We start from the raw sequence: 124910 nt of genomic DNA on the forward strand, positions 1-124910 counted from the left end.
TGCGAGTGTTGAACCATGCTTGCATCCCAGGTATGAATCCCACTTGGTCATGATGGATAATCCTTTTAATGTACTGTTGGATTCTATTAGCAAGGATCTTGTTGAGGATTTTGGCATCCATATTCATTAGAGAAATCGGTCTGTAATTCTCCTTTTTGAGGGGGTCTTTGCCTGGTTTGGGGATCAAGGTAATATTAGCCTCATAGAATGAGTTTGGTAGCTTTCCTTCTGTTTCTATTTTTTGAAATAGCTTTAGGAGAATAGGTATTATTTCTTCTTTGAATGTTTGGTAGAATTCCCCAGGAAAACCGTCTGGGCCTGGAGTTTTATTATTTGGAAGGTTGTTTATCACTGACTCAATTTCTTCATAGTTAATTGGCCTATTTAAGAAATCTATTTCTTCCTGTTTCAGTCTTGGTAGTTTATAGGTTTCCAGGAAGGCCTCCATCTCTTCCAGATTGTTTAGTTTTTTGGCATATAGCTGTTGATAAAAGTTTCTAATAATCCTTGCAATTTCAATGGTGCTGGTCGTGACCTCTCCCTTTTCAGTCATAATTTTAATAATCTCAGTCCTTTCTCTTTGTTTTTGGACAAGTTTTGCCAGTGGTCTATCAATTTTATGGATTCTCTCAAAGAACCAGCTTCTAGTCCTGTTGATCTGCTCTACTGTGCTTCTGGTTTCTAATTCATTGATTTCTGCTCTAATCTTGGTCAACTCCTTCCTTGTCAGTGGGTTAGGCCTGTCCCTCTGTTGCTGTTCCAGTTTCTTGAGGTGAGAATATAGAAACTGCATTTTAGATTTTTCTATTCTTTTGAGTGAGGCTTGGATGGCTATGTATTTCCCCCTTAGGACTGCCTTTGCAGTATCCCATAGGTTTTGGACCGTTGTGTATTCATTCTCGTTGGTCTCCATAAATTGTTTAATTTGTTTTTTGATTTCCTGGTTTATCGAGTCATTCTTGAGCAGGATGGTTCTTAGCCTCCAAGTGTTTGAGTTTCTTCCAGGTTTTTCCTTGTGGTTGAGTTCCAATTTCAGAGCGTTGTGGTCTGAGAATATGCAGGGGATAATTTCAATCTTTTGGTATTGGCTGAGACCTGTTTTGTGTCCCAGAGCATGATCTATTCTTGAGAATGTTCCATGGGCATTTGAATAGAATGAGTATTCTTTGGTTCTGGGGTGTAGTGTTCTATATATATCTATGAGGTCCAACTCGTCGAGTATGGCATTCAAAGCCTTTGATTCTTTGCTTAGTTTTTGCCAGGGTGTTCTGTCTATTTCTGATAGTGGGGTGTTGAGGTCCCCTACTATTACTGTGTTCTTATCTATATGTCTCTTTATTTTGGTTAAGAGTTGGCTTGTGTATCTTGCTGCTCCCCTGTTGGGGGCATATATATTAATAATTGTCATATCCACTTGTTGAATACTTCCTTTAAGAATAATATAGTGCCCTTCTGTATCTCTCTCTATGGCCTCTAGTTTAAAATCCAGTCTATCTGATATGAGAATTGCTACTCCAGCTTTCTTTTGAGGTCCATTTGCGTGGAAGATGGTACTCCATCCCCTTACTCTAAGTCTGAATGCATCTTTGGGTTCAAAATGAGTCTCTTGTAGACAGCAAATGGATGGGTCATGTCTTTTTATCCAATCTGCAACCCTGTGGCGTTTTATGGGAGAGTTTAAGCCATTTAGATTGATAGAGATTATTGACAGATATGATTTTAATGATGCCATTTCTCTTTAAAGTCTTTGTATCGGTTGTGACTTGCTGCTCTGTATCACTCTTGGGGCCTTTTTACCTTTATAGAGCCCCCCTTAATATCTCCTGTAGGGCTGGTTTCGTGGTTACGAAATTGGTTAATGATTGGCGATTTTGGAACGTCTTTATTTCTCCATCAATTCTGAATGACAGCTTTGCTGGATAAAGGATCCTTGGCTGCATGTTTTTCTCTGAAAGAGCTTTAAAAATGCCCCCCCAAGCCTTTCTCTCATTCCAGGTCTCTGTAGACAGGTCTGACGTAATCCTGATACCTTTGCCTTGGTACGTGAGAAATTTCTTTGCCCTGGCCGCTTTCAATACTGTATCCTTGGATCTAATATTTGCGAATTGCACTATGACATGCCGTGGCGTAGGTTTGTCCTGGTTGAGCTTGGATGGGGTCCTCTCTGCCTCTTGGACACGAATGCTTGTTTCCCTTGCTAGATTAGGGAAGTTTTCAGCTACAATTTGTTCAAATATCTCTTCTAGACCTCTGTTTTTCTCCACCCCTTCAGGGATGCCGATGATTCTGACATTGGATCGTTTCATAGAGTCAGTAATCTCCCGTAATCTACATTCGTGGGCGTGGATTTTTTTAAGACCAGCTTCTATTTTCGTTTTTTCTTCTACTAACCCATCCTCCAATTCGCTAACGCGTTCCTCTGCCTCGGTGACCCTGGCCGTCAGAGCCTCTAGTTTTGACTGCATTTGGCTCATAGAATTTTTAATTTCTGTCAGATTCGCTCTCATTTCTGCCCTTAGGGATTCTATATTCTCAGCAACGCTTTCTCTGATGCTTTTTTCAAGTTTACTCATCATCTTGACCATTGTTGCTCTGAATTCCATTTCTGATAATTGGGATACATCCATATGTATTAATTCTGTGGCCGAGGCCAATTCTGTGGCAGAGGCCACAGACTCATTATCTTTTCTTTGCTGGGGGGGACTTCTCCTTCTCGTCATTCTGATGAAGAGAGATTGCAGGGTTGTCCAGAGCCCAAGTGTTGACTGGGACCCAGGCCGTGCGCCCTTGTTTTATAGAGATCTTAGGGATGTGGGCTTCTTCCTTAAAGAGTTTATTTATTTATTTGAGAGAGAGAGAGACAGTCAGCAAGAAAGGGAACCCAAGCAGAGGAGTGGGAGAGGAAGAAGCAGGTTCCCGGTGGAGAAGCCCGATGAAGGACTCCTTACGGAGCGTTGTGATCACACCCTAATCCGAAGACAGGTGCTTGGTGACTGCGCCACTCAGGCGCTCCGGGTTGTGGGCTTCTTGATTTTTCAGCCTGCCTTCTGGGGGAGGGGCCTGCCTGCAGGTACTCAGAAAACCCTGTTTGGGTAGAGTCTCTGTGTCCCTTGCGAGGGGGGATGGGGATGGGCACCCTGTGAGCCGGTATTTCCGGGCTTTTGTTCTCTGGCGGCTTTCCCTGGCGGTTTGCTATGCCTCTTCTGAGAGAGCAGCAGCGGCTGAAATTCAGCCTCTGTCTCAGAACAGAGGGATCGCGGATCGTTCTCCACTGATGTTCTGGCCACTTTAACTCTGTTTCTGTTGGTGCTGCTCAACCCTGCAGCATCCCGGGCTGTGCGCCCCACACCCGGCGTCCCAGCCCTCACTTCCAGGGCCGGCACGTCTCTGTCCTTTGTGTTTCCAACCCCGCCCGCCGCCAGCCGCCCCGCGCGGGCTCCCGGAGCTCCCCGTCTCAGTCTGGTGTCTCACGGGTGCTGACCGCGAGTCCGCCTGCTCCCCCGTGCAGGTGGCCCTCCAGCCGCCAGCCGCCCCGCGGACGCTCCCGGAGCTCCCGGTCTCAGCCTCGATCCAGTGAGCACACCGGAGCTCCGGAGCTCCGTGAGATGCTTGGTGGTGCACGCTCCCGGCTCACGGACTCAGTCTGCCGTTTCCAGAGTGCGGGTCCGCGGTCCGCCCGCTCCCCGGTGCAGGTGGCCCGCCAGCCGCCCTGCGCGCGCTCCTGGAGTTCGCGTTCTAAGTCTGTTGTCTCGCGGGTGCCGTCCGCGAGTCTGCCTGCTCCCCCGTGCAGGTGGCCCGCCAACCGCCAGCCTTCTCGCGTACGCTCCCGGAGCTCCCTTCTCAGCCTGCTGTCTCAAGCGTGCGGGTCCGCGGTCTGTCCGCTCCCCCTTGCAGGTGGCTACCGCTTCCCGGCGCCCTGACACGGCGGCTCCCTCCCCCTTCTGTTTAGCTTCCGATATCTGTGCGCGGTTTCACGGCTCCCCGCTTCGTACCTCGATACTCAGCGCTGGAGATGTTCATTTGTAGAGATCCAGATGTATCTTCCTGCGTCTCAGGCTGATTCCGTGGATATTCCCTGCTGGTCTGGTACCTATCCAGCTCAACTCAGGGGACCGGCTGAAAAAGGGGTCCCCTACTCCTCCTCCATCTTAACCTCCTCCGACTCTAAAAAAATGAATTTTTAAAAGATTCTCTATTTGCCATAATCTTCTACACACACGCACGCGCATGCACACGTGTGTGCATGCACATACACGTACACTCATGTGCAAACTCAGCTTTTGCCCATTTGCTCTGTTGTTTTGTCATATTAAGTACAAACTCATAATGTGATGCGGCTACTTTTCAGGTTTATCACTAAAATTTGCGCGGTTCTTTTTTCTACCCTTCTCACTGATAGCTTTTCCATATTACCAAACGTGGTTTCCCATTTCTGTGATTTGGCTGGTTCTTTCCCACACATGGAACTCCTGCCTCGTCACATCACCTAGCATCCTCTTTACTCTGTACAAAAGTCAGAGCCGTGTTTCAAGGCCCATCACAAACATTACATCGTCTACAAAGTATTTTATGACACTTATACCCACAGTTTCTACTTGGATTTTTCTTTGAGCCTCCTTCCCAATTTATCTCTATGTTTTATTGAAATCTCATCATTTTGCCTTGCATTATTATTTGTACAATTGTTTTACCTCACTACCAAAAAATCTTATGTTATAATTGAAAGACCTCAATTTAGATCTCATTTCTGTCACTGAAAAGCTATATGAGCTTCAGCAAATTACCTAATTTTCAGAACTTCAGAACATCCAAAGAATGCCTACCTCATGGAATTTTTTGAAAGATTTAATTATGTGACAAAATATATGTGGATAACCTGTTATAGTGCCTGACACATAGCGAGAGCTGAATTATAATAGCCATGCTATGTATTAATATATTATCAGTTCCTTGCAAGTTTTTTGTGATTCATTTTTGTATTTCTGCAGGAACAAGCATTACACCTGGTTCATGGTCTATGTTACATACATACACTTTGAATTGGCCATAGTGGTTTCTGGCATTCGAATGTGACAGTAAAATTCATTCAAACATATCCCTGACCCAATTTTCCATTCTTCTTTTATAAATCTGTTTTTGTTAAATATCAAGGAGTCAGGATCTAAGCATTCTTTGTGTTTTCTACAGTTTAGGATTTAGAACACGCCACCTACTGGTAGATAGGCAGAATTTAAGTTAGAAAATGAAATAAAGACCTAGCTCTATGGCTACAGAGAAGGCTGTTCTCGCGCACACACCTCCTGGCTGCTCATTGGACAGACCCTCTCTGTAAAATGTACATTGGCCAATACCTTCATCCTGTATTAGAAGAGTGGATGACGCATCCCGTAGTAGAGGGGTTTCTAAGTCAGCCCTAATTTGGAGGTGAATATTTTTGGTCAAATTTCCCAGAGCAGAAAGCTTCCACAGAGGAGAAGTAAGTGCTCGGACAGGATGCAGCTTGTTTGACGTGTTTAGGACCAGATTCTGGCCAGATAGACCCAATCCCATCTTTCAATGTGCTGCTCACCATCAGAGCGTGGGCAAATCGTTGAACCCTTGAAAGCCACAATTCCTGATCTGAAAAATTGAGATTGTGTTTGGACCTGTCCTCAGAGGCCTGAGATCCTGTCCAGAGCGCTCAGTGGCTGGTGTCCAACATAGGCTCTAGAAAGGGCCTGCCGTTGTGATTGAGCTAAAGCAGGGCATGCTTGCTCTATTTAGCTGTCATCAGACTAGTTTGCCCCAAATCTCCTGGGCCCCTCATCTAGAACGTGGATTTCTATCATACTGTCAGATATTCTGATTTGCTTAAGACCCAGAATATGTATTATAAACAAGTACCTGGGTGATTCGGGTATACATTGTAATAAACAGCACAACACTTTCTGACCTCCAACACACTCCTAACCAAGGAAAAAAATAAAAGGCAGCAACTGTCTTGGAGAACAAAACTTCTTTCATTATTTGTATTACTTAAAACTGAAAGCCCTGAGATAAACTGCTGGGAATAGTAATAATAAAAAATAATTGTAATAATAATTATAACCAACACACTCTAGCACTTATTATTCACCAAGACTGGTCAAAGAGCTTTTAATAACAATAGCCCTTTACTCTTCAAAACAACCCTTTGAGATAGGTACTCTTCTTGTCATCATTTTACAGATGAGGAAACAGGAAGTGTCAGTAAATTGCCAAGGTCTCTCTATAAGGGAGAAAGCCAGGAGCCAGGTTCTGAACCAAAAAAGTCAGGCTCCAGAGCCTTTGCTCTTAAGCACAGATTCACCCTTTATTAAAAATATATCAATATTCCTTACCAAACTGAATCTCGTGGACTAAACAGCTCTTCTTCAAAAGAGGAACAACAGGTCACAAATACTGTAATCATAGACCACCTTTTAATGCATTCAACCATTATTATTTTTTTAAATTTCTCCTCATTCGGTGTGTCTCCACTTCTTTTACTTTACAATATCCCAACACTGAACTCTCATTGTTACCACTTTTTAGTCTGATGTTCTTGGATAGACATGCAACAATGTATTTATTTCTAATTTCAAAAATGAGCTGCCTGATAAAACCAACCCACCTTCACTGAAAGTCAAGATTCACAGAGGGGAAGGGATGGAGAAGTCTAGCAATCTCTACAGAAGGCTGGTTTGGGGGAAAGAGCTAATGTGCACCTGAAAGCCTAAAGGTTATACCTCGTTTTTACCATCTACAAGCAAGAAACATAGTTTAATGGGTAGCATTTCCCAAGCTATGTTTTCAGAGATTCTATAACTGAGAAGGAAATTCGTTGATAGGGCTGCCTTTTGCAACCAATTTTAAGGAGCTACTTGCCACTTCTTCCATCCAAAATCCCAAGGATGAAGAGGAAAACAAGTAAGGAAATGGAAGGAATCAGAACTCATCATCATCCTGAAGGGGACTTGGTGACAATTCAACAGTGGATTGTTCCCTTTCTCATTACTAAGCCCTCCTGCTCTGTGCACAGGCTTTCGGAAAATAATCACGTGTGTATAGATGGAACATTACAGGGTCACAGTCTTTCACAACCAGGCATTCATTTGATATGATTGAGGCAAATCATCTCAGACTGAGTCTAGTTAAGGGTTTTTCAAAGACGATACCTGGCAACCCGGGATCACAGACCTCTTGTCACTGAATTGACATGGGCTGAGCGAACCTGAGGGAGCAAGGACCTGCAGTTTGGCCTCACCCACAGAGAACTAACACAGTGCCTGCCACCAAGCAGGCCCTTCACAAATGTTTGTTGAATGAATTAACGAAGTATCTTATCCAAATTCCTTCCTTTAGAAATGAAAAACTCAAACCTCATAGAAGTGGAAAATTTCATGAACCAGAAGTTAAGGCATGAAGAGAGGCAAAAGAGGCAAATAAAAGAGAACATGCTTCTGGCAATCGGCCTCCTTTTTTTCCAGTTCTCACTCATCTTTTCTCTGTATGTCTCTGAATCTTTCCTATCCTCCCTTGCTTCCTTGTTCATTAAAGTAACTGACATTAATCAGTTATTGCTGTTTAGGTATTAAATTAAGGAAAATTAAAATATTGAAACACACCTCTTAAAAAAATAAGCTGACCTTAGTCTTGAATGTCTCTGTACATCTTTATGTTAGCAAACTATTTTTGTTTGTCTCTCATTGGGTTAGTAGCCTTCAGGGATGAAGTGGTTCTCAATTTGTAGTCTAACTTACCAGCAGCTTAATTTGTGGGTTAACTTATGTAGTTCTCTGGCTTTCATTTTATTTCTGTCTCTTGGGTCTCTTGCCCAGATGCTTAGGGATGAAGAGAACTTTGAGTTGAATCTATGACATGTACTGTCCAATAGTTTAATGTCCTCTACAACATCTGTCCCAGCATTGAACTATTTTCTTTTTTAATCTCTAAATCATGGAAAATTCAGCACTTCATGGGGGCAGCCACGCTTTGAACCATTCTAAGTTCTGAAAACTTAGCCTTGTATGGAGCTGAACTTTCATGCCCTAAAGCTTTCACACAGTTACTGTTCTTGATTAAACCCTTTGTAGCCACAAAGAACAAACCCAGTCTGTCTTCCATGAGGATTCTTCAGATATTTGAAGACAGCCTTTATGCTCATCCCTGTCCCCCAAGTCTTTCCTTTTCTGGAATAATCATCTCTGGTTCCTCTGGCTATTCCTTATATAACATTATATTGAGTTTACACTGTTCAACAGTCTTCTCTGAACAAATTCTTTGCCCATGTATGGGGCTGATAGTGGGTAGATCTATACTGCTACAGACACAGTGTATTAAAATATTGAAATAGTTTCACTATGATCAATAAAAAGCCATGATTCTAAGTCTCTCCCTGAGTGCTCACCACTTACCTTCCCCATCATCTGGGACCCTCCTGACATCTCTATGACCAATAATCAAGGGTTGTTCATAGACCACCACCTTATCGATTGGTAAATGACAAAATTGTATTAGTTGCTAATATATGACCCTTTACTAAGTATCTTTTTAAAGGTAATGCCTTGAAATAAAAAACAATCAAAAAAACAATTTAAAAAATCCAGCATTTATTTACTCAGAAATTCTTCTGTGCTTAGCACAATGGCGAGTGTTTTCAAACATTATTCTCATTTACTTGTTATAGCATGAATACCAAGTAGTCAGCATTATTCTTATTCTATAAATGTGAAAACTAAGAGCCTCAGAGGTTACATATTTTACCCATTGTTTCACAACTATTAAATGCGAGAGTTAGAGTTAAAAAACAGATCAATGGTCAAATATATTTGGGAAACGCTACCAGTTCTTTATCCTTCTGCAAAATCATGATGAACTTGAGCTCATCAAAGATTCTAGGGCAGTCTTCAATAAAGAAAATGGTTTACTTAATGTATTTGAGGTTTGGCCCTTTTCTTGTTTAATACCCAGAAACACTTTAGTGAACCGACGCTTTAATTATTTTGGAAGTTGAACCTCACTGTTGAGTCATGGTAATCTAAATGATGACTCAGAGCCCCACATATTTTTCATGTCATTGTTAAGGATCAGCTCACCTGTCCCAACCTTGAAAAATGTGTTTTGAACCCAAGGACAGGAATTTAATTTTATCCCTCCTATATTACCTTTGGTTGAATTCATGCCATTATTTCAGCTTCTCAATATCTCAGCTCTGTCATCCTGTGTGGCCACTGTTCCTCTTGGTATAACTCATTCTCAGACTGGCTGACCATATTCTCTTCATCTTCAGACCAAGATTATAAATGTTAAACAAAAGAATTGAGGACTTCCACTTTCAGTTTCAAAGTGTAATGAAATTGGAAGTTATCCCTTCCATCCTTATGATTAAAATATCTGGATAAACTAAAACTCAATGACTTTTCTTATACCCATCAGAAAATTGAGGTTTCAGGACAAAACATTATTCTGTAATCTGGAGAGACGTAGTTGATATGTGTTTACTTGGAGCAGAAGATATTGGAATCATAAACCATTAGGAATATTTACAGAGTAATTTTGACAATTTGCTAGCAACTGATTGAGGATTAGTGTGAGAGAAAAAAATTCTGGGGGTCACAGTCTTAGGGGTGCCTATGAGCTTTACCTCCAGAAACCCAGCTAGGTTCTCCTGGTGAGGATCTGAGAAAGATTCCCTATTGGCTGGGGCAGAAAATGGGGGAAGAATCACCACTGTGAAACATCCTGGAGTCTTCTCCGTAACAAAGACCTACCGTTGGTGGGGGGAGACTTCCCTGAGCCTTATTCCAAATAAGGGAGGGTATTCCCCCAGTCCAACTCCCTCTAGCCTTTCTGTACAACCTAAGGGAGAAATTAAAAAGTTATGCCACTGCATAAACAATAGTGAAGGTGACAGCCCAGAGACACAGCACCACCCCCACAAAGAAAAGACTGAAATTTAATCATAAAATTATTAAACGCTTCTGCTCCCCCACACCTTCCCAACACAGCAATGGAGCTCTGGTATAATAACAATGGATTACAGATGAAGGAGTTGCAAGACAAAGTCTCTCTGAAAAAACGTGCATAAGGAAGCCCAAATCAGGAAGGGAGACATTTAAGAAAGAATTTGAAGCCTCTGGTAACTAAAGTTCTAGTGAACATTAAAGACAGCCCAACTGCTAGCAAGCTTAACATAAATCCTTACATGAGAGGCCTATTACCTACTTACCTGTCTGATTTTCAAAAAAATAATTATGAAGCATACCAAAAAGAAAACAAAAACACAGTCTGAAGAGACAAAGCAATCATCAGAACCAGACTCAAATATGCCATAGATATTGAAATGATATTGAAAATCAGAAAGGCATTTTATAACATAATTTCAATGGCTAATATGTTAGGGGCTTTAATGGAAAAATTATACAACATGAAAGAACAGATGAGCAGTGCAAGAAGAAAAATGGAAACTTGAAACAAGAATCAAAAGGAAATTCTCAAAATAAAGAAAAGAACCCTATAATAGAAATGAAGAATGCCTTTAATGGGCTCATCAGTAGACCCAACGCAGCTGAGGAAAAAATCAACAAATTTAAAGATGGGTCAATAGTGAATTCCTGAACTGAAATGCAAAGAGAAAAGTAATAAAGATAGCACAACATCTAAGAACTACGGAACAATTTCAAAAGTCATAACGCATGTGCAATTAAAATATCAGGAGAAAGAGAATGGAGCAGAAGAAATATTAGAAGTAAATATGGCCAAGAAGTTTCCAAACTAACGACAGACACCAAACCACAGATCCAGGGGGATCAGAGAATACCAATCAGGATAAATAAGATTAACAAAACAAATACCTGATCATATCATATTCAAACTGCAGAAAACCAAACACAAAAAGGGGAAGTCATGAGAAAAGCTGGTGGGGGGCCCACCTTATCTACAGAGGAACAAGAATAAGAATGACAGCAAACTTCTTCAAGCAAAAAAAGAGAGTGGAATGAAATAGATTACTGAAAAAAAGCCACCAACCTGGAATTCCATTCCTGTGACATTATCCTCTAAAAGGGAAGGAGAAATAAAGACTTTCTCTGGCAAACATAAACTGAGTGAACTTCTCACCAGCAGACTTGTCCTGCAAAGAATGTTAAACATGGGAGAATCCTGAGAAGCAACAGGAAGAACCTCGTCTTCGGATGACATCATTCTGTTAAGCATCCCTTGTTCGGGCATATGTGAACCATCTTGCAACAGGGTATTATTTACCATTGCTTTAAATACATACTTCTCCATCGTTTCCCCAGACACTTGATGAAAAAATTGCCACGTGCCTCTGAAATATCAGATATACACAGAAAGCAGGCAATGTTGTGTTGTGTTCTGGTCGTTGTTGTTTTTTACTAAAAATCAAATGATGAATTCTGTCATGAATTGATCATAGTGAACTTTTGCTAATCCTCTTTTAGGATTTTATGACTCCTCTCTTTAATCATTCATTCTGGAGCCTTGCCCAAAATTAATTTGAAGTTCACTAATCTGGAACGGCAGAATACACTCTTTTTTTGTTCCTCTTTTTAAAATTTCAATCTACATTTGCATTTTCCTATCTTCCATTTCCCCTTTGTCCTTATAATTTCTTCATAGATCACTGTCCTCATTTGCACCCCAGGATATTGTACTCTGGGGTTTGCTTTTCCCACAGCAGAAAATCTGAACTCATTTTTAGCAGCAGGATTATCTTATACCACTTTATCCCATCTTTATCTTTACTCTTCCATACCAGTGTTTATACAGTCGAGTGGAGAAGTCAGTCTCTTTCACAGAAAAGACAAAGCAAAATACCAAATAAAGAATACTACTCTGCTATGTCAACCATCGGCTTTATCCCAGAATTGTGACATATTGCCCTATTCCTGAGCCCGTGCTTAGGTTGATCTTACTCTTGTCCTAAATGCAGCTAAGATCTTTTTTCGTTTTTGCTTTTATCATAATTTGCAATCCCTTTTGGACCTGAGCCTTTCTAAACCTGATCTTCAGATCTTTGCTTTCCACTCTGTTGTTACCTTCTATTTTTTTTAACATTTAATCTCCCTTATTTCCATTGCTCTAAATCGGAGGTCATCAGAGAGTCTAGTATACTTTCAATAACCACCACCGGCATCGAATCTCTTCTTTCTCCGTACATCTATTTCACTCTATACACACACAGATGAATAAAATTTACTTCCAATCTAGATCCTCTTGAAATAAATCACTAGCAAAGGCTGAATACCTCTCTGGTTACTAAAATCCTATCATCAAGATATTGAAATAAGGAAACTCAGTTTCCTGTTTCTTGATTGAAAAAAAGTTTTACTGACTTCTATTGTTATTCACTTATTTAAGATATTTAATAATAAAAGAGCTCAGTGAAATAAGCCAGAGAAAGGCAAATGCTGTATTATACCCCTTATTCATGGAATCTTTAAAAGCTGGACTCACAGAAACAGAGAGCAAAGTGATGGTTACCAGAGGCTGTGGGGTGGGAGAAATGGGATATTTGTGAAAAAGTTCGAACTTCCAGTTAGAAGATGAATAAGTTCTGGGGAGCTAATGTATAGCATGGGGATTATGGTTAATAATACTGTAATATATACTTGAAAGTTGCTAAGAGAGTAAATATTAAATGTTCCCACCACACACACACACAAAAGTAATTATGTAACATGATGCAGGTGTTAGGTAATGCTAATGGTGGTAATCATTTTTCAATATATAAGTGTATCAAATCACCGGATTGTACACCTTAAACTTACTCAATGTCATAAGTCAGTTATATCTCAATAAAGCTGGGGGAGGATAAAAAAAGAGCTGGAAATAAGAGTTGTATTTATAACATAATTATATAATACAATGATCTTATAATGAAAAGGGCTTTGCTTATCAAAAATCTGGGTTGGTCTGTTGTCTAACACTGACTAAATGTAGAAGGGGTCTTTTAACCTCTTTGTGCTTTTGCTTCCACAACTCTAAAATTGGGTTAATAAATAAATATGCTGTCAGTGCAAATCTCATAAGGTTCTTGTATGGGTAAATAAAATAGTGTACATGAACTTGACCTTGGAGCCTCAAGACAGTGAATTCCAAAGTGTGAGACCTGATGTTTTAGATGGCTGTTGGACATGAATTCAACAGCATTACTGAATCACATAGTAAGAAAAGTATTTCAGTTCTCTTTAATCTTTCTAATTATATAAAGAAGAAAATCTCCTTTTGGTGCCAGTATGGTTTCACACCCTCCTAGCACTTGTTAATCTCCTTTTTAAACAGAGAGAGTCTAGGTCATAGGCCTCCCTTCAGCTGGCAACAGCATTTATCTACAATTTAATTACATTATTTTGGTTTAATTGTATTTATTTTTAACATTATCTTCTATTTATGGCAAGCAATATTTGTTTTCAATTTCCCATTTCTTTTTCAAATGAACTAATTTAAACATTTTCTAATTGATTTATTTTAAATAACAAGTAAAACAATATAGATGTGTTGAGCTTTGACAAAAGTCATGAACTTAATATATAAAAGACTGTGGAAATATTCTATAATTCAATGTACACATTTCTTAATGTATTATACTAGTATTATCAATGAAGTTATATTCTTATTATGAAGCTATTTCTTATTACTAAGGAAAAATAGCTCTTTAGTGTTTGGTACAGTTTCTTAGGTTGATTCTCAGAACTTCTTACACAGAATTTTAAAAGGATTCATCAATTAATAATAAAAATACAACTTGTATTTGATATCTGATTTTATTTCCTTTAAGTTAGGGGTAAAATCCTGCCTCTTTTGCACGTCCTACAGTAACCATCAGAGTCTGAGTGCACAATTGTTGCTAAGTAAATATTCAAATGTTTGAATTGACATGTAGGCATGTAGGGAAAGTTTATGTTTAAGATATCAGTACCTCTCGGCTCTCCTCAAAGTTCTCCAGATGTTAAACACCAGGACAATTTCCACACCTAACTTCCATTCTCAAATTTGAAGTTATAACTCAGATAAAGCAGAGATGAAAGAAGCCAGTTAGGATCACAGCATCTTCAGCTGTATGTTGATTCTCTAACGTGTGCCAGTACCTTGCAAGCAGTCTGTGTGATGTCTAAGACTAGATCAAGGAAGTGTACTCTTCTCCATAGTATGTATATGCTAAGCCTTTTTACCATGCTATACTGTCTTCTCTAATTCCTTCCCAATTCAGTCCCTGCCCCTCATCACCATGACAACACATATCTTATAAAGAGAGCCTTTATCAACAGTCATAAGGTGAGACCTTTGATGTTACTCTTCAGGGATCTCATCCACATCCATATTCTCTGCGGGCTGCTGACATTTTAATGTCTGAAATACCTGAATCCTATATAACCAATAGGAAAGGGAAAATAACCCCTCTCCATTCTAATCACAAAGAAAGTTGCTCAAAGTTCTAAGCCAAAAAGAAATGCAAAATGTTTCCAGAACCTCATCGTGGAAGATATTTAAATATTCATGAGAAACATTATTTGTCATTAGAATATCTAAAAGAAAATCCAAAAGCTGCAGAGGAAGGCCAAGCCAGAGGTAGATTTAAAATCCTCTGCCCCTGAAGCCAGGTTAGTAGGGTTCACACCAATTCCATTTGATTAGTTTCTTCTTTAAGCCTACATAATCCTCTCAACTAGTACTATGTTTTTCCTTTATTCCTGACTCTTGGTCTTGAGGCCCTTAATAAAAAAGTGACATGGATGACTGCCAAAATAACATAATTGGCTAGAATCCAAAATTCTGACATTTGTCTGGCATGCTAGGTTGTTCATTGGAGCCTAGATTTCTGAATCCTCTGAACATTGGGCTGGCTGACTGCTTGCTGATAACAAGCTTTCCACCAGTCTTCCATCTGCCCTCACGTAGGAGTCTGGTTTAACTACTTGTGAAAGACCAAGCTCCATTTTACCCTTAAACAATTTTTCCCATCATCCTCCCAAAAATCTAGTGAGGTAGTGTTGTTGGCTGCTTTATATGGAGTAAGAAACCTGAGCTTAGAAAGTTAAGTAAGTTACTCAAGGTTATGGGACTTGTGAAGGGCAGAGCAAGGTTAAAATCCAGGTCTGTCTGAATACAAAATCCATTCCCTTTCTATTACACCAGCCAGCTCCATAATAGTGTTATTCATAATGTCAATCTTAAGAATGTCTTAGAATATTAAAAGGAGTATTTCAATTGACTTGCATCCAATATTAGCTTATCATTTGCCTTAAGAAGCAACTATTCTTCTTCATCTGTCCAATCAGAAATTCAACTCTCAAAAGATATTTAGTATCCTCTCTGGCAACTTTTGATGCTGAAACAGCTCCTCTGTCAAGATGCTATTATTGTTAATTCATATATATGTGGTTAGAATCAAAGATGGATACTATGTTCTTGTCCCTTCTGCAGAAAACAGAAAATAAATGGACTTCCATATCTTACTAATGCTTATAACTGCTCCATCGTTCAGATTCCCAAGCTGCTTCTGTTCAAGTCCTATTTTTCCACTTACTTTCTGTGTGTGTGTGTGTGTGTGTGTGTGTGTGTGTGTGTTTACCATGAATAACGTTTGTTTGTTTTCTGTCAAGTTCAAGAAAGTCATACATCTGGAGCTCATTAACAGCATTTCTAACAGACCAACAGCACTTGGAAATGGAAAAAGAATGAGCAGTCTGCAAATAATACTCCTTCCATGAATGTACACCAAGCCTCAGGAAATATTTTATACTCCCTTCAGCTCTCTCAAAGAAGACGAGATTTCAGCTAGAGAAAAACAAAGCTTGGGACAATTGGCTGCCTTCTGAAAGCTTCCATATGTAAGTCTGTGACTCCCAAATTTTCTGACCAGGAATGCATGTTAGCACCTGTTCATTGCATGTAGAGGCAGCCTGGAGTATATGGATTTTTTTTTTTTAAGATTTTATTTACTTATTTGACAGAGACAGCCAGCGAGAGATGGAACACGAGCAGGGGGAGAGGGAGAGGAAGAAGCAGGCTCCTAGGGGAGGAGCCTGATGTGGGACTCGATCCCAGAACTCCGGGATCACACCCTGAGCCGAAGGCAGACGATTAACGACTGCGCCACCCAGGCGCCCCTGGAGTATATGGATTTTATATTTATATATATTTCTTCATGTTCCTAAATAGTGTTTTCTTCCTTCACAATATTCTTAGGTCAAAACTCTATTTACTCTCCAAAACACACCTTCCTTTTCATTTGTGCCACTCTTCCCTGAGTTCTTCTAATAAACCAATTGTTAGAAGAAACCCCAACAGGATGTCTTACACTAGAATGTTTTTATCAAGTTCTAGAAGTCCTTGGACCACAGTTTTATGAAAGCCCACTACTAGTATGATTTACTGGAATAGCTTATTACCACCATTCTTCAGCTCCCAATAAGAACAAACTTCTACATGTCTCTGAAGAGAAAGCACTGTGTCCTAAGTCATAGGGAGCCCACTGTGTCCCCCACAGTGGTTTCTATTGTCCTGGTTAAGCCTTGACTAATAGTGATGTAATTTAACAAGAAGTGACATTGAGAAATTAGGCTATATGACTCTGAGCCCCATGCTCTTTCTACCAAGAAATAAATGGCATACTTATGAAGTTCAGAAAATTTCCATCTCCTTGGTTACTAACTAAAGTTTAGCTTAGAACTGGATAGCACCTAAGAGTCATTCAAGTCCAATGCCATCATCTTACAGTTGTAAAAACAGCCCGGATTTATTAAGAGACTTGCCAGAATCAACCAGATAGAAAGTGGCACAGTGATAAAATGAACACAAGTCTCTTGAGTGACAGAAAAGGAAACATATTGATTAACCCGCTAACTTTCATATCACCACACAGGAAGAAAGAGTCCTATGACCAGATACAAGAGGGGGACAAGTTGGGGTCTTGCTAAGAAAAGGAGGACAAATCAGGATGAGCCTTCACTTTATAATGGAAATTAGGAGTAGAAAGGGGTATTTGAAGATTAGTGCTGTCGTCTCCAAATTTTGTCCACATATTTCACACACACACACACACACATACACACGGTATGTGTATTTATGGGAATGAAAGTATGGTTCTAACACAGCTTCGTCTGTAGGATTGAGGAAGAAAGGCTGCCCTGAAACACTAAAGGAAACTGTGAGGCATGAAAAGGTGGGGATACTGAGTTCCCATCTGTGCCTGAGAGGACCTTGCATCCACTACCTGGCAGGTGAGGGGCTGATGGGTAATGTGAACATATAAAATTCTCCAGAGCAGTGACACCCATCCTGGGGGCTACAGATTCCCAAAAAAGAGGAAAGGGTAGACTCAGAGTAATTTCAAGAGTTCTTCTCATACACGTAAGTTCCTAACATAACATTTTCTGTGGACTAATTATTACCAGAGGGAGGCAATGAGAAATTAAAATAAAATAGATTCTAATATTCCAAATGACTATAAGTTGTATTTTAAAGCAAATGTATTAGTTCAGCCACATCTTCTTCCTGCCCTGGCTTCCTTCCCTTCACCACCTCACTCTCTTCTGGTCTGCACACCACAGCTGAACGAGCAGCTGGGGCATTCTCTGCAACTGCCCCAGACACCTGGGTGGGGGGATACAAGGGAAGCACCGTTACTTCTATATAAAGGGAGGATCCACCAAAACAGAGAAGTTGCAAATACGCCCCTAATCCCTGTCTCATTTTCATGTATTTCTTTCAATTTCTATCACAGGAAAAACAGAATGAGGCAAAAATCAAAACAAAACAAAATCTGAAAAGGCTTTGCAAATATTGTCCAAGATCGCTTCGAGATTGGGTTCTCAATGGAAATAATCACTTTATTGCAACCAGCTATTCATCTCAAAAAGCAAGAGCTGTGTGTCTGATTTAGAGGTTGGGTTGAGACAGTCAAAGAAATCCTGAAAGTCCCTAGACTCAATGCGATTGCATTCTAGGAAGTGAGAAAAAGATGGAAAAGCACATGAGGACTCATGATGCGTGGCAAGGAAGGCCAGGCCGATGTCCTTGGCAAGCACTCTCAAGAAACAGCCGTTGAATTGAACTTAAGCAAACTAGCTATCAGAGTGAAATTTCAACTCCATATTTGAATTCAAGACTAAAATAGCTCTAGGTAAAAGTGAATACTGTGAAGAATACAGAAAGGATCATAGAGGAGTCTGGCAATTCCATTGGAAAACTGAAGAAAATTGTCAACATTTTTTTGGACTTAGTTGGCTAAATATAACAATATATGAAGAAAAATCATAAAGAGTGAGCTAAAAACCTTAACAAAAGAGAATAAAACAAGAGGAAACCTTGAGCTCTCTCTATGGGTCAAATATATCACTTTCTTTATGTTCATAATAAACCTAGGAGACGAATATTATTATTTCTACTTTACAGATTAGAAGGCCATGATTCTAGAAGATTCATAACATCCCTGAGGTCACAAAGATACTTGTGTTCCTGCAAATGTTAGTAAGTATTCTATAAAATGAGTTCCATGGTAAATAATTTTTTTGAAAAACAGCTCCCACCTTTTCTCTCTTCTGAAGATTAGGCTCTCAGTAGTCATACAAAGGATCAATTTTTTTAAAAGATTTTATTTATTTATTTGACAGAGAGAGAGACAGCCAGGGAGAGAGGGAACACAAGCAGGGGGAGTGGGAGAGGAAGAAGCAGGCTCCCAGGGAGGAGCCCAATGCGGGGTTCGATCCCAGAACTCCGGGATCACACCCTGAGCAGAAGGCAGACGCTTAACGACTGAGCCACCCAGGCACCCAGAGGATCAATCTTTTTAGCCTTTTTAATATCTTTTTAATGCAGAACTTCTCAAACTTATAACATGAAAGGAAATGTGTTTGTGTGTGTGTATGTGTGTGTGTGTGTGTGTGTGTCTGTATTCTTACTACTTTAGTGAGCACATGAAGGTTCCACTGGAAGCATTTTGGAAAAGGCTATAATAGAGCTAAACCAATAAGACTAAACTTAATACAGATAAATTGAAATCAGATATTAGATATTTTAAAAGTCCAATGACAAAAGGACAAAATTCAGGCCAACAGTGCATTTTAAAATGTCCAGAAGAAGGGCTACTATAAGTCTAAAAATGATGATGAAGCTAAAAGTCAATGAAATCTTAGGCCACATTAACAGGAGTATGCTGTCTATATCAAGGGAGATTAGGTATATGACTGGCCCTAAATGAAACCTTAAAGTAGAATGTTGACAATTTAAAAGAAAATCAGACATTGGCAGTAAAGTTGAAAGTTCTGGGAACTATATCACATGACTTTACTGGGGAATCTGGGAATATTTTAATTGATGTAAATGTTTGACTGGAGGTATGAGGTTGCTAAGATGTGGTAGTTAACATTCTTCCAATAGTTAAGACCGTAATAAGGATAATAGTATAGACTTACTTGGTATTTTCTTAGAGTCCTGAACTAGGAGTAACAATTTATAGCTATAAGGGATTAAGTTTAGGTGTCACCGAACAAAATGATTCAATAAGTTGTCTCAAAAGAAAATGGACTGCTGGAAGATTAGGCTTGTTAGATGGTCTCTTGGAAAGTCACCAAGGATCAGAGGTATTTTTCTAGTTGCCTCACTTAATAGGGGTACACTCTGAAAATTCAGTAGTAGTGGAAAAGGAAGTCTCAGAAATGCCATAGCCATGTTTAAAAACGAAATAAAAGTTTATTTATTGGTGGCCAGAATGGAACAGCTCCTTTGTTTATCAAAGAACTGTTTCTGTTGACCCCATGGCTACTGTAGTCATTGACTATGTTTGTGACAGTGCTTCTCCTCTTTGCTGCTCTAACTGTATTAACCTGCCCCACCACCCACTCATGTCTTTCTCTATCATGGCTTCCCACAATTCAAGGCCAGAGGACTTCATGGCTTCTCCTCACTAGTTTCTCTGTTATTTGGCTTCTGACATCTGTGCTTTCTGATGATTTTCTCTCTGACTTAACCTTAAAAACGCCTAGAAGATCATCTTATTGGATTGGCCTGTTAGCACCCAGTAGAGTGCAGCAGTTAGATTTCTTTTACTGCGATCTTACAGATGGCGCGCTCCACTCAGCATCTCTGAGACAGCCACACAGCCATGATCTACTCAGCGGGAGCAGGGTGATGTGATCGAAGGATAGCAAACACTGCAACCTATATAAGACATGTTCTTAGGAGGGGATGTAAACCCAGACGCTTTAAATGACCCATCTAATACCTCCATCTCATAGGAATGCTCTAGAAGGTACTTCTGCTTTGTATGAGGAATTAAGTAATATCTCTTGTATACTGCCTTCTAATACCAATATTCTATTATATTAGGGCATAACTCTAACCCATTATTTTTCTTCATATTTATAAACTTAAGTTTACATATTTATATATATATATATTTATAAATCTTAAGTCTTATAGAAATAATGGATTACTGGTACCATATTTAACACAAAATATAACTGAACATAATATTATTTCTTCCAATAAAAGCCTCTAATCCAGACCATTTACTAATGAGTGAGACAAAAGAGAAATGAGAATAAGATGTGAATATGCATGGACACAAGTATCTATTTTCCATGTTCCACCCTGGGTCTTACTTGATGAATTTAAGCAGATCTCAATATCTCCAAAATTTGGTTTCCTCATTTGAAAAACAGAGAGACTATGAACTGACTTTCAGAGCGTGAGAATCACATTTTATAACACGAGTATGATAATTCTGCATAAGTTGCACAAATTTCTGTAATGCCTTAACCAATAATCCAGAAATGATTCGCATCATGGGATTTTGTTTCCCTCAATATCCAGTTAGCAAAATAAATTCTTTCAGGCAACTAAAGAGTGACTGTTTGGTGCTCAGAAGAAAATTGGGCATTTGAAATTTTCAAAGGAACAAAAAAACTTCAGGCATCCTTCTAGGTGATGAACTTATTAAGCCAGCGGTTCTGCCTTGATTCTTACCTTTCTCTTTCTCATGGTCTACCATTTGCTTTCCCTCAATGATTCATAAATATAGAACCACCAATTATTTTATATTTCATATTAATCTCTGCAAACCAAATTGAGTTCCAATTTGGACAATAAATCCTAGAGGAAATACCCAAGAGACTGTCATAACGCATTTCTTGTTCTTTGGCATAAGCAGAGATAATAATTAAGAATCACATGACATATCACTAAAAATAGATTTCCTGTGCGGTTTTTGTCATACAGTCATCTAAGCCTTTTTTTAAATGTTTATTTTAATATGCTACACATTTAGCCTGTGGGAATCATTTCACCGAGTAGCTGGAAAGCTGCAGTTAATTTCTGGCTACTAAAAAGGCAAGTGGATGGATTATTTAAACATCTTAATGTCCATGACAATAGGTTCATTTGAGACCAATCTTCCTGCTGTGGCTAACTGATAAAGAATTCACAGCAGAGTAGGAGATGCCATGCTTTTTTTCTTTTCCCCTCAATACATGATCATCTTTAGATGTTCACTCATTCAACAAACATTTATTGGGCATCTACTCTGGGCTAAGGCATTTCTTCCGGAGCTGAGGATACTGCAGTCAACAAGACAGATGAGTGTTCTGCTCCCCTACACTCACAAATCTGTTTTAGGAAGGCAGATTGTAAACAAGGAAATAAATTAATAGATAATTCCAGATGGAATCAAGTGTTAGAAAGAAAAGAACAGGAGTTACAAAACAAGGAGAAGCAACAGAGATGGGGATGAGGAAGAACGTCTTTAGATAGGCTGACTATGGTGGACCCTAAAAGGTAAGTAGCCCAGTGATGAGAAGCCTGCCACTTGAACACCGGAGGACAGAATAGTCAAAGTACAGGGAACTACAGTGGCGTGGCACGTTTGGGGAAGACAGGCCAGCGTCGCTGAAGCGCAGAAATCAGAATGTGGTTGGAGATGTGGTTAGCGTGATAGACAACAGCCAGATTCTTCATGGGCCTGTGCACGGCAATGAAGAGTTTGTACTGAATCCAAATTCAATGGGAAGCAATTAGAGTCTTGGTAATGAAGCAATGAGATCTAATTTACATTTTTAAGAGTTTAGTTATTTGGGGGATAAGAATGGAATTGGGGAAATTGGAAACATTTAGTAGCACAGACCAAAAACAATCTAAACATTTAGTAGCACAGACCAAAAACAATCTAATGGTTTGGACTTCTGTTACAGGCAGGTGGGAGGAAATGGTGATGGTGAGAAGTGGTCAGATTAGAGCCAATGGATTTTTTAATTGTTGTGACATGTGAAGGAAAAATGAAGGATGGAGGCAGAAATTTCTGAAACTTGTCCCTCAGTTTATTTTATACTGGTCTCTGCATTGCATAGTCTGGTTCTGTGATCACTGTAGGAAGACCAGAGACTCTGAATTTTCTACTTCCTTTCTATGTAATAACAGATGAGTCTACTTTGTCTTTTCAGTTTACACAAGACTATACCTTTTGCACAATCTTTCATTAAGCCCACAGCCTTACTACCTAATTTCAATAAAAAGTTGGTCAGAATAGATGTGAACAATGAAAGGAGAAAACAAAATTAAAGTGAAAAAATATGTAAAGGCAAAGAGGATGAAAGAAATAGATGGGAGAAGCCTAAAACATGCCTGGAGAATGCAAAGAAAGTTCATTTCTGATCATCAGCTCCTGTGTACTTTCTTTTTTTTTTTTTTTTTAAAGATTTTATTTATCTATTTGACAGAGATAGAGACAGCCAGCAAGAGAGAGAACACAAGCAGGGGGAGTGGGAGAGGAAGAAGCACGCTCATAGCGGAGGAACCTGATGTGGGCCTCGATCCCATAACGCCGGGATCACATAACGCCGGGATCACGCCCTGAGCTGAAGGCAGACGCTTAACCGCTGTGCCACCCAGGCGCCCCACTGTGTACTTTTGAACTGAGGAAGTTTTGAACTGAGTGAGTTCAAAAGGTGGCCAAGACAGATAAAGTATCTTTGTTAATAAAAAAATTTAAAACTGAATCCACTCAAGAGAAGCAGATCGAGATGTCCTCTAATGAGTTTCTCAGCGAAAAAAAAAAAAAAATCTGAACCTAATCCTTTAAGTTCAATTTGTTAGTTTTCTTAGTGAAAGAGGAGTCTAGTGAACCAACTTTCATGAAAAGCTGAAAGGGAAATGCTGCAGAGAATTAAGGTGCAAACCATTGCATTTTAGGCCTTTCCCCTCTTTTTTTTTTTTTCATCCTCTTTGTTGGCTCATCCAGGAACCATGTATCAGGCTGCTAGGCAATGCGAAGGTCTGAACTCTTTGTGACAGGAATTGAAAATAATCACATTATGTCTGTCAAAGCTTTGTATTCCTGGAGGTAAACAGGAACGATCAAGAGAAAAAAGGCTGCAATCTGTATTGGTATTACAGGGATAATGACCAGGACCCGCTGTACTTAGTCAAAGAATAATGTGGGATCGCAAGCTAAGTCCTTGAAGTACAGATATGATTGCACAAGGCTTCCCATAGAAAGCTTCTTCTTTGAACTTCATGGCCCTTGGTATTTTGGTAAACCTAGTTTCATAGCCTTATAAATGATGCAAGGGAATTTCAATACAAATGTCAGGAAAGTAGACCTGGGTTGTAGAAAATTTTATAAAACTTTACTTCTGTAATTCTCGAGGTAATCGTAAACATCCAACTTTTATCAGTTCATTACATCTGGGAAATAAGTCAGCTGCGTTAGCCGTGGAATAAAGAGCAGAAGAAATTTAAAGATTCAGAGCTCTAAACTCCTTTATCTCATTTTTCTAAACACTTATGGAAGATATTTTGTCAACATGAATAAATAAAACAAAGTGGTACTTGAGTTAAAATTGGAGATATCGCTTCCGTAATAAGTATATAGAACTATTAACAGTAAAATGGCCAAGGTAAATTAGATAATGGGGCTGGAGGTAGAGACACGTTATTTTTGGTGATATAAAAGTAGAGAACAAGTTTTCCTTTTTTTCAGTACCAGTGTGCTCCTCTAGAAGAAATATTTTCCATTGATGGAGGAAAAAGAACTAGTATATAAGAATGGTAAAAGAAAAATTTGGGGAAAAAAAGACAAAAGCAAAATGCTTAAGCAAGATTATAGCTTAATGCATATATTTGGGCTACTTTATAAGAAGGCCATATGATATTGCAAAAAAAAGCACAGAGTATCTAGTAAGAAAGACATGTTTGCATTCATACTCCAGCATTTACCAGCCAGGTGATCTAGAGCCAGTTACATCACCTTTCTGAGCCTCAGTGTCCTTAACTGTAAAATTAAAATTCAAAAATTAATCTTATAGAGCTGTTGAAAGACATAAATGAGACATCATCTTAAAAGTACCTAACCCCTGGTAGATAATATCTAAAACATATTCACATCTAATTCACAGTGTCTTCCCTAGTATAGGTAACAAAACTATATCGATTTGTATGTAAAGGAAATCTGCATTATTCGAGAAACAAGAAAACTAAAAGAATTCCATATTTTCATTTTCCTTTAAAATATTGCATCCTCCTCTGTAATCATACTGAGGGATTTTATTAGTGGCAATGAATTAACCACCTCTTTACACAAGTACCCTTCTTTCTGTTACCTTAGAGTCTCAGGATAAAAGATAATGGGAAATTTGCCTTTTTTTTTTTTTTAAAGGCTTAGGGATCAAGGGAATAAGTTAAAGTAAGAGGCTAAGAAGATAGGCAATTTCTTCTCTCTCAGTGGTATTTTTAGAAAGGGGATCAGAGCTTCTAGAGAAGAGCACCAAATGTGGAATCATTTGAGATGAATTTTATTAGTTGGAAAGTAATGATCTGAGTTTTGGGAACTCAAGTAGGATTACCCATAAATAAAGAGAAATTCTAGACCGAATGAAAAAAATTATCAACTTTCACCTTTTTAAAAGAGTTGGCAAGATAGATACCAAAGTGTGGCAGTTTTTAAACAGAATTAACATTTGCTGTATCTTTGTTGTGGACCAGGCATTGTACTGAAAGCTTCTATTAAAATCTCATTTAATCACCCAACAATGTTGTGAGGTACATAATATTTTGCATCCATTTTAAAATTAACAAAATAAGCCAAGGTCATATAATTTTTAGACAGAGGATACCAGCATCTGATGCCAAAGTCCTAGCTCTCATCTACTCCACTGCCCCATTTAGCAACATTGGTAAATGTCATGAGCCTCTGCTTAAACATTTCCATTTACACGGGCTCCTGGTATTTAGCCATACTTTATGGGACTGAATTCTTCAAAAGGAGCTGTATGATATGGGATACAGGCTGACAATTTGTTGTCGTCATTTTTTTTAAGAGCCTGTATAAGTCTCCATATTGGGCTTCTTATTTTTAGTAAATTTATAAACACAATGATCCATTTTCTTTTCTTCTTGTAAGTATCACTAGGTAAGAATCTCAGTAAATTCGGATTGTCAGATTGATATGCAGGAATTCCCTCCTGTGATGTAACCTCTTGTTTTCAATGGAGATAGGAGTCATTTATTGTTTCTGTAGCTAGCATTTATTGAGAGCTTAGTATGTGCCAGTCATTGTGCTAATAAGCTCTCCGTATAACTTATCTCATTTGATTTTCACAGCTCTCTCCAGTTAGATGCTGCTCTTGTCTCCATGGTATGGCTGAGGAAACAGGCCCAGCAAAGATACGTTGTTATCTTGCCCAACATTACAAAGCTAGCAAAAAATAGCAGCAAGTTTTGATTCCAGAGCTATCTGACTACAAACCCAAACTCTTAGTAATTGTAAAATTCAATTAAAGTCACATTTTACGAGGTCTATGTACATACCTTGGGCAAGACATATAACCTCAATGAGCCATAATCCCCTCCTGTGAAAAATGGGAATAATAATATAACTGGCTCTCAGAGTAAGATAGCAGATATGACATAAGGTACAGGTAAGAGTTTGAAGAGTGCTAGAGCATATAGTAAGCATTAAATAAATGCCAAACAAAATTTTAAATCTACCCAACAATGTTCTTTGAATAGAAATGCTAAACTCCATACAAATATCTTTAGGCATTTTGTGAGGTCCTTGAAGCACCTAGTTGCAGTAATAAGAGTGAAACTTCCTAGAAAGACCTTGACCTGATCACATGCTGTTAAAATGCCACAGCTGATTGTTGGTGGTTAATCTTACTTGGATTTGTCCTTTGCCTCCAACCCCACTCTCCATGTGAACTAGTGTCCCAATTCCTATGGAGAGGGGAAGCTATAAGTGAAAGCTCCCATACAATTTCTGCCATCCAGAATATTTATAAGACTCTGGGGTAGAAACAGGAATGAAAGGTGCCACTTCTTTATGATCAAAGTGACATGGAGGAAAGAGACTCTCCTAAGAATGTTTTTCTGGGAGGAGGTTCATAGTGTATGCACTCTTTGGCTTTGCTGTTCAGGTTGGCCACCACAGATGGCATCGCATAGTGCACCACATCAAATGGCTAACTTGCAGACTGACATTGAGAAAGAAACAGGCCTTGCATTTAGCCCTATCCTTCTAAAATTGTTTGATTTGGAGTTTCAGGGAAATAATGCAGATGAAGACATATTTACTCTGTATTTTTCATTGGAATCTATTAAAAGTACCAAAAACTTTTTAAAATGGGAAGAACATTAAAAGTTCAGAAAAGAACTATAAAACAAACAAACAAACATAGAAAAAAAAATAATGGGAGCTTACACAAAAGCTACCAATTTCTGGAAAATGTGGGCCAAAATGAAGGAGAAAGCTATAAACTTAATAGATCTTAAAGTAAGCCAGAGGACTGCTAAAGACTTTCCCAATGTCATTTTATATAAAAGAAGAAAAAACAAGAGCATAGCAGTCCACAAAAGACTCAGGAAATTAGCCCTAAGAAAGTCAAAGTCAACACTATGCAAATAGCATAGGAGAAATTGACACTAATACTTGACCTCAAAAAACCATCTGGAGGTAACATGAGGAGGAGAAGAATAAAAAGAACAAAGATCAGATTTGTAGTTAAAGATGAATGCAACTGAGCAGAAATAAATCCAGAATGATCACTTCTAAAACCATAGTAAGCCAAGAGGCTCTGCTGAAACCCAAGATGACCTTGGACCAGTTCAACTGCTCACCCTGAAAAGAAACATGCTACAGGGTCAGTAAACAATGTTGAGTCGATGAGGATTAGCAAGGCAACACTCCCGATCCGAAGGTGTCTGTGGTCCTAGCTCAGGCCATTGTGCTTTTCCACACTGCTCTGAATCTAAGTGCCAGTACCATTAATTTCTTCATTCAAGAAGAGTAATAAACCTAGATCTCAACATGGAACGCTCAACCAGAAGCTACAATAAACTTTTAAAATAAACAAAAGAACAAAGACAAGCAAATAAAATTGTACACTAAGAAATAGAAGACAATTAAGTAAACGTGTTCTTTGCTCTTACAAAATCAAAGGGATTATGAATTCTGAAAAGGGAGCCAATGAGGAGCTACGGTGATAAAGAACACACCGCAAACACAAGTAACCCCCAGTAAGAGTCACAAGAAGCAACAGATTGTATCATTAAGGTCTTCAGATATCCGAGCTATCAGATACAGAATATAAAATAGCGGTGTATTACGTATTTTTACAAATAAAAGATTGACTTCTCTTTTAATGTGCGAGGAACAGAAGAGTAACAAAAATTTGAAAAAGAACCAGGGAGAACATTTAGAGAACAGAAGCATTGAACTTAACTATTTAGTGGACAGATTACATAGGAGATAAGCACAGCTATAAGGACCATCTGAAGAAATTATCAAGAATTAGGTAACTTTGAAGAAAGCAAGATGAAAACAAAGTGAAACTAGGAAATGGAATATGCTAAAGAGACATGCAAACACAGAAGCACAGAATGGGATTCTCTAGTACACATCTAGTTCCATATACGGAGGGGGGAATAGAGAGAATGCAGGAGAAGTGATATTCCAGAGACATGGCTGAAAAATCCCTGATCTGTTGAGAGATAAGAAGCCTTAGATAATGGCAAGCAAGATAAATGTCATTTAGGACAAACAAAAGAAATGAACACCTAGGCACATTTCAAAAAATGTGAAGTAAAGATTTTTTTATACAAAAAACGAGAGTTTGTCATTATGGGGTGCCGGGGTGGCTCAGTCGGTTAAGTGTCTGCTTTTGGCTCAGGTCATGATCCAGGGGTCCAGGGATCGAGCCCCACATTGGGCTCCCCGCTCCTTGGGAAGCCTCTTTCTGTCTCTGCCTCTGCCTCCCTCTCTCTCTCTCGTCTCTCATGAATAAATACATAAAATCCTTTTTAAAAAATGAGAGTTCATCATTAGACTTTCACTAAGAAGTCAATATTGGGAAGAAATAAAATGATGTTAGAAGGACTACCTGGGATATCAGAAGAAATGGTAAGTAATTAATAAAGATGAGAATAATAAATGTTTATAAAATAATCGTTGTTACTATTTAATTTGTATGGGTAGAAGATAGATTTGAAATGCTGAGAAATAATAGCTTGCAAGTCAGGAGGAAGGTGATCACAGCTAATGGGTAATATCTTTGCTTTCTTTAAAAGAGGAGGTTAACTGTGTGTGTTAACTTCAGACCTTCCTAGGTTATTAAGTGCACATGATACAAGCTCAAGCGTGTCCATTAAAAGAACAAATTAGAAATGTATACCCTCAAATCTAACCTAGCAGAGTAAAAAAAACAAAACTCATTCATTTAAAAAGGAGAATCTTGATTTTATTTATTTTTACGTATTTATTTTTTTTAAAGATTTTATTTATTTATTTGAGAGAGAGAGAGCATGAGCAAGGGGGAGGGACAGAGGAAGAAGCAGGGAGCCCCACGCAGGACCCTGGGATCTTGACCTAGGCCGAAGGCAGACGCTTAACTGATTGAGCCACCCAGGTGCCCCTATATTTATTTTTTTTAAAGGAGAATTTTTAAAAGCATAGAAAAAGCAAATTGATAGTACAATATAAGATAGTAGGACACATACTAATAAAATGAATAATCAAAACAAATAAAATAAAACTAAATATTCCAAATGAAAGATAGACTTTTAAGGAAGGACTTCTAAAAATCCAGCTGTGTTCTGTTTACAAGAGACACATTGGAAAAATAAAGATCCAAGTATGTTGAAAGCATGGAAAAGGATGTGTCAAATACATAACTGCTACAAAAAAATTCCATAATAGCTATTCTATATTAGAAATACGGACTTTATTCAAAAAAACATTAGAGACAAAGACATCTCTACATAGTGATAGATTTTTCCAGTAATCAGAAAAATATAATAATTCTAGACACTTATACATCTATAAAATAACTTCAAAATATGTAAAGCAATTTTTTAAACACAAGAAACTGACAAATCTAACCCAAAGTGAAAAACTTCTAAGTATTTGCCTCCATTTAATAGCCACACACAAAAAAATGAATTCTGCATCCAGAAATGAGAGATTACACATCTGCTCAAATGCACATGGAGCAACAACAAAAAAGTCAACAGGGGCGCCTGGGTGGCACAGCGGTTAGGCGTCTGCCTTCGGCTCAGGGCGTGATCCCGGCATTGTGGGATTGAGCCCCACATCAGGCTCTTCCGCTATGAGCCTGCTTCTTCCTCTCCCACTCCTCCTGCTTGTGTTCCCTCTCTCGCTGGCTGTCTCTATCTCTGTCGAATAAATAAATAAAATCTTTAAAAAAAAAAAGTCAACAATGTAACGAGCTAAAAACAAATCCCAAATATTCTTAAAGAGTAAGTATCCTGAAAACTGTATAATCTGCATTGTAATTTAATGAAAGGATTAAAACACAAAAATTAAAGTATCCCGTGCATTTGGAAATATAAAACACAATTCTGTAGAACTCGTTTGCAAAATAAGTAATCATAATGCAAATTTAGGATATTTAGAACTAAACAATAATAAAGATAATACATATCCAGTATTGGTCAAAACCCATGGGATGCATCCAAACTAGGAATTAGAAAGAGATCTGTAGCCTTAAGTGATTACTTTAAAAAACACAAATCCATCTTAACAAATTAGAAATATAACAGTAGACTAAATTAGAAGAAAGTAGCAGAAAGGAGAAAAATTTTAAAAAGCAAAAATCAAAGCGTGCCTGGGTGGCTCAGTCAGTTAAGCATCTGCCTCCAACTCAGGGTCCTGGGATTGAGCCTCACATGGGAGGGGGGGGTCCTTGCTCAGCAGGGAGTCTACTTCTCCCTCTCCCTCTGCCCCTCCCTCTCCCTCTGCCCCTCCCTCTGCTTTTGCTTGTGCTCTCTCTATCAAATAAATAAAAATAAAACCTTTAAAAAAAAGGAAGAATTCAATAAAAAAAAAAGACAAAATACAGTAAGTACAGCAAAGATAAAATGTATACTTTAAAGACAACTGAAATAGGTAAGCCTCATTCAATATTGAAAGGGAAAAATGAGGAGAGACAAACAAATATTAGGATTTTTTTTAAAGATAACATAACTAAATATTTAAAAGAGATTAAAAAGAAAATAAAGTGATACTATGAAAACTATTATACTAAAAGCTTTGGAAACATACACGACATGAGCAGAGTCCCAGAAGTATGTAAATTATTAAAAATCTCTCAAGAAGAAACAGAATTCTTTTTTTTTTAAGATTTTATTTTTTTCAAGTAATCTCCCCCTCCCCCCATTCGGGGCGTGAACCACAACCCTGAGATCAAGGGTCGCATGCTCTACTGAGTGAGCCAACCAGGCAGCCCAAGAAGAAACAGAATTCTTGAATAATCCTATAATTAAGGGAGAAATCCAAATAAAAATTTAAAGGTCTTTCGGAGAAGTAAATAGCAGACACAGATGACTTTATAGTTGAGTACTACCAAGCTTTCAAGGAACAGATCATGCCAGTCTTTCAGAAACTCTCCAGGAGAAGAGAAAAAGAGGGAACACTCCTTGAGTCAATCCTTAGACTAGAATTATTTTGATAGTCCCCAGGGCTACAATAAGGAAAGTGAAGATGATGCAGAGGAGAGTTCACGGCAGATGCAAGGAAATTTGGGATAATCTTAAACCTCAGATGGGATGGGGAGCATGGGGAGGGAGGGTGTGATTGAATATCTGCAGCATAGACAAGGAATAAGAAAATCAGGAATCATTAGCATGTGCAGGGCTGATCACAGTGAACAAAGGACTCTTACTAAGATCGAGTTAATATACTAATTAGAAGAGAACTTTTAGTAAAGTAATTAGTAATTTCAAGGTGATGTAATTCAATTTTAAAAGGTTCTAGATATTAAGAACTTGATTCTGAGTTTTACAAAAATAAGTCAATGTACCAAAAGGGAAAGTAGACCTTGCTTTATGAAGCAATACCATCATAAATAAAGCAAAAATGAAGAAAAATGATGGCAATCTGCAGGGAAAAAAGAGAAAAGACTTGGAGAACAGAATACTCAGATTTTTAAACTATAAAAGGTGGGAATTCAAGAAAAAGAGAAAATAAAGACAGACTACAGCCAATAGTCAAAGAACAAAAAGAGGAGTAAACTATCAGTGAGATGAAAAAAAAGATGAATTTCTCAGATCAAAAGATCAAGCTAAGCAAATTAATAGAAACACACACACTGCTCACACTCCCTAGTCTGATTTATAGGTAACATTTTTCCAAGAATGTTTTCCAAGAATAAGTATCCAAGAATTCCAAGAATAAGTATTGCAAAATATACTTTGTAAAAGAAAAAAAAATGGCTTTGGATTGTTTATATGGAAACAAGAAGACCATAGAGCAACAATATTTATTACCATCTTGAGAAAGGGCTGCCGTCCTGAAGCATTATCCCACTAGTAGAGCCTTCACCTGAGAAAACAAAGCAGAGATGTTTCCATAAATCAAAAGTTCAGAAAATATGCATCTGATGAAGTTTAAAAATAAAGTTGTGGAACAATTATATATGGTAAAATTCAGTTTATGTAAATACATTTAAATGTTTTGTGGTTTTTAGATACTAAAAACTACAATTTAATATATGAATTATAAATATTTTTAAGTACGATTTAACCTATAAATGCCCAATGGTCTGTAGGAAAACTCACTTAAACATTAACAACAATACCTCTGAGGATGTGAGTTGGAGCTAACTGGAAACATTTTTAATTTGATTTAATAAAAGCATAAAGATTATTTTATCACTGCCAAGCAACTATGCTCATGGACATTCTCATTTGAGGATAGTCTGGTAATCCATGCTTGACTCCTGGTAAATAATCCATGCTTGTTCCTTTTTCTGGCACCTCACAGGGGATTTTGCTTTTATAAACTTGACATTTTAAAATTCTTTTTTGTTTCCAAAATAAGCCCAAAGGGCACACATGTTTCTATTGCATTCTAAAATGACCCAAATTGTTGTGTGTCCCATGCTTAGTGATGTATACACAACATTTAAATTTTTTTTTGCTTATAAGGCAAAAATGTCAATAAATATCTTTGGATCATTTTGTATATTAAAATTTCCCCCTAAAATAGCAACAATCAAAACCCTCTAATTACACAAAGGTAAAGCACATAGATTTTTTTTATAATCCCTCAAAGTTTTATCCCCCAGCATAGATACTGCAAACATGATCGATCACACACTAAAATCCAAAGGTTTTGCTAAAAGCAATGAACTCAGCATTGGTCTGGCAACATACCATTTCTAATTTCAGTGTATCTTTTTACCAGGGGCTGGTTCATCTGTCATCACCAATGACAGAGAAAGGGGAGACACTCAGTTGTTATAACTGGCTTGCAAATTCTGAGACAGATTCTAAGTCTCTTGAGTATTCAAATAAAATCCATTTAAAACTCTCTGATTAACAATAGGTTTGAGCACCCATCTGAGGCCCAGACGAGCCTACCAGTCAGCATTATTTGATCCCAAGTAAGAAAGAGAAGAGTTTTGACACAAGACACCAAGCCAGTCTCAAAACTTCCCATGTGCATAGACAATGCTAGGTACTGTGGGAAACATGAAAATGAATTAGTAAACAAATCTACCTTTGAAGAAGGTGGCATTTTTGAGGGCATAAGAACATGTATGACATATATATTGTACACTGTTATATAAGTATAACAAAGAGAAATATAATTACTGCTATTAGGAAAATGATGCATAAAGACCAAGGAAGGCTAAAAAGGATGGAGAGCTCACATCAAGGAGGAGAAATCAAGAGGAAAATTGTGGATGTCTGTATGGGTGTGTGTGCATGTGTGTATTTGCACATCTGTGGAGCGATGGAGAGGGTGGCATCTGAGCCAATTCATAAACAATTTGAGAAAATTAGAAATGAAGAGAGGGGGACCTGTTGACTATGGGAACAGCATCAACAAGACAACAAGATCAGGAAAGCTTGGGGTGAAAGGAGGGTGCAAAATACCAGATTGAACCTAAGATAATTTGACGTCCATTTGATCAATCTACAAAGTTTGTTAAAGCGGGTGATCATAAAAACCTGAAGATTTCACCCAAAATATACAGGTGTAAAACCAAGTCCTCTCCTTTGAGTATGGACTTGCTAATTGGAAAGCTAACAGTATCATTCTCGTATAAAGCATTATCCAGAATATCCAGCCCCAGTTTCTTTAAAGTGAGAGGAGAATTAAAAGACTCTCATGAAGCAATCTAAGTCCAGAATTTTGGATTTATACTATTTTCTTCCTATGCTTTATATTGTCCTGCCCAATTTCAGCAACAATTTTTAAATGACAAGTACAGTTGGGAACACAGCCAAACCTTGGACAGCATATACCACCTCAACAAGAGAAAGCAGAAGTTGCATGCACACGCCAAGTGTGAATTAACGAGGGCATGGAGAGCTTGTGTTGGTCTGATGAGGCATTTATGCAGAGGTCTGTTTAAAAAGCATCTTCTTCACTCCAGAAGCATAAGATGCATGTAAGGAAGCAGGGGGGAATAAAATTGTGGCTACGTCGGAGGGGGGCATTTAGAGCTCTGCTAAGGTTTTGTGGTTAGTCTGACGGACAGTGGAATACTTGACTTGGGAAATGACATGCTCTGCGGCTCACTGTAGCCCAGGGAAGTTTAATCTAGGAACCGAGAAGGGTGAGCAGGAGTAGGCAGAGACCGAAGTAGGAGTGTGGGTTGTGTAAGGAGCTTCTTCAACAATCTAGATTTAGGTCAGAAATTGCAAACCGGTTTCCAGGAGGCTAAATATGGCTGACAAATATATTTTCTTTGGCTTGCACTGTGTTTTCTAAAATTCAAAATTTAGTTGTCAATGTTTAGAAACCGGGAGACCATGTACAGCTCAATTAAAAATAGAAAACCTGGAAAACAATTCAGCTGGCCTTCTAGCCAGAAGCTCTGCGGTCCCCATCTCTTTCTGTTGTCCTGACACTGAGGCTGATTTGTCTTTTTCTTGCCCACACCACTCACTCATGTATTGTATTCTCCCTAATCTTTGTAGTTATAGAAAAGTTTTGTCCATTTGATACAATTGAAAAGATATCTAGGGGAGACAGGAAGTAATGGGGTCAGATGGTTAGATTAGAAGCAAGGAATCTGTGACACCTGGGCGGCTCAGTCGGTTAAGTGTCACGATTCCAGGGTCCTGATATCGAGCCCCGCATCAGGCTCCCTGCTCAGTGGGGGGTCTGCTTGTTCCTCTCCCTTTGCTCCCTCCCACTCATGCTCTCTCTCTCTCTCTCTTACTCACTGTCTCTCTCAAATAAATAAATAAAAGCTTTTAAAAAATAGAAGCAAAGAATTCTGGCCTGGGAAAATGGCTGAGGAACACAAGCAATATTTCACATTATGACAGAAGATGAGAACCCCAGGGAAAAGAGCAGAGAGAGGGAAAAGCAGAGAGCAGAGGCTACAACTCAAGGAATGATTCCATTTAAGTTGCTGAAAGAAAAGTTAGAAAAAGAATAGTCAAGAAGGCAGGAGTAGAGTATTTCATAATGGTGAGAGTCTGGTTGCAGACAGCAAATGTTACAACGAGGTTGGGAAAAACCTAAAGTGGTAAAAAGTCTTAGCATTGTTCTTTTAAAAGGTGATCAATGACAAGAACGAACCATGACATTGAGCTGGACAGAAACTAGATCACAGAGAATGAACCAACAAGTAATTGGGTTAGAAGGCTGTGAAGACAGTGAATGGGTGCTACACTTTTCCGAGAAGATGGGTTATGTTAAGAAAAGGGAGAGGGGCGCCTGGGTGGCACGGTGGTTAAGCATCTGCCTTCAGCTCAGGGCGTGATCCTGGCATTATGGGATCGAGCCCCATATCAGGCTCCTCCGCTATGAGCCTGCTTCTTCCTCTCCCACTCCCCCTGCTTGTATTCCCTCTCGCTGGCTGTCTCTATCTCTGTCTCTGTCGCATAAATAAATAAAATCTTTAAAAAAAAAAAAAAAAGAAAAGGGAGAATACAGTAACAGATTCAAGGGGAAATCAGCCAAGAGGAGATTAATATATACAGATATATACAGATGAAAGTATTTGTGTGTATTCATATATACATACATATCTAGTTATGCACACATATTTAAAACATATAAAATTATGACAGAATTCCCTAAATCTAGGAGTGGAGGCACGTTATCTTGGAGTATGATTTTATTATTAAAGAAGCCACTACAGTGGCTCTTTAATTACTAAATGTAACCTCCTGTCCTAGATGTAAAGCAATAACAGGACCTTTTATCAGCTAACAACAGCTGTCCCTGGTAGGCAAATTTGGGCGCTGTTGCAGGAGGGTTAAGAAACCAGGAAAGAAACACTGATCCCTCTCTTTAGACTCTAAAATTAGTGATTTAAGACCTCTGATGCATTGAGATTGTCCTTAATGAGATCCACTCACAGGAAAAGTATGCAAAGGAGATTTCACACAAGGGAAATGGTAGTCTCAACAGATGGTCTTTGCTCAATACCAGAACCCTGCTAGGCATGCAAAGAGGGTTGCTCCAGTGTGAAAATTAGACCATAACTCCTTCCAATTCAGCCATCCCATCATGAAAGGGGTCTTGAAGACAAAAGACTAAGCATGCAAATTAAAGCTTAAAAGAACTGTCATCTTGGGAGCTCACATTCTCCTCGCTGAATTAAACACCAGAAGACCTAGACTGGCCTCTTTCCAAAAAATCCCAAGATATTGAAGCCTTGGGACCAGAACAATATCAAGGCCTTGAACTCGAAGGCAGGATGTCAGTAATGACATTTTGTGACACCAACAGAAGTAACTGAACCTGGGCTGCCTACTAACTTTTCACATTCTCCATTTCTCTTTTCAGGAAGTTTGGAAGCACAACCAACTAAGGCCCCAGCATTCTCAGGGAATTTGGGAAGGAAGATGGAATAAAATCCATGAATGATAGTTTCTTCATGCTAAGCTGAGCAAATCAGAGGCTCAAGAAATTAATTTCAATGTTGAAGACATATGACCTTCTTTTTATTCTATGCTGATAAAGCGGGCCTAACTGGTTAAATTCAAAGAAAAATGGAAAACATTTACAGGCCTGATGGAAGGAATCTGTGCGTAAATAAAAAAGATGTGAGATGTGGAGAAAACGTGGATTCACATCAGTCAGTACCTTCTTTCAGAGACAGGGGCAGAGGGAAAGAGAGACAGAAATCATTGGGGGTAAAAGAATTGAGGGCATTCCTTTCAGATGCCTTCCATTTCGGTGAAGTAGGAGTCAGAATCACTCCTCGTTGAAAACCGAGGGAGAAACTGAGGTTGGAAAGAGTAAAGATTTCATGCAACCATGATGGGAAATCTAACAGGAAACTACTAGGGCGTAGCTTTCTTCTAAGGTACTTAACTTTGGCATTTTTCATAATTTTTCTTATACTTTTTTCCCTTTTTTACTGAGTCCAACCCTTTACCACTAACAGAGCTGGCAGAGAATAATGAGCTTCCTCAAAGCCTGGTTCCCTGGCTATCTGTGTAAGAATCTCTTGGGGAGCTTTTTAAAAAAGATTCCTGGACCCCACCCAGACCTATTTGATGGAATTTCTGCGATCTGATGCCTGGGAATCTGCATCTTACAAGTTTCCCAGGTGGTTCTTATGCAACAAGCCAACACGTCTGAAGGCTGTTGTTTTAGAACCGCTGTCTTAGCTCATGTCTAGTCCAGCAAGTCTTATGCATGACTACTCACCCACATCCTGTTTTTAATCAGTGGCTCTGTCTATAGTTTTAAAACTAAAATAAAAGAGTCACACACTGTGGTGAGGAAATGACAACTGTGTCTTCAAGCTAGTTAGGATCAGAATCCTACTCATTATCATCTTCTGTGTTTTACCTATTTATTTAACAAAAACACTTTAAAAATTTGCCTAGACATCATTTATTGATGGTCGAGAATGATAGTTACCATAATTAAGCATAATTATGTAATTCTATAGTATTAAACTCCGTTGTCTAGTCCATTAGTTTATCATTCTCCACTCTTCAGCTGAGGTAGTGACGAAGTTGAAAGATACATCAACTCAATTCTGGATATTTGAGGAAGAAGGAATTACAAAATTTCACCCTCCAAACAGTGTCAATACTGTTCCTCTCATTTCCTTGCTGGCACCAGGGGTTCACTAGCACTTGGAGATTTGGGTATAAACAATCGTGGCAAGAATGGCAAACACTGTCTTCAAACATCCACAGAGAAGGGAAGTGGGTACCGGGTGCTATCTTGTTGCTCATCATTTTGAGCATGGATTTTAGTAATGAATTTATAATCCAAGCAGAATGCGCTCAGGTTATAATCCCCAAATTGACACTGTTGTAAAGAAAAGGGAAAGCTTACTTCAAATCTAGGTTATTTGCTTGGATGAATAATTTTGTAATTTCCCTTATCATACATCTGATTTGATGTCATAGCTTAAGTGAAGTTCTTTGCACTCCTTCCCTGGAGGGTTTATGTACAAAGATGATCACATTTCTAACTTCAAACAGAGTTAGGTGGCCCTTGGATAGTCTTTTAAAACATATTATGTATCTTCTTTACTTTACAATTTATCACACTCTAATATGTGTCTTCTGACACAACTCTAAGTATTGAAGTAAGGGACTTTTATTTGTTTTCAGTTTCTAAAAGTTCCCACTAATTAAAATTGGTCAATTGTTCATTGACTTGTTGGATGATTGAAGAAATAAATGAAAATTGAACATAAGCACTCTCACGCTTCAAAATTCTTGTCCCTTTAATAAATAGTTTCTTCAGCTAGTGGCTACAGAATTATAAGAAGGAAAATTGCCTATGCCACCAAAGGTGAATTAAGTTGTGCACCTACAAAAGGCTAGCAGACAGTCTCACAAAAGACACCACAAAGTGTCATTCTTGATCACGGAGGGAGGATTTAGTTAGTGGTGGGTGTCCTCACCGCGGTAGGTTTAGAAACTTGATTCTGCCAGCATCATTATTGCTCCTTGTAATCTGTCTTTTTTGTTGGTTGCTTTTAAAATTTTCTCATGGACTTAAGTGCTCCATGGTTCCACTATAGTGTGTGAGTGTGGGTTTATTTAGTTTACCCTCCTCACCATAATGTAGTCTTTCTGAGTCTCGTAATTCATGGTGTGTTTTTTTTAATTGATTGTGTTAAATTCTCATTCATCAGTTTTTCAAATATAGCATTGCTATATTTATTTTCTGTCTCACTTGATGTATATTGGATGTTTTCATTCTCTCCTCCTTGTTTGTAACCTGTTTTCAATACTTTTGCTCTTTCTTTTCCTTCTCTCTACGTTAAGGTAATCTGCTAGATCTTTTAGCTCACAGATTCTTTGTATGTATGTTGGATGTGCTGTTCCTCCCATCTGGAAGACTTCATTTCAATGACAATGTTTTTAGGATAAAAATGTGTTTATATTTATTTAAATCTTCCAGGTTAATCTTGATATTTTAAAAATTCCACTGTGGTTTCTAGTCCCTTATTTTATCCTCTTTAATCAACTTCCATGTACTTTTTAAAGATTTATTTATTTATTTTAGCAAGAGAGAGCAGGTGCATGTGGGTGAGTAGGGGGAGAGACGGAGAGATCTCCAGCAGATTCCCCACTCAACATCGAGCCTGAGGCAGGGCTCATTCCCCCAACCCTGAGATCAAAACCTGAGCTGAAACCAAGAGTCAGAAGCTCAATCACCCGAGCCACCTAGGTGCCATCCCCCCTGCCCCGCCATGAACTTTTTAAAATTTTTTTATATTTATTTTTTTTTAAGATTTTATTTATTTATTTGACAGAGATAGAGACAGCCAGCGAGAGAGGGGACACAAGCAGGGGAGTGGGAGAGGAAGAAGCAGGCTCATAGCGGAGGAGCCTGATGTGGGGCTCGATCCCATAACGCCGGATCACTCCCTGAGAGGAAGGCAGATGCCCAACCGCTGTGCCACCCAGGCGCCCCGCCATGAACTTTTTTAAAATAAACTTTATTTTTTGAACAATTTTGGATCTGCAGAGAAGTTCTAGAGATACTTCAGAGTTCCCATATTCCCTGCATCCAGTTTCCCTTATTAGGGTCATATTATGTTATTATGGTACATTTGCTACAGTTAATGAATAAATACGGATACATTCTTACTAACTGAAGTCCATAATCTATTCAGAATTTCTTTTTACTTAGTGTCCTTTTCTTGTTCCAGGGTGCCATCCAAGATACTACATTACATTTAGTCATCATGCCCACTTTGGCTTCTCTTGGCTGTGACAGCTTCTCAGACTTGTTTTTAAGGACCTTGACCATGTTGAAAAGTACCAGTTGGTATTTTGTAAAATGTCTTTTAACTAAGATTTGTCTGATGTTTTTCTCATTATTAGACTCAGGCTATGGGTTTAAGGGGGAAGACCACAAAGAGCCCTTCTGGCTACGTCATATCAAGCATACATAAAATCAACATGACCTGTCACTATTGGTACTGATCTTGATCACCTGATTGAACAGTGTTTGTCGGGTATCGCTGCTGTAGAGTTACTTTTTTTCTCCCTTTTCTTTGCAGTACTCTTTGGAAGGAAGTAACCATGTTTAAGGAGTGAGGTGTTATGCTCCACCTCCTTGAGAGTGGAATATCTTACATAAGGTACTTGGACTTCTACACAGATTTGTCTCTTCACTCCATTTATTATTTATTTTATAATCCATATTATATAATAAATAAATATAGTAAATATTCATCTATTTATATCAGTATATGACCCATCCATGGATATTTATTTTATATCTTTGGCTATAGTCTATTATTTTACTTAATTTGTTGCTCCAACTTCCATATTTGGCCATTGATTAGAATCTCATTCAATCGACTTCTGTCTCCCTTTGATATATCCCCCTTATTGTGAGGTTTGTTTTATATTTTAAGTACTTCTTTAAATTCTGGCACTGCAAAATAATCCAGGTTCTTGTACATTTCCTGCCCCAGTCCTAGAATCAATCATTTACCCAAGGAATCTTGGTTTCTTTTACTGGAAATGGTATTAGAAACCAAGATGTGCTATATGCTAACTGAACATAATTAAAAAGGAAAGGAAAGGAAAGGAAAGGAAAGGAAAGGAAAGGAAAGGAAAGGAAAGGAAAGGAAAGGAAAGAAAAAAAAAGAAAAAAAGAAAAGAAAAAAGAAAAGAAGAGAAGAGAAAAGAAAAGAAAAAAGGAAAAGAAAAGAAAAGAAAAGAAAAGAAAAGAAAAGAAAAGAAAAACCAAGATCTTGGTACTAAGTTTGCTCATTCCTTCTATGGCTTTTCTGCTGACAGCAAATTAATATGTGCATTTATATTAACCTTTGTATATAACATATCTGTAAATAGTTTTCTATGTAACTATCTGTATCTATATTAAGCTAATACTGAGTGCATATTGATGTCTCTATCTCTAACCCATTTCCACATGGATCATCCTAGCCTTTTCCCTTACTTATCTATAAACTACCACTCCAAAAGAAAACACCCTGGCCTCCATCATCAGTCAGTCATTTATTAATAGTTCAATTCCAATATATATATATGTATAGCACTATCAGAATGGTTGACAGCTACCCCCATGGGAAACTGTACTACAATATTATGTATGGTTTCTTCTGCTTTTAAGTTACAAACTCTAATCATTTCCAAAGTCCTTCTATTATCTTAAGTAGGCTGTTTCATACATTAGTAATACATTGAGAGGGTCTTGTCCCATTCTTCATTCAATCCTGGCTTCAACAATAGTTTTCTAATAGTTCCAGATGCTAGTTCCAGATCCAGTCCAAGGTTAAGGTTCCACAGGGCTTGGTTTCTGGGGAGAGATCTCTTCCTGGCTTGCAGATGGCTGCTTTGTCCCCACATGGCCATTCCTACCCCTCTCCCCACCCCATGGCTCTGCTGCTGGGCAGTCAGCCTCCAGAACTGTGAGAAAATAAATTTCTGTTGTTTAAGCCACTCAGTCTGCAGTATTTTATCTCCGTAGACCAAGCAGACTTAGACAACTCTATAGCACTCATCAGGGCTCCATCTATTCAACTTTCTCCAAACACACATCATTCCATCCTACCCTCAGACCCCCAGAAACCACTGGCTTATTTACTATTGCTATAGTATTGCCTCTTCCAGAATGTCATGTCAATGGAATCCTATAATAATAACCCTTTCCAATACCTTCTTTAACTTAGCAACTTTTATTTAAGATTCATCATGTCTTTTCCTGTGTTGATAGCTCATTTGTTTAGACCTGAATCATATTCCGTTATTGGATATACCACAGTTTATCCATTAACCTATTGAAGGACATTTCAGTTGCTTCTAATTTTTGGTGATTATGAATAAAGCTGCTACAAACATCTGTGTGTGGGTTTTTGTGTGAACATAAGTTTTCAATCAGTTGGGTTAATACCTAGGAGCACAATTGCTGAACATATGGTAAAGCTATCTTTAGCTTTGTAAAAAAAAAAAAAAAAAGCCAAACTCTCTTCCAAAGTGGCTGTACTATTTTGCATTCCTACCAGCAATGCAAAAGCATGTCTGTTGCTCCAATCCTTGCTATGAATTGACATTGTCAGTTTTTTGGATTTCAGTCATCCTAACAGCCATATAGTGGTATCTCATTGTTGTTTTAATTTGCAAATCCCTGGGGCGCCTGGGTGGCACAGTCATTAAGCATCTGCCTTCGGCTCAGGGCGTGATCCCAGCGTTCTGGGATCGAGCCCCACATCAGGCTCTTCCACTGGGAGCCTGCTTCTTCCTTTCCCACTCCCCCTGCTTGTGTTCCCTCTCTCTCTGGCTGTCTCTCTCTCCATCAAATAAATAAATAAAATCTTTAAAAAAAATAATTTGCAAATCCCAAATGACAAATGATACTACATTCTTTCAATGCACTTATTTGCCATCTATGTATTATCTTTGGAGATGTGTCTGTTCAGATGTTTTGAACATGTTTTAATTCCATTGCTTGTGTTCTTATTTTTGAATTTTAAAAGTTCTTTTTATATTTTGCACACAAGTCCTTTTTCAAATATGTTTTTGCAAATATTTTCTCTCAGTCTATGCTTTTTCTTTTGATTTTCTTTACAGTATCTTCCCCAAGGCAGAAGTTTTTAATGTTATCCTTTTATTGTACCTAAAAGTCCATCACCAAACCCAGTATTCAATAACCAAACTGATTTTGATTTCTCCCATGTTATCTTCCAGAAGTTTTATACTTTCATGTTTTATATATAGGTCTATAATTTGTGAAATGTGTAAGGTCTTGCATATGGATGTCCAATTGTTCAAGAACCATTTTTGAAAACTCTGTCCTTTCTCCATTTAACTGCCTTTACTCCTTTATCAAAGGTCGGTGGCTATATTTGTATGGGTCGATTTCTGGGCACTCTATTCTGTTCTGTTCATCTATATGCTGTTCTTTTGCCAATACCATACTGTCTTAATTACTGTAGATTTATAGAAAGTCAAGAAATTGAGTATTGTGATTCCTCTCCTCCTCCTTTTCCTCCCTCTCCTCCTCATTCTCCTTCTTCTTCTTCGCTTTGGCTATTCTAGGTCTTTTGTCTTTCCATATAAACTCTAGAATCAGTTTGTCAAGGTCTACAAAATAGTTTACTGGAATCTTGACTGAGATTCGCTAAATTTATAGGTTAAGAAGTCACATCTTAACACTATTAAGGCTTCCAATCCATGAATACAGAACATCTCTCTATTTATTTAGATTTTCTTGGACAGAGTTTTAGAGTTTTTCACATATAGATACTGTACATATTTAATCAGGTTTATATTTAAGTATTTCATTTTGGGGGTACTATTATAAAGTTACTATTTGTTTAATTTCAAATCCCAGTTGTTCATTGCTTGTACATAAAAAAATCGCAGTTGTTCATTGCTTGCATAGTTCTTTGTATTCTATGACCTTGCTATACTCACTTATAACTTCCAGGATTTTTGCTGTTGTTGATTCTTCATGATTTTCCAGATAGACAATCGTGTCATCAGCAAACAAAAACAGTTTCATTTCTTCCTTCTCACTTTGTATACCTTTTGTTTCCTTTCCCTGTCTTAGTACTCTGGCTAAAACTTTCAGTACAATGGTAAATAAAAGTGGTGAGAGGATATCCTAGGTTTGTACTCGATCTTGGGGGGAAAGCAGCCGGTTTCTCACCATTATGATATTTGCATATGTTCTTTATTGAGTTGCACATGTTTTTTGCATATGTTCTTTATTTATCCCGTAGTCCTAAGAAATACATGTCTATATTCTTTCAAACTGCTTTATTTTCTCTAGGACTGATAATTCTGGTATTTGTGCTACCTCCTAATTTTTGCTCATGGTTGACCATTTCCTTTTGTGCTTTGTAGCTTTATGAGAATTTTTTTTTGTTGTTTTTCTGTAGAATTTCTGTCCTGTGCTCATAAAAATCTACCCACATAAAAGTGAAAAATATCATCATGCCAATCACTAATTCACTTAAATCCACTCAAATTCCCTGAGAAGAATTTTAAGGCAAGCAAGTTGCTCACACTTTTTCTTTTGAAATTTCCTATCATTTCATGCACTTAAGGGACAAAGTCAGGAGATAGAAACAGCCCTGGGTTCAGTTTCCTACTCAGCATTTTGGCTAGTTATACAATGTTTGGCCAGGTTCTTTAAGTTCAGAGATTTTACTACGTCTCTATTAGAAAATATAACATTCACCATTTATATTTACTCAAAGGAGTTTAGAAAAGACTCAATATATTATCAAGTTTGTGAACTCCTTGAAGGATGCTGTGAACAGAACCTAAGGTAATTCCTTGCTCCCTACCTCCTCATGTTCGTGCCTTGCATAATCCCTGCTCCTTGAGTGTGGATGGATCCTATGACTTGTGTCTAACAAATGTCATATGGCATAGTTGGTAGGATGTTACCTGTGTAATTATTTTCTCCTATATGGCAAAGATGAGAAGTTGCCACTCTTGTGGTTACGTTGCATTATTTAAGACTGTCTTGCTTACAGGCTCTCTCTTTCCATTGCTGGCTTTTACTAAGGAAGCTGCCATGAATTCTATGGCACAAGGAAATGATTCTGACAACCTGAAGGAGCTTAGTAGTGTATCTTTCCCCAGGCAAGCCTGCAGGGGAGAACTCAGTGCTGGGTGATGCCTTGATTGCAGCCTCGTGAGTCCCTGAGCAGACCTAGCTAAGATATGCCCAGACATCTAACCCACAGAAACTTTGAGGTAATAAATGTATTTTAAACCTCTAAGTATGTAGTAATTTGTTAAACATCAGAAAGCTAATACAAGTGTAAAGCCTCAATTAAGTAGGCCATGCCTTTTAAAAACCTCAAAGAGGTAGGTATCAAGACATCGCCCCAGATTTTTAAACAATCTGCCTTGAAAACAATCATTTCATATCAAGTAGGTAGGTAAAGAGACAGAGACTGAGAGAGAGATGGGGAGGGGGAGAGAAAGGGAGAGAAGAGAGCTCTGACACTGAAAAATAGCATTCTTTATTTCAGAAAAGTATCGATTTTTTTATTGCCCATATTTCTGTAAGGAAATGGCTATAAAGTCCAATAATCTTGAGATCTGAAGGGTTCAATATAGTTCTTATGTAGTATTTACTATGCTTAGATTACATACATCCATAAATACTTAGACTATATGATCAGTACACACAAAACTACACCCAAGTTTGATTTCTTCAGTTCCAACTAGGATTTTTAATACTGTTTGTACATGCAACGAAGATATAAAAGTACAGCAAAGTAGAAAGTGATGAATAAAAGATCATTTCAAAAAATAGAGTACCAACCTGTTTGACATGGTAGGTGGTGTTCCTTTAGCCACAGGACAAAGTAATTCTCAATACGCTTGATTTGAATTTGGTTTATCAATGCCATACTACAAAAATGCATTTGCATAACCAATTGTCAAATTAATGAAATCCACCAATATCACATATTTGACAATCTGGGGGTAAGCAAAAAACAAAACACTTCACTTTTCAATTCTTTTCCCAGTAAGTTACATCAAAGTGAGTCATTGTGCCCCAGAAGATTAGAGAAATGAAATCTTCTAAAGCCCCATTGAGGTCAGATAGTCTGAAAAGCTGTGCTGTGAGAAATTTGCCCACATTTCCACTAAACAATAGTTTTCTTACAACTTGTGAACACACAAAACATCACATACCCTTCCTTCCTGTACTTTGGTTAAAAACTGCTTTTCTTTTTTTTCCAGAACATCTCAAACTCTTGCCTCTATTTCTTCTTACCTCAGACTACAGTGAAACTTGCTCTGTCCCTTTCCTGCACCATTTTGGGGGTGATATTTACTGTAAGGAGGAAGAATTACACTATATTTAAGGCTTCAAGCCATGAGAAAGGCAAATGACCTATAATCTGCTTTCCCAGATGACTTGTGGAAGTTCTCGAAACACTGATCATGTTGTAGAAGAATTTAAAGTCAACTTTCCTCAAATAAATGGGGGAATTTCTTTCCCCTGATTTGGCAAAATGGGAATAACAAGATATATTGCATTCATGGAAGCAGATCTTTGACATGATAATTCTAGTCTATGATGGGAAATAAGTAGTGTCGGTCCAATCACAACTTGGACTTGCGAGCCTTTGTTGTAATGTTAACCATGCAGTTATTAATGTGACTATATTTGAAAACTTGCTTGTGGAAGCCAAGAGAAAGACTCATTCTAAATGTCTGTTTGTTCTCTTATTAACCAAAGACAATTTTTATCCATGTGGTATCTACAGTTGTGTGTTTTAAGTATTCCATGAGGGGTGGGGGTTGGGGGGTAGGGGGAGGTCCTGTGGGGATGACCTCACAACCGGCAAAAGAATAAACAATATCTAGAGCGATTGAGACTAGGCCAGAGCCAGAAAGAATTGGCTTCCAATTTCATCCTGCTATTGGCCATGGGAATTTCTCCGAATTCCTGCTCCTTATCTCTAAGGCCAACACCTCTCTAACGCAGTTCTTTCTGGATCACATGGAAAGCATCTTTAACCTGCTGGGTATTTGGTAAATGGTAGACAGCATTGTTATTGTTCTGAGAAACACTGCACACTGCTTTTCATATGAATGATTCCCAAGCAGAGCCCCCTGGATAATCTGGGATTCAAAAAATTAATAGAAAGCAGGTTCCAGTTAGAAATCTTTTTATATTTTATTTTAATATTCATTTCTTACCTTACAAGCTTCCTTACTCTCCCCTTTTTTTCTTAAAATGACTCATTTTTTACTCAATTTATTTAAGTGTGGTTACACTCAAAGTCACCTATCAAATGTCTCTATTTCTCCCAAACACACACACACGCAGCTTTAAATCAATAAGGACTATTTATTACATTGTCGCATTATCTACTCTAGAATATAGGCCATGAGCAGCTGTATCACCAGAACAGAGAAATCATGGACTTGAGTGGGTACTGAATAAAAATGTGATAGAAAGGCCAGAAGTAATGTGATACCAACATAACCAATAGGCAAATGAGTGCCGAGGCAATAATTGCTTGGAATACATAATTTAAAGTGAGGAGTAATGTGAAAAAAATCTACAGGAAGAAAATCCTTTTCCTGGCTCTAATTTTTCAAATTTCAGACATTTGCACCAAAAACAATTCCAAAGCCGTATGCAGGATCTTGAGAATTCTAGACTTGCCATCATTGTTTAGGCAGAACAAAAATGGAATCGAGTAAGAATGACATTCTCAGCCATTTTGCTTAGGCTGTCTGTGAAAAAGCCCTAATCATAATCTTGCTCAACACCCACCTTAGACAACATGTTCCCATGGATCCCAAACCCTCATATTGAATCTTATACTTCCGGCTGTATTGTTGCTGCGGATGTGAAACGAAGCTGATGATCCTGTTTGTTTACAATCCTTCCCAGATGTAAACAGAAACATTCAGAATGACTTATTACTAAGCCTCTCCGGAGGCTGCTGATCTTAAGCAAAGTTTTATGACCTATCAATGAACCTAGGGAAGGTATCCCGAACAATTATATTCCATCACTCTTTTCCTTACACTTGACTCTGAAAAGTTCTCAATTTTTCACATAATCTAGAAAATAAATATTACCCTTGCCTTCCCAGGTAGCATTAGAATGAGCAGGAATGTGCATTGGTTATATTATCCAACTTATTACTTAATTCCTCTACTTTCTGTTTATAACCTGAGCTTTTCTGGTTAAAAAAATGATTTAAGAAGCAAAACTTATGATACAAAAATTTAAATAAAGGTCACTACCGTCATGGGATGGGGTTTCAGTTTTGCAATCCGTCTGCAATTACCCACCAGGCTGGGTGGAGTTAATCTAAACAAGTCTAGAGATATTTATGAAATAAGCGAATACAAAAGGTCAGGACAACCCGTCAAAAGCGACTCTCTTCCTCTTCCACCGCACGGTGAAGGCCAGGGATGAATTTTAAGAGTTGTTTCCGAACACTTCCCCTTCTGCTTTTCCGGGGCAGGGTCCCAAACATGTTTGAGAAGTTGCCCTCCCACAAGGGGGACATGGACCCACTGCTGGCAGTACTAACACTTCGGTTCCTCCTCGAAGAAGAAGACCTCTTCAGGAAATCGTCCCCATCCTTGGGGACAAAGCACTCATCATCTGTGCTCGTCTGTCGGCTGAAGCCTCCCCTGCTTGAGTCCTCAGACACACACGTCTGGTAGCCGTCCTCGCTGTCCATCGTCATGGAGCTCAGACAGCTGCTCTCACTGGACAGTCGATTCCGGTCCAGGAGGGCTGCGCCCGGCCCGGGCAGGGTTCCAAACAAAACCGACTCGTCTACGTCCATGTTTTCCAAACTTGGGCAGTTATCTGTGTCACCTAGAATGCAGAAAACAAAGTCTACTGTGAACGGATATGAGCATCACACCCTACAAGCAAATACACCAAAATTTCTCTTCAAAGGGTACAAGAAAGAAAGAGTAAAGGTGAATAATGTTTTTCACTGAGCTTCGCCAGTATGAGTAAGTGAATATGAGGCCATTTGATAAACCTTGAAGTGGTGTTTCCCAAACTATTGTTCACGGACTAGCTTCCATGTAAGTGTTCCATGGTCACGGAAACAGTCACGCTAAATTAAATACATGTAAATCGATTCTTCACATAAGAAGAGTCGAGTCATCTGAGAGTAAGCTGGTGTGACCTGTCAATCTCCAAAAGTATCACTGTTTAAACTGCAGTGGCCTTGCAACCTTTTATTAAAGTTCTCACAGAAATGGCATTCTAAAGAATATACTTTGGGAAAAAAATAAAGAATAAACTTGAGAAAATGCCATCTTACAGGCTTCCTCCATTAAGTTCCTCTGATTTTCAATTACTGTATTTTTTATCAGTTACTGTACCTTTTATATAATTATAAAATTATTATAACATCACTCTAATTGTATGGGAAACAGTTATATAACCTGCACCTGTAGGCTGATTACAGAGAATTCAAAGGTGTTTAAAACAGAAAGGATATCTTCTAGCCTCAATATTTCACGTTTCTTCCTAGAATACTTTAATACTTAAATGTTCTGGAACAGTACCGTACCCGGAAAACATCCCTGTCCTCAAATAAGTAACGATTTATTTGTAGAAGTTGAATTTTATCTGCTTAGCTGAATTTTTTAATCAACATTTCATAACCTGTATCAGGGCTCTCCAAACTCAAATTTTAATCACACACCAACATCCTGTCCCTACCCCACTTGCTTGTGTATTATCTGAACTGGCTGGTATGCTACTAAAAGGAAAGGGATTATTTGTTATACCAGACTGAGAACAACATGGTTAGAAGGTGACTTCGCTTCAGAAGAAGTAATAGAACATTGCACACTCAGAAATGGTTTGATTTTGGGGCGCCTGGGTGGCACAGTCGTTAAGCGTCTGCCTTCGGCTCAGGGCATGATCCCAGCTTTCTGGGATTGAGCCCCACATCAGGCTCCTCCGCTAGGAGCCTGCTTCTTCCTCTCCCACTTCCCCTGCTTGTGTTCCCTCTCTCGCTGGCTATCTCTGTCAAATAAATAAATAAAATCTTTAATAAAAAAAAAAGAAATGGTTTGATTTTGTGCTGATTATTTCTCTACTGTTTCTCTCCTTTGTCCTTGATTAGCAATACAAAAAGAGACTTTGATTTCCCACTTAATCTGCAAGGTTGAATAGGGCCAGCTCTGCACTGACTAGTCAGAATGCTTTCCTTTTTACTAATAAAACCTACTTTACTTCATCTGGCAACGAGTTGATGAATTTCTTTTGATTAGAAAGCAACTGAGAATCTCATGCCCTGTATATTTATTCTAGGTCTAGAAAAAGTAAACTACAGAACTCCTTCAATCTCTCAAAAAAATGTGTACAACAATGGCTTTAATGTGGAGTCATTCCCCTTAATCCTGAACTAAAGACCTTGTCTATACAAGCTATTCTTATAGAACCCCAGGACTGCCTATACATATTAGGTTAAACCCCACCTCCACTCCAGAATGTTCCAGAAGTGGAGGCAAAGGTTTCCCAAACACCCTCAAGTCTACAGAAATCCAGGAGTGGCTGGATTTTATACCTCTGTCCTGCTAGGAAATTTCAGACCCCCCAAAAATCTAAGAATTTTTTTAGCATATTAATTTAAAAGCATACAAAAGAGAAGTAACTTATACAGAAGTTTCATTTTAAAAAACAGAATTTCAACACAAACCTCTAAGCCATATATTAGTGTTTAATTATGAATTAAATGTATCTTTTTCTCCTGTAAATAAATTATTACTTGAAACAAACATTCTAAGTTATAAATAGAGACTTTAGTTCAGTGTTCTCTTAAGCAGCTATAACCTACAATTCACACCCACATAGCTAGTGGTTTCAGAGAATTATTTGTATAAACAAGTTCATTCTCAGGTTACACCAGTCACATAGCAAATGTCAGATCAACAAATTTTTATTTTATTTTTTTAAGCAGGCTCCATACCCAGCATGGAGCCTGACGCAGGGCTCGAGCTCATGACCCTGAGATCAAGACCTGAACCTAAATCAAGAGCCAGACACTCAACAAACTGATCAACCCAGGCATCCCCAAATCAACAAATTTTAAAATCAACCGTTCCCTTCAGAATTCACACAATAGCAAGAGCCATGCCTTTACTGTTACAATGATCATTGGTATTTCTATCTTGGGTTTGCAGACTATGAAAAGGCATTTCTCTGCCACCACATAACTTGTGTGATATGAACAAACGATAGGAGCTCTACCCAAGAAGCATGCTACCGTTCCAGCCTCAATAATTCCAGAGAACTACACAATCCCTGAGCCACAAACATTCTCAGAAATTTAATTCATCTATTGCAGTAGTAGGAAAATCAGGCTATCATTCCCACTGCTCTTCTAAAATCTCCAGGTGCCTCTTGCAAGTGCGTGTACACATGCGAGTGCATGCGTGTTTTAGTGTGCATATGTGTTATACATATGGAGGAGGGGATGTGACTTGACCTACTCACACTCCGAAAACATAAGTCACTCCAAAGGTCATGCCAAAACACACAGACTAGTACTCTTGATCCATGCTAGACAATTTTTTCTTATAATGATGATAATCTTACAACAATTTAGAAGCAGAAACACCAAAAAGATGAATGTTAGTGTGGTTTCTGAACAGGAAATCACATTTACCATGAAGCAGACGCTGTTCCTGTAACTGCAGAGATCTGAACTCCACCCATTTTTTCTTTAAGGTTTGCTGATTAAAAAAAAAAAAAAGTGTTAATAATTGGGAATTCCCAGTGAAGACAGCAATTTACTTCTAGGTGATGAGCTTTGTCATTAATTTTTTTCCTTTATTTCTAGCACTGAACAACCTCTCCCAGTCATTGGAAAGATTATTTTCTACACAAAAGGGAGATCCTGGGAATACTACTTTCTCAAGAAATAACCTAGTAGCACCAGGAAGTTGAAACAATGACATTGCTTCAGTAGAAACAGCAGACAATGGAAACCATGACATTTACTTATTTGTGTATTTTTTAAAATATTAGAGAACCAGATTGTTTGGGTTTGTGTCCATTTGCTAGTTGTTGAGGCAAGGATTTACACTCTAGGCTGCCTCCCCTCCCCCGCCACGTGTAGGATGAAGGTAACAGTAGAATGGAAACCCTGGCATTGTCCTGAGAATTAGGAGTGAGTAGATGTAAAATGTTCAGAACAGTGACTAGAGCTTAGCAAAGATTCAGAAAATACCACCTTCTATAAGCCTGGGACACTAAAGCTGTGTTTATTGCTGCACACCTATGTATTTTTCACAGCAAAAAGGGGAAGCCAGCCTGTCTGAAAGGCTTCCTTGCAGGGCTAAACTTAGAACACTGCTAAGCAGTGACTTCTTAACTGCTTCCTTCCTCCGCTGCCCAGCACATGCGAAGAGTGGCCCAGGGTGGCAATGAAGGGGCTGCTGTCACAGTCAAGACTGCTCATGAGGCCTGGCCCAGCCCATCAAAGGGACTGAGGTGATGAGAAACAAAGCAACTGGTCAGAGGCCATCTGTCAAGGACAGCTGGTGGCTCTTTCTTCCTCCCACCTTTTGGCCCTTACCCTGTCCCTTTCCCTGCCTACTCAGATCCCCACAGCAAGCCCAGCAAGCTCAGTTTTGCCTATGGACACTTAATCCCACAGAAAGGCAGTTTATTAGAAACATGCGCTGCTTTGTAAGAAGCAGTCTGGGAAAGGCAGATGCAGGCTAAAAAGGAAAAGGGGAAAAAATACATTTGGAAGAGAAAAGCCTAAAAAAAAGAAAATCATAAAATTGTAAGAATATCATCAAATGCTTAAGGGAAGAAAGGCTGCTTCCTCAGTTTGGAGGCTGAACAATCACTGGGAGGGATTTTCCAAGCCTTGATCACAGTAACATTTAGCATCAATCTGTATGGTTACCTATATAAGATGCAAGCACTAAATCAAAGCCATAACACGCGTGGCTCAGTTAATTTCTTGTTCTTTCTGCCCTATAGGGTACTCAGCATGGCTACGAGACTGCTGGGCTATCTGAGTCACAGCTCCCTTTATCTGTGCCAACTGTGGTCTTATGAAGGTCAGAGTTAAGGACCTACAGAGAACAGAACGAGCAAGGACCCCTTCCTTCTCTCTTAAAGGGATCTATCTCCTGCAAGAGAATAGAGTCCAGGAGAGGAGCCTAAGGATAGGTTGACAGTCAAAACTAAATACAGAGAGAAGAGGAAATCGTGTTTCTGCACACACTATTCAGAAATACAAAGTCAGGCTTTGCCAGATAGCTAATTTTTGTGAAAATAAAGGTTTTAAAATATCTAATCTGTTGACTTGGCCCAGTCATCTAAGTACGTCATCACTTAAACCAAGAAAACACCAGGGTAAAGAGCAGATGTGCCAAAGTGACTAAGAGTTTTTAGTCTCTATCTCAGCTTCCCCATTTTCCTCACAATCTGTTTCTGCTTGTTATTAACACTACAGTTGTATATTTGGACAAATAAGACCTCTCAGTATTAGAAGAAAATTAGAGCATTTGGGAGATCTAACCATACCGTGTCCTATCACCTCATTGTACCTAGCTCAGATCCTGGTATACAGCAGCTGTTCAGTCAATATTGGTTGAATGAATATATCAAAGAATGGCTTCCTAAAATAAAACTCAACTATCACAGATGGATATTTTGAGTTGGATATATTTCCAATGTTTTCAATATACATGAGACATATAGCTACACATTTCCATCTTTACTACTTTTACAGTGCTTTCATGGATAACATGCTGTTTAATTTTCCTAACAGTCCTACAAAGTTCCAGATTAGAAGATAAAGGTGCAATGTAGCAAAATATTTCCCAAGGGCTACAAACCCAGTAAAAAGCAGAACTAGATTGAAAAGTAGCTTCTACAGCTAGCACAGTGGATGTGCTGTTTTCATGTTAAACATCTGAATTATAAGTCATAAGAAAGGGAATCCCTGAAAACATGGCTCAGACGGGACCACTGTTTCTAAAGAAGAGCTTGTGGTTTAATGGAGTCCTTGAAAGATGAATATATACTTACATAGGACACACAAACCAAATGTCATTGTGTGAAGGGGAAGCCAACTTGACCCTGGCTATAGGTCAGATCCAGACATTTCTGGCTCAAGAGGTGAACTGGAAATCACATAATTTCAAGATGAGAAAAGGAAAATAAATGCAAAAAGATAAGTATGAATGAACCCAAAGATCTGCCAGACCTGGAGAAGCAGAAACAGGTAGCTAGGAATTTGGATCCTGTGGCAATATATAGTTTAAATGAGCTTATATATCTAAGGCAGAGGACAGAGACACGTCTCCAGCGTGAACCTTGGCTAAGCTCTACTACCATGAAAAGTAGGGTGAGAAAAGCTGCTGATGGTGGCTATGGCTTATGTAGAGCTCATGCCTAGAGAGGCAGGAGTACATAAATGCAGGCAATGACCTGAGTCAAACAGCACACAAATTCCCTAGGAAGTCAGGCTAGCTGCCAGACCTAGCTCTGGATTGGGAGCCTTGAAAATTTAGGGTGGAGGCAACCCAAGTACAATACTGAGTGGGAAGGGAAAGACCACTCATGGAAAGTGAGCAATATAAAATCCAAAAGGTATGAAAGACAACAAAATTGACAGTCAGTACATAGATTCTCTCCAAAAAAAAAAAAAAGAGAGAGAGAGAGAAAAGAAACAGAACAGTGTCCAAAGAAGTCTTCGAAACAAAAATATTTATAATCCTTGGAGGAAGAAATGAAATCAATGTCAATCAGAACGAGAAATCTGAAACAAAGAAATAAAACAACAGATAGACATGAAAAAGAATGATCTGAAAATAAAAAATTAACTCTTAAAACTCAATGGAAACAACTCATTCTATACAGAATAAAGACATTACTAAAGAACTCAACAAGAAAATAACAAAAAAGCTAAAGTGATACAAAATATGAAAGAGAGATAAAGTGATACAAAATATGAAAAAGGAGGCAAAGAAAATAAGTCAAAAGACTCTAAAAATATGTCTAACAGGAATTCCAGATGATAATTCAAGGAATGGTGGAGAAGGTATATTCAAGGGAGATGAAGCTGATAGTTTCCCAAAACTGAAGAAATTCACAAGTCTTTAGATTGAAAAGGTACTGCAATTTCTAAGCAGTATAAATTTAGAAGTGAATCTAGACCTGATCACATTTCAGTGTATCTTTAGATCAGTAAGACAAAAGAACATCTTAAAAGTAACCAGAAACAGACAAAAGATTGCTACAAATTGAAGTACTGGTTTTTGAGAAGACTTAAAAATAGAAAATCCTCTAGATAGAATTACCAAGAAAAAAAGAGAGAGAAGGCATAAAAAGTGGTACAAATAAAAATGGGGACATAATCTTTCTTGCAAAGAAAAGAAAAATATGAGAACAGAATTTTTATTATTATGCATACAATAAATTTAAATTTTTTAAATTTATTAACAAAAACATTAATTCAGTCAAACTGGCTCAAACAGAACAAAACAAACAGAACAGAAAGCCTGAGAAATTATAATTAATAAAGAAACTGAAACAGAGTTTAGAAGTATTCCCACCAAAAAAGACCCCTAAGCTCAGATGATTCAGGTAGTTACAAGAATGCTACCAGAGAAGGAAAAGGGGAAGAGTCTCCCCAGCTCATGCTGAGTCCGATAAACATGAAACCAAAACAAAAGAAAGATAGTTCGAGAAAAGAAAATCATAGGCCATTTTACTTATAAAATGAAGTTACCTTCAAAAATCCTAAAGAAAATTTCAGGTCCAAATCTATAATTATATAAAAATGATTATAAATTATGACCAGGTTGGATTATTCCAGAAATGCAAGGGTAGTTTTACATTAGAAAATCTTTAAATGTCATTCACCATATTGACAAATATTTTTAAAATAAATAAACGAGAATAACACATGCAGAAAAAGTGTTTGATAAAATTTAATACACAAGCACTATCAAAACTATCAGAAAATTTAGCATGGAAGGGAGTGTCCCAAATATGAAAAGTATATTCATAGAGAGAGCTCATTCCTGATGGGGAAAAGTGGAAATTCCCTTTAAAATCAAGAACAAAACAAGGATGCCTATTATTATAGTTTCTATTCATCACTGTATTGCAAGCCCTACCCAGTGTAGTGAAGAAAGAGAACTTTATGTCATCCTTAACAGTTATTATCTTCACAGAAAACCCAAAATCATCTACAGATAATTTGTTAGAAATTATATAGCCTAGAAATAGTTTGAATTATATAGTTGAAATAACAGCATAGAACTGGTTTTACAAATTTATACATCAACCTCAATCAAAACATTTATTGTTTTTATAAAGTAACTATAATATGAACAAAAATCATAAGTAGAAAGGAATACATCAAGTGAAAAACGTATAGGACCTATTTGCATAAAAGTCTAACATTTTATTGAAAGACATAAAAAACAATTAAAAATGGTTAAGATTATGAAAACTTTTCCTCCAAGATCAGGAAGAAGACAAGGATGTCCACTTTCACTACTTTTATTCAACATATTACTGGAAGTGCTAGCCACAGCTATCAGCCAAGAAAAAGAAATAAAAGGAATCCAAATTGGTTAAGGAAAAAGTAAAAATGTCAATGTTTGTAGATGACGTGTTACTATATATAGAAAACCCTAAAGATTTCACCAAAAAACTATTAGAATTAATAAATAGACTTAATAAATTTGCAGGATACAAAATTAAAATACAGAAATCTACTGCCTTTCTATACACCAATAACGAAGTAGCAGAAAGAGAAATTAAGAAAAAAATCACATTTATAATTGCATCAAAAATATATCTAGGAATAACTTTAACCAAGGGGGTGAAATACCTATACTCTGAGAAATAGAAGACACTGATGAAAGACACTGAAGACAGTGCAAACAAATGGAAAGATATACCATGTCTATGGTTTGGAAGGATTAAAGCACTAAAATGTCCATACTACCCAAAGCAATCTACAGGGTCAATGTAATCTCTATCAAAATCCAAATAGTATTTTTACAGAACGAGAACAAGTAATCCTAAAATTTCTATGAAACCGCGAAAGACCCCAAATGGCCAAAACAATCTTAAGAAAGAACTGAAGGTACCACATTCTCAGATTTCAAGATATACTACAAAGCCAAAGTAATCAAAACAGTATGGTACTGGCAAAAAAACAGATATATCGATCAATGAATAGGATAGAGATCCCAGAAACAAACCCATACTTATATGGATAATCAATCTATGACAAAGGAGTTAATGATACACAATGAGGGAAAAACAGCCTTTTCATTAATTGGGAATACTGGACAGCTACATGCAAAATTATGAAACTGGACCACTTTCTTACACCATACATGAAAATAAATTAAAAATGGTTTAAAGACCTAAATGTGAGACATGAAACCATAAAACTCCTAAAAGAAAACATAGGCAGCAATCTCTTGGACATTGGTCTTAAAAACATATTTTTGGATATTTCTACTCAGGCAAGGGAAACAAAAGCAAAAATAAAGTATGGGACTATAACAAAATTAAAAGCTTTTGCACATCACTGAAGCAAAAAGGAATCTATTGAATGGGAGAAGATATGTGCAAATAATATATCCAATAAAGTGTTAATATCCAAAATATATAAAGAACTTATACCACTCACCATCAAAAAACTCCACATAATCTCATTAAAAATGGGCAGAGGACCTAAATAGGCATTTTTCCAAAAAAGACATACAGATGGCTAACAGACACATGAAAAGACATTCAACATCGCTAATTATCAGGGAAATGTAAATCACAACCACAATGGGATATCACCTTATACCTGTCAGAATGGCTAATATCAAAAACACAAGAAATAGCAAGTGTCGGCAGGAAAGTGGAGAAAAAGAACCCTCATGCACTGTTGGTGGGAATGCAAACTGATGCAGCCACTCTGGAAAACAGTATGGAGTTTCCTCAAAAATTAAAACTAGAAATACCATATGATGTAGTAATTCCACTACTATTTATCCAAAGAAAACAGAAAACCTAATTAAAAAAAATACATGAACTCCTAAGTTTATTGTAGCATTTTAAAAAATAGCCAAGATATATAAGTAACCTACATGTCCATCAACAGAGGAAGGGATAAAGATGTGGTATACAAACACAATAGAATATTACTGAACCATAAAAAAGAAATAAAATCTTGCCATTTGTGACAACAGGAATGGGCCTAGAAGGTATTATGCTAAAGGAAATAAGTCAGAAAGAAAGACAAATACCATATGATTTCACTTATATGTGGAATTCAAAAAACAAAAAAACCCACAATCAAACAAACAAAAAAGCAGAAACAGATTCATAAATAGAGAGAACTGAAGGTTGCCGGAGGGGAAACGAGTAGGGGGAAGGGCAAAAAAAAAGATGGTGAGATCGTCTATCACTAAGAAAACCCAATACTATGGAGATGTTAAGTCTTTTCTTTTTTTCTCCCTCTTTTTTTTTTTTTTTTAAGATTTTATTTACTTATTTGACAGAGAGAGAGACAGCCAGCAAGAGAGGGAACACAAGCAGGGGGAGCGGGAGAGGAAGAAGCAGGCTCCCAGCAGAGGAGCTTGATGTGGGTCTCGATCCCAGGATCCTGGGATCACGCCCTGAGCCAAAGGCAGACGCTTAATGACTGAGCCACCTAGGCGCCCCGATGTTAAGTCTTTTCAAATTGAGCCATCTATATAAAATGTGATATCAATCAACATTCCAAAATTTATTCACAGAACTTGATAATCTGATTCTAAAATTTATATAGATGATCAGAAGAACCAAGAATAAACCAGGAAGGTTTGTTCAACCAGATACCAATATTTATTACAAAGGTATAATAACTGTGCTTGAGAGAAACAAGGGATCAGAATATGGGGCCTATAACAAAGTCCATACACATATGAAACTTGCTTAAAAACAGAGGCTTCACTGCAGGTCATTTGGGGGGGGGAAAGAAAGACTAAAAGAAATGGTACTGGGAGAACTGAGTATTCATACGGAAATTAAAGAAAATTAGAATCCTTCCTCATCTGACATATACAAATTAATTCTGGATGACTTCTGGACTTAAGTGTAAAAAGGAAAAACTTTAAAACTTTTGGAAGAAAATACAGAAAATGCAGATTACCTACAAAGGATAAACAGTAAGAGCTCTTTCATAAGCCAAAATATCCAAGGCCCAATACATTCAAAATGCTAAGGAGGCAAAACATCGACTGAATATAATTCAAACACCTAGTAAAACTCTCTTTCAACATTAACAGTGAAAGATTTGTTTGGACAAAGAAAGCCCTACTTACCCTCGATAAAGGAAGTACTACAGCAAAAAAGAAAGTAAACCCAGAGGGAAGGAACAGAAAACAGCACGCACGTCAATTCAACACATTAGCAAATGTGTTCACTACCAGCTACTCAGAACAACAACCCGTAGAGTTTCATTATTAAAATTGACAAAATTCTTCAAAGTAAAGGAATAATAAGAAAGATGGGGTCTCAAGATGAACATTTAAATATGTTAAGGTCCTCATGATGTTCTGGGAGTGGATGGGTATATGGAAAAATGTATACTTCATTTAAAAAAATTGGTAGGTATGAATATCAAAACTTCAAGAAAAAACACTGAAGGAGTAGAAATTGCTTAGAAACATGAATGTGCTTTTTGCAGGAGAAGGCATCATTCCATGAAATATAGATCTATTTGTTCAGTTATGTTTTAAATAATACCACCAGTTTATTTTGTACATTCCTTTCCTTTTTCTATGAAAAGGTGAAAAAGCCAGGTTTACTTAAAAAAAAAAAGATCCTCACTAATACTCTCTCTTTTATAAAAACAAATTAAGTTTTGACATTTTTAAAACCTAACTATAATATGAAGTACTGCTTATTCCATACGAAAATTTAATGATAAAATGTTAGAGACATTCCCTTTACAGTCAAGAGAATATTATCACTATTTACAAGAGTCCTAGCCAAAGTTGTAAGAGAAGAAAAATAAATTATACCATATCAGTGACCCATGAACAATAGAGGGAGTTGGGGCGCTGACCCTTGCAGAGTAAAAAAATCCACATATAACTTTGCCTCCCTAAAAACTTAACTACTAATATAGCCTACTGTTGACTGGAAGCCTTACCAATAACATCAACAGTTGGTTAACACAGATTTTGTATGTTATATTATATACTGTATTCCTACAATAAAGTAAGCTAGAGAAGAGAAAATGTTTTTAAGCAAATCATAAGGAAGAGAAAATACATTTGCAATATTGTACCTTATTTATAAAAAAAACAAACTTCATATAAGTGGATCCATACAGTTCAAACCTGTGTTGTTCAAGGATCAACTATAGTTGAACAACGAGGGGTAAAGGGGAAAAACTTTCAGTATCTGCAGATGTTATTATGCCTATATAAAAAAATCTAAGGGAATCTACAAACACTGGAATAAAGAGAGTTCAGCAGGACAACTGGATTTAAAAATTTTACACAAAAATCAATAGCAACAAATTAAAAGATCTTTTAAAATTAAAAAATCATGTTTATTATAGCAAGAAAACATAGAAGCCACCTAAGAATAAATACAATAAAAGCTTTATAAAAGTGTATAAAGAAATGATAAAAATGTTTTTGAAGTATACAAAAGATTGGAATTAAAAGGTCAAGATCCTATGTCTGAAGTAGGAAAGGTGAAATCCATAAAGAGGTCAGTTGATATTTATTCTATAAATGTCAATTCCTATCATAATCTGAACAGAGGACTTTTTCAAGGAATTTTACAAATTAATTCAAAAATATCACAACAAGTAAAATGACAAGAGTATAAAACCAGTGTAGACACAGGGAACAGGGCTCATTGATGAATTAGCTATGGAGTGGGGGGAGAGAATACAAGATAAAAGAAAAACACAGTAACTCTACCCTCATGGGCTCAATAAATAAGAAGTACATACTTTCTAAAGAAAATTCACAAACGCCAGCTATTGTTAAACACGGTCCAAGTGAGCACCCTGCCTGTAAGCCGCATGGTCTCTTCTCAGACCGACCACCTCACTGCCACGCAGGGGAGATCTCCTGGAAAAGAGGTCAGTGGGGTCTGCAGGAAAAGGGCTCAAATGCACACGGATGAGGGTCTGCACTTCATGGCCTGGCCAGTCTAGCTTCACCAGTCTAGCAAACTGAGATCTTCAAGACCCTCAAAAAGCCATCCCAGGGAATTTTCTCTGAACTCTCAGCATTGTGTACTATCTCCTGAAAACTTTCCATTTTTTTCCACTTCCAAGCTGCTTGTGTGTTTGCCAATGAAAGTAGATTCAAGGACAGCCACAGGAGCAGAGGGAGGTGATTTTTGTAGGAAGAATGAAGCAGAACAGAAGGACACAGAAGAGGACAATGGAAAAGCAAAGCTTCCGGGCCCTCCCGCACACAGGCGGTACTTCGAAAAATGAGGAAAAGACCAGCAACTCCTCCTTTGTTTTTTTTCCCCCCAAACAAAATGTAAATCAAGAGAGATCACAGGTGCCTTAGTGAAAAGTTCTTCAAGTGATGTGCCTTCCTGTTGCCTTCCTGAGCCTCATAGAAACACAGAAGGAGGAAGGAAGAAAGTGATTTGCACTGGTTTGTGAATTTAATACTCCCGTAAAGGTAATTGTGTGGCTCTTGATAATTCATCAGTTTAGACTCATCACGACATTTCATCTTCAAGGGCTATTTCAATCTCTCAAATAGATTTTTATTCTACCACTCACACATTCAAGGATGAAAAATGTGCCTCACTGTATTAAATTAAATTACCTTTAAAACTTGCAGCTTTGCTTCAAGCTCTGCTCTTTTGAGAATCATTGTTCCGTTAAGAGTCTCTATCCTGTTTTAAGAAAAAAAGGGAGGAGAAGGGGAACAACATGAGTGATTCTTTCAAACAAGTACCATCCTTACGAAGTACTACACTTGGAGTACAGACTATACTTAAAAGAGCAACATAAATGTTATGGTTCCCATGGCACTTCAAGTATCTGGACCTAGGCCACATCTTCTGACAATATTCAGCGAAAGGAAATAGAAAAAAACAAAAACAAAAACAAAAATCCCCTCAAGAGGGTGCTTGAAAGAAAAGATATTGGTTAACTTGTAAACTGTAGCTCATTTTATAGATGCCACTATATTGCAATGAGTATCCTTCTCTATTGGAATTTATTCTTATGGGTTCTGGCTGAATCACCTATTTCATTCAGTGAATGCTTATTGGCCATTTACTACGTGTCAGACTTTAGACACCATGCTAAGTATGAGGGGTCCCTCAATGAAAACAACATGTAATAGGGATCTTCAAACAGTAGAATCAACATGCCATTTCTTGGAAAAAGGAAAAGTCCCTTCTTCCCCAGGATTCTAGGAAACTGTATGTCTGTCAATTGCCTTAATTTTGCAGCTAGAATAGCCAGACCCAGACCCACTATGAGATAATAATCTTCATGTGACTCTCACATCTCCGAACCTTGATGTTTATAAACTTCAATCCTAGAATTATCAACTTAATGGCGTTCTTGTCTCCCTATACCAAATGCCTTTCTAAAAATCAAAGGACTTGTTCTATCCTGATTGATTTGATTTGTTTTGTGGGCTCACGTTGATGCCTTTATTTTTACTACTAAGTCAGCTGTCTGCATAAGATAACAAATTTCATGCGTGAGTCACACACCTAGGCATTTTAAAAATACCGGTTCAAATTCCTTCTGATAAGCAAGCTGTAACTGTTATATTAACATGCAGAAAATGTTCAAGTCATAGTAAAACAATAGTGTTCAATATGAAGACCTATTTTTCTCTATTTCTGATAGCATCATTCCCAAGATAATGAGATGATAATGCAAGCCAGGATGTTGTCTGCTTTCTCATTAGGGTGATCTTGTCTCTGGGCATTAGCAAGGTTCCTATGAATCTGTTTCAATAGAACTCTTAAGGTCCATCTGACCTGCCTGAACAATAGATGTCTATGCGCAAAGCCGTAGGCATACGTTGGTTGGTCTCTTCAGTATTTAGACAGATGTCTCCATTTTCCTGATCTCTGATCTCCATCTGTATCCACCCATTACTCCTTAATTACATCCCTGCATTCTGCCCTCTTCAACCATTTGGAACGTAGCTTTCTGATTTTAACTGCCACCTCTTCCCCTTGGATTCTACATGGCTCCAACCTCATAGATTCAAGTCTCTCTGGAGTAAAGAGCACCCCCATACTCTACCCTGAGCTCCCAAGATCCGCAGAATTGGACTAAGTCCTCTACCATCAGGAGTCACCGTTTAAAACTACTCCTGCACACACCCAGAACATCTTTGAAGTTCTCAACTAGAATCACGGACGAGCATCCCACGGATTTTCTATTGGCAGCTTGCAGTGAGCAGCTGTGGGGTAGCCGAAGAGAATGGATCCTGGCATCCAGAGCAGGTGGTCAAATCCTCACCCAGTCACTTACTAGATCATTGATCTTCACTTCACCCAATTTAAGCTTCAGTCACTTCATCTATAAATAGAAATAAAACTAATCTCACAGGAGGCTGTGAAGAATGAAGGAGGTAATGTAAGACCCACCTTAGTCAGAATAAATCCTGAACTACTTTGCCTGACGAGGCCTGTGCTCTGCCCCCTGGCAAACTCCCTGCCTTCACTTCTTACTCTCCCTAGTCTACCACCCCCCCACCACACTGGTTGTTTCTCTAGCTCTTGGATATGCCAAGCCCATTTTGAGATCTCAGAGACCTGTCTCTTTGCTGAAAGGCTTTCACCAGGGGTTCATATGACCATCTCTTCTCTTTATTTAGGTGTCACCTCAGATTTCCCCTCCTCAGAGAAGATCCCTTTCAAAACCCAAGCTACAGTCACAGCCCTCTAACTCAATATTCCATTCCATTCCTTATTTTACTTTCTTAACAGCAGTTATCAATAATCGAAATATCAAAGTTACTTCTTTTGGAGGCTTTCCTTATCCATCTCCTTCCACAATCAATAAAGCACTACAAAAGTCTTTGCCTATGTCTCTCCTAAGCCTATCGCAAAGCTGGGAACATAGTATTTGCTCAATAAATATCATTTAAATGACTAAGCAAATTCCGTCTTTCAACTATTCACTGAAGTCTCGGGTTCTAAGAACGGTATGGTGGCAAGGTCAATCAAATCTCTAGCTGAGGAGGCCACTCTGCCATCAGGAGGTCTGGAATATTAGCAGGTGTGAAAGTGTGTGCTGCAGGACAAAGAGGGTTGAGCAGACTTTTTCTTCCTTCCAAACGGGACACTAGAAAAGGAAAACAATGGGCTTGCAGTATAAGAGTAAAAACTTCAGCCCTTCTGACCTTTCATTTGTTCTAGCTCCAAGATTATATCAACCATGGAAATTGGACCCGTTCCTCTCTGACCAAAGAGAGTGTGTGCCAGTTTCATTGAATTTGACATAAAAAAATAAATTTTCTAAATGCTATCCTTCCCACACAGACATTTGGGCTACTGATGTCCTCTGATTTCAGATGTTGACAGTACATTCAAATTCGAGGAAACCTTGAGAAACAAAAGGAAATGATAAAGCGTGTCTGTACCCAATCCCAAAGCTATGGTGCACTGCCTCCCTTCTTGTGATCCTGAACAAAAAGCCTATTCATTCACTCAACAGGCATTATGAGAGAGCGTAACATTTTTGGAGCCTCTACGGGAAGCAGATGGATAGTTACGTTAGCAGGTTTCCTGAAGATCTGATCAGGTCAACAACTTGTTTGTGGGTAAAGCCTTCTGTGTTCACGCCATTGATATTTGCAAGGACATCACCTGGGAGATGTCAAGAAAAGTGAGTTGTTACAGTAGTTGCTTAAATAACCCCTCCTGACATGCAACTAAAACAAAATAAGCAAGCCCCAAACCTTAGCAACATAAGGGAGCTAAGAAAATACACAGCAGCAATTGTATCCCAACCTTTGACACCATAAAGTTTTCTTTTCTTGCTATTTAAACAATTCCTAATAGGAGCAAAGTTACAAATTACCAGTTTGTAGGCCAGCATAGTGTGCTGGGCTGTCCTCCTGGATTTTGCAAATCAGAGTGCACATCTCTGAGGAGCACTGCAGCCTGTAAGTCTGTAAAAATTAAAGTGATACATAATTACTATTCAAAAACTCAAAATCTATGTGTCAAAAAATAAAAGCGTGTCGATTACCTCAAGCAGTATAGTAGGTAAGTACAAAGAACAATTTGGAAAGGCTTTCTTGAATATGAACTGAATCAAAGATACCAATCTGGAAATTCTCTGATGCAATATGTAGCCAGCCCCAACCATCAAAAAAAAAATGGGATTGGGGAGAGGTGCGCTTGCATGGCTCAGTCGGTTGAGCATCTGCCTTCGGCTCAGGTCCTGATCCCGGAGTCCTAGGATCCAGCCTCTTGGAATCCCTGCTCAGTGGGGAGTCTGCTTCTCTCTCTGCTTCCTGCTGCCCGCCCCCAGCCCCCCAGCCTCCCAGCCCCACCCGTGCTCTCTTTCTGTCTCAAATAAGTAAATAAAATCTTTTTTTTTTTTTTAATCCCAGCTTGAGACAGAAGGTAAGATAAGACTGGTTCAAGATTTTGTACGTTCAAGCCTAAGGAACCACCTGATGCTCTCATTATTACATATCTATCAAGAAAAATCAGGTTTCTTGTTTCCCACGGAGATAATACAATAGTAGCCAAAAGCAAAGAGAAAAATCTCTGTGCAGTTCTCCAAGCTAAAGCACTCATTACAGCGGCATATGGAACAGTACACATCCAGGAAGGGAGATATGCCAACAATAATTATTTTAAATCAGAGCTCTGCAAATAATGACAATCTGCCCTGCATTTTTTCAAAAGTACTGTAATTGACGCGATTACTTTCTTGTTTAAGTGCTCTCTGCTAAGCCTGCCCTGAATACTCACCGGTTCATTAGTCACCCAACCAAATCAGAAAAAGTTATGCTTCATCTCTTGCCTCAGTTTGGCAAAAGCAGCTTGGTTTTGTTTTTGTTTTTATTTTTGTGTCAAATTGTACCAAGAATACTGCGTAAATATTGCTAGATAGAGTAGCCCCATGACCTATAACAAACATATTTGTCTTTTTCACACATTTAAGTTATGAAGCCTGGTTCCATTTAGAATCAAAATCAGCACCTGAGTTAAGTAATCTGATTCGTAAAATTAAACCACATTACAGCACTGCTTCCTTGTGGAGAAATTAGTGTCTGATGTTCATTCCTTCTTATTTTACAGGAATACAGGCTCCAGAACCAGAAGTCAATCACATGCAAGCAACTCATAGAAACTTGATTTTGTTAACATCTAAGGAATTTCTATGCTTTCTGCAAGGCATTTTGAATCTCCATATCGTAAAGGTAGAAGGGACCTTTTAAAGATAATTTAATATACTTTCCATCTTTGGCAGAGACCTCCTGTACAGCTTTTCTGCCAGGAAGTCTTCTTGCTAGAGCCTGGACCCTTCCAGGAATGGGAAGGTGATCCAGTTCATGTGCTCCATGAACCAAAGCTCTAACAGTCACTCCTTTGGGAAACCACTGTTAACAATTCTTACTAGCAGGAAACATCTACCCTCCAGGTCCAGTGACCAAAGTGAGTTCAGGGAGGGGGGAAACATGTTGATTTGCACAGCCAGCCTCTATGTTCACAAGCAGTATAAAATGTGTGGGTTGGGGATAGAGAGGAAAAGGCAGAGGTCCCAAAATTATGGATAGAAATAGTCAAATATTTTCCTCTCTCTCCCCCAGTCTTCTGGGTCCCATTTTTAGAAGCCAGTGATAGAACAATCCCCTGCATTTCTTAGAGCTACGAAAGTCCCACTGCCCTCTTGCAGGCCCAGTGACCTTCACGCTGATGCCTGCTATTGGCTGATCTGCTGGTACCGGGCACGTTACTAAGTACTTTGTAAGATGTGTTATTTCTTTTCTTTTTTTTTTTTTTTTAAGATTTTATTTATTTATTCGACAGAGATAGAGACAGCCAGCTAGAGAGGGAACACAAGCAGGGGGATTGGGAGAGGAAGAAGCAGGCTCACAGCAGAGGAGCCTGATGTGGGGCTCGATCCCATAACGCCGGGATCACGCCCCGAGCCGAAGGCAGACACTCAACCGCTGTGCCACCCAGGTGCCCCAAGATGTGTTATTTCTTTTGAACGTCCTAAAACCCCCACAAGACAGCACTGGAAGAACATGAACTTGGTACGTATGAATCCAACGTTTGTCTTGCTACCGCCCCGCGTCATTCTCACTCACAGGATAAAACCAGCACCCATGGAAATCCACGGAGGAGATGAACTTGTTTCTCTCCCAACACGCCCTTCACTCGGGGGATGAGGACCCAAATACGCGTTAACAATGGGCACGCAATAGGGGTACCTGAGGCTACTGGTCTTCAAAAAGTTCCCAGGGCATTTCCCCTCTTTGGGGACCACTGCAAATCTTAGGAGAACTAAAGAATAGATTATGGGGCGGAGCTGGCAATGGAAAGCACACACTAAATGGGAACTGGCAAAGCCTCAGGTTCCGGCTTCACTGGTGCGTGCTGCAGTTCCGAAGGAAATCATGAGCTCGTGGGCATCTACAAAAGTTCAAGGGGCGGCAGCCTGCTGTCCACTACTGACAGTTTTGACTCTTCTTTTTTTTTTTTTTTGGATTTTTAAAAAAAATGTTTTATTATATTATGTTAGTCACCATACAGTACATCCCTGGTTTTTGATGTAAAGTTCCATGATTCCTTAGTTGCGTATAACACCCAGTGCACCATGCAATACGTGCCCTCCTTACTACCCATCGCCAGCCTATCCCATTCCCCCACCCCCCTCCCCTCTGAAGCCCTCAGTTTGTTTCTCAGAGTCCATAGTCTCTCATGCTTCATTCCCCCTTCTGATTACCCCCCTTTCTTTATCCCTTTCTTCTCCTACTGATCTTCCTAGTTCTTATGTTCCATAGATGAGAGAAACCATATGTTAATGACAGTTTTGACTCTTGCATTCATGGTATGGGGGAGAAACACAACAGCGAGTATATCACAGAAGAGTGAGAGAAAAGATCCTCATCGGTTGCATGAAATAGGGTAAGTGAGTCGTCAATATCCTGTTTCCAGTGGCAACGGCTACGCATCCTGTGGATAGCACTCATTTAAAAAGGAGCAGTCCCAAAAAGCTAGTGTCTCCACAACAGAAAGGGAATGTTTCGTGTGAATGGGAATAATGAGTGAGAGTACTGTGCTTCTAAAACCTGATAAAAAAAATTATAAATTTCATCAAATTTAAAAGTAGAATAGTTCAGAAAGTAAAAAGTATCTTTCTTCCTCCTATAGCCTTCTCCCTATTCAGTATACTAGAGTTCCATTCTGTTTCTTTATTCAGAAAGCATGTTTTACTTGGCAGCTTCCTATTCCTAATCTTCAAATATACACCGACTATCCAATCTGGGGGTTGATATTCAGTTACCAATGTTTTCCGAAAGCAGCACAAAAGCTAAGACCTAAAAGCTGATGTGCAGTGTTTAAGAGTATGATCATGCAAAAGACATCTAAAAGAAATGCAAAAAATGTGATGGAAGTAAAAAACCCAATAATACTTAAATTATTACTGTTGCACTTAATTGGACTGACTTCATTTGACCTTACTCACCATCTTTATAAACATGGCCACAAAAGAGCAGAGAGCAAATGAGAAATGAAATTCTTAGGCTATTAGAAATAGAAACCTATAAAGACTCTTAGAAACTCCTAGAGCATGAGACAATATCCAAGTAGACACAACTGTTCTAAAATGTTTCAAATAATAATTATAAGGTGTTGTCATTAAGAAAAAAGTCCAGGGGTGCCTGGGTGGCTCAGCCGGTTAAGCCTCTGACTCTTGGTTTCAGCTCAGGTCATGATCTCAGAGTCCTGAGATCAAGTCCCACATGGGGCTCCATGCTCAGTGTGCTCTCTGTCTCTGTCCCTCTCTCTCAAAATAAATAAATAAATCTAAAAAAAAAAAAAGAAAAAGAAAAAAGTCCAAAGTTCTTCATCATATCTGAGAGGAAACTTTAGTATTTCAAAATGTAACAGGAGTTATATATGAATACACACTGTCCCATACACACAAATCTACATGCTTTCAAGTATTTCTTGAATACCAAAGCATAGATTTGAAATCTGATATACAGTATAAAAACGATCATGAAAAACACATCTGAAATGCAAATATATAAAAATGCACATCTGTAAAGAGTATTTCACTTTCTTATTTGAGACCTGGCTGATACCAAGTATTTCTGATCAGTCTCAGACTTACAGGAAAACTAAAGCAATTAAGAACAAGGAGCTGAGCACATCTCAGGGCTTTTCTTTTAACTGCTTCAGTGTTTTCTTTCCTTGATGGTACCTAGCATACTGAAAAACTACCCCAAACAAACCACAGCACATTGAAGAAAACTCACAGTGTTCATTATTCTTTAATACTGACTTCATGCTTTCCTTGCAAATATCACACTACCAGCACCACTTTCTTCATTAAAAGTCTGAAAAATTGAAAATTGCCCACCTGAATTTCAAATCCAAACGTCCCATTATCTTGTTTTTCCACAGTAACGAGCTTTCTGTAATAAAAAAATAAAAACAGGCATGAAGATCAAAGTATCACATTTGGCACATTCTTATCATGAAATAACTGTCACAATTACAGATGGTTATCATTCAGGTAAACTATATGTAAGAATATGTGTGTCTGTGTTGGGGGGGGGGAAGTACACGCTGGTGGGAGACCAAAAAATACATGACTCTCTTTACCTTTGAGACCAGGAAAAGTCGCCTAAAGAACTTGATCTCGTCAAAGCAAGCTGAAAAATATAACAAGCACACAGTTATCAAAAGGTCCTAAGACACATTCATAAAATGTACTAAATCACAAAGGACTTTGTTCTTTATCACCTTCTTTGGCCCAGGTCTAGGAAATTGTTACGTAAAGGTAGTAATTTCCATTCTCTATTGGTAGCAAAGGAGAGCCGGGAAAGGGAACATTCAAGCATTAAAAGGCTAAAAGAGGCTCAGATAATACTACACCCTGGCAAAAGAGTTCGTGTAATGTGGCAAAACTCCAAAGCTTCCAAAAAGAATGTCATATCTAATCTGTATTTAAAATAGCCCCTGAAAGATTAACCAGAGCAATTTATGATCCCATGGAAATTCAAAGAAAACACCACCCGTAGAATGGCATATAAAACCCAAATACTTGGTAGTTTTTTGAGATACTGATGAAATGACTGTATTTATTGTAATAGTTCAATATGTTACTGTTTTTAGCAGGCTAAAATAATCTGTAAAGAACCAATTCATATACAGAAGCACAACAGGTGAAACCAGGGACTCAAAACCTCAATTCCGTTTTATGATTTCTTTTTGCAATAGTTTTGGGAAAGTGTGATGGGATTTACAGCCAAGAAAGGAAAGGAACATCAGAATGGTATAAACAGTAGGAATACTACCACCTTCACCCCCCTACATCTTTGGGAAAAAGATCATATAAGCATAAACCTCCAGGATATATTCTACCCTTATAAATAGGAAAAATAAGCAAAAGCAGCATCTTGCTTTTCAGGTGATTGCTGTGAGTTTGTGTGTGTTTTTATTTTATTCCTTTAGGAATTAACCCAAGTTAATTAGACCTTTCTCAAGTCTTGGTCCAGGGGCCCAAAATGTCAGCTTATGGTACTAGCTAACCCACGGTGTTTCACCGTCAATCTGATGTGCTTGTCGTCTATCAGTGAATACATTAAAACATGTCAGGAAACCAACATACAGTCTAAACAAATGCAAGTAAGACAAATAGAGGATGAAATCAGGAGAAAACACATTAAAGAAATTAATGCACAAACAAAATCCTTATTAAGGCATTTGTTAGGAGAGAAGCCTATATCACTGTTAATAAATTTGAATTACCAAGTACCAAATGCCAGCATTTTCACAAACTTTCTGGAATGGCTCAGTGTTCAGAATTCGCCTGTTGATCAGTAAAGCTACTGAAAGAAGAGCTGATCTCTCATTGATTTGATGTAAATTAATTACATGTTGTAATTCCTTGTCTTTTCAGTTCTGGACCTCAAGCCATTTATATCATCCTGAAAACTGCAATAGGAAGGCTCAGACCTAAAAAGATTCTCTAGATTTGCTAAAAAGCATTTATTTTCAATTTGTAAGGACTAACTGTAGAAGGCCTCCAACAATTTGCATGGTTTATTTCAGCCTGTTTTGTCCTACCTACTACAAACATGGGCGGGGACCACTCAGCTATGCAAGAGGGCTGCCTTCTTGCCTTCTTACAGAGGAGACTGATAAACTTGACATTCCCAAGCATTCTCATCTCTGTGGTTTAGGTACTCACATTATCTTAATCTGTTTTCATTATCTGTATCTGCCTGGCTTTTACCCTTATTTCCGATTTTAAGGTACTTAGGTAGGTCATATCTACTTCTGTTATCTGTTATTGTAACTAGGGTTTCTGTTTTAAAAATAACACTCTTACAATCAATATTCATCGTATTATTCATATAGCCATCTATGTGGAAACATATATTTGTGTTTATATAAAGTGTATGCTGGATCAAATACCTCACTTCTGTGCATAATTACTGGTATCCTTTGGGCCTCCTGGGGAATGCACTTGTTTTACTTTCTACACCACCACCACCACCACCCCCCCCCCCCCCCCCCCCCCCCCCCCCCCCAAACAACTTTTTTCCTGGCTTTTTTGATTCAATTAAAATACAGTAAGTATTNGAAGTAAACTACTAGACACCAATTTAAGTAACTAAGTAGCAGTGAAATATCAAATTCAGGAGGAATGTGTTAAAATACTTTTCAACTTTGTCCTTCAGCAAATTTTAAATATTCACAGGAAAATCTCAAGGGTCATCATTAAAAATATAAAATTAAATTTAAAAAATCCAAAACATGTGGCAACATTAAAAATGAAAATCAAAACAAAAAATAATAAGAACATTAAAAAAAATCTCAATCCAAAAACAAGAAGAACCATAGAGAAAGGACTAATAGAAAGCAAAGGAAGTTAGTAATGCCTTAATACATAACTGCCAAATGAATAAATGATAGCAAGAATTAATGAGTTATTAAAATTTCCAACCTATCCTCAGCAATTCTAAATGGCCTTTTGCCAGGCAAATAATCAGGGCATTGATGGGAACCTCAAGATTCCATCTGGTCCACCTACAACTTGCCTTCTAAATAAAAAAAACATTCTATTTAAATTCAAATCTAATATCTTTTAAGTCCACAAGACAAATCTAAGACCTCCACACAGAAGGAAACTGCCGCACCTTTCCTTTGCTAACCTTTCTATCTAGCTAATTGACTAGTTGAAAATATTTGCCTAGCACAACGTGAGACGCATGGCAGAGACTCAGTTCCTGTGGACTGACTGATTGGGGTTATCAGTGACACACACAAAAATCAGACTAAGTCAAATTATAGATTAGTTTCTACTCTGGGTGAGCGATGAACCTCTCTTAGGCACCTAATATTTAAATTAAAAAGAATTTAAATAAATTAGGCACCATCAAATTCTCTGACACGTGCCACATCTTGACACAAAGCCTACTTGTCTTTGATCTGGGCTGTCAGACTCAGGCAATGCAGAAAGGAACGTTCTCAGGGTTCAACCTTGCTCACACACCAAATTATCTGCCGAAGTGGGAAGAAGTATGCCTAAGGCCTTATGGAAGGTCTCACGCTTTGGCAAATGTTTTGCCCGCAGCCCTCCTTCTCGAGTGAGCGGTCCTGTTCTGGGATCTCACCAGTGGGGGCCGTGCTCCCGAATGCCCTCCCAGCCAGAGCCTTTCCTCAGGGTTGCAGTGATGGCACCGAGACGCACGAGTAAGGAACGGGTGTGTGATGAACAGCATATGCTGGCAACAGCTGTCTTTTATTACACATTATCTAATATGAGAACTCTAGGTTTGGCAATTTGGCAGGCCTGCAAACTACACATTCAATTACCATCGCTGATGAGACAAAGCTCCTTAACCCCTTGCTGCCACTGATAGAAAGATGCCTGGGGTTGAGCTCATGATTCCTCTTCTTTTGTTTGTAGTCAGATGACTTAAAAGATCAGGCATGAATATTCAAAACGTAATTTTTGCTGCTATGCAGTGATTCACAGTGTCCCTCTTTACTAGGACACCAAGACCAAATATTTCAGCTGTCAGTTTGCAAAAGATAGGGGTCGTCTGTAGCTCAGCCAGAGAGCCCGCAGGCTGGGAGGAGCTCCAAGTTCCATACGTAGCCACTTCTGCTGCTAAGTAACAGATTGTTACTTCCTGGTCCCCACTCTGTGGACTCATTTCCTGAAAGCATTGGGGGTGGGGAAAGGATACTTACTAACAGAGAAGGTGTTTCTTTTGTTTTTATTGTGTCAAAAGTCCACAAATTATGTGCCCTGCTCACTTTGGAGCCCCTGCCTCCCTTCTCCCTGATTCTCACATGAATTTAGCTTTTTTCCGTTTCCCTTTTAAGCCAGGAGCCTTGGGATAGCAGGGCTCTCCATTCTAAGATACTTGCTTAATGGAGTTGACTTCAGTTTCCTAACTTGTACGTGCCCTTAAGGAACCCAAGTCAATGTCACAGCTTCCTAAGAAAGTCTCATTGTGGACTCAAGAGCTTCTTTTCCAAGAAAAATTGTGGGCTACTGATTCCAAGCATGTCACAATATGGATTAGAGGATGCTTTTTGAATTCTTTTGTCGTGAAATTAATACAGTTTTCTACCCAAAGTATTTCCTAAATGATCAAAACATGTTGTTGCAGTTAGGAACACTTGGGAGCTTTGGTAACAGATGGGTGTGTGACCAGAAATCAGGTGAAACTCCTAAAGGGCGGATTCCAGCCCAGAAGTACACGCATTACAAAATTCTGTATCTGAACTTTTAAGTGAAATCACTGTTTCAGAAGCTGCCTATTAAGCAATTAATTCGATAACCCAAAGACTGTCAGGCAGAGGCAGTCTGTGGTACCACTGAGGCACGTTCCAGCTTCTCGCCTCGTCCTCAGGTCCCTGGCTCTCATTACAGTTTTTGGTGAATCCTGCCCTCCAAACGCAACCTACTACCCTCGGCTGAGTGGCCCATCAGGTACAATCCTCTGGCATCACCACATTTATAGAGCCTCTCTTACTTTCTCCTGTCTCCTTCCCACCGTGTTTTCCATTGCAGGGATCCCCCCCTCCAAAACTATGTTCAGAAGTAGAAGCCTTACTGCGTGTCTGTCACCTCCTACAAATACAGGTATGGAGATAATACGCACACACAGAAGTCTATTTTTAAGCAATTCCGAGTATAAACATCCAAATGCTTCTAAAGATTAATCTGAAACTACAGGCTCACCAGATCCAGCTTTGCAGAAGCCAAAGCCAACAATAACGAGAAGTATGAATTGTTGACGTCAGCCCCGAAAGTGTTGAAAATAACAGTGGGCAGAGAAACACCTGCTCATGGGATTGCCTCACAGCGATCTTGTTGCCTGCAATTCAGTCGGTGCCAAATGGGTGATTATTCTCTAAAAACCACTTAAAAGAAATGAACATCCATTTGGAAAATTCTGAAATGTTGGGATAAACTTGCATCAAGTCTCATTGATGATAATTGTACAGAATCCTAAGTATCATGTAAAAGAGGTTTTGTTTTGCTTTTTTCTTCTTCCTTACAGTAATTCTCACAACAGGAAGAAAAAGCTGTTTGAATAGGAGTTTACTCTGGGAAAGAACATGAGAAAAGGGAGAAGAGACGACCTAAAAAGATGAGAACAGCAGATAAATTCATCGGTGTGGGAATGTGTGCATGTGATGTTTACGTGTATATGTTATACACATATGCACGATGAGTGTGTTTCATCGGCCTCCATCCCTCTCATAATCCCCTTCAGTAGCCTCTTGCTGACTGCCTCCTCTTAGTCCAGCTGTCTTCACCCACGCTTAAAACCAAGGTGACTCCTCCATCTTCACTGCCTTTCACAGGAGTCTCTGGGGCTCCTCTCCATTCCATCCATTTCCTCCTTCTCCAACTACTGCAAAAGTTGCTCCCTCGTCACTTGTCCCTACCCACTTACCACCGACACACCACACATCTAGAGTGAGGTTTCTAAAACCCTCTCCTGCTCAAACACGCCCAGTGGCTCCCTGTGCTGGTCAAATGACTGCTTCCTTGGGGGAAGTGTTCAAGTGTTTCATAAAGCAGCGCAGCTCCGAGGTTTCCCCTCCCCCCCTCCCCTCCCACAGACACTTATTGGTTCCTCCGGACACAATAATGTGCTGTTACCTCAACATGCCCTAAAGGCCCCGAGATCTGTGCCTCGGCATTAATTATTGCCTTGCTCAGGAATACCCTTCAATAACTGGAATATCTCTCCTTCAAGGTTATATTAAAAGGCATGTCCTTGCATTAGAGCATTTATGTTGTATAACGCCTATTCGTTCTGCCTGCTGAATTTTTAACCCTACAAGGCCAGGAAATGTGTTCTCATCTCTGTACCTCCTACACTGCTCTCGGAAACCTGAATAAAGATCTTGGTGCTTCCCACAGCTGCTTTATTTCCAGGCAAGTAGTAAATTGATAGAAATGTTCATCATTTGATTAAACTTAATGTCATAAAAGCATTTGGGATTTAAAAAGATCAAAAATCCAAACCATGGCAAATTATGCCCTTATATTCATTGTGAAAAATAATGAGGAATCAGCCATATACATCACTGAGAAAAGATCACGACTCTCCCTCTATGCTCTAACTCTCTAATCCTGAAATCAGAAGGCTTAAGAGGAGCCCGTGATGTGCACTAGGACTTAAGGGCAAAACTTCACGCTTTAAAGCAATTCTAATTCTAAATTCAGAGACGTACTTGGAGCATGAGAGCAAGTGATATGACCAAAACCTGAAGAGGTTAAAAAATTGTTTTAAAAATTGGAAATTATAGAATGAAAGAAACTAACTCAGCTGGACATGGATTTTTCCAAATAAGGTTTCATCTCTAGGGAAATACCTTGCAGTAAAAATAAAAATGACAGCATAATTATTGAGCACATAGTACGTGTCAGTCACTGTGTTAAGCACTGCACACTTCCTCACTTAAGCCACAGAAGAGCTCCTTAGGGTGGTTCTGTTGTTATCTCCATTACAGAAAAAAGAAAACTAAATCTCAGAGGGGCAAGTGACTTGCCCAAGGTACGACAGCTAGGAAGTGGCTGAGCTGGTATTCAATCAGCCATTCACTTATCTAATAAAAGCCTTAATTCCCAATAGCATTAGGAATGTGCCTGTGCACCAGCACTGAAAATAATTTAGTCAACAAAATTTGTCCCGAAGAAAAAGCACTCTCCTTGGATTGGAAATGATTATCAAGGAGGGAAGCCAGGAGGGAAGGAATCAATGAGACACATGCAGGGGGGAAAAGATCAATAATTCTCAAACTGGCCATGTCTATATGCACTATCTAAGCTCGATGTGCTTAATGATTTTCATTTTACCTCAACACCTCTTCAAATGAGAAAAACAATCTTCTTTTAAGTTTTGCCTTGACAAAAATTTTTATTATGGTCTTAAATCTTTTGGACTAGTCCGTAAACTCTCTGGACTCCTTGTCTCCTTCCTCGCCCATACTCTTAGTGACTAATTCCAAAGCCTCTAAAATACAATTTCGGTGTGAAGTCAGACAAACATATCAATTCTGCTCTCAAGAGAACATGAACAGTCTGAAAGTACAAGACAGTAATCATACCTGCTTTCTTCCCCGAGGCAAAGTAGCCACGGTGTCTGCCAGCATTTGAATCCTTCTATTATCATCCATTCGGAAGCTGCCCATGAGTGGGGAGTAAGAGCTATACGCGGGACCAGCGCAGTAGTCCACCAAGTTGCCATTGCTGCTCTGTCGCATGAGCCTTTGTAAAGACATTGTGAGTAAAGATTACTCCAGCTTGCACATGGTCGAGTGGCCTTGCAGGATGGGGGAAGCTAAAAGTCTAACTCTCTGACAAGTAATCAAAAGTAGCAAAGCAGAAAGAGCCCATGTGACTTCTGTGGTTTTAGGTACTTGTTACACAAACCCTATCTTGCAGTGCACTCCCATTTCTCAATGCTTTTTTCTTTAAGCCCCTGGGAGAAACTAGCTTTACCATTAAAAAAAAATCAACTTATTTTTTTTCCTCTTTCAAACAGCCAGAACTCTCATGCTTTTATGTTCTACGGCAAGTTGTGTTCAAAACACCATCTGCCTTTTTTTTTTTTTTTTAAAGGAAGAAAGAAAAATTTCCCCAAGTTCTGCCATGTGTTACCCACCCATTCTCCTACTCACTACGGGCAGTGCAGTGTCAAAGTCAGGATATGCAGACACTCAGTTCTTGTGGCTATAAGCAAGAATTACAGGGTCTGGTCATAATGTCTGTCATGAAGTCCTTGTAATGTTCTTTCCCTGAAGTACACCCTAGCTCATTAATGTTCATCAAAAGGACATTATATCTGCCACTGGGGCTGTAACTGTTCAGCATTCTTCTGGATTCCCTTCTACTACTTTGTCCTAACTAAAATGATCCATCATCTTTACAAGGAACAATGGGAGGAGAAGACCAGCTCACTCAGAGCTCAAAGTTGACCCCACCTTAGACAGGACTTTGTTGCAGAGTCAGCATGTGGTCCTGAGGGAGGAATGGAAAGGACAGGAAGGTGTCCGGCCAACCAGGGTGACCCAAGAATGTTACCTGTTTGGTGCCTGCATGCTCAGATGGGCCAAGGGCACCATCGGGATATACACAAGATCACAGATACTTTTTTCAGGGGGGATCTGGGATTTGTAGTTTCGAGAGAACTGGTTTCAGAGGAGGAGCAGGGGATGTAAGAAGAGGAAAGAATCAAAACAAAAATCAAAAAGAGAAGTTTTAATTACTACAAAAAGTCAACTGCGATTTTCAAAATAATTTTGAAGGTCAAGAGTAGAATGTAAAGGAGTTAGAAAGTTTTGAACTAAAATGGAAGTCGAGGCGAATTCAGCTCGAGCAGAACCTGAGAAATATAAATGGTAAAATCTTCTGAGTTACTGATTCAAGAGATACAACTACTGCAGAAATTTTTAAAACCTGATCACAGCATAATTCGCTACAATTGGAATTGGATTATGACATGAACAAAATGATGTCTCTAAAAACAAAAATATCTAAATCAGGGATTATAAATGCATTTGTCTTCAGGGGCCAGTGGGTAAAATAATATAATGTCAATGTGTAAAACAAAAGAGAATGGTAGAGACTTTGGCAAATAAATAGTATGTCAGTTATGAAAACATTTATGTAGTGCATGTGTGGGCGAGTGAGAGAGAGAGAGATTTTAAAACATCTCTAGGCTGTGAGGTACATGATTTAAATCCACACTATTAATTGAGGATAGCAGTCCACCTGTCCCCTAGGAATTTTATGAAGTTAGGTAAATATTTTAATATTTCAAAATGTCAAGTGGAAATTATACTTTTGCCTGATATAAGGCCATATAGGCCAACTGACAACCAAGTGTGATGGATGGATGCTAAAATTGTATCCATTTAGTGTGTTATACTGATCTTAAGCTAATATAAATTCCAGAAGTCTATTATGAAATTAAGAAATTGGAAAATAATTTTTTTTTACTTAATTTATGAAATGTGTTTAAGAAGTAGAATCTTCCAAATCAGGAGATCCATGGCTATACAGCCACAGACAAAGGCAGATCTGACATTCAGTCAGGACGTACCGGTACGGCCACATTTGTTAGTTATATATTTAGGACCTGGTCTAGTTTGGCCATTTCCCTGTTCTGATTGTTAAAGTCTGTGTCATAACAGTTATTAAATATTTTAATAACATCCCTGATTATAAAATGTGGGGAAACACTAATCTTTTCATACAAATATGACTTCAAGCCTCAAACCCTTGATTCACAAAAGTGTTCTACTATTTACAACTTCTTTTTTCTATAGAATTTACCTCAGGACAATTACACTATTCTGAATTCTCTTCCTCTTCATCCTCCCCTTTATTTTATAAAGGTGATTTTAAAAGTGAATCAGACCAAGTTATCTACCCACTCAAAAGATTTCAGAAATGCCTCATTGTTCATAAAATAAAATAAAATAAAACTTTTAAAAATTGCACTTCTTGTTTAATTTCATTCCCTGAAATATCATATCATTTTTTTTTTTCAGAGCTTTCTTTTGAGACTTAACATATTATCCTTAAATTATACCTTGAAAGCAAGGGCCATTTTGTATCTTTGAATTTACATTCACGTCCTATGTGTAGAAAGTGTTCAAGAAATGTTTAGGGGTTTTTTGTCGTTGTTGTTGTTTTTAAGATTTATTTATTTGAGAGAGAAAGAGAGAGAGAGCATGTGAGCAGGGGCAAAGGAAGAGAGAAAAGCAGACTGCCTTGTTGAGCAGGGAGCACGACGCAGGGCTAGAAATGTTTGTTAAATAAAAAAAGGGCAGGGAAGTCGATATTTAATAAAATGAATTAAATAATATTCTTCTAAAGCATCAAAGAAGAAAAATTAAACTAGTAGAAAATGTTTGTATTACGCACCCATATTCCAAAGTTCCACAATCTGAGGCACTCTGTAAGGAGTAATCTGAGGGAAGTGGAAAGATTAATGTCTTTCTAAGAAGAGACATCACAGAGCTACCTTGCTCTCTGTCTCTTTGCTGTGTGAGGGCATAGAGAGGGGTCTGCAAGCCAGAAAAAGAGATCTCACAAAGAATCCAATGACTGGCACCTTGATCTTTGACTACCCAGCTATAATAAACTACAGTAATTACAATAAATTGCTGTTGTTTTAGCTACTCAGTCTGTGGTATTGGTCCGGGCTGACTAATATGCTCTCGAAACCTCAGTTTTTACGTATCTAAAATCAAAATTTGTAGAGAGAAACACATAAAATAGTCCAAGCATAGCACTTGGTACAAAGTAAAGTATTACTATTGAGTTTTAAGTAATAGGAATTCAAAGGGAAAAGTTCAAAGGAAATTACCTGAATTCTCTACAAACTGCTCTATCTACTACCAAACGCTCTTATATGCCTCAAGAACGCCCTCATCTATCCGAGAGCTGTCTAGAGACTAGAATCCATGTGAAAATCCTTACTGTCGTGTAAGGCAGGTTATGCTTGCAAAGCATTGTCAGAGCCAATGTCTGAAATTTCTGGATAACCATTAGCCCAACTCATCTCTTCATTAGCATAGATGTGGCAGAGGAGTAAGTGGTTGTTCAGAAAAATAAGAATTCCTCTGTGTTTTTCAGATTCTAAGATAGTTTTTGAGCTTTTTGCTTTGTTTTGGCCCTTTGCCTTTATTTACACAGGAGGCCTTTATTTGCTTCCTGGAATACAGTAGGGTTTTGTTTCATTTGGGCTTTTTGTTTTGCTTATTTGTTTTATTTCAGTATTTTCCTTTTATTTGTACAGGGAGCCCATATTTGGCTACATGGACTGACATAAGAGACAGGATAAAGTCATCCAGACAATATTTGATTCTTTTATGTTTGAATTTATATAAAGTAGATTTAGTTTGGTAAGGTTACTCTCATATCTGAGAGCCAACCAAGAGTGGCAACTGTTTTATCCTACTTCTCACCTTATTTGAGTGACTGAACTGGGTGGATGGGTGTCTCTATCTTCCCCCAAACACTCTGTGCGGGCCACTGGGATTCTGAGAGCATTCCCGAAAGAGGAGGAGCCTTTTTCAGAAAAGAGTAAATTACAGTCAGGCCTGGTTCTGAAAAATAGCAAACTCAGGAAAGGGAAATAACAGAAAAATAGATCATGAAGTCCCTATATTGGAAATCTTAATGTGGGTACAAACCAAATATTAGCTTAGAGTTGTGACGTATGTATTGAAAACCACACACACACATGCATACAATTTTAAATCTAATATAAATAATAGCTAACAATAGATCATACCCATTAGGTTTTACTACAAGTGCAAGGAAACAATTTTCTGACCTATTAAAGCTTAATCCAATCAAATCATGAAGCTAAGGGTAGATTATGGTATCAGCCAAGAGATTTAACCACTGAATTCATCTGGGGCCTTAAACAGATTAAATAGATCAGTGTTGGGGCGCCTGGGTGGCACAGCGGTTAAGCATCTGCCTTCGGCTCAGGGCGTGATCCCGGCGTTATGGGATCGAGCCCCACATCANTCATGAATCCACTCAGTAAGATAATTTCAAGCCTTCTTTTAAATGTAAAAGGGCATGATCTTGATACATTCATTTTGTGTATTTATCACATAGAAAAATCACTAACAGAATTTCTAAAAATTCTATTTATTTTTTTTTACCCTCTTCAGGTTTAGGGAGAGTCCTCTGAGCATGGTGAAACATGCCAAAGATGGATCTCCGGGGCGGAGGGGGTCCATGTTAAAGGTATAAAGTTATATGTGGGCCACTTGGAGGTGATAGGTATGTGTGTAGGGATTTATGGGATCTTTGTGGCAGTGTCAATGTTATCTATAAAAAATGCTCTGTCCGTACAGGGGAGTTAAGTCTTTAGGAGACAGCCTCTACAATAATTTTAAGACTGTACTCCTCCAAATGTAAGGAGATCATTTGCTTTACCTGGAATAGAGGAGAAAGTAGGTGTGACAGCTTCTGAGATTTCCAGCCCTGACTTCAACCACAGTAGTTCTGCTTTTAGTGCTTTATACTGTATTTCTCCCTACACCACAAGGTTTCTTTGGGTTAAAAGATTAAAACTGAATGAAAACAACAGGTAGGTTTACATTAGAGAGAAAAGAATTAACACATACTATGTGAAGAGCTTTTATGTCACTCTATAAGAAAGTGTCAGTCTGCAAATGAGTTTCCCCAAATCCACAGACTTAGCTCCCTTTTGGGGGGAAAAGCCCTAACAATGAGAGAGTTAGGGTCCATGAGAATGAGCCCCCAAATGAAAAACACTGGGCACCTGGGAGCTTTCTGTTGCCTGCTGTTGTTAAACTGTTTCTGTTAACAGAGCAGAACCACAAGGTGGCCAGGACGCAACCTCATATACAAGCCAGACTTAAAAACAGAGGACCCCTAGGGGCCCCTGGGTGGCTCAGTCGTTAAGCATCTGCCTTTGGCTCAGGGCATGATCCCAGAGTCCTGGGATCAAGCCCCACATCAGGCTCCTCCACTGGGAGCCTGCTTCTTCCTCTCCCACTCCCCCTGCTTGTGTTCCCTCTCTCGCTGGCTCTCTCTCTCTCTGCCAAATAAATAAATAAAATCTTCAAAAAAACAAAACAAACAAACAAACAAACAAAAAACAGAGGACTCCTAGCTCCAAAAGGCACCAATGAGCTTCCTGGGTCTCCTGCCAATATTGACTAATCAGGACAAGGCTCTTCCAACCAATCAGAACGCAGAGACCTCTCCAAACAATCAGGATGAGTCTCTTCCAACTGGTTAGGAAGAAAGCACTTTCTCCACATAAAAGGCACTCTTGGTGGGGGGGGGTCTGCCTTGGGTTTGGGGATCCATGCTTAGCTGCCATCTGTAGGTGCTGTTGTTCCTGTAACAATAGTAAAAATTCTCTTTAAGCATAAACACAAAATAACCAGCATAATCAGTAGTCAAAAGATTCCTAATTTTGGATTTGTTGAAAACAGTTTTTAAAAAACTTTTCTTCATGAATTTATTAAGACAAAGGTGGAGGTACATTTGCATCCCCAAAAAAAGTCATCCTATGAAATGAAGACGACTTTCTGAGAATATTAAATCTCTAAGAGAAATAGAGTGGCCTCCTATTACCAGAGTATTTTCTTTGCTTGAGGGCTATTATCTTACCCAAAACAAAAACAAGAAACAACAAGTAGCTATTTTTCTTTTAAAGTTACTTGATAACTCGGTAAAGTAGGAATATGTCCAACCAAGTTTAAACTTAAAGATTATATATATATATATATATATATATATATATATAAAGAAATATATATTATTGCTCTAATATATATGTATACATATGTGTGTACATATATATATAATTGCTCTAATAACCATGAAATAAGTGAATAATATCAGCCACATTTAGTAAAAATGATATCAATAAAGTGGAAAAATGGGTGGTTTCCATTTGAATATGGGGGTAATTCATTGAAATGAGTTTATTCAAATCCATTTCAGTCAAAGAGCAGGACCTTAAGCATTTGGGCAAGAAGATAAAATATTTATAAATAGATAATATATGTGTGTGTATAGATATACGTGTATATGTATGTATATATGTGTGCATGTGAGGAAGAGGGAGAGAGAGATGAAGTAGAAATCATAAATAGATCAAAAATCATAGAAGAAATTGAGAAAGTAGTCAGAGGGCTAGCCTTTAAAAAATCATGAGGTCCAGGTGATTGTCAGTGCTATGCCAAATTTTCAAGTTAGGGATAAGTCTTACATTAATTGGCACAGAGCATAAAACAACTAAACCTATCTTAAACTAGATATAGAGGGTGAAAAGTAAGGAAGGATGGAAGGAGGAAAGGACAGATGGGAGAAGGGAAGGAAGAGGGGGAGAAATGGAAGGGAAGTAGGAGAGGGAGGAAATAAGTCAATCTCACTTATTAATTATGAAACAAATGTCCTAATTGAAATATCAGATTGAGTCCACTAGTGAATTAAAAATAATGCCTCTCCACCAAGTAGGATATATCCCAGGAAAACAAGGATTGTTCAACTCCTTTAGGACAATCAATATTAACAGAAATCACTAAGTTTCTGGATGAAAGAAGATTTTAATGTCATAAATGCCAAAGTTTTCAAGATTCATCTTTGCTTTGAAAAATCCCAAGTAGGGATTTGAAAAACCCAAATAGGAATAGGAGGAAAACTTCTTTAACATAATGAAGAGTTATCTGCCAGAAACACCCACCAAATATCATGCTCGATGTTGACATGTGTTTCCACTGGAGTGAGAAGGAAGACAGTGAGGACAATAGCCTTCATGCCTGTCACGGTTGTACCCTGCTTCGCAGAAAGGAGGTAGAAAATGTGCAAAAAGACAAAACTGTAGCTTTATTGATGACATGGTTGCATAACTAGAATACCCAACATAATCCACTGAAGAACAGATTTAGTAAGTCAATTTTCTTAAGTGTAGGATTCAAAGGATAACGTATAAAGAGACATAAAATTATCATACTGCAGCAATGGATGAAAAAAACTGTTTTAATGGGGGGAAGAAATATTATCAAAATAACCAAAAGCCATAAAACAGGAATGAACCTAGCATGTTTAAGATTTGATGAACATTATAAAGTCCAAACTAAAGAAAAAAGTCCTGTGTTCCTGTATGAGAAGAGTCCTTCTTGTAAAGCTATTATCCCCAGATTTTCTAAGGTATCCAATGTACTGCAAATCAAAATCTCCACAAGTTTGGTTAGCTTCTTTATCACATTTGACACACATTCTTACACTCGTCTGAACAAGAAAGTGCCCAAGACTAGCCAAGAAGAATTTGAAAATAATAGTGGTGGGTGAGTATGGGCATTGAGAAAACTGCCCTACTTGGGTATCAAAAAATATTATAAGAATAAAACTGTCAAATAGAATAAAAAGAATATTAACGAATAGAATTTTGTCAAATGAATAGAGAATCCCAAACATATCCATGCATATTCAGAAATGTATCATATCATCAAGGTAATTTATTTCATTAGGAAAAGAATTGACCTTTCAATAAATGGGGTTGGTACCCACCTGAATAAAATCAAGTCATAGTCTTTCATTACAATACAATAAATTCCAGATGGCTTAAAAACTTAAACGTAGAAGTAATTTTACATAGATGAAATAATAGCAGAAAATATAGAATATTTTAGTAAGGTTAAGTTGGGAATGGTTTTCTAACAATGCAAAAGTCCAGTTAGTATTAGCAACATAAAGATTAAAAATTTGTTTTTAATGAAAGCTATAATGTACATAGGTTAAATCTAAGTGGCAGATAACAAGAAATTTCTTGTGATGTATGTACAATTGATTAAGGCCATAATATAGAAAGAGTGCTTAAAGTTACACTTTTAATGAGCAAAGGCTGTGAGCAGATAATTTGCAGAAGAAATACAAAGCATCAGCATGTTTATTAAAGCATATTTAAACATATTAGCAATCAGGAAAGTAAAACTTGAAATAACAGATACAAATTTTTGCCCATCAGATGAACAAAAAATAAAAATAGGTCGTATCTAGTATTGGTAAAGTTACAATTAAGTGGGCTCTTCACACTTCGTAGGAATATAAATCAATAAAGCTTTATTAGTAATTTGACAGTTTTGAAACTAAAACATACATGCCAGGAATTCTACTTCTAAGAATTTACCTTGCAGAAGTATTCTATACGTGCAGAAAATAGTGCAAGAACGATTCTTGTGGCATTGTTTGTAATTGTGAAAAACTGGAGTTTTAAATGTATATCAATTGAGAAGTGTCTAAATAACTGACGTTAATCCGATGGAATATTCTGCACCCATTAGAACAAATGAAAGAGATATCCGTAGACATAAAGGTCTTTAAGGCAAATAAGGCAAGAGAAAAGAACAATGTGCATAATAGAATCCCATGTTTTTTCTTTAAAGAAAGATCACGTATGTATACATACTCTAACATGATTGACCTAAAAATACTCTGCACGGATATACACCAACCTGTGAGTAGTGGTCATCTCTGGAGAAGGAGTAGTGGGGGCGGGTGGGGAGGGGTGTGAAGCAAGACTGACAAAATTTAGTCTCTGTATGGTTTGAACCTTTTATAATAAGTACGCACTCATACATTAGTCGGTCAGCTTTAAAAATATCAAATTCACAGAGAATTTTAAAAAGCCAATCATATTTTGTTGAAAATAATATCTTTGCATTTTCTAGGTCCTTGTACTTGTTTGTGCTTAACAAGGGAGTTACTGGATGTTTGCTGTTTGTTCATAGGCTAACATTTTGGTTTGCTTAATGGGATTTTTTTCCCACCCATTTAGGGAATTCTTTCATATTTCTTTATCATTTTCTTTCAACTAAGTAGACTTCACCCTCAGAAAGGACTGCCAAAGTCCCCACAACAGTGTCACAAAGGAGAGGAACACAATCACAGGCCACTAATTTTTATGATGGTAAAGGCATTGGTTTGTCCTTCTGAAATCCAAGCTGAAGTGGCAGTTCTCAGATGCCTCGCTCGGTTCTCATTAGTCATTTATTACCCCTCCCCTCCCCACCACACCCCCAGAGTTCTATTTCAAAATCCAAATCTTTCATCAAAATTCAAGGTAAACAAGTGACAATGTTCCTTCCTCTTTCCTGAACTAACACCCCCGCGTCGTCATCCGTCATCCTCGGAGCTCAGCTTTTTTCTTCACTTGCCCAGGGGCTGCGGGCAGTGACACACCCACTGAGGGTTTGGGGCTTTTAGAAAGTAGCTTCTTAGAAAACCAGAAACCTGTTTGGGACTGGAATTTTGCGCACTACTTGGAACGATAAAATACCAACCCGACAGGTAGGTAATTTCCTTCTGGCCTTTGAATAAAACCCAAACTCCTTAGCCTGTCCTTTGAGGTCATGTAAGCTCTAGCAGATCCTGTGACCTCGTATCACACCGCATCCTGGTTACAGGGGCCTTTCCGCTGACCCTCCAACAGGAAGCAGTTTCTCCTCAGGGCTTTTTGCACTCACTCTTGCCTCTGCCTGAAACAGTGCTCTCCCCACCAAACTTCGGGTGTCTTGTCCTTCTCTCTTTCTCTCTTTCTTTCTCCAAATGTAAGCTCAAATATTACCTACTGGAGAGGTCCCAACTATTCCAAACTGAATGAATAAAGGAGTTAAATAAGTCACATCCAAATGGAACAACTCCGGGGAGAGTGTTCACCTTGGAGTTCCCTAAGTAGACAGCTCTCCAATCTACTGAACACCCAGAGTGGCCTGGATTCACCCTGCCACCTGTAAAGGACTTGCCCTTGAACACAGTAAGAGAGTCAGAGAGGGGCTAGAAGGAAGCAACTGAATGGAATGTTCCTCACCTTCTCCATTTTCATCTTTAGAGTCTTGAGAGGTGGGGTGTACATGTGCGTACGTGAGCAGCAGAGGAACTACAGAAGAGCAATAAGGTAACCTCTTAGAATACCAGAATCCTCTATCTTACTTCTATCCCTGTCTACTTACAATAAGAGGAAAAGGTATGGAATCTTAATTTCTCTGAGATTCAAATGTAATACAGGGAAGAATAGTATATTAGTCATTTCTTTCTATGTGCCCATAACCTAGCACAGAGCCTGACTCATGATGGGCACCAATACATTTTTCCTAACTTTATTTAATTAAAATAATAAAGTCAGATAGATACGAGGTAGTGAGTGCAGGAGATAAATCAATAACAATGCATCCTTTTTTGGTAAATCCATAGTATTTGTTAAAATCTTCAATATAGAATCAACTAAATATAGAACTTAAAAAATACATATCCCCGAAGTCATAGAGCCATCTCATCTAACTCCCTTAGTTTTCAGGTAAAAATAAAAGCAAACAAACAAACAAAAACCCACTAAGGCCTAGGGCATGTAAGCCTCACTGAAGAGACAGAGTTATTTCATGGCAGAATGATGACTAGACTACTTGCTCTCCTTCAATTCTGCAAGCATTTACTGAGTATATAATCATAGTAACAGCTAAGTGATGTCCCAAAGTAGCCACTCTCATAAAATCATGAGACGAGTATTATATTTATCATCCTCTTTCAGATGAGGATACTGAAGCTAACATACTTGGGTGATGTTATACTGCTAATACCTAGGACAGCCAGGGTTAAAATCCACATCATACATTTCCAATGATAATGGTGTTAACCGCTGTGCAGTACTGCTTCCCCAAAATTGCTCTAACACTGTGGGGACATAAAGATGAGCCAGATAGGACCTTTGCCCTCATGGAGATCAGAATCCAGGTAAATAAGAGAAAAAAGTCTCAGTATGATAGCAATTAAAACAGTAATTCTAAAAAGACTATGGATTTGCCAAAGATTGGTAAATGGGTTATGGGTTGAATTGTGTCTCCCAAAAAGATATGTTGAAGTCCTAACCATTGGTACCAGTGACCTTATTTAAAAATAGGGTCTTTGCAGATATAATCAAGATAAAATAAAGATTTAGGGTGGCCCCTAATCCAGTGTTATGACTGGTGTCCTTACAAGAAGAAAACATCATGTTGAAGGGAGACACACAGGAATCAAACAATGGGACAAAGGCAGATTTGGGGCGGTAAGCTTTGTAGTTGCAAGTCAATGAATACCAGGGATGAATGGCCACCAGCAGAAGCTGGGAAGAGGCAAGGAAGGATTCTACCCAGAGTCTCAGAGGGTGCATGGCCCTGATGACACCTTGGTTTCAGACTTCTAGTTTCTAGAAATATGAGAGAAAAAAATTTTGAGCTAAGCCACTAAGTTTGTGGTAATTCATCATGGCAGCCCTAGACATCCATTCTTCCTTATATTTAGAGATCGTACAACAATATCAAAGGTGAAATATTCTGTCAATCACTAGAACAGATGATCATTCAGCACCTCTTCGGTCTGGACATTGACTCAGAACACAGTGAAAGGTCTTTGAAGTAACGAGTATTGAAATTTTATACACAAGTTTATGACAGAGAATTATGCTAACTCGGAAACAATGATACTTTCCCTTTAGCCAAGCCCTGAACATTCTTTTTTACTAATGGCCTGGGAGGGGCTGGCGGGAAGGTTGTAGAAATGAATGATTTAACCTAAGATGGGTGGACAGCTGGCCCAGTTCCCAAAACAAAAGCCTTGGGAAATTGCCATGAAGTCTGGACACTAAGTCTCCAGAGGCAGCCAGCGAGGGCTTTTCCCTCCTCGCCAGTGGAAAAATACAGAAGCTCCTGTTTCTCTGGACGAACCCCTGATCATGTGGTCGTGCCAGCGGCAGCCAGAGAGTGGCCCACTTCTCTTGTTGGTCTATTTGAAAGAGTCCTGACTTCCAGTGATAAGCAAGCCCGTCAGTTACTCTGTGTACGCCGGTTTACATCTCTGGTTTCAAAGAGGAATTGTTAAAATAAAAGTAAGCAAGGACCAAGTAAGGATAGTAGCAATGATCTAGGCTCCAGATCTCGTTTCTGTCCCCAGCTCTACCTCCTACCAGCTTTAGGGCTTCGACAAAGTCCCAATTTGGAGTATGTTTCTCCAAGGATCTAAGGTAGGGAGAAATGCCACGTCATTATGAGGATCGAAATAAATGACATAGGAAATGGAAAAGATATATGAGATTATAGTCTTATAAAAATTTAAGGGTCTTAAAGTTCCCTGGAGGGTGCCGGAATTTGACACACAACCTCCACTCTTCTGGTACCATATTTCTAAAAGCCATTTTGGTCCAATTCCATTACACACGTGTAATGTGAATACCATCACATCAGCTACAGAGTAAATGTCAGAGTCCTTCACATAGTTTGTAGCACCTTCCTTGGCCTGTGCCCAGCAGCCATTCACAGTTGTGTATCCCTGTGTGTGACCTTGCAGGTACACTGCTGCGAAAGCAGTAAGGCCAACCTGTTCGGCTTGAGCTCTTAGGCTCCTGGGCAAGTTACTGAACTGATCTGTGCTTTATTGTCCTCATCTATAAAACAGGACCAATTATACCACATATCACCAAGTAAAACATAAGAGTACCCAGCACATAGTATTGCTCAATAAATGCTTCTTGCAATCATTATTATTGGTACTCATATTTGCCCTCCAGCTACCCTGCACTGCTGTGTTCCTTTCATACAAATGTTTTTTTCTACCTTCTTACCTTTGTTCACAGCGCCTTGTTCACCTGAATTTACCTACTCTAGCTCTATATGGAGGATAGAATCCTACCCATTCTCCCAGGTCCGACTTAAATGCCATATCCTTCATGAAGCCTTGCCTGATATCCCCAAGCATATAGGAGCATCACCTCCCTAGGGCATCCAGAACACCACCTGAGGACCTCTCTTATGATGAATCACATTTTCTCTTCTCCGTTAATAAGCTGTGAGCTCTCATCCCCACCCCCAGCCCAAGACAGAGTTCTTTCCTCATTCATCTTTGTAAGCGTCTAGCACTTGAAGAGTGACTTTCTCATAAGAGCTTCTCAGTAAGCATTTGATGAATACATTCATAACCTGCCCAAAGCTCTGGCAGTTGATTTATTCTCCTGGCGATTCTTTACTTGGGCAATGTAGGTATTTGATGAATAACATTTACTGTGTTTTTAATATTCAAATGTAATTTAGGTTTTCTGGATTGTTTGGCTTAATTGTAATGAGTATGAAATAATTGGGTAGTTTGAAAGGGAAACTTAATACAGCAATAATATACATATATACTATATTTCTATGATGATAAGCTGCCATCAACGGCAATAGGTACCATTGATTTACTATACTTTTCAAGGAAAACTTCCACCTTAAATGTATCCATAGATGGTAAGAAGCATCCTAATATCAGAATTGTAAACTGTGAAAAAGGTACGCATTAGAACACAAGAAATGCAGCTAGGGCTCTTTTCTCCCATCATAGCGCCTTCAGTGCTCCACGCTGGACACGTTAAACTAGACTCACCTAGCCTAGGGGCTGCAGAACACAGCCTCTCATTTCATTTGTAGCAGACTTCTCTTTTTCTCTTTGATTAAATCTCATGTTCTTCTGCCTCTAAAATGTCTAACATCTGATCCCCTACCTGCCTCTGCCAAGCTCAGGCCCTGGGTTCAGCGCGCAACACAACAAAATGGCAGGCAACTGGTCTCCCTATATATGGTCTTCCCAACCTAACTATTCCTATTCAATTGTGTCAGAGCGTAGGCCTACTGAATTTAAGTTTAGACTTCTTAGTCTTGCATTAAAAATCACTCACAATCTAGTTCTTACCTGATTTTGCAGGCTTAACTTTTAATTTAAATACATGTAGAGGCCCCAAGACGTAAAGGCCTTCCTCCTGAGGGTACACCTACACGTAGCAGTGTCATACCTCTGCATCTTGGTTTAAACTGTCCTCTTTTCCTGAAACCCAATCCCCATTTCTTTTTTTCTTTTTTTTTTCTTTTTTTTTAGATTTTATTTATCTATTTGACAGAGATAGAGACAGCCAGCGAGAGAGGGAACACAAGCAGGGGGAGTGGGAGAGGAAGAAGCAGGCTCACAGCAGAGGAGCCCGACGTGGGGCTCGATCCCATAACGCTGGGATCACGCCCTGAGCCGAAGGCAGACGCTTAACCGCTGTGCCACCCAGGCGCCCCGAATCCCCATTTCTATTCACTGAAATTCCTCCCACTGTTAAGAGCTAAGCTCAAATGCCAACTCCTCTGTGAGGTATTCCCTGATGACAGCAGCCAGCATCTCTCACTGCTATGATTGAGTTCCTATAAAATTTAGTATCTGTCCCATTTGCACTGCCCTTGACACATCATCATATATCTGGTTATTTATTTAAATGGTCATCTTCCTATTTTATATACATTTGTCAACTTTGTAGGCTTAAACAACATGTTAGTTTAGTAAAAATTGAACAAATATATGTGAAATGAAATAAGATCTTTAGAACAGATAATTCAGTTGATTGGATGTCACATGGAGGTTTCTGAGGTGACATGGAGGGAGTCAGCACAGATAAAAATTACTCAAAATAAGAATTTTATTTCAAGCTATTTCATATGCTCATTTGGTGGGGTGCTCAGAAGTGTGGTAGAGGAACAGTTAGCATGTTAAAGGATGCACTAGATGGTAAAATAGCCATTGCTCCTGACCAATTTCTTTTGTTCAGACCAAGTAGAAAAAATGCAAAGCGGAGTGATAAAATATTAAAAATTCTTGGGATCATGGAGAGGAAACACTAACGTGAATGTAATCACCAAAATACCTACTGTAGGTTAGCCGTGTCAGAAAGATGTCACCATTTACAGAAAAGAGAAAAGGAAGGAAAAATATGCCATTTATGGAAAGAGCAAAGGAAGCATTTTATGTCTTCCCTGCTGGTGGTTCAACTTCAGCCGACAAGCTCTATCTCATGGAGAATTTCAGCACCACCCTCCTCTGTACCACTGGAGAAGAATAAAAATGAAGTCTGTATACGAGATGCATCTGGAGAGAGACAGTAATTACTGGCCAGGACTGATTAAAATTCTCGCTAGGACCTCAGAGAAGCACTGATCATGGCTTGGCAAAGAAAGGAAAGCATCGCTACTGCTTCCCAGAGCACGTGTGGAGCGAGGAACAAAGACAGCAAAATATATCACTGGCTTCTAGCCACAAGCTAAGAAAGTGAATGAAGGAAAAGCCAGATTGTATCGATCTGCCGCTCCTATCTATGATACGATGTTCAACTCCATGATCAGGCTGTAGGACGACACTTTCCCTCACTGTAAGCAGATTGTTAATATTCCCTAGGTCTTTCTCATGCTGCTGCATTTCATCTCCCTAAATAATAGCAATCATAGGGGCAAAGTTGGTTTGCATTACATATTTGTCTCACTCATACACCTGGCAAAAAAATCCTGTGCATATTACACACTGATACGTAGCCAAAAAGGGAATGTTTCCTTCCCTCTTCACTCCAGAAAAAACGCTCAAGGTTTTACTCCCAGAACCAGGGATGACAAGGTGGCTTTTTTTGCAGGCTCTTGACTCCCACCTTCCCCTGGCCTAGAAAGTTGGCTTACTAGTTGGCTTCTCTAGTAGATTTTTTTTTTAGAATAAATGCTTTTGAAATATTCTTTCCAAAATGCAGGGATCACATGAGCAATGTAATTCACTCCAATTAACTTTGATTTGTTTTCCAGTAATTGCTAACTGATGAGTTTATTAAACTTATGTCTCAGAGTTTTTCTAAGGGTAAAAATTCCCTTTAAGAGTCAATGGTTCACATAAGAAATAGGAAGATCGGTAGGAGAAGGAAGGAAAGAATGAAGGGGGGGTAAACCGAAGGGGGAATGAACCATGAGAGACTGTGGACTCTGGGAAACAAACTGAGGGCTTCAGAGTGAGGGGGGTGGGGGACTGGGATAGGCCGGTGATGGGTAGTAAGGAGGGCACGTATTGCATGGTGCACTGGGTGTTATACGCAAGTAATGAATCATGGAACACTGCATCAAAAACTGGGATATACTATACGGTGACTAATATAACAAAATAAAAATTATTTAAAAAAAAAGAGTTAATGGTTCACAAGCACACACCATTATAGATTTGTCACTCTCTGCTCCATCCCTCGCTTTCTGTTTGCTCTCCTTAGCTTAATGGTTTAACTTTTGGAACATGGTTCACTCTCCCAACGAATGAATGGAAAATCAAACCACCTACATCAGTGAACTCCCCAGGAAAACCAATGCGCTTGAAAATGCTGGAAGTGTTTAGGGACATACTAAGAGGTAATAATGGCTTTAGTCATTTTCAAGTGAACCACCTGGCTTAGCTTAAATTTCCCTTTTCCGTCACTTTTGAAATGTGATTTCTGTGTGGGCAAGAATCATGTCATGGAAACTATGGACTAGATGGGATTTTGAAGATCATCTAGTCCTTGCTTACCAAACTCTGAGGCCCTCTTTGTCATTCCCCAAATAAGCAGTAGTTAATTATTTACTTAATTGCATGGGCGCCTGACAGATTTAGGTACAGAGAGGAATGTAATTCTGTGTTATTTTGCTTTTAAGCACTGGTAGTCTGTTAGTTTTATTTAATTTTGTAACTGTCTGTCTTTTCCTTTTGCCTCCATTTTTTTGCAAAAACTCTAACAAGGTTTGCAAAGAAACACAAAATTGGCATGCAAACAAATTTTGAGAAAAAAGTAGGGCAGGCTGAAAGGAAACCAGTGGACTCCCCAGAAGAAATTGTACTTGGCATTAATTTTTCTATTTACATTCTTTTTTAATCTTCCCCCCCCCCCGCTGGTATTTGAAAACTGCTAAGAATAAGCAAGATACAATGGGCTTTGCAAAGGGAAGGAAAAGAAGATAAGCATGGCACCCAAATGTTGACATCATAGATGGAATAAAATTTTCCCAAATTTTATGACTATTTCATCCCTAGCTTTAAAAATGGTGTACATTTTTTGTTAAGGCTAACTTCATACACTCCGCGCATTTCTTCTATATTCCTGGTAGATGAAAGCCATTAGAAAGTTTGAGCTGGGGGTACCTTAAGAGTAATACAATACAATACAATGCCTTCATTTTACTGCTATGGGCAATTTGACCCAAAGAGGTGAAGCCACTTGCCTAGAAACACATGGACCCGTGGGTGTAGCTGCAGACTAAGGCACAAGGCTCCCATTCCCGAAACCACACCACCTTTTACTGGAAGATCATCACTACAACCTACTTTGCCTTTTTCTCATCTTTCTGCCTAAGTCCAGGCTTCTAAAGTTTCCACCATTTTTATGGTCTTTCCACTAAGCTCTAAGACTTTAACATGGCATAAGATAGCAGGTACCTTGTCAATAAACTATACAACAATCAGTTCATTTGCTCATAATGATATCTAATGTTCCAGCTCTTGAACCTTACTATTTTTCTGTTCCTCTTAACAAAAATAGTTCTTCGCTGCTATTTCTGACTTAAACTAAACTCTCATACGTATTTCTGTTTTTGCTCTTTTCCTACTCCTTCTCATGTGCTACAGATCAGACTGCTACGATTTCTGAAGCCTGACACAAGAGTCGTTCGGTACTCAATCCTGCTGCCTACTGCCTGTCAGCCGTCCATCAATTCAAAAATGAATATGTAGGAATGTATTTCACAGTCTTGGCAGGACAAATTTTTTAAAGACTCTGACTGATTTACAACATTTAACCAAATTGCTAGAAATATACTCTGACAAAAAATAACCCTCAATACTAAAACATAATTATAGGAAAGAAAAAAAAAATTCACTCTTCTGGTACCTGGAAAAGTCTGAGATAAAACAACACTAAATGAAATGCTGATTTTCTTTTTGCCTGTTCTTTTAAATTAAATAAGCTAAAATACTTTTTTGTACCTAATTATTCGACGTGGGGTAGGAGAGGTGATAGAATATAGATTCAATCATGGTAACTGGAATTTCATTAGAAAATAAGATTAACATATTAGAGCAATAAAAATCCATTGAACTAAATGTGCACACAGAATTAGCATGCCCTTTTTCATGAGAAGGAAAAAAGCTATGCGTATAGAAGGGGTCTTGCTCTCTAATAAATATTCTCTCTCTTAAGCCCTTGTTGTCTGAGGTGGGAAACTAGGGAAATGCAAACTCAATTTAATATGCTAGTAGTAAAATGTAAAAAGTACACATGGACACTGCCACAGTCGTTTTGTTTAATATGAGTCTATGCAAGAATAATAACTTGGGGTGGTCATTCCCAAATGTTCCAAGTGTGCTGCTTAGAAGATTATGCCTTTTTGCCTCTGGAAGAATAAAATGGAAAGAAAGAAAAAGAAAACAGAACATAATAGGACAGAGATAGAAAATAGGAAACAAAGAAGAATAAGAAAGAAAGCAGCAGGAGGAGGAAAAGTCATAGATTCTTCCTGAGTTATGGGAAGACTCTTGCAGAGGGAGGAAGATGGTTCTGTTTGACACCCAAATATTTTTTAATTTTATAGTTCGTGTCTTTCTACCCCGCTGCCCTTTCCAATCACCTTTCTATCCACACTAATGTTCACCTGGAATCACAAAATTAAAAAAATGTTATTAGAGCAAAGAAGTCCTCAGGACACTGCCTTCTTCAGCTACATTTTACAGACAAAGAAAACAAAGGTTTAAGATATGTACATATACCAAAACATTTGAGGCCTTCCCATGTCAGCATATCCGTATTAGGTTTGCCCAAGAACACAGAAAATTATTCTAAATAAATTAGAAGAAATATATTAATTTTAAAACAAAATTACTCGGGGTAGAAGGGTGGTGGTACTGGTCTTTTAGATCAGTTTAACAGTAATTTACAGCTGAATATTTAGAAAAGACATATGGCCTGCCCTCAAGTGTTTAATCCCATGCATATGGAAACACTCAAGTTGTAGAACTAAGGATGTCCTTTATTAAAACTTGTCACTGCAGTAATTCTTCTTGGGCCTTGAGTTCCTTAACCAGAAGAGCCAGAGTACAACTGGTTGGTGAAAAGCAAACTTTCCCACTTGGTTTATTTCATATAGAAGACACTGAAATATGTAGACTAACTTTAGAGTAAAGAAAGCCCCAAGTTTAGCCTATCGTAAGTTGTGGATATTTGGAAGAAGCAGAGAAGAAATCAGGAAGAAGCTAAGACTTGAATGACACGGTTTGGATAAAGCACAGGAGCTGACCTGATATTAGCCTTTCGATTGACTAAAAGAGGAAAAGACTTGACATCCTCAGATGTCCAGACAAGAGCTATCTGGTTATTATTACTCTTCAAGTGACTACTTGAGATGACATTTTCCAGAAAGAAAGACCACTCGACATTAGCATGGACCATCAAGGAATTTGTGAAGTCTCTTTTTCTGAAGCTTTACAAAATTAGGCAAGACATCTTGGGAAGGGGGTTGGGTGAAATCCAGTGATTACATATAAGAACTGAGTATCATCAAGTAGCCTTCTCACCCTAACAAGCCAAGCAAAGGATCAAAAATGCGAAATAAAGAAAATATATTCTATTCTCTTTTAAATTTTTTAAAGAGGTAAAAAAAGGAAATTGCCTTAGTCTGTCTCCTCGCATTTGCAGAAGAGAGCACGTTGTTTTCATCTATAAGGACTGAAGGATACTGTCAAAAATTATCAGTTTGTGGCATGACAGTTCCTACTAGAGTAACCTAATTGTCTTTGACTCACTTTTAATCTGGGTGGATGTGGTGAGAATGGCTGATGTTGCTTAACAGCATTTAGTGTTGGTGTTAAATATAGAAAATTCACGAAAAGATTCTTATCTACAGAGGAGTGGAAAACATTGTTACACACGAAGAAAGAGTCAGCGAGAGAGAGGAAGGTGGGAAATGTCTCCCTTCCTGCCACATATTTCATCTGTGAACAAAGTTCCCACTGGCTTCAAAAAAAAGTTCTATGCCCAAGAGAAATAGTTAAATGTGTGGTGGGGACTGAAAAAGCAAGTCCATTATGAATAACATTACCCCCAAGAAAGTATACATTACCTGAGGGTAGAGATGGAAAAATGATGCACGATTCAGAACTGAAAACAGGATAACTAAATATTATCACAAGGTGCAAAGAATGTGAAAGTGATCATTTTGAATGCAAGAGAAGAAAGATTTGGAACAACAAATCACTAAAACATCTTTTCTTTGAAAATAAAGTTTTGTGCAATTTTACTATAGTTGAAGATGGAAAGACACATTGGTGGTCTCACGTCTCATAAGCACACCACACAATAGAATCACCTCTACAAAGAGATGAGGAAAATAAAGGCATAAGATATGTATATATACCAAACTATTTAAGGATTTCCCATGGCAGCATATCCAGGGAGCAACTATTGGTGTTACTATGTATTAGGAGTTTGTATCTATAAGAGTTGATAAACACTACCATGTAAGCATAGTCACCGTACACCCAATGTTTGAAGAAACAGTCCTATTGTCCTTCAACAATTATATCCCTGAAGCATTCTTTATTCAATCATATTTAAAATGTCTGACTTAGAACATATGATCACAGTAATAAGAAAACAAACAAATCATACATTTTCACCACACTTGCTTTATACACTTTGTATAGAAAAAAACTTGAGTTGATAGTCTGGATTAAATTTAATTTTTACCCCCAGAGACAATCTGTGAAAATTCAACTCAAAACAACAACCTTTCACAAAGAGCTACTATATATATCTGTCTCTAAGCTAAGGAAAAACAATGCTGAAGTTTTTAAAGCATCATCTCTGCTCAGAATGAGCCTATAATCTAGTAAGAGATCAATATACCCAGTTCCACAGAATAAAAGACAGAGAATGGTACAAAGAATTTCAAGAAGACAAAACCAAGAGATTAATTTCTCCTGGGGATAGGGAAGGAGTTGTCCTTGAAGGAGGAAGACAAGTTTAGAGATATTAGTATAATTTCAACAGTTGGATATGGTGGTCATGGAAGAATCAACATTCTACTTATGAATGAGAGTACAAAGAGGGTCGTCAGGAGGGGAACACACAGAGAAGTGACCAGAGACTGGTAACAAGGCTTGTGTTTCAGGAGTGTGGGCCCCTGGATAAGAGATAGCTACCAAACACCTTACCAGGGCTCTATCAACTATGCTAAATACTTTGGACTTGATTCAATAATCAAAGGAGAATCAAAGGAGAATCACTACTTTTTTCAGAAGAGGCATAAGTCCACTAAATGGAAATTTTAGGAAAATTAACCTGATTATAAGATAATTGGAAGAGAGAAAGCTAAAGTCCAGTTTGACTAATGCATAATTTTAGAAATAGGTAATAAAGGCTTGAACTAGAGCAGTGTCTATGGAGAAAAAGGGGAAAGAGTAGAAGTTAGAAGCACAGGAGAAGGATGGGAATAGGACTTATATAATGACTCTAGACGTAAGGGGCAATGGGAGTGGGAGTTGAACTCTGAGACGTACTGGGGAATAGGAAGGATGATGATACCATGGACAGTGATGGCAAGGAGCTTAACGATTTTGCTCCACTGTCTGATTCCAATTTCACTGGCCCCTCTGCAGCCAAACTCCAGCAAACAGTGCTCAACCTCTGAGGTCCAAAAAGTAAATCACGTTGAGAAATCTAATTCTCTCTTTATCCCATACTACAGAAGCCATTTCTGGAGGTCAACAAGTACTAAGATTCTGTAGTTTTCTAAAAACAATAGTTCTGAAAGCCATGCTAAATGTGTAGCTTACACTCAACTAGATAATTTGAATCTGATCAACCCTTCAGACTAATGTCCAACCGGAGAATCTGACCTGAGTGTCCAAAGACTGTCATGAAATTTGTTTGAGTTGCTTCCTCTTCCTATATGAGACACTCCCAATAGTTACCAAGAAGTCATAGTCTACTAGTGAATCTTATCGGTAGAGGAAGAACGTGGACAGTGATTGGTAGGCAACTGAAGGCTGGCCTTTAATGAGCTATTCAAAAGTAATGTTTCAGTAAAGGAGTTTAAATGTTAAAAATAATAAACTAAAGGGGAAATGGAGTCAAACTATACAATGCGTACCCATATGGGTGGAAAAGTCAGCGTAGGCAATATGACAGAAAGCTCCTACAGGTAGCCAGAAACATTTAGCCAAACATGTTGCCCTTGTCTCACTGATAGATTTTTTTCTAAATGCACTTAAATATGAGCACAAACTCTTTTAAAGTTATATTTCTGGTTCTAAGCTCTTGTAAGCACATCATCACAGAACCTCAATGATTCTATGCTCTCACTCTACCAAGGCCAAACTAGGAAGAAGAGCAGAACCCTTGGAGCTTGAATGCCCCAGTGAAAACCCCAATGAGGGAGACGACAAGTATGTATATGCAGGTGCACGTGTGAATGTGGCAGCAGGTGGGAGAAAGATTATTCCCAGGGGTCAGGCTGGTCTGATTTGGGGTTTTCGGCTTGAGTGATGTGACACCAAGAGACGACAAGCGTGCCAATGTCTAGTGAGCAGAGGAGGTAAAGAGCTGAGTGAGGAAGCCGCCTGTGAGAGGATGAAGGCAGGACAGAGGAGAAGAGAGAGAAACAAGAAAGACAAAATAAGACATCATAGGAATGGGTTTTGAAACAAATTCTGTGAATAGGGACTTCCCTCTTGTGTTCACGTCTCCCTCTGTGTAGCCTACTCTGCTTTGCTTGGTCAAAAGATGTGTCTCTGATGCCAGACCTCAGTGGCCGTTATAGACCTAGTGTCGGTACCAGGAGGTCAGCAGATCTTCTCGTGACCAGGCTTTTCTCTCATAGGCACCTATAATAACTATTTCCACGAAGTCTAAGAGCCAATAGGACACAGCCTGGACCTTTGGGCCTCATTTTTCCTACCCAGGCTTTCACTTTCATCCTCATTTAACCACTGCCAAACCATTGCTCAGACTTTTGACCAATTCAGGTGAGCTTTGCTAGGAAGGGGCAGGGCTTTAGGCACTGCCTGTGGTCCCTAGAGGATGCAGGCTTAGTGCACCTGCTCACATGAAACTCAGCACAGCACTCGTCCCAGTTTCTCCTGCACAGTCAAATGCCACTTTTCACACACTTTTTGGACAAAGAAGACAGCTCAAAGGCATCTGCTGGTTACCACAGGGGAGTCATTTTATAAGCACCTTGTCAGCAACCCCTAGCTATTGTGTCTGGTAAGGTTTTAGTACGTGAATGCTCCTTTTGAGGTTATGGGGAGGTATCTTCCCAAGCACCAGCCACCACTTCTCCACCCTTGTTAGCCCAGCTCAGTGCAGGAAACTTCTTCATCTTCCTCCTCCTAACTGGGATTCAACAATCCAGTTTCGTGGACATTAATTGAGAATCTGCTACATGCAAAGCTATGAGATAAATCAGGATAATAGAGGGATGAGCGTAATATGAAAAGCTACTTGAGGCAAATTGTACTTTTTAAAGATGGACTCATCAATACAGTCTACCCCACACACTTCCCTTACAGTGTGATTTTTGAGAGGCAGGATATAGTTTCTATCCCCTTGAGTCTAAGTAAGGCTGTGGCTACTGCAGAAATGATGCTCTGTGACATCCAAAGGTACATTATAACAAATATACATATACAGTTTGTGCCCTGTTCTCTCGGGATGCACGCAACCCAGCCACCATATTCTGAGGAAGCCAAGCAGCTCCACGGAAAGACCATGTGTAAGTGTCCCAGCCTCCGTCTCACTTGAGGTCCCAGCTGGAAGCCAGCATCAAACACCCACATATGAGCAAGTGAGCCTTCAAATGATTCCAGCCCCAGCTTCTGAGCCATCCCCACGGATGCTGAGTGGAGCAAAGATGATGTTTCCCCTGAGTCTTGCTCAAATTGCAGATCCGTGATTAAAAAAAAAAAAAAATGGTTGTCTTTAGTTTTAACCTCTAAGTCTTGGGACCACTTGTTACTTAAAAACAGATAACCAGAACAGCATGCATAGCGTGACCTCACAGGGCTCACAGTCAATTTAGGGAAATAAGCATGTTCACAAACGACTATAATACGTCAAGGTATATACGACACAAGGACTTAAAGAGATCCACAAACGAAAATGAATGTGCCGCATATGTCTACATCCTGGTTTATGCAGAGGCAATATCTGAATACATTAAAATTAAAAGTAGTTACCTCTGTGGAGTAGCCCTTAGGTGTGAGGGAGGGAAGACTTCTTTTTGTCCATCTCCTCATATGTTTTAAGCCTTACCTTATTTATATACATACTTACTTCTGTAACTTCAAAAACAGTTTAAATGTCTAAAATAACGATAAAGTAATTTGAGGGAAAAAGATAATCTCTTGCTGCAAGCAGCTTATGGGCCCAGAATGCAATGGAGCAATGAAGCCATTGGGAAGAGCTGCGCCTTCTCGCCATGCCTCAGTGTCGGCCTCTGTAGGAGACAGTGCCAACCTTGCAGGGTTCTGTGAATAGCCCGGTGCTGCACAAGTACCTGACATGAGGAAGCACTCAACAAACACGAATACAATGATCTAAGCAATCCTGAACTGCTGAGCGTTGCCATGACCTGTGGACAGAGGGTCCCAAGTTGCAGACTCAAGCTGCTGCTTTAAGAAGAGACACATTCTCTCTCCTATGAAGGTGAAAGGGTGAAAAGGAACCAGCGGCCGTAGGTACATTACAAGAGAGAGCATATAACAGCAGTGATTTCAATGTGACAACTTCTGCCAATGCCACATTGACCTACTCCTTTTCCAAAATGTGAAGAGACCACTAACTTAAAACTTTCCACCCCACTTCCCCATTCTGCTTCCCCTTCATGGTTTTCATTGGGTGTAACAAGTTGTCTGCATCTTACAGATGACCGCCAGCCACAGGAGGCCAAGATTAGTATTTACAGTAATTTTGCATCTAACGTTCAGTTTTCCCTGTATTTTGAGAAGCTGGGCTTTGTCTCAGCTATGGCCTGGGAACATGATCGTTCCCCTTGTTCTCATGTGTAGTTTCCCCATTCGAGTTATATAGGATGCGGTGGGTCAGCCAAAAGATAGAGAGAGTGAAGTTAACTTCTTTTTCCTCAGAGTGCCCCATGTTCTGAAACGTTTGTGAAAACACAAGCTAGTTCTAGAGGTATGAGGGGCTGGAGTACTCTAAAAGAAATGGAGAAGGCGAAGTTGCCCATGAGATGACATGATGCGAAAGCATCACCATGGTATTTTCATAATTGACAATGAGTTATCTTAAGTGCTGTTTGTTTTAGGGCAATGGCATCATCACCGTGCTTGCAAAGTCAAATGAGTAACGAGCGGTTCTTCTCTGACTCAGAAACTTCTGTTGTTTCCTGTTTGATTTAGCTTCCCCAAGTATCTTAGAAACAGATGAACTATTATTTCAGGTCCTTAAAGGTGACTGGGCCTGATGTCTTTTCTAATGAATCAGGTGTTTCATCTCCTCCAAGTTTCTGGCATTTCAGGCACAGTTTTAAAGCTCCATTTTCCTTTCCTTACTTAGAGATGACACCAGCCTCTCCAATGCAAGAGAACTCTCTACACTCACAATGAATTAAACAACAACAAAAATAGTAAAAGAAAAGAGAAATCATGCTAAATGTGGTCAAGAGCCAACTTATTCAATTTTACTAAAATGTAGCCACTTTAAATCCCTTTCGGTATAAACAGGGATAAAATTAAATAAGCCAAGAGAATGACTATGTAACAAACAAATCTTGCTGATTCCATCACTGGGTGGTGAATATGAACAAATGTCCGTGTGAATTGTAATGAATGTACAAACTGTACAAACCGCATACTCGGAGTTCTCCCTGACACATAGGGTGGGATTGGATAGGGACACGAAGCATCCCTAATTAGCTCTATGTGAAGTTCCTGAAGGGGAAAAGCATTACCTTCAAAGATTTGGTGGCAACACTTAGCAGGGACTTCTGAAATTTGGTTCAAGCCACCAGCAAAAATAATAATAATCATCATGTACACAGGACTGTTGTGATACCCCGGTCATCCCCAGCCCTCCTCCAGACCATTTTCCCCTGCTTTTCATTGTCTCTGTCTATGGCAACATTCTGGAAAAGGACGTGAAAGGGAGATCCTGTTCAGATAGCCGCGAGTCAATGATTCTCTTTTGTATCTCATAAGTACCCTATTATCACAAGTCTTTAGCAAAAGGGATGTGTCAACAAGAAGGCTCTCAGTCTAGGAGTGCCTGGGTGGCACAGCGGTTAAGCATCTGCCTTTGGTTCAGGGCGTGATCCTGGCGTTGTGGGATCGAGCCCCACATTAGGCTCCTCTGCTGCGAGCCTGCTTCTTCCTCTCCCACTCCCCCTGCCTGTGTTCCCTCTCTTGCTGGCTGTCTCTATCTCTGTTGAATAAATAAATAAAATCTTAAAAAAAAAAAAAAAAGAAGGCTCTCAGTCTAAGATGAATAAGGTCTGAGGATCTCATGTATAACATGGGACTGTAGTAGCTAACACTACATTATATAATTGAAATTTGCCAGGAGAGTAGCTTAAATGTTCTCCCACACCAAAGAAAGGAATAAATAGGTGAGGTGATATTTGTGATAATTAACTCAAGGCAGGAAACCCTTTCACAGTGTATACATACGTCAAATCATCATGCTGTACGCTTTAAATATCTTACAATATTGTCAATTATACCTCAGTAAAGTTGGGGGGGGGAAGATGTCTACTGAGGTTGACGTTACTTCAAAACAACAAGAGATAGAGCTGCACTAACTCATGGTCTGAGGTTGAATGCACCTTCCATTCTTAGCCATGCAGGCCATACCTCTTTCTCCATCACTAAAAGTGCCTCTTGAATGATGGGAAGAGAACCAACTTGATGCCTGCTCTATCTTCAGCCCCTGTAAGTAAGGAATTTCTACCCTTTCTAATCCATTTGTTAAAGTGCACACATGCACCCAGCCCCACACCTCGCATAGGCAGAAACTTTTTAATTAGTTTATGTGTTCTTTATTTTATGTATTCTTACAATAAGTAAAATTTTTTCCATAAAAAAGTGGTTTTTCAAAAATAATAAAACTTTTAGACTATGTCAAAGAGTCCATATTTTTGCTGGGTTCCATAGGAATCGCTAATGTTAACAATGTTGATCTGATAATCCAGGCACCTCTTTCCCTGTCCCCAAGTGGGGTGGTTTCAACTACAGTATCTCAGATTATCTTTTTGGCCAAGAAATAACATCTCTAAGCCCATGACAACCAACACTCAGCAGACAGTACAAACAAAAACAAAAAGAAAGCAAAACAGAAAACGAACTCCTAGTGACACTCCAACCCCAGGATGGAGTATTCAGGGCTCCTCACCGACAGCTGACTCTGGAGTCTTCTGGACTGCGTTTCTCCTCTAGTGAGGCCCACTTGCACCCAAAGAAAACCCTTTGTTTGCCTTGTATTATGAACTGCATGTTTACAACCCCACCCCCGCCAAATTTATATATTGAAACCCTAGTACCTATTGAGGCAGTATTTGAGGATGAGGCCTTTGGGAGGTAATTACGTTATAAAGGTGGAGCCCTAATGATGGGATTAGTGCCTTTATAAGAAAAGACAAGTGAGCTTGCCTCTCTCTCTGATTGTATGACACACAGCATTTTCATTGTATGACACGCAGCAAGAAGGAAGTAGGCTCTCAGCAGAACCCAACCATGCTGGCCCTGTGACCTTGGACTTTCCTGAACTGGGTGAACTGGGAGAAATAAATGTTTGCTGGTGAAGTCCCCCAGTCTGTGGTATTTCTTATAGCAGCCCAGACTGAGATACCTTGAAAGCTGCGAGAACTGTCAAAACCACCACGCTGTTCCGGTCATGTTGCTGCCAGTAGGTCACAGACCAGGAGGTGCTGAGAGGACACATGGACCTTCTGAATCACAGGAATTCTAAACAGAGCTCAATAGCTCTTTGCTGTTACATAGTGTATATTAACTTGTAACGTGTTCTGTAAGCTTAGAATAATATTCCATGAACCAAAGTTTTTTAAACCCTGCGCCTCGGTAACCTCACCTGCAAAACGAAGATAATATATTTGTGTTGGCAGGATTGTTCTGCAGATATGAAAAGATGCTTTGGACAGAGCCTAGAACATAGTCACTCAACAACAGCAACAACACAAAGCTTTAGTAGTAGTGGTAAGAAGAGGAAGGGTAGAAGTGGTGGTAGCAGTAGCAACAGCAGTAAAAGCACAGGGGGCCCCTGGGTGGCTCAGTCGGTTGGGCGTCTGCCCTCATGGGCTCAGGTCATGAACCCAGGATCCTGGGATCAAGTTCCGCATCTGGCTCCCTGCTCAGTGGGGAGCCTGCTTCTCCCTCTACCCTTGCTCCTCCCCTGCTTGTGTTCGTTCTCTCTCTCTGCGTTTCAAATGAATAAATTTAAAAAAAATCTTTAAGAAGTAAAAGAGTAGTAGAAATAGTGGTGTTAGTAGTTGTAGTAGGAGAGGTAGACGTAGGAGAGGGAGCAGGAGTCTAAGCAGCAGTGGAAGCAGGGGCTGTTGGTGGAAGAGCCATAGTAGTAGTANTCTTTAAGAAGTAAAAGAGTAGTAGAAATAGTGGTGTTAGTAGTTGTAGTAGGAGAGGGAGCAGGAGTCTAAGCAGCAGTGGAAGCAGGGGCTGTTGGTGGAAGAGCCATAGTAGTAGTAGTAATAGTCAGCAGTGGGTGTTGGGGGGATGTTGAGGCGATCTGGGACGCTACAGGAAGAATGATGAGAAGGGAGGAGTTAAGTGGAGACCCTGGACATTACAGGCAGATCGAGTTCAAGAGCAATGTGGCCCGCATTAGGATACAAAGGTTCAAAGAAGCTGAGAACGAAGAAGAGTTGACAGGAGGCATCCCAGGGAACTGGCAGCATCGCTTCAGCCTTGCCCACACAGATCCTCTCGAATGGGGTTATTCACCAGGTGGGTCCATTCTCAGAGGTCCGTCTGAGCCTCATGCTAACTTCTTGCAAAGTTAGATCTGCAGTCGGACACCTGAAGAACCCTGGGATCCAGCAAGACACATTCAGGATTCAGGATTTTTGTTTACAAAAAAGAAATCACCGTTTACATATAGTTTTTGTTTAACGTGTATTTAGTAACGCTGAGAAAATGCCCCTAAATTTTAACAAACCAAAACACCACCCAAACCAGAGATTCATGGTGGTTGTTTTCCCAGAGCCTGGCGAGATTTGGTTTCCATGATTTACTGCCCTCTCACCCCGGTGCTTCTGGAATCCCTGTGCGTTCCTGGGTCACGCACATCATGCAGGTACCCCCCCCCACCCGTCGCGTGGAGGAGTGACCTGAAGGCATCAGACCCATGCAGTTTGGGTCCCTCTCCTTCAGGTTCTAGATTGCTTCTCTAGGAAACTTTCCCTGACCAACCCTCTCCAAAGCCATTCTTAGCGTCCCTCTTTTGTACTCACGTTCCTACAACATGGGCGATGTTTCTTACCACACCATATTATTAACTGGCTCTTTCTTTTCTGTATTTTCCAACAGATTATAAGCTCCCTCAGGGCAGGGTCTCAATTCTTTTTCACTTGTGTCTCTAGCGCCTACCAGAATGCCTGGCGATTGGCGCTGTCCTTAGATTCGCTGAACGAATTACTGAATGCTAGAGGTAGACGCAAGTGGCGGGGTTACCTGCGAGGTGACTAGCACCAGGATTTCTAACAAGAAACAAAGGGACATATGTGACACGGAGGACAAGCCCAGGCTAAATCGGCTCCATGCTTCTGAAGGGACTGAGGGACTCCACAGGCATCTGAACCTACCTACAGACATTCTGATTTTAAAGTAACATTTTACAATTCTGTTCGTGACTTCTATATTTACAAAACAGCCGCTAAAATCATAGCTATACTACCAGTAGGCATGTGCTTGCTGAAAGATGAACTGGCCCAAGAGACAAGCGGTTCCTATAAATAGGCACAACACCATTTGGGTATGAAAATTTGGCACTTGGGGGACAGTGTTTGGTGACAGCCAAAACTGCCCTAGAGAGAAAACAGGGATGAGAGAGGAAAGAAAGAGAACATGGAGGAGTGTGAATTCACACGCATCATCTTCTTGGTGCCACAGAGCAAAGCTGTGAAACAATGCACATGCCATGATGATTCATGCGTTCGCATCGGCGACATCACCTTTTGAGATCCAGCAGCCAGAACCTCCCATCCTGGGCTGAGGGAGAAGCCCACGGGATGTTACTAAGAGAGGGGAAAGAAAATGTTCTCTATATAAAACAGCTCAGTGATGACTCAATGGAAAATACAGCTTTAAATACACCTTATTTCTGTTCATTTATTAGAAATGATTACATTCATGTTTGAACCAAATACATTGATACCTCCCAAAAAGGAATGAAAAAAACAACATTCTTTTCTACCATGCCTACGTACATGGCCACTCATTGCAGACATCTGGGATTAGGTGGTGGTAGGCAGGCTAGTGCAAGGGAACATAGGAAGAGATCCCAGAGTAATTGGAGGAGACAGAAACTGAGAGCATAAACCTGAATGTGGACCAGGGATCCCGTATGCTGAAAACAAGCATGTTAGGGCCCAATTCTGGAAGGGTTTGATTAGAGCCAAGAGGTCAAGATGAGAACTAAAAATGCAGGGAACGTATTGCATGGTGCACTGGGTGTTATACGCAAGTAATGAACCATGGAACTTTACATTAAAAACTAGGGATGTACTGTATGGTGACTAACACAATATAATAAAAAATTACTATTAAAAAATATTAAAACAATTTTTTTGTCAACAATCTGTGAGGCAAACTCTAATCATATTCTTTGGCGGAGCCTAAAATCAACATGTAATGTGTACAACTTCTTTTGCTGCATCCTTTTCCTGAAGTCCAAAAAAAAAAAGCAGGGAAATAAGTCCTCCTAGACAAGGAACAGAGCCTACAAGAGATAAACACATCCAACTTCCCGGGGGAGACAAGCATTTGAAGAAAATATTTAGAGCTTCAAATTTCTCTAAGACATTTTAGAAAGTCCAGTTGAAATGACAGTGGGAAAAGTCGGACGATTCTGTGTGTATTTATAGAAAAATGAAGGCAACAGCTAATAGACCAATTACATGTACCTTTCTTGCTGCTCCCTTCCCCAGTTTATAATATAATATGAATTGGAAAGTTCAGAGACTTAAACAAAGAAAAATGCTACAGACTGAATTCTGAGACTCATTCCTTTAAAAACATCTTAGCCAGACATTTTAGAGGTAACATTGAAAAATCTATGTGACATCTGTAAAAACATGAGTTTGGGCAGAGAACTGGTTTGTTTTAGAGGAACACTGGCTTCTATCAACATATCCCAGGGGATGCATTGGCAGCTCTGACCAAAGGGAGAGAGAGAAGCAACTGTCCTTGTGGTTTTGCTATTGACTCTATTGCTTTGAAGGGGCTGGCCACGAGCATTAATGGTTGCAATATTTTCATTCACTCTAGACTTCCTCCCGCTCTGCCATCATCTCTGATTTGAGATCATATTTTTGCCATTTTCAGTGATCTGCCCTTTTTCCTTTGTCCCTGTATTGCCCCTATACTTCTTATTTTTTTTATTGAAAATAAGTTTTCCCCCATTATTATCTCTGTTTTAGGCAGCTTGTAAGAGATAGAAATCCCTCCCACTACTTATAACCATGGTGAACATGTATCATGATCTTTCAAGTCCTTTTTTATTATTATTTTTAACTGGTTACATAAATAATTATGTATCCTCCTTTGTTACACTTGGGGCAATATCTAATAACCATGTTCTCTTGCATGATTTTAATTGTGGTGGGTTAGTCCACCGTATAGCTACACCATATTTTCTAGTTATTACCAACTAAACCAATTTTATTAAATATTAAGCACTTTCTAATGTTTCACTATGGGAAATGAGGATGTGATGAAAACGTGAACATAAATATTTGTCCACATAACCATTTTCTTAGGATACATCCTTATAAAAAAATATTGATTTGAAAAATATGGCTGTTTTCAAACTTTCGATGGCTCTTGGTAAATTATTTTTAGAATGACTATACATGAAACCATCCATCTGCCTTGCAGAGCTCCCGACAACCTTGATTATTACCAGTTAAAATTTGCTCTGTGAAAAATGGCACCTAATTTTTGTTGTAATTTGAATTTTTGAAAATTTGCCTTTCTTGTATTATTAGAGAGTGAGTATGTTTCATATTTTATTAACCACTTTCATTCCTCTTTTGTGGTTTTCTTACAGGTGTGTATGAAAAATTACAATTTTTTAGATATGTTCTCTGTTTATCTTTTCTTTCCGTCTTATGATATCCAGAAAATTTTTATTTTATCCATCAGTATTTTCCTCTGTGATTTTCTTAATTGCTTTTAAGTTTAGAAAATCCTTTTTCATCCGGAGATCAGATGATACCCATCTATATTTCCTCCAAGTTATTTTGGTTTAACTATTTAGATTTAACTCCTGAATTTATTGGAATTGGGTAAGAATGGATAATTATTTTTATGGAGGGGGGTACGCTAAACTGAATTTTTAACGTCTAAATAACTACTTTTCCCAAATAGTGTTGTAAAATTACCCACCTTCTGTCTCACTGATTTATGGTGCTTCATTTTTCCTATTAAGCTTTTCTATATTCTATTTCCAGTCTATTTTTATTACACTAAGAGCTCTGATCTTTAGCTAATGCAATGTTGTTCTTACTATTTTGTTTTTTGTAACCCAGTAGAGTGATAAAGAATCTCTCTCTGCAGCTAAGTGCTTGTTCTCAGATTTTAATTCTGCCCCTTACTAGCTAGCTAACAATGGGCTGGTGATGGCCTTTCTGTGATTCAGTGTCCTTCTCCGTAAAATGGGCATACCAACATTAGTTCCCTCGTGAGGTTCTGAAGATTACATTGGTTTGTAAAATAATGAGCTCAGACCAGTGCAGAGCACATAGAGAGTGCTTGAGAAGTGCAGGCTGCTTGCCGTCCTTCTATGATAGCAGGGCAAGCCCATTGAACCCTCATCTTTCACACTTTCATAACTACTATATCTGTTTGTCTTTTGGGTACTCTAAGTGTTCAAATGGAAATAGATTTATTTTTTTTCTGATGATAATGCATATTCATTATAAGAACAACTTTCAGAAAATGTATATATGTAATTTAAAATCACTTATAACCCCACCACCTAGAGATAGATGTAAGAAATTGCCAAATATTAACTCTTCATTAGTTGTATACGACATGTTATGTTGATAGCGGGTGTCTGAGAGACTAAGGCACAGAACGATGTCCACTCTAAATGTGAGATTATATTAGCATGGTCAGTTGCCAGTTTTGCCCAGGAGACTACATGTCTCAGAGCTACACCACGTCGGACCTGACAGCTTCAGTTCTGCCTTTCTCTGCTGCTTTTACCGACTAAAGACCAACTGAAGTCGTGAACAGAGAAGAGTGTTCTAAGAAAACAGAATCCCAGCTGTCGTTTTTTTAGGTACTAATGACTCACTGTGGAGTTACATCATTCAGAACGGTAACTGAGGCAGAGTTCTGTGCAGCCTTGAGGTGGCTGCGCTATCTAGGAGAAGGCTTCCAGGAAGAGGTGTCTGTAGCCATCCACCTGTGCTGCTGCCTAGTCATCTCAGGAGCAGTGTCTCCGAGCATAGAATGCAGAGAGGAGGTATAAGACGAAACTGCATCTATCATTTGCTAGGCATTCTCTGTCCAAGGGACGGACAAACATAAAACAGATTACTGGGTCCCATACAGATGTGAAGAAATCTGTTATCCATTTGAAAAGCAGATTTCTCTGTTTTGGCTCCCTGTGACTCTTTAGAAGAATAGTTTTAATAAGGTCCTGTCGGTTAAGCATCTGCCTTCGGCTCAGGTTATGATTCTGGGGTCCTGGGATCGAGTCCCACAACCGGCTCCCTGCTCAGTGGGGAGCCTGCTTCTCCTTCTCCCTCTGCCTCTCTCCCCACTCCTGCTCTCTCTCTCTTTCACACTCACTCTCTCTCAAGTAAATAAATAAAACTCTTCTTAAAAAATTATTTTAAAAGAATAGTTGTCACATAAATTAATGTTTAATAAACTCTACTTTTTAGAGCAGTTTTAGGTTCACAGGAAAACGGAACAAGAGGTATAGAGTTCTGACATAGCTCTTACCCCTGCACGTGCAGTCTCTCCCACTATCCTCCCCACACAGGGGACCTGTTATACTTATTGAACCTATAATGACACATTATTATCACTGAAAGTCCGTAGTTTACATTAGGGTTCACGCTTACTGTTGTACATTCTAGGAGTTTGAAAAAATGCATAATGACACGTATCCACCCTTGTAATATGTACGGATTAGTTCCACTGCCCTACATATCCTCTGCACTCTACCTATTCATCCTTCCCTCCTCCTGAACCACTGATACCTTTACAGTCCCCATAGTTTTGCCTTTTTAAAATGTCATAGAATTAGAATCATACAGTATGCAGCCTCTCAGATTGGCTTCTTTAACTTAGTAATATGCATTTATAGTTCCTCCGTTTCTTTTCATGGTTTGATAGCTCATTTATTTTTAGTACTGAATAATATTCTATTGTGCGGACATACCACAGTTTATCTATTCACCCACTAACGGACATCTTAGTTGTATCCGAGCCTTGGAAATTATGAATAAAATGGTTATAAATATCTTTATGCAGGTTTTTTTTATGGACATAAGCTTTTTAACTTATTTAGGTAAATATCAAGGAGTGCAATCATTGTATTTTAGGGTAAGAGTATTTTTATTTTGTAAAAAACTGCTAACCTATCTTCCATCGTAGGTGTGCTGTTTTGCATTCCCACTAACAATGAATGAGAGTTCCTGTTGCTCCGTATCCTGGCCAGCATTCAATATTGTCAATATTTTGGATTTCATTGTACTAATGGGTGTATAGTGGTATTTCATTGTTGCTTTAATTTGTAATTCCCTGATGACATATGATATTGGGCATCATACAGAGGCTTATTTGCCATCTGTATATCTTCCTTGATCAGGAGTCTTTTCAAATCTTTTGCACATTTATTTCACCAGTGTGTTCATTTTCTTATTGCTGAGTTTTAAGTGGTCTCTCTACTTTTGGGATAACAATTTTAAATTAGGTATGTCTTTTGCAAGTATTTTCCACCAGTCTGTGGCTTGCCTTTTCATTCTCTTGACAGTGTTTTCTATAAAGAAGTTTTTTGCCCCCAGAAGTGCACAAATGTAACAAAGCTGTTAAGTGTTTTTCTGCCACCCCGCAATGAGCCATTATGGCCCCAACCTTGGGATAAAGAAACTGGAGAACACGCACAGCCTCCATCTCCTTCCAGGCTCCCTGAGGGAAGGCTAAATGGCTCTGCTGGTTTTAACTGCTACCCCAAACTGTGCCCTCCCCTTCCCCAGTGAGGTCTAAAAGCACAACTGGAGTGGAGAGAAACAGCCAGTCTTCAAAGCTGTCAGGTGCCCTTGACAAGGGTGGAAGAGAGTGACTGCTGGGTTTTCATCCACACCCCGGGGACACACCTCTCACCACTGAGCGCAGTGCAGGAGCCACCAAGAGAAGAACCATTCTTCAAGCCAGGGAGCGGGGCTGTGGGAAGGGGATGCCAGCGTGTCCTGGCTGATTTTGACATCTGCATAGACAGTGGCCTTGTCAGTTCACTTACTGTACCTATTTGAACTGAGGGGAAAAAAAGAGCCCAAGAGAGAGGGCAGAGCCTGGGGCAACTTGCAAGCTTTTGTCTGTGGGCCAAGCAAACTCAGGGGAAGAAACCAGTTCGTGTTATCTTGCCGTATTCCATGACCAAGTGTGGGCTGCTGACTAAGCAGACCCAGAAGCAGGAGGCTGGGTGGTAGGATCTTCCATGTATAAGATCTTCCTGGAGCTGGATCTCCCATTTCAGTAATTTGGAGAGGCCCTCAAAGGGCACTCTGAAAACTGTCATGTGGCTGCCTACCATACACAGGGCCTCAGCCCACCGCTCAACATCAACCAGAGAAAGAGTCAAAATCTTGAACAGAGGAAGGATGAAAACTTCACCATGAAATGTGAGAAACTTGTCCTTTTCTTCTCCTTCCTCCCTACCCCAAATCTCCTCAAACCATAGTAGCTGGGTGAGGGAGAGAGAGATGGTATCCCAGAGACACACTACAGCCCATCCTTTCATTCTAAGACCTTATACTGATGGATGATGTCAAAGGAGATACTTTTAAATTGGACTGAGATTGAGTTTTTATAGCACAGAGTCAGTTGTGTTTTGTTTTGTTTTCATTTTTATAGAAAAAACAAAGATCATGGTGTCTGCCCAGGGAAAGGGGAAACTTGACCAAGCTTAAGTAACTGGAGAAGAAAAAAATTGTTACTTTTATGTATATGCCTGCTGGCAAGTTCAGACTAGTCAGTTAACTCATTGCTCAAAGTAAAAATTAGATAGATAGATAGATAGATAGATAGATAGATAGATAGATAGATGATAGACAGATAAATGATATTGCTGTTAGGAAAAGTGCTCCCCTAAAGTGCTCACAAGTGAAAAGTGAAGGAGGAGGACAAGAACACACACTTCTCATTGTATTTTTGAATAATGGAAGACCGTGAATCAAGGAGCAAACTCTACAGGCTTACTACAAATGCACTTAGTAGAGCAGATTTATGGTATATCACAGGACTGGAAACGTGGATTTTAGAATTGGAAAGACCTGGATTCTAATTCCAACTCTACTATTTGCTACCTCTGTGACTTCTTAAAATCCTCATAGAAAATTGCCACAATGATGTCTCCTAACAGAATTAGTATAAGGGTCAAAGAGGAAATATATCAAGCCTGATACCTAGGAGATCGGAAGTGCTCAAAAAATGGTGGCTACTGTTAGCATTTCTTTCTTCATAATTAATTTGTCATTACCATGCATTATCATGATTATTCACTGAGAAGATATCAGTAACATCCAGAGAAATAACAGCTCTGGTTAAATTACTTCAGTTGAAATTTGAGTTTATGGAAAATCACTGATAAATTTGTATTTCAGAGTAAACAAAATTCTTCAAAATAGCTAGCATTTGGTAATAACTTAGGTACCATAATTTAGGGACTACTTCCCAGGTGAAAATGTGAGAGCATTGGGATTTGTCCCACCATCTATGCCTTATCACAATGCATCAGGACTAGAAGAGCACTTAGGGAGGAAAGTAAGGTCCAAAGAGGCTAACTGACTTGCCTAGGGACAGTCTGGTGGCATCCTACCCCCACCGGTCCTTCATATCCCCCATCCATTAATTTGTTGGCTGTTTCAGTCACAGCATACATTTAAATGCCTCTAAATTTTATCTTTGTCTTTGAAGAAAGGCACCTAACTGTTTCCTCTACCCTTCATGCTTCATCTTGGGAGAGCACCTGGCAACAGTCACACGCAAGCGAGCCAGCCGGTTCAGTACGACCTGACATCACACTGAATTACCAGAAAAGGATTTCATTTCATTACAGCCTTATGATTTGTGGTCCCTGTTCCTTTCCATTTTTCTTGTCATTCATTACTCCTTCCATGTAGAGTGGGTGGCAGATATGAACAAATCACTGAATTTGATGCATTTCACTTTGTTCCCTTCTAGAAGTTCTTATAAGGTTTTCTTGAGGAAAATCAATTAACTATTGACTTGAATACTATTTGGGGATCAATTATAATTCCAATTAACCATGCCATCTGGGTTGCTTATTACCACTCTTGGGAAACCTTTGTAATGGTAAGAAAGTGTGTCTCCCACCCTCACGTTTGTGCACCTTCCGGTCTATGCTCTATTTTCAGACCTTGCCCTGGACCCCCAAGATCCAAGAACTAGCCTCCTCGTTGGTTACACCTTAGCTCTGTCTGCCCCAAACCATTTTCCTGGCCATAGAGGACTTATCACTGACATTTCCCTTCTCTCCCCACCACGAGAGCTAGTATTTACTAATTGCATTATTTTGTGCTGCTCTCCTAAGCCCTTGTGCGCATTATTTCTGTATATCCCAGAGGTAGACAATATGGTTGTCCTCTTTTAAAAAGGAGAAACCTGAATTTCAGATAAGCAAAGTATTTTGTGCGAAGCCACAGGGGATGCAAACCCAGGTCTGTGTGATAAAGGCGCCGCCTCTTCATCTCAACGGCCATGAGTCTCTCTCAGAGCCAGGCTCCTGGCGGTCTCCAAACCAACAGTCCTCTAATGAGGTTAACAAGCTAGGGGGAATGGGATAGGCCTGTGATGGGTATTAAGGAGGGCACGTATTGCATGGCGTACTGGGTGTTATACGCAAGTAATTTATATCAAAAACTAGGAGGTACTGTATGGTGACTAACATAATATAATAAAAAAATATTATTATTAAAAAAAAACAAGCTAGAGAAACCCCACACATTTTTCTCAAAAGTGAGGTCCTTCAACACCTGCATCTTTTACAACATGAAGATTCCCAGGGATATTCCCCCACCTCCCACCCCAACTTCCTGAATCAGAATCACTTCAAGTAAAACCGAGGAACCAGGAACTCGAACACTTGTTATTCTTAAAAGTTTGAGATCCATTGCCCTGTGCCTTTGACACCCAGTGTCCTTTAACAAAACTTTCCTGGCGACAATGCCCTGACCCCTGGTGGTCTAACCTAAAAGTGTGACTACAGTAATGACGCTTTGAGGGAACACTTGGTGATCTGCTCACGGCTCACCTTCTGGCTGCAACTTGACTGGGTTTCAGCTGCCTCTGTCTGGGTTCTGCTTACCTTCTTCAAGCCCATCACACAAAACGGACCTGAAAGCAACTAGTTTGCTGACCTTTTTATTTCTTGTAGCAGCTACAGAAAGAGATAACTTTCTTGTTCAATAAACATTTGATTGTTTGTTCTTTGTTCATGATACAAGGCTAAGGACACACACACACACACACACACACACACACACACACACACTCTCTCTCAGTGAATTTCCATGAGCAGCCTTACACTGTCTTCCTCACTAGGGTAACATGTTTGAGCTCCAGGGCTTAGCCAACTTAAACTGGCACCTCACCAGCTCTTTCTTTTCTTTTCTCTTAAGAAGAACTTCCACCTTTCTAGTCCATTCCTTTCTCTTTTCCCTTTTCCTTGCTGTAATATCACACTCCCATATTTATTGGGCCTTCTGGCTATGACCAAAAATAGCCAGGTTGTCACAAACTCAGCAACTGCCTCTACAGAATTCATCCCCACCACCAAATCCGCTGACCCTATTAGTAAAGAAAAAGTAGAATTCTAGTAACGAGAATAGCAAGAACAAAAAAGAGAGACTGAATATCAAAAAGTAGAAGTCCTAAATATTTAGGAAAGAAACCTGAAAAAGCCAATCAGCTTACGCATTAAACATTTGAATGAAGAATTCCCAGCAATAACTCCCTTAATATTTCATTTATCTTAATATATAACACTTCATTAAACCTTGTTCACTTCATACCCTCCCGACCGCAACAAAATAACGCAAAATGAGAATCCACCCACACATTCCAAACTCAAACTTACCATAGAACTTTGATTGGCAAATCTCAGACAGTGATTTCCTCTGGTCTCCAAGCCGGGCAGGCAGCCTTCCTGCTGGCTTCTCTATGTGAGCTTACAGCCCCCTCCAATACCGCAGGACACTAACATTCTGAAAAAGAAATTTGATCTCTCCCTAATTCATACTGCCCTCCTCCTCTTTCCTGAAGGGAGATCCCATCTGTTTATTTTAGGACGTGGGCAAACTGCCTAGTATCAAATACCTCACAAATAAAGAGAGGGAAAAAAACCAATAAAAAGTCAATAACGCCTATGTGATTTTCAAGCCCCAAACAAATGGAAAATCAGGGTTCTTCATTTTATAATGAATCAAGTGGAGAAAGAAACCATTTCTTATCTGGAGTCACTCCCAAATAAATGTTTCACATGTGGCTTTTATGGGGACACTAAGCTCTCAGAGTTTCAAATCCTGCCTGCTATAACTATAAAATATACTCTGTGTTTGTTTTCAGATTAATGAGCCCAATTTAATTGAGAGAAATTTCCTTTCATAATTTTTTAAACAAAATGCAAGACTTTTGGTTAACTTCATGCTGTCAACTAAAGCCAGACTTACCTGAGATTTTTCTTTGAAGCAAAAGAGTCATCGTTTACGTGGTCTTTTAAACAGGAAACCAGGTTAGTTTTTCTTGACAAACATTCATTTCCAGTCCCTAGGAATGATATAGAGAGAACATATTTGCTACATGCACAACAACAAGCATATAAATGTGTATCATGGAAAAAAAATAAATCTATATCATGGAAAATTTTCCACACACAGATGAAACCTGATGAATTGGGTTGGAAAACAAATCACTTCAAAGTTGTGGAAAATAGGAGCTGTTCCTGCCTTTAAGGCAAACCCTGCCTCTGATAGCCAATTTGGTTGTTCTGCCTGTAACCAGCTCTCCCTGCATTACTTTGAGATAGTTGTTGTGTGTGATCAGTGGAAAGTCAATATATTGTAACCCGAAAAACACACAAGCCTATTTTTCTCGAATTTGTTCATAAGGGACAGACATTCTTAATAAAACAAAGCAAAACAAAACCAAAAACTCTTGTTTCCCAAATCACTCTTGAACTGCTTAATTATTGAGTTCCTAAAAATAAAGGCAATTTTTGTAGTCATAAATACATTGGGAAACATTGAAGCCTCTATCTGTTGTGAAATAGAACACTATTATTTGCCATTATTGAATATTTAAAAATTATGGAGAAAGTANCAATTTTTGTAGTCATAAATACATTGGGAAACATTGAAGCCTCTATCTGTTGTGAAATAGAACACTATTATTGCCATTATTGAATATTTAAAAATTATGGAGAAAGTAGTCCTAATACTTGAAAGTTTTACCCATATAAAAGCAATCAGGCTTGTCTTAGGAGGTCCTTGTAATGAAACTGTATTTTCGGCCAGGTTACTAGTCGAGGCTTTGTATTATGTGTTTAAAACTATATACACAAAAGAAATCACGTGTGCTGGCACGTACTCCCAGCGGCCTGTATGACGCCCTCTAGTTCTCCTTCAGAATCTAGCCCTCGTGGACCGGCCTGTCTAACCTGCCAGCTTCTTCCGTGGCTGGCCAACAACCTGCATCCCTCTCTACCCCAGCTGCTCTAAGAGTCCTTAGGATCCACCTGAATTCCATTTCCCCGGAGTCTCTTAAGAGGCCTGGGAGAAATCTTTCCAGGGTTTGCTCTGTTCCTACCTCTTCTCGAGGGCTGGAGTGGGCTGGAGGAAGGCAGGAAGAGCAGTGCAGCTGTCCTCTGCGAGATCCTGGCCTGGCATGGAGCTGGGGGAGGGCACAGTGAGAGCAGCTGGAGGAAGAGAAGGAGGAGTAATTCATGTGCCACTGCAAACACGATACAGTGCCAACAAAAACACCATTCTTTTCCCCAAGAAGTTCAAAGCGCTTTGCAAACATTAACTCATGAGCCCAAGTAGTCATGGAGGGAGTATTACTTTGTTGTGCCCTTAGGATAACCACGGCAAGCAAAGTCACCCAAAGAGAGTCTGGGCATTGTTTCGTCATTCCTCAGATGTATATTGAGCACCTGCTATGTGCCGGGTACCACCGGTAGAAGAACAAACAGGACAGACACGGTCTGTGCTCCTACAGCCACAGTGGGGGCACTAAGCACCAGGTTGCACGACTTACACTTAGTTACACGTTACTTTTATCGAATTGTTTAATGGAACGTGCTCCATTCTTCAGAATGTCTGTAATGTGCTAAGTGCTGAGCAAATACACAAAAGAAAAAAATTTTAAGTCACCTGTAAATCTCATTATGAGGATAGGAATGGGAATATCAATTCAAAGTGCTTTCCTCTTAAGATGCCCTAAACAATGTTTTATTGTGAGCAGTCCTGCCTCTTGCGGTGTTTACGGGATGACTATAGTAGAGACAAGGAGAGGAGTTAGGGTCGGTAATATAAAGCCAAGCAGTTTAGATAAATAATCCAGCTTTTTAAAAATGATTAGTGAGATGAGCAAGCATGTTTGGTGAAGCAGAGAGCCTTTATCCACACGTCTTTTCCTGACCTCCTTTTATTTGATGTGAAAAAATGGCAGGTCGGCTATAGGAAATGACTGATGCCATTTGTAAACCCTTCCCTTCAGGCACTGGATTCCAGATATTGTAGAGTATATGGTTATCTAAGATTAACTAGACATAACTACTTTTAAAAAATGCATGACTCTCTGATGCATCAAAAAGGATTTAAGCTGTTGTGTTTTAAAGATGCTAAGTAAGGATTCTAGTCTGCTCTGGGAGTCACTAATTCAACCCAGTTTGTATGGAACATAGAGGTTAGTGCAGTTCTCACAGCAACTTACACATATATTTAAAGACTAGGGAATTATAATACCACCTTAAGCCCAACTTTCCTCCCTAGTAAACACTTCCCTGACTAACAGAATATTATAGGGGTACAATATTGATTGGCCATTCAAATGTATTGTTTAACACACATACCCAGTGGGATTCAAGCTCCATATCTTAGCTCTTAGTAGGGTTTTCATCTGGCCCCAAACTACCTTTCTAGCCTCAAGCTCACCCTCCCTGTTATTCTACAGACAGTACAGATTTCCATAGAACTATATCATACTTATCTGGTACACTCTGCCTTGAAGACTGCTCCCTTGCCTACTACTCCAACCACACAAACCCCCACACACACACTCACACACACACACATGTGTGCATGCACACTTTGCTCACCTGGAAAATATTTCATTCTTTAAGATTAGATGACTTCTGGTTATTTCTTCCTCAATTCCCACGTCACCCTCTTATCACATATTTATTNTCCCACGTCACCCCCTTATCACATATTTATTTATATAGGTATCTAAAGCCTGAATATCTCATGTGTCAAGATCGTATCTTATTCCTTTGTATCTTCAGCAACTAGTATTAAATTCTTCTTGAAGTTACAGGTTCTATATAACATCAATATAGCACTTATTGAGGCTGGCAAGGAGAGCAATTACCCTTGGGTTTACTCTCAGCTGCAAGCACAAATGCGAGATCTAAAACCCTTTATTAAGCAGAGCTGCTAATGAAGAGAATAAAATCAAACAACTTTTCAGTTAAAATCTTTTTTTTGCTAAAGAGCTACCACATTAATATCAACACCGTTGTCATTCAAGTTTTCACCCTTTGGATGACCAACGACCTAGAGCTGGGACCATATTCTACTCCCACGGTAATATTAGCACCGAAGAGAAAAGGGTAGGTATGCTTATGGAATTGCTGTAGGGGACAAGAAACGACTCAGCCTCGCCAGCAGTGACAATGCTAGTAGAAACAACTTATTTCTGGTTTCAAATCAAACAGGAAGAGACTAGGACAGAGCAGAATAGAGAAGGACCCAGAACAAAAGAGGAGAGGAGGGAAGGGAGGGATTGGATTCCTGTACAAGATTCTCCTTAGAATTCATTTTGGCCATTTTTCTGTTTATGAAAGTGAGAAATATAGGCATTCTTATGGGTTGTACAGAACACGATGATAGGCGCTCGAAGGTAAATACTACTTAGTAAAAAGTTGCTCTGTCTCCAGGCCCACTTACAAAAATTATGTTAAGGGCATCCTGCTTTCTTTCAATATGTTTAAGAAGGCTCCTTTCATTCTCTAGATTTGAAATATTGGTATCTGTTTTCTAGTTTTACCCAAAATCAATTTCAGGAAGTCAATAAAAGCCAATAATCAAACAATGTTTCCGATACTTTCACGTGAACCTCTTTGGTGTGTATCTGCCTGTGTGTGTGCACACGCATGCTTTCTCTTCTGTGAACCTGAGCACAGTCCGTGCGTATAAAATGCCACAGCGTTAGTGGGCACAGGGAAGTCCTTTCGTATATGTGATCAGCTTGCTTGATACTCACGACAACCTCTCAAAGTGGGTTTGACACCTGACAGCTGAAGAGACTCGGTCTCAGGGAGAGTATCTTTCAGAATGAAGCCCAAGCAGTCTGACAGGACTCCTGAAGCCCTTTCTATCCCATCGGACCATATGAATACATCAAAAATTATTAGAGATGTGGCTTTGACTCTTTACATTTCTTCAAAAATGTCCACACTGCTTGTCTTACACCCTGCTTACTGAGCTGGAAGGAGACATATGAAAATGATTTTTTCCTGGATCCCTGGAAATCCCCTAAGAAACCATGTCATTTAAAGAATGTGCTCCCTGATTAATTAGACCTCACTGACATGCAAGCANCCCTAAGAAACCATGCCATTTAAAGAATGTGCTCCCTGATTAATTAGACCTCACTGACATGCAAGCAAATATTTGTTTTCAGAGAAAATCAAAAACTTTTCATCTAATTAATTCCTTAGCAGGCAATGCGAATTCATTCTTCCTGCCAAATCCAGCAGAGGGCAGGATGTTCCCACCAACAGCCAGCTAGCCGGCGCCACCGGCCAGCCCGCACAACGCCCTCGTGGGCAGCGCTCCCGCGTTAGTGCTGTCAGCATTTTCTCATCTGGAGCTGCAAAAGAGTTCAGGCTTGAGCCGAGAATAGGGCCTGTGGGGTGGGGACTGGGGGATGCTGGGGAAAGTTTTGCTGTGCAGGCTGACCACGTTTTGTTGGGATTTGATCTTTAAGGTGCCTGGAAACTAGCCAGTTCCAATTATCTTCCTGGAATAACCTGTGGGGAGGCCACCGTAGGGAATGAATGTGAGACAGAGCGTGATCATTTCAGTTTCTAGATTTCAGCCGTCTTGGGTTGCAGTGGGCTATTACGCTCAGGGACCTTGTCGGCCCCTCCCCCACCTCAGTCCATCCTGCGCCTGTGGTATCTTCCTGTGTCCTCCAAACCTCCTCATGGTTCCCCGTTGCATGGCCTCCTCTGGCTGGCATGCCTGCACAGCCCTCACTGAGAAGAGATAATGACCTCTGCCCACTAATTCAAGTCCTCTCTCTGTCGCCAGGCCCGATTCTGGGGCCATCTCAGGAAAATTTCTGGAAATCCTGGTCCTGTGATCATCATCAAGAAAGGTTCACTAAATGAACCAGGAGGTGAAGGCTTTGTACGAGGTCTTGGGTCTAACAAGATCCACCCCGTTCTTTCTAGTCTAGGCCGTAGCATGGTAAATACAACATGGAAGGAAGCAGGGTGAGCGCCATAGTTCACAGGAGACACCAACCAGTGCTTCTAAAGATGGCAGAAAAATCGTAGCAATCTTCTATCCCAGAGTTTTCAAACTATGGACAAAAAGTTTGTCACCCGTACCACAAAGGTTCCCAGAGAGGAGTGGCAGCTGGGAATGGGGTGGTCAGTTAGGAAGGCTCTGTGTTCTTCCCCAGCCCACTCCCCTCCCCTCCTCTCCTCCAACCAATGGAACTGAGTGCAGTTCCATTTTTACCCGTATGATTTATGTACACCTCTGGGTATTAACCAATGATTTTTTTTAAAGAAGAGGAGCCTGTAAACATAAGCAAACAATCTACTCATCAATAATTACAAAACAACAAATTTTTAAAACAGTTTGAAAATCACAGCTCAAACATACAAAGGCCTTTCTTTACTGTTGAAGTAGCTGACCCTGGAAAGGAGGAAAACCTGAGGTGGATTGTAGGCTGGAGTACGAAAGAATGGGCACCTGAATACTTACATCTAGTCTCCAAAGCCCGAGATGCTTCCCTCAGTCACCTGTGAACAGAGCGTTCCAACCAGTGGAGGTTCTTGGAGCAAAGGTGAGAGACGAATGTGCTTTCAGGGGCCTGAGCAGCAAAGAGAGATTAAGGGTATGTTTTTCTGCACATACTGAATAATGCATTCAGGCCTGGGATAGAGTGGTGAATGAGACAGGTGGGCACCTATCTGTGTTCATGGAGCTTATATTCTTGTAGGGGAAACAGGCATGTGATTATAATTTGATAAATGCTCCACTGGAAAAGTACTATGCCACGAGACCATTCTTAAACTCTAGGACTCGTACCACTTCCTGGATTATGCCTTTGGCCCTATCTCTTCAATTACTCAAGCAGTCACCTATTCTAATAGCACCGAGTCCTGCCTGGCTCTCCAGAGAGCCTCCCCCAACCCCCAAACAAGATGTAATCTAGGATCCCACGTTGCATTTGGCCCTTACGTCTTCTCAGTCTCCTCCAGTCTGGGACTGGCCCTCTGTCTCTTTTCCTTTGTCTTTCATGACCGTGACGCTTTTGAAGAGTACTGGTCAGTTGTTTTGTAAAATGTTCTTCAATTTGGGTCTGTCTGATGTCTCTTCATGATTAAATTACGTATTTTTGACAAGAAACCACAGAAATGGTGTCATGCCCTTCTCAGGCCATCCTATTAGGAAGTCCAGGATGTCAATGTGTCACACTATTGGTGACGTTAATTTTGATTACTTGGTGAAGTTAGTGTCTGCCAAGGTTCTCCACTACTTTTTTCTTTGTAATTAGCATCTTGTGGTGAGATATTCTGAGATTATGCAAATATCTTGTTTCTAATTATATGTTTGCCCACTAATTTTAGCATCAATTGAGGCTTCCCTAAAACAATTATTACAGTGGCATTTGCCAAATGGCGATTTTATATTTCTACTCTTCCTTTTAGTTATTGGAATTCCACTGTAAGGAAAAACAGCCCTGGGGCGCCTGGGTGGCGCAGTCGTANATGGCGATTTTATATTTCTACTCTTCCTTTTAGTTATTGGAATTCCACTGTAAGGAAAAACAGCCCTGGGGCACCTGGGTGGCGCAGTCGTAAAGCGTCTGCCTTCGGCTCAGGGCATGATCCCGGCGTTGTGGGATCAAGCCCCACATCAGGCTCCTCTGCTGTCGAGCCTGCTTCTTCCTCTCCCACTCCCCCTGCTTGTGTTCCCTCTCTCGCTGGCTGTCTCTGTCAAATAAATAAATAAAATCTTAAAAAAAAAAAAAAACCAGCCCTTTCTTTTGTATGTAATTATTTGTTCAATTATCCATTTTATCAGTACAAACTTGGATATTTATTTTATCTGATGAATTATAATCCAATTTTCCCAGCTTTGGCAATTGGGAACTACTTCAGGTTGATATCTAACCTTTTCAATAGGCTTCCATCATTTTTTGAACATTTACTTTCTGGCAGCGCAAGATGATCCAGGTGTACCTTACTCAGCCCACGATGTGGCGATTTTGTTGAAAAATAATACTTAGAAACCAAGTTTTGGACATTAGGTGTACTCATTGCTGTTGGGGTGTCATTATTTCTAGTTCCTCTAAGTGAACAGAGCAAGGAGATATATACGGGTAGACACAAACACAGGCACATCTGTATCTTTCTCTCTATCTCCCTCTCTATAGACGTGATGAACACCACTAGCTAAAACTCATCCCTATGTTCCTAATCCTCGGGGTTCATTCTAGCCTTCCCTCTTTCCTCATTTGTAACTCCTTTCTCTGACAGTAATAAATTGGCTCTCGCTATCTACAATTTACTTACTTATTTATTCAATTTTAGAATATATGTAGTTTCAGAATTACGAATAAAAACCTCTGCGAAAAACAAATTTACTGAAAAGAGTGCCGTATTTGTGTGTCTTTGGCCTCGTGGGCCAAATATTTCCAATATTAGGCTTATTATTTTCTTTTGATCCCATTTGTTATGGCTGTGGTATTCATTTTTAGCAGTTGGATTCATTGGTTACCATGTGTATTCTGTTAGGGTTCCCCATACATTCTAGTTAACACTAATTACCTATTTTTTAAATATGTGCAACACTGCTTGGTCCTAATGGTCAGAACTATGCAAGAAGGTGGGCTTAGAGATGTGCCCTCATTCATGCCTTCCACCCATTCCCACTCTCATGTTCTTTCCACTCCATTCCCACTCGCCCCTTAGATAATTCATCACTTTAGTGTCTAATTTATTCTCTCCATATTCCTTTTTGCCCAAATGAGCAGATGTATATATATGTTCTTATATCTCCTTCATTTGGACTTACAGGGTACCCTACCCTACTATTGATATACTTTGGCACTTTGCTATCTTTCACATTAAAGTATATCCTGGATACCACTGTATGTTGGTTTGGAAAGGTCTTCTTCATTCTTTTTTATAGCTGCATAATACTCTCTATTGTGTGGATTCACCATAGTTTATTTGACTACTCTCTTATATATGGGCACTCCATATTTTGCATTTTCAAACAGTGCTCCAATGAACAACATTGTGCATGTTATTTGTATTGCTGTCTTCAGAATAACTTTCTAAAACAGGATTGAGTCAAAAGGTAAATGCATATGGACCTTTGTTAGATA

General features: G+C 39.1%; 1 protein-coding gene and 2 long non-coding RNA genes across 3 annotated transcripts; 1 reads left to right on the forward strand and 2 right to left on the reverse strand.

Annotated features, from left to right (window-relative positions):
* Positions 1-44914: 44914 nt before the first annotated feature.
* Positions 44915-76441, reverse strand: CYTIP (cytohesin 1 interacting protein). Its single transcript, XM_002923803.4, has 8 exons — positions 76268-76441; positions 69281-69330; positions 69036-69090; positions 64503-64593; positions 64195-64288; positions 61270-61339; positions 51099-51165; positions 44915-48280 (listed from the first exon to the last, which is right to left on the reverse strand). Exons 1-8 carry the CDS (start codon positions 76439-76441, stop codon positions 47820-47822), a joined length of 1062 nt encoding a protein of 353 aa, XP_002923849.1. The 3' UTR covers positions 44915-47819.
* A 9399-nt stretch (positions 76442-85840) lies between these two features.
* LOC105239555 lies at positions 85841-92536 on the forward strand. Its single transcript, XR_858419.3, has 3 exons — positions 85841-86018; positions 86560-86625; positions 91420-92536. It is a non-coding gene; the product is annotated as an uncharacterized LOC105239555 (long non-coding RNA).
* Positions 92537-112458: 19922 nt separating this feature from the next.
* LOC117801079 lies at positions 112459-118764 on the reverse strand. Its single transcript, XR_004623472.1, has 3 exons — positions 117861-118764; positions 116726-116822; positions 112459-116260 (listed from the first exon to the last, which is right to left on the reverse strand). It is a non-coding gene; the product is annotated as an uncharacterized LOC117801079 (long non-coding RNA).
* Positions 118765-124910: the final 6146 nt, after the last annotated feature.

The sequence above is a fragment of the Ailuropoda melanoleuca genome, chromosome 2, assembly GCF_002007445.2.
Source record: "Ailuropoda melanoleuca isolate Jingjing chromosome 2, ASM200744v2, whole genome shotgun sequence".
NCBI lineage: Eukaryota > Metazoa > Chordata > Mammalia > Carnivora > Ursidae > Ailuropoda > Ailuropoda melanoleuca.

What these genes read in the sequence shown, in the direction of transcription:
- CYTIP (XM_002923803.4), bottom strand. Translation starts at nt 76,441, where the DNA reads ATGTCTTTACAAAGGCTCATGCGACAGAGCAGCAATGGCAACTTGGTG. An exon ending in GACTTTTCCTGGTCTCAAAG is followed by an intron (nt 69,091 to 69,280) that starts GTAAAGAGAGTC and finishes TTTTTATTACAG; the next exon opens with AAAGCTCGTTACTGTGGAAA. An exon ending in CTATGCTGGCCTACAAACTG is followed by an intron (nt 64,289 to 64,502) that starts GTAATTTGTAAC and finishes GACATCTCCCAG; the next exon opens with GTGATGTCCTTGCAAATATC.